The 144,179-nt window shown below is 37.8% G+C and overlaps 5 protein-coding genes across 5 annotated transcripts; 2 read left to right on the plus strand and 3 right to left on the minus strand.

The window, feature by feature from the left end:
• The first annotated feature begins 50,160 nt into the window (after positions 1–50,160).
• Positions 50,161–56,866, plus strand: LOC105440645 (ileal sodium/bile acid cotransporter-like). The gene is made up of 4 exons (XM_011671069.2): positions 50,161–50,487; positions 54,672–54,865; positions 55,300–55,504; positions 56,005–56,866. The coding sequence occupies exons 1-4, from the start codon at positions 50,161–50,163 to the stop codon at positions 56,707–56,709; spliced, it is 1,431 nt and encodes a 476-aa protein (XP_011669371.2). The 3' UTR covers positions 56,710–56,866.
• Positions 56,867–60,974: 4,108 nt separating this feature from the next.
• LOC115917998 (signal peptidase complex subunit 1-like) lies at positions 60,975–68,647 on the minus strand. Its single transcript, XM_030986701.1, has 4 exons — positions 68,458–68,647; positions 64,463–64,522; positions 63,605–63,691; positions 60,975–62,408 (listed from the first exon to the last, which is right to left on the minus strand). Exons 1-4 carry the CDS (start codon positions 68,488–68,490, stop codon positions 62,265–62,267), a joined length of 324 nt encoding a protein of 107 aa, XP_030842561.1. The 5' UTR covers positions 68,491–68,647; the 3' UTR covers positions 60,975–62,264.
• A 35-nt stretch (positions 68,648–68,682) lies between these two features.
• On the plus strand, positions 68,683–95,598 carry LOC586323 (ubiquitin carboxyl-terminal hydrolase 48). The gene is made up of 26 exons (XM_030986700.1): positions 68,683–68,966; positions 70,070–70,190; positions 70,596–70,655; positions 71,152–71,239; positions 71,893–71,992; positions 72,516–72,573; positions 73,241–73,365; positions 73,986–74,094; positions 74,598–74,731; positions 75,753–75,835; positions 76,894–77,076; positions 77,975–78,082; positions 79,308–79,508; positions 80,335–80,501; positions 82,039–82,208; positions 83,030–83,208; positions 83,757–83,885; positions 85,099–85,223; positions 85,966–86,082; positions 86,382–86,557; positions 87,315–87,430; positions 87,955–88,154; positions 89,715–89,849; positions 91,065–91,242; positions 93,057–93,086; positions 94,040–95,598. Exons 1-26 carry the CDS (start codon positions 68,836–68,838, stop codon positions 94,060–94,062), a joined length of 3,246 nt encoding a protein of 1,081 aa, XP_030842560.1. The 5' UTR covers positions 68,683–68,835; the 3' UTR covers positions 94,063–95,598.
• Positions 95,599–99,634: 4,036 nt separating this feature from the next.
• On the minus strand, positions 99,635–108,102 carry LOC589263 (succinate dehydrogenase [ubiquinone] iron-sulfur subunit, mitochondrial). The gene is made up of 9 exons (XM_788910.5): positions 107,948–108,102; positions 106,872–106,946; positions 105,557–105,615; positions 105,025–105,168; positions 104,446–104,524; positions 103,938–104,054; positions 102,911–103,012; positions 102,080–102,202; positions 99,635–100,717 (listed from the first exon to the last, which is right to left on the minus strand). The coding sequence occupies exons 1-9, from the start codon at positions 108,011–108,013 to the stop codon at positions 100,637–100,639; spliced, it is 846 nt and encodes a 281-aa protein (XP_794003.2). The 5' UTR covers positions 108,014–108,102; the 3' UTR covers positions 99,635–100,636.
• Positions 108,103–119,302: 11,200 nt separating this feature from the next.
• LOC373518 (primary mesenchyme specific protein MSP130-related-2) lies at positions 119,303–135,351 on the minus strand. The gene is given in 12 exon segments (NM_214642.1): positions 119,303–120,093; positions 120,343–120,467; positions 120,678–120,898; positions 121,934–122,098; positions 122,808–122,914; positions 123,239–123,283; positions 123,901–124,089; positions 124,311–124,428; positions 125,233–125,377; positions 126,101–126,398; positions 126,999–127,217; positions 135,136–135,351. Coding segments are annotated over 12 exon segments (1,923 nt in total). The 5' UTR covers positions 135,332–135,351; the 3' UTR covers positions 119,303–119,998.
• Positions 135,352–144,179: the final 8,828 nt, after the last annotated feature.

Below are 144,179 nucleotides of genomic sequence, written 5' to 3' on the forward strand. Positions count from 1 at the left end.
GCTAAGTATCCAAATGGATGCTATCGCGTAACCAACGCGTTTTGGAGTAACCAATGTAGGATATCTAAGCGGTTTTGTTACTGCAATATACCGGTCTACGGTAAGGGCAACAATGTGGAGCAGTGTACTCGAACACAAAGTGAAAATTGGTAACTTTAGCAAGTCCGCCATGTTAGGGTACCAGGTCTTTTGCGATTATACGGCTGGGTAGCAGTCAAGAGCAAGAGCCACACTTGACACCATATCATTTACTGCTAGACTTGTTAGAATATAGTTCGTCGGCGTTCGTAGATTGTAGTTTTTGTAGACGGCCAAGACAACGAACAAATTCCCAATAATGATGAACGGTGCCAGCACAGCGATAATTGTCAACATCAGCGGAAAGAAAAACCCACTGTCGTGCAGGTTTTGGTAATAGGTAGAATTCATCATTTTTTACCTTATTCTCTCTTGGTAAAACAATTTACTCTAGCTCTTTCTATCCTCCTCGAATTATGATACGATATATTATATTTGTTATTTAGCGCCTCGCTTTTGGATTTTAGCCGGTCAAATCCCTAGAAAACTTTTCCGCTGTCCGTCGCGAATCAAACGCCAGGCTCGACACACACCAGTGTCTTAACATATATTTCTTGTAGGCACCGACATGGGCAGTCTGTTCGGTACGCAAAAATAAATAAATATTGCGCTATGCTGGGTCTGTGTATCTGGTTTACTGTTAAAGTTCCAATATTAAATCCGTGTGACCTTCAAAACTATCATCTGATGATGTACTTGTCCGCGAGAAAATATAGAAGGTTAGGCCCCAAATCTGGGTTTGGCTGCCGGACTAACAAGGCCGTGTCGCATTGTGGAGTGCGGGTTGCTGAAACTCTTGAAATATAGATAGATCTTTCTTTTGCTCAATATGCTTCGACTGAAAGAGCTGATGCAGTTCCTGAAATCATATTCCAGACAAACAAAAATAAAATTAAGTCAACATTTTCAGAACTCGTCCCCCCGGCTTTTGAAAATCCTGGATCAGTCCTTACAAGGTAACTGAAGTCAAGATGTCAAGTTCATGAATTGCGAAAACACAACATCTCATGAATTAAGTAGGGGTCTGTCCTTTCTGCGTCTTTCACAGATTTTGTCTGATTCCGATAATCCTGTTGGAAATGTTTTGATGAGGAAGCTAGGGTATTGACAGCATATACGTGCTACAACATGAAATGATCTACGCTCCCTCTCCTTTCCTCCGTAAATTAGTATCAGAAATCTGCGCTCGTCAGCTTGCTTGCTAGCTTGCACTTCAAAAGTAAATAAACCTGCGTCATATCACAGTTCAATAATTTTTTATTTTTTTAGGTAAGTAGTTCCTTACAGTAACAGAATCGCGCATCAACAGAAGAATACGCGATACTTTGACTTTATCGTGTCTTTAATTCATGTATTTATTGAGAGCATCCGATGAAAGGTTTTAAATAAAAAAGTAGAAACCGTAACAAAAGCAGTGTCAGTCAATCTATCCTAGAATTTCATTAGGTGGGATTGCATATCCGCCCTATAGTCTCGCTCAGGGGCGTACGCAGGATTTTTTCAAGGGGGGGGGGGGGGGGGTTTTAAAATATTTTGCTCCCGAAAATTTGAAAATCGCGCCGGCCGAAAAGTCGCTCAGGGGGGGGGGGGGGGGGGGGGTTAAGCGGACACATTTTTTTTTTTTTTTGGTCTCGAAATTTCATAATTTGACATTTTTTGTCGTTGGGGGGGGGGGGGGGGGTAAGGTCACCTTATTTAGGTTAGCCGTGGGTATAATTTTTTTTTTTTTTTTTTTTTTTTAATAATAAAAAATAATAATAAAAAAAAAAACCAAAGGGGGGGGGTTTTAACCCCCCAACCCCCCCCCCCCTGCGTACGCCCCTGGTCTCGCTTGCTCGCAGTCTTTTCCACTTTCCTCATTTGAGAAAAATATTGATACTAGCATTATCTCATTTCACGTACATAATATATGTCCAAAGGCCTTATTGTTATTACCATTTTTGAGCGACAGCCTGGTAATTATGAAGGTGTTGATAATACTTGTAACTCTATCCTCATGAAAGACTTGGAAATCGGGGAAGGGGTGGGGTGGCACAATCGCCTCGTGCCCCCCTGTTTTAAAGGAATGTAGAAAGAGGGGGGTCTTTCCAAAACTGGTCTATACCTTTAATCTGTCATTTCAATCTGACATAATAAATACCCCAGTCACACCGCCACTCCGACTCCAAACTGATCGCTTCCTTGCCGTTGTGGTAATGTAATTCAATATATATTAATCAGTCTCTTGTTGGTCACGTCATTGTGACTGAAGCTCGAAATGTTATATTCACTGTTGACACTTGACCCATAATCATCAGTGTGAAATGAATAAAAGAACTATGAATCTGAATCAAAAATGTCAAAGAACCCATTCTTTACTGCATGTACCCACAGAAAAATAATAAAACCTCGTGACTTACTAAAGAAAAGATTTCTGCGTTCATCTTTAATTATAATTATAACATTCCGATTTCATTTGTAGTATGCACATCACAATGTGACTTAACGTCCTTTTGCGCCGTCCAAAGTAGTTTAGAAATAATTAGCCCGTATATAACTCCCAGTGTTATACCACATGAAAATATCAAGGTTTTTAAAAAAAAAAAAAAAATCTGGCTTTTGTAAAATTGTAAATGCAATAACGAACAGGATCTCAGAGGCATTTTCAAGGATCAGGTATCAAGTTTATTTGTCTTCCAGAAATCACATGTAACGAAATATAATAGAGTATAATCATAACAGTACAATGTAGAATAAAGAAAGACGAGGAGACCTTGGTTGAAGCACAGCTTGTTAAGTTAATAAGGCCCCCTCATATGATGTGACAAAGATAACTGGTTCATGAATACAACAACAAATAATATATGGAATATATAAAGCTATTTACAAAAACACTCAGTGATGCATCGACCACAGCATGGACCTACTGAAGATACGCACGTCCCCCATCACACCGGGTGAGCTAATAAAACTCACCGCGGCTCACATGCACTCCATGAGCTGACTACGATCCGATTTTGAAAGACTTTGTAAGAGCCTTTTATATAAGCACTCAAACATTTAAAATCTTAATGACCGAGGATCTGGAAAGTCATATGATTAATTAAATGTCATTTTCAAGGGATTTTATACTTCCTTGGATGGAGAAAACCTAAATCGGCTCATAATCGTAATGACGTCAGACCAATACTGCGATTGTCTACGATTTGAAGCCGATTCTGCTTTTATTCTTAAAAGAGTTAAATGCACTAAACTTCAAGTTGTTAATATTCTTATCATTGTTTAGAACCTAAATCAGGAGGATAGTAGTTGTTTAGATCGCCACATCTAATACAACCGCGCTTTCTACGAAAATAGGATGGCAGGAGGAACATGTAGTGTGCAACGCTTTATAAGTCAATTAAAGACAATTTCAAATTGCCTTAGGGATATAAATCACGTTCAAATATTTCAATAGGTGACGCACAAGCTATTAAATTTGCCTAAGCTTGATTTTGAAATTCTTTGCGATGGTGCTAATTAACCAATGTGTTTACCGCGGTATATATTGCATTGATACACTGAAAGTATCGCTGTATAAGAACAGTAATTTCCGAGCAGGTTTACTTCGCAGCTACACGAACAGTAGATAAAAACAATAAGCTTAGTTCATAACATCAACATATTTCAAAATTCTATCAATGTCTTAAACTTAAATACATGGTTCCGAAAATATTCAAAGAGCAATTCTTTAAAAAAAAAAAAAATCAGAAGTGTCAATCTGCATCTTTTAAGATGTTTAAAATGTAGTTATTGCAGCAGTAGTTCTTACATATTGAGCCTGCACAAGATCTTGGCGCTTGAACCTGTTAGACGCAGCTCGATATACTTCTGAAGTTGAGCTCTGCGAAACTCTGTCTATGTGATGCAAATTATGAAGGGATTAAATTTTAGCACTTGAACGAAACTATGAAGGTAATAAATCTTAGCTCTTGAACTTAATGGATGCAGTTTGAAATATTTTGGGGAACCGTCACGAAACTCTGTGTCTCTGCGATGATATATGAAGGGAACACATCTTAGCACTTGAACTTGTTTGACGCAGCTCAAAATATTTCGAGGAAGGTGTTGCGGAACTCCTTATCTCTATGATGATATATGAAGGGATTGAGTGCGGCAGCAATAGCTACTACGATGTATGGAAACCAAAATAACACAAGGACACCAACTATGATGCCAGTAGTCTTGACCGCTTTGAGCCTGCGCTCCACCGTTGCCGGTGCGACGCGGTTATTTTGATCGTGGATTGTTTGATTCGCTATGGCCCTTGCAAGCGCATCGGTTTCTCTGACTCGCTTCGCTCGTCAGAATTTAGAGACTCCAACAGCGCGAGGGCATCGACAAGAGGCTAGAGCCACACTTGACACCATATCATTTACTGCTAGACTTGTTAGGATATAGTTCGTCGGCGTTCGTAGATTGTAGTTTTTGTAAACGGCCAAGACGACGAACAAATTCCCAATAATGATGAACGGCGCCAGCACAGCCATAATTGTCAACATAAGCGCAAATAAAAGCTCACTGTCGTGCAGGTTTTCGGAATAGGTGGAATTCATCATTCTTACCTCATTCTTTCTCGGTAAAACAATCTACTTTAGCTCCATCTATCCTTCTCGAATGAGGATACGATATATTATATTGGTTATTTAGCGCCTCGCTTTTGGATGTAAACCGGTCGAATGTCCAGAAAACTTTTCCGCTGTCCGTCGCGAATCAAACGCCAGACTCGACACACACCAGTGTCTTAACAGATAGTTCTCGTAGGCACCGACATGGGCAGTCTGTTTGGTACGCAAAAATAAATAAATATTGCGCTATGCTGGGTCTGTGTATCTGGTTCACTGGATAAGTATCAATCTTACATCCGTGTGACCATTCAAGCTATCATCTGATGACGTACATGTCCGCGAGAAAATACAGACACGGATGCGTAAGGGGCGTGTCCCATTCTGGAGTGCGGGTTGCTAAAACTCTTAAAATATATAGATACCTCTGATATATATCTTTCTTTTGCTCAATATACCCTACCCTTCGACTTAAAGAGCTGAAGCAAGCGCCTCGGTTTCTCTGACTCGCTTCGCTCGTCAGAATTTAGAGACTCCAACAGCGCGAGGGCATCGACAAGAGGCTAGTGTGGCTCTTGCTCTTGACTGCTACCCAGCTGTATTCTCGCAAGAGACCTGGTACCCTAACATGGCGGACTTACTATGGTTACCAATTTTCACTTTGTCTTCGAGTACACTGCTCCACATTGTTGCGCTTACCGTAGACAGGTATATTGCAGTAACAAAACCGCTTAAATATCCTACATTGGTTACTCCGAAACGCGTTGGTTACGCGATAGCATCCATTTGGATACTTAGCCTGATCTTTCTCGTCTTACGCGGTTACATTGACCTAACCGATATTCCAAGTGCCAACCGCGGTAGAGAACCGGACAAAAGCCTCGGGTTTGTAACATTCAGCTTGTTCATCGTCTCAATATTGGTCCTTACACTGTTGGTGGTAGTCGTCTCTAAGAAATCAATCCTAGAATTTCATTAGATGTCACTCCATATCCGTCCTATTGTCTCACTTTCTCACAGTCTTTTCCACTTTCCTCATTTGAAAAAAATTTGATGCCAGCAATATCGAATTTCACGTAGATATTATAGGTCCAAAGGCTTTATTGTAATTACCATTTTTGAGCGACAGCCTGTTAATTATGAAGGTGTTGATAATACTTGTAACTCTATCCTCATGAAAGAATTGGAAATCGAGGAAGGGGGTGGGGTGGCACAATTGCCTCGTGCCCCCCTTTTTAAAGGAATGTAGTATACAATTATTATTATTATTTACTTATTTCTTATTACTATTATTATTATTATTATTTTTATTTTTTAAAATTTTATTTATTAATTAATTAATTAATTAATTTATTTATTTATTTTTTACTTATTTTTTTTAATTTTTATTTATTTATTTTTTTATTTTATTTTATTTTATTTATTTATTTATTTTTTTTTTTTTATTTATTTATTTATTTATTTTTTTTTTTTTTTTTTGGGGGGGGGGGGGTGGGTTCTAGTACAACTAATTTAACTAGAGGGAGTACAATATCGCACACACAAAAAGCATATTATTATGAGTGAAATTAGAAGGGAAATCGATCAAAGAATAAAGAACACTTATCAAAAACATTACATAGATTCATAGTGAAAAGTTGATTTTTAGTGCTTCAACTACATGTCGATCGCTGAAACCATAGAGGCATTACCTCATAAGGTGGAGTGTGTGCGCGTGGTTGTGTATGTGTGCGTGTGTGTGCGTGACAAGGAGAAATTTATGTTAATATGGAGTATACTTTGTAGTTACTGAGTCTCCGCCAATTATTTTGTAGAACGAAATAATTTTAGTTATACATCCAGTTTCTCTTGACCACGTCAGTGCTGTCGTCAGTGTTTCTAAACATGCTGAAGATTTTTCTGCGTAAAGAAGGCATGAAGGCACTTCACAGATAACCAGGTAAAACATTAAAAACCGAGTTAGAAAAAAAAAACACCTGTGGACCGACATCTTTAATTCCTCTCCGGCTGATTTGGAGTGAGGAATAATGCCTTACAAAAAGGGCACTGTAGTTTATTATTAACTTAGTCTTGAACCCGGGACTTATCGGTTACTAGACCACTGCCCTACCACTGAGATATTGCGCTTCTTTAATTACTTTTGCCATTGCTCGTTCTAGTTTCATTACTTGTTTTTGTTTACTGGATTTCTATGTATGAATATACTGAGAGCAAGTTCGTGAGTTATAAAAAGCGTAGGTTTTCTTTCATACGACGTACATAATTTATTCCATTTAAGGGAACAGCCCACCGTTGGATAGCCAGGCAGAGATTATATCTGACAACCTGACACGAGCTAATAATCGTGGTGACTCTTAATTGAACACTTTGTCAGTATACAGTCACTCACATTACGCGGTGTATGGCGGGAATTGCACGATACGCTGTCCGGAGATGTTCCATTTTTGGTTCTGCCATCGGCTCGATCATTGGACTTACCAGAAAACAAACAACCTTGCACTTACATTCAGTTCTTTAAACTGCCTTTAACAGATTTCGATCTTGTTCATGTGCAGATATAACCCAGTAAATACTTTCGTCTTAAATAGCTTGGCCAGTCCTATTTCGTGAGAGATTCAGATTCATCGCAGTTTCACGATTTGTATCTCAACTAGTCTTTTTAGTTGCATTTTAAATAGTATCATCAAAATGAATGGAAGTACGGAACCAGCTCTTTTTGCAGGTCATCAATTTGCTGGCAAAATAGTTGTCATGGTATGTATTACTCCTTTTCTACCTTGCGTCATCGTCGGCAACGCCCTGTTAGTGTTAGCAGTTTACAGACAGTACAGCCTCCGAACACCAACAAATGCCATTATTGTGAGCCTTGCTATCTCTAATCTCCTCGACGCCCTTGTTGGGATTCCACTATATGTGTATGCATCCGTCTTTAAATTCTATGCATTGTGCTTAGCTGAAGAAAATACTCTTTACTATACTCTACCCTTGAGTGCACTATCTGGTGTTTCGTTTTTTCACATTGTGGTGTTGACTGCAGATCGATTCATAGCTGTTACGAAGCCGTTACGTTATGCCAGCCTGGTGACGTATAGACGCATTGTCATCGTCCTGGGATGTCTTTGGCTTCTTAGTATTTTGATGAACACCGCCCGAACTGTTAGCTTAGCGCATGGATCACATACAAGTCAAGACCAGAAAGAAACGGAATGTGGGGCTCCTTTAACTGGGACGACGAACGTTACCTTCACCTGGTTGATATTTTGTGTGATCGTGATTTCAATGGCTGCGCTGCTTGCCATCAATGCTTTGATTCTTCACATCGCAGTCAAACAAGCGAGAAAGATTGCGAGCCAAAGAGTGATCATCCAGTTCCAACAGCAGCAACTCCCAGTACAAGATGACCGATTGAAAGCATTTAAGACTATCTCCCTTGTCGTGGCAGTCTTCTTTATCTTCTGGTTTCCGTATCCCCTGTTTCTCATATTACAGCTTATAACGTACCAATCACCTTTTTATCTCATGGTATACAACAATTCCTTCCTGGTATTGCATACAATAAGTTTGGTTGTTAATCCTATCATCTACGGCTTTAGAGATCGGGCTTTTCGAAAGGCCTTTCAAAATATATTGCGTCAATTGTGAATAACGTAATAAACTTTCGAAGTTCGTCGTAACCCCTCCGACGCCATTTTAGCGTGTGATCTATCCAGTTTCACATCAAAGGGGCACAATTTGTCTTGGAAGTAACTTAACATTATTGCAAAACGTTAATTTACCGTGCATGTTGTAATCATAACCATGTGAGAACCTAAAAACTACAAACTTGACTGATGGCCTGTCAGAAGTAGCCGGAATAGCAGTAGCTCTAACTTGGTTCATCGCATATGGTTGCCTTAATAGTTGCAGGTGAATACAATCGCAAGTCAACAAGTGGCCATTTGGATGCAACAGGAACAACAACTGCCTGTCCAAGATAACCGAAGTAACTTTACATTTATTGCAAAACATTAATCAATTTTAGCGTGAGAACCTACAAACTACAAACCCGACTGAGGGCCTGTCAGAAGTAGCCGAGGTAGCAGTAGCTCTAACTTGGTTCCTTGCATATGGTTGCCTTAATAGTTGCGAACGCGTTCATAATCCTAAATATAAGAGCCTTGTCAGTAAGCAAAGAAATTGACGAGTTTTTGGGCTTACTCGTTTGCATGCTTCCTCGTTGTTGTAGCAAAGCCATTGTCGCGTGGCGTAGATGAATTGAAAACGATCCGACTTTGGGGTCTGTTTTGGTTTCGGGGATCTAGGGGCTTAACACAACGGCTACGGGCAGCCTGACAATCTCTTTATCGATGACTGTAATGGTCTAAGGGGTTAAATGTTATGGGTAGAGAAGGGTGACTATATCGGGACAGGCTCCTAGACTATTTACTGAAAAATAAATTTGGTCAATCAGAATGCGTCATTACCGACGCTAATCGGGACTTATGAGGACAATTTGCACATACATGCTCCAGAAAGATCAACGCAATGTTAACACTGTTCCATCTGCATTGATCACACGATGTCACTCTCGCTTGACGCCACAAAATAAACCGCCTAAAAAAAGCTGCTGCGTCTTTTTCTTTTTTTAATTAACGTGTAAAACAAAGGACTTACGCATATTTACTGAGCGCTGTGCTAGAAGATACAGAAAAACATCGAGAGGCGTATGACACTTTACTTCGTCGTTTAAAAAAAAAACGCCGCGGTATTGCCGCGTAATAATGATCTGAACGAGCCTTTACTTTTTAATGATGCCGTGAGTGCAACGGGCTTCAGCGCTTGGATTAACGCATAACGTAATTTATGTGCATCCACAGCACCATCAATATTAACACGATTCATCAAGATGATATTAAGTGGAAACGATAAATGAGCAATGTGATCTGAATAAATTTGATGTCAGTGGCAGTCAGCCTGTTTGATTATTGTAGCAAGGAACAAAGTAATGTGTCAAGTGGATATCTAGGCTAAAATGACGTGAAACATAATTATAATCATCCCCCGCAATATGGTGCTTGTTTCTGTAATTATTCATAGGTGATGAGCAAATATTGGACAGTTATAGCTCTTCCGGGGTTAGTGGAACATGTATGTACTGCAATTGCACATTTAAAGGTCAGATAAAGCCATTTATTTAGTATGTTTGGTTGTCGATCTGTAGCCTTTGATTCTGAAGAACCGTCTATCGACCACTTTATGCTTGGACTATATAATTTCAATGCTTATACTGCACAAACCCATTCATTTGCGCTAGATTAAGATAATAAATTGTGAATTAAGCTGTCATTTTAATCTGACATTATATAACCCAGTCACATTGCCTCTCCGACTCCAAACTGATCGTTTTATTGCCATTGTGGTAATGTAATACAAAGTATATTAATCAGTGTCTTGTTGTGACTGTATATTCACCGTTGACACATAATCATCATTGTGACATGCAAAATGAACTATGAATCTTAATCAAAAGTGTCAAAGAACCCATTCTTTACTGCATGTACCCACAGAAAAATAATAAAAACCTCGTGACTTACTAAAGAAAAGATTTCTGCGTTCATCTTTAATTATAATTATAACATTCCGATTTCATTTGTAGTATGCACATCACATTGTGACTTAACGTCCTTCTGCGCCGTCCAAAGTAGTTTAGAAATAATTAGCCCGTATATAACTCCCAGTGTTATACCACATGAAAATATCAAGGTTTTAAAAAAAAAAAAAAAATTCTGGCTTTTGTAAAATTGTAAATGCAATAACGAACAGGATCTCAGAGGCATTTTCAAGGATCAGGTATCAAGTTTATTTGTCTTCCAGAAATCACATGTAACAAAATATAATAGAGTATAATCATAACAGTACAATGTAGAATAAAGAAAGACGAGGAGACCTTGGTTGAAGCACAGCTTGTTAAGTTAATAAGGCCCCCTCATTATGATGTGACAAAGATAACTGGTTCATGAATACAACAACAAATAATATATGGAATATATAAAGCTATTTACAAAAAAACACTCAGTGATGCATCGACCACAGCATGGACCTACTGAAGATACGCACGTCCCCCATCACACCGGGTGAGCTAATAAAACTCACCGCGGCTCACATGCACTCCATGAGCTGACTACGATCCGATTTTGAAAGACTTTGTAAGAGCATTTTATATAAGCACTCAAACATTGAAAATCTTAATGACCGAGGATCTGGAAAGTCATATGATTAATTAAATGTCATTTTCAAGGGATTTTATACTTCCTTGGATGGAGAAAACCTAAATCGGCTCATAATCGTAATGACGTCAGACCAATACTGCGATTGTCTACGATTTGAAACCGATTCTGCTTTTATTATGACAAGAGTTAAATGCACTAAACTTCCGGGTGTTAATCATTGTGTAGAACCTAAATCAGGAGGATAGTAGTTGTTTAGATCGCCACATCTAATACAACCGCGCTTTCTACGAACATAGGATGGCAGGAAGAACATGTAGCGTGCATGCTTTAAAAGTCAATTAAGGACAATTTTAAATTGCCTAAGGGATTGAAATCACGTTTAGATATTTCAATAGGTGACGCACAAGCTATTAAATTTGCCTAAGCTTGATTTTGAAATTCTTTGCGATGGTGCTAATTAACCAATGTGTTTACCGCGGTATATATTGCATTGATACACTGAAAGTATCGCTGTATAAGAACAGTAATTTCCGAGCAGGTTTACTTCGCAGCTACACGACCAGTAGATAAAAACAATAAGCTTAGTTCAAAACATCAACATATTTCAAAATTCTATCAATGTATTAAACTTAAATACATGGTTCCGAAAATATTCAATGAGCAATTCTTTAAAAAAAAAAAAATCAGAAGTGTGAATCTGCATCTTTTAAGATGTTTAAAATGTAGTTATTGCAGCAGTAGTTCTTACATATTGAGCCTGCACAAGATCTTGGCGCTTGAACCTGTTTGGCGCAGCTCGATATACTTCTGAAGTTGAGCTCTGCGAAACTCTGTCTATGTGATGCCAATTATGAAGGGATTAAATCTTAGCACTTGAACGAAACTCTCTGTCTCTACGATGATATATGAAGGTAATAAATCTTAGCTCTTGAACTTAATGGATGCAGTTTGAAATATTTTGGGGAACCGTCACGAAACTCTCTGTCTCTGCGATGATATATGAAGGGAACACATCTTAGCACTTGAACTTGTTTGACGCAGCTCGAAATATTTCGAGGAAGGTGTTGCGGAACTCCTTATCTCTATGATGATATATGAAGGGATTGAGTGCGGCAGCAATAGCTACTGCTACCAGGACACAAAGATTTAGATAGGCCACAGAGGCTTCGTCCGCTAGCGGCGTTACCTGAAGAATGAAGTACACTATGTATGGAAACCAAAATAACACAAGGACACCAACTATGATGCCAGTAGTCTTGACCGCTTTGAGCCTGCGCTCCACCGCTGCCGGTGCGACGCGGTTATTTTGATCGTGGATTGTTTGATTCGCTATGGCCCTTGCTTGCTTGACAGCGATCTGCATTATGCGGAGGTTAGAGACGACTAACACCAACAGTGTAAGGACCAAAATTGAGACGATGACCAAGCTGAATGTTACAAACCCGAGGCTTTTGTCCGGTTCTCTACCGCGGTTGGCACTTGGAATATCGGTTAGGTCAATGTAACCGCGTAAGACGAGAAAGATCAGGCTAAGTATCCAAATGGATGCTATCGCGTAACCAACGCGTTTCGGAGTAACCAATGTTGGATATTTAAGCGGTTTTGTTACTGCAATATACCTGTCTACGGTAAGCGCAACAATGTGGAGCAGTGTACTCGAAGACAAAGTGAAAAGTGGTAAAGTCAGCAAGTCGGCCATGTTAGGGTACCAGGTCTTTTGCGAGAATACGGCTGGGTAGCAGTCAAGAGCAAGAACCACACTTGTTATCATATTATTTACTGCTAGACTTGTTAGGATATAGTTCGTCGGCGTTCGTAGATTGTAGTTTTTGTAAACGGCCAAGACAACGAACAAATTCCCAATAATGATGAACGGCGCTAGCACAGCCATAATTGTCAACAACAGCGCAAAGAAAATGTCACTGTCGTGCAGGTTTTGGGAATAGGTGGAATTCATCATTCTTACCTTATTCTCTCTTGGTAAAACGACTTACTCTTACTCTTTCTATCCTGCTCGAATTATGATACGATATATTATATTTGTTATTTAGCGCCTCGCTTTCGGATTTTGGCCGGTCAAATGCCTAGAAAACTTTTCCGCTGTCCTTCGCGAATCGAACGCCAGGCTCGACACACACCAGTGTCTGCACAGATAGTTCTCGTAGGCACCGACACGGACAGTCTGTTCGCTACGCAAAAATAAATAAATATTGCGCTATGCTGGGTCTGTTTATCTGGTTCACTGTTAAAGTATCAATATTAAATCCGTGTGACCTTCAAAACTATCATCTGATGATGTCCTGGTCCGCGAGAAAATATAGAAGGTTAGGCCCCAAATCTGGGTTTGGCTGCCGGACTAACAAGGCCGTGTCGCATCGTGGAGTGCGGGTTGCTGAAACACTTGAAATATAGATAGATCTTTCTTTTGCTCAATATGCTTCGACTGAAAGAGCTGATGCAGTTCCTGAAATCATATTCCAGACAAAAAAAAAAAAATTAAGTCACCATTTTCAGAACTCGTCCCCCCGGTTTTTGAAAATCCTGGATCAGTCCTTACAAGGTAACTGAAGTCAAGATGTCAAGTTCATGAATTGCGAAAACACAACATCTCATGAATAAAGTAGGGGTCCGTCCTTTCTGCGTCTTTCACAGATTTTGTCTGGTTCCGATAATCCTGTCGGAAATGTTTTGATGAGGAAGCTAGGGTATTGACAGCATATACGTGCTACAACACGACATGATCCACGCTCCCTCTCCTTTCCTCCGTAAATTAGTACCAGAAAACTGCGCTCGTCAGCTTGCTAAATAGGCGCACTTCAAAAGTAATTAAACCTGCGTCATATCACAGTTCAATCATTTTTATTTTGAAAAGCCGAAGTTTAGTTTATGTAGCTCCTTACAGTAACAACTTTGACGTTATCGTGTCTTTTATCGAGGCCGTGTGATAGAAGGCTTTTTAATATGTAGAAACCGTTACAAACGCAGTGACAGTCAATCTATTTCATTAATTAGATATCAATCCTAGAATTTCATTAAGATGTCATTGCATATCCGTCCTGTAGTCTCGCTTTCTCAGTTTATTTCTTCCATTTTCCTGATTTGATAACAATTTGATTTGCTAACGATATCGCATTTCACGTACTTATTATAGGTCCAAAGGCCTTATAAAAATTATCATTAGTGAGTGACAGTCTGTTAATTTTGAAGGTGTTCTAACTCTATCCTCATGAAAGACTTGGAAATCGGGGGGGGGGGGTGTGGCACAATCGACCCGAACCCCCTATTTTTTAAAGGAATGTAGCAAACGATTTTGTTTTTGTTTTTGTTTGGGGGGGGGGAGGTGGGTACAAGTGCAACTAATATAACTAGAGTGGGTACAATATCGCACACACACAAACATTTATTATTATAAGTCAGAAACATTACATATATTCATAGTGAAACGTTGATTTTGAGTGGTCAAACTACATGTCGTTCGCTGAAACCAGAGGCATTACCTCATAAGGTAGAGTGTGTGCTCGCGGGTATGCGTGTGTGTGTGTGTGTGTGTGGGTGCGTGTGTGTGTGTGTGTGTGCGTGCGTGTGTGCGTGTGCACGCGTGAGAATGGAGTATACTTTGTAGTTACTAAGTTTCTATCAATTATTTTGTAGAACCAAATAATTTTAGTTCTACATCCAGTTTCTCTTCACCTCGTCAGTGCTGTCGTGAGTGTTTCCAAACATGCTGCAGATCGTTCATCATAAAGAAGGCATGGATTAAGGCACTTCAAAGATGACCAGGAAATCATTATAAACCGAGTTAGAAAACAAAAACCAGTGGACCGACGGCTTTAAGTCCTCTCCAAGGGACTTTGTATTGAATAATAATGCCTTACAAACAGGGCACTGTACAGTGTGTGTCAAAAAAAAAGTTTACACCTAGAAAATTGTTAATTATTTTCAAAATCATCCATGAAAAGTAAATTATTATACATCTTATGAAAGAGTGTTTTATCCCAAATCATTTGGTACCATTTTTGTGTGGTAATTGTTCACGCTCGGATGAACAGGAGGCATTGTTTGCGAGAGTGCAAAAATCGACTTGCGCCAAAGTTGCTTATGTGATGTTTGAATAAAACAGTTGGGATTTTGGTATTAATTCGGTCTTTGCAGATCTAAATAACATCCCTAACAAAAATAATCATGGCACACATATCAAATATCGAATATCAAATACCAACGAACATTTGTGCGCGTGTGTGTGGGTGTGTGTGACTTTGCCCTTTGTAAAAGGCATATGGGATGCACTTCATTTGATACATTCTCTCACTCCACTAATCCCAACATGATACATACTGTAGGCATCACGTTGGCGCAAGTCGATTTTTGCACTCTCGCAAACAATGCCTCCTTTTCATCCAAGCGTGAACACATATCACACAAAATATGATACCAAATGATCTGGGGTAAAACACTCTTTCATGAGATGTATAATAATTTACTGTTCGAAGATGATTTTAAAAAAAATTGCAATTTTATGGGTGTAAACTTTTTTTTGACTCACACTGAATAGTGGATCAACTTACTCGAGAACCCGATACTTCACAGTTTCGAGACCACTGCCCTATCACTGAGCCATCGCGCTTCTCTAATAACTTTTGGTATTGCTCGTTCCAGTTTCATTACTAGTTTTTTGTTGAATGAATTTCTATGTATAAAAATGCTGAGAGCAAGTTCGTGACTTCTGAAAAGCGCAGGTTTTCTTTCAAACGACGTACATCATTTTATTCCATTTAAGGGAACAGCTCAATGTTGAAAAGCCAGGCAGAGATTATATCTAACAACCTAACACGAGTTAATAACCGTGGTGACCCTTAATTGAACACTTTGTCATTATACATTCACTCACATTACGCGGTGTATGGCGGGAATTGCATGATACGCTGTCGGGAGATGATCAATTTTTGTACTGCCATCGGCTCGACCATCGGACCAACCAGAAAACAAACAACCATGCACTTACATTCAGTACTTTAAAATGCCATTAACAAATATTAATCCGTGAATGTGCACATATTACCCAGTGAATACTTTTGTCTTAATTAGCTTGGCCAGCCCTATTTCGTGAGAGGTTCAGATTCATCGCAGTCCATGAATATGGATCTTTACTTGTCTATTTCATTACATTTTAAAGAGTAGCATCACAATGAATGAAAGTACGGAATCAGCTCTTTTGCACAGAATCAATTTGCTGGCAAGATAGTTGTCATGATATGTATTACTCCTTACTTCATTTAGACGAGTCGAGAACGGTTCAACGAATCGTCTTCTTTCTCTCATAATTTAAGGAAACGTCAAAGCTTCCGCGCTTCGCGCAAGGGGGGGGGGGAAACTGAATTCAGATAAATAGAGCTTAATAAGAGTCGAAAACGGTGCAACCAGTCGTCTTCTTTCTATCTTTCTATAATAATTTAATCAAACGTCTAAGCTTTTCGCGCTGGAAGGGGGAAACTGAATTCAGACAAGGATTAAGAGTCGAAAACGGTACAACGAATCGTCTGCTTTCTCTAATAATTTAAGGAAACGTCAAAGCTTCCACGCTTCGCGCTTAAGGGGGGAACTGAATTCAGACAATATATATTAGGGCTTATTAAGAGTCGGAAACGGTATAACGAATCGTTTTCTTTCTCTAATAATTGAATGAAACGTCAAAACTTCCGCGCTTTGCGCGGGAGGGGGAAATTTCATTCAGACAAGGATTAAGACTCGAGCACGGTTCAACGAATCGTCTACTTTCTCTAATAATTTAATGAAACGTAAAAACTTCCGCGTGGGGGGGGGGGGGGGGACTTGATTCAGATACGGATTAAGAGTCGAGAACATTAGGCCGACACCGAATCGTCTGCTTTTTCTCATAATTTAATGATACGTCAAAGCTTCCGCGCGCGGGAGGGGGAGAAACTGAATTCAGACAAGGATTAAGAGTCGAGCACTGCTCAACGAATCGTCTACTTTCTCTAATAATTTAATGAAACGCCATAACTTCCGCGCTTCGCGCAGGAGGGGGAGAACTGAATTCAGATACGGATTAGGTTGAATTCAGATAAGGATTAAGAGTCAAGAACAGTACACCGAATCGTCTGCTTTTTCTCATAGTTTATGAAACGTCTAAAGCTTCCGCGGGGGAGCGGAGAAACTGAATTCAGACAAGGATTAATTAAGAGTCGAGCACGGTTCAACGAATCGTCTACTTTCTAATAATGTAATGAAACGCCCAAGCTCCCGCGCATTGCGCGGGAGGGGGAGAAACTGAATTCAGACAAGGATTAACATCGAGAACGGTACAGCAAATCGTCTACATTTTATAATAATAATTTATGAAACGCCAAAGCTTTCGCGCTTCGCGCGAGAGGGGGGGGGGGAACTTCATTCAGACAAGGATTAACAGTCGAGATCGGTACAATAAATCGTCTTCTTTTCCTAATAATTTAAGGAAACGTCTAAGCTTCCACGCTTCGTGCGGGAGGCCTAACACCGACACCCCCTAATGAGCGCGCTTTGCGCGCTCTTTAAGTGATTCGCTTGCTCACCACCGCCCCTCCCTAAAATAAGATCCTAGCTCCGCACCTGCATGAAAATATATAGCTTTGATGTTGACTAAGTTGACGAAATAATTCGTATATTTATGTCGTCGAGGAAAATGATCATTTGCGCATACGCAATTACTAAGTCCATAGGAAAAACAATTTAGCCTTCGGCCCCGGGTTTATAGGGTTAAATTTGTAGATATTGGGACATTTAATTTTGCCGGTAATTGGTGGCTAGTTTTGTCGGTAATCGTTGGCCTCTACACCCCCCCCCCCCCCCACTGAAAAAGGTCTAGCGACGCCCCTGTTTGTGACCTGTATCTTGACAGCCCACCCTCTCCAGTTAGAAAATGCCTGGATCCGCCGCTGATTGAATGGTTGATATTGTTCACGATTTTGACAAACTATTGGGATAACCAGGATATCTTCATCATTGAAACAAATGAATGTAGTTCAGTTCTTCCCGCGAAAGTTTGCTCAGTCCATCATCCTGCTAGCGTTGCTCAAACCTTCTTTTTCGATTGATTGAGATTGATGAAATTTAATTTGTTATTCCTGGCTCACTTTTCCTGATTATGGTGCCATATAAAAGGGCGGAAAGTGAAATTTGTAGAAATGTGATTCTCTTTAAAATTCAGATACCGTTAGCCAAATGACTTTTTGGTGCCCTTTCTTCAATTTTTTTAAAATTACTCATGTGTGGAATATGCATCATATGAGTTGCATCAAATGAAGGAGGGGGAATCTTAGCTATTATATAGAGAAATGTGTCATTTATTAATTATAACTGTAATTATAGTTATGATAAAACGTCATTAATTCTCGGTTTCATTTTTTCTGGGACGAACTATATCTAGGTCGTATCGCTTGAAGTATATTAAGGCTAATCAGGATCCATTAGTGCTTGTGAATAAATGAACAAGTATATGGTGGCCAAAACCAAATTATCATACAGTATCAAATAGATTTTATGCTAGAACAATAATGGATACAATTTCGCACAAAAAAAACTAGGTAAGGTATGTACCACTTAGATAGCTAACTATGATGACGAACTTATTATTAAAAGTGAAATCAGAAGGAAAATTGATCACAGAATAAAGAAATCACAGATCAGAAACATTACATAGATTCATCATAGTGAAAAGTTGATTTTGAGTGGTTCAACTACATTTCGATCGCTGAAACCAGAGGGGCATCGCCTCATAAGTTGGAGTGTGTGCACGCGGGTGTGTGTGTGTGTGTGTGTGTGCGTATGTGCGTGTGCCTATGTGTTTGTGTGCGTTTGTGTGCGTGCGTGGGCTAAGTTTGAGCTAAGGGAATTAAGGTCTATCGACTGGATAGATATTCATTGAGGGTTGTCCGGTAATTCCCCACGAATAAAGATATTTAATACAATCATATGTGCAATGAAATATTGGATATAAAGATGCAGGGGAAAGTCCGTAATGTTGTCTTTGGGGGAGTTTCAAAAAGAACTGTTGGAATTAAGGGAAGGAGAAAAGAATATTGCAGGGAGGGCAGGTAAATTGGCCTTACATTTACAAAAGTGGGAAAAGTGAAGTTTTTTCATGAACTTTTAACACTTGGCTATTGTGGCTATTGAAGCCTCGTTTAAATTATTTTAAAAAAATGTTTAAATAAATTGTTTCTGTTTGTCTGTCGCTCCAATTTGGGGGTATTCTGAGGAGGCTAGAAACAGTGTGTGGTGGAAGTGTGGTCGGGTGGTGTGTGTGTCACATGGTGGTCCGGGGGGGGGGGGGAGTAGTGTGTTTGGTTGGATGGGTGTTTTTGTTTTATGTTACAACTGCATTCATTTTTCTTTTCATCAATCGTATAATCTATGTAATGAAAATGTTTGAATTCATGTCAAGGAAAAACTAATGTATGTTATTTCTGAGATTGATTTGTATTGTTTGGAATCAATAACAAAAACTATTGAAACAAAAATGAGAAGGATATATTAATATGGCGTATACTTTGAAGTTACTGAGTCTCCGTCAATTATTTTGTAGAACCAAATAAATTTAGTTCTACAACCAATTTCTCTTGACCACGTCAGTGCTGTCGTGAGTGTTTCCAAACATGCTGAAAGTTGTTCTGCATAAAGAAGGCACTTTAAGGATAACCAGGTAAATCATTAAAAACCGAGTTAGAAAAAAAAACACCTGTGGACCGCCGGCTTTAAGTCCTCTCCGGCTGACTTGGTAATGAGGAATAATGCCTTACAAAAAGGGCAGTGCATTAATTTAGTCTTGAACCCGGGACTTCTAGGTTACAAGACCACTGCCCTACCACTGAGCCATCGCGCTTCTTTAATTACTTTTGCCATTGCTCGTTCCAGTTTCTTTACTTGTTTTTGTTGACTGGATTTCTATGTATGAAAATGCTGAGAGCAAGTTCGTGAGTAATGAAAAGCGTAGGCTGTCTTTTATACGACGTACATAATTTATTCCATTTAAGGGAACAGCCCACCGTTGGATAGCCAGGCATAGATTATAACTGACGACCTGACACGAGCTAATAACCGTGGTGACTCTTAATTGAACACTTTGTCAGTATACAGTCACTCACATAACGCGGTGTATGGCAGGAATTGCATGATACGCTGTCCGGAGATGTTCCATTTTGGTTCTGCCATCGGATCGATCATTGGACTTACCAGAAAACAAAAAACCTTGTACCTACATTTAGTTCTTTAAAATGACATTAAAAGATGTTTATCTTGTTTATGTGCAGATATAACCCAGTAAATACTTTTTGTCTTAATTAGCTGGTCTGTCCTATTTCGTGAGAGATTCAGATTCATTGCAGTTTCACGATTTGTATCTCAACTAGTATTTTTAATTGCATTTTAAAGAGTATCATCGAAATGAATGAGAGTACGGAACCAGATCTTTTTGCAGATCATCAATTTGCTGGCAAAATAGTTGTCTTGGTATGTATTACTCCTGTCCTACCTTGCGTCATCGTCAGCAACGTCCTGTTAGTGTTAGCAGTTTACAGACAGTACAGCCTCCGAACACCAACAAATGCCATTATTGTGAGCCTTGCCATCTCTAATCTCCTCGACGCCCTTGTTGGGATTCCACTGCATATGTATGCATCCGTCTTTGAATTCGATGCATCGCGCGAAAAATATACTCGTTACTATACTTTACCCTTGAATGCAATATCTGGTGTTTTGTTCAGTCACATTGTGGCGTTGACTGCAGATCGATTCATAGCTGTTACGAAGCCGTTACGTTATGCCAGCCTGGTGACGTTTAGACGCATTGCCATCGTCCAGGGATGTCTTTGGCTTCTTAGTATTTTGTTGAACACCGCCCGGGATGTAAGCTCAGCACATGGATCACATACAAGTCAAGACCAGAAAGCAACGGACTGTAGGGCGCCCTTAACTGGGACGACGAACGTAACTTTCACCTGGTTGTTATTTTGTGTGATCGTGATTTTAATGGTTGCGCTGCTTACCATCAATGCTTTGATTCTTCACATCGCAGTCAAACAAGCGAGAAAGATTGCGAGTCAAAGAGTGATCATCCAGTTCCAACAGCAGCAACTCCCAGTACAAGATGACCGATTGAAAGCATTTAAGACTATCTCCCTTGTCGTGACAGTCTTCATTATCTTCTGGTTTCCGTTTCCCCTGTATCTCATATTGCGGCTAACAACGCACCTATCACCTTTTACTCTTATGGTATACAACCATTCTTTGCTGGTATTGCACACAATAAGTTTGGTTGTTACTCCTATCATCTACGGCTTCAGAGATCGGGCTTTTCAGAAGGCCTTTAAAAGTATATTGCGTCAATTGTGAATAACGTAGTAATCTTTCGAAGTTCGTCGTAACCCCTTTGACGTCATTTTAGCGTGTGATCTATCCAGTTTCACATCAAAGGAGCACCATTTGTCCTGGAAGTAAGTTAACATTATTGCAAAACGTTCATTTACCTTGCATTTTGTAATAATAACCATGTGAGATCCTACAAACTACAAACCTAACTGAGGGCTCCTTCAGAAGTAGCCAAAGTAGCCGAAGTAGCTCTAACTTGGTTCATCGCATATGGTTTCGTTACGAGTTACAAACGCATTCATACTTCGGATTGCAGTTCAGCAGGTGAATATAATCGCAAGTCAACACGTAGCCATTTGGATGCAACAGGAACAACAACTGCCTGTCCAAGATAACCGAAGTAACTTTACATTCATTGCAAAACATTAATTCATTTTAACGTACGTGAGAACCTACAAACTATAAACCTTGCTGAGGGCCTGTCAAAAGTAGCCGAAGTAGCAGTAGCTCTAACTTGGTTTATTGCATATGGTTGCCTTAATAGTTGTAAACGCTTTCATAATTCTAAATATTAAGAGCCTTGTCAGCAAGCAATGGAATTGACGATGTTTTAGGGCTTTCTCGTTTGCATGCTTCCTCGTTGTTGCAGCAAAGCCCTTGGTACGTGGGCTAGATGAAGTAAAAATGATCCGACTTTTGGGTCTGATTTTGTTTTCGGAGCTCATGGGGCTAAACACAACGGCTACGACCAGGCTGACAATCTTTTTATCAATGACTGTATTGGTCAAAGGGGTTAAATGTCATAGGTAGAGTAGGGTGACTATTTCGGGACAGGCTCCTAGACCATTTACTGAAAAATAAATTTGGTCAATCAGAATGCGTCATTACCGACGCTAATCGGGACTTATGAGTACAATATGCACATGCATGCCAAGCGCCAGAAAGATCAACGCAATGTTTCCAATGTTCAATCTGCATTGATCACACGATGTCACTCTCACCTGAAGCCACAAAATAAACCGCCTCAAAAAAGCTGCTGCGTTTTGTATTTATTAACGTGTGCAACAAAGGACGTATGCGTATTTACTGAGCGCTGTGCTAGAAGATATAAAAACCAATGAGAGGCGTATGGCGCTGTTTTGCCTCGTCATAAGTATCTGAACGAGCCTTTATTTCTCAATAGGGACTTTTAGATTGAGTGGACGAGAACGGCGTGAACGTCCACTGATCATGTGTGTCCATGGGAAGCCGTTTTAATGTTTATTTATATTTCTTGATATCAAGAATTGATTTTCTGTTGTAAAGCAATGGTAATTCTTGATATCAAGAAATGATTTTATGTTGTATAGCAATGGTAATTCTTGAAATCAAGAAAGGATTTCATGTTGTAAAGCAATGGTAATTCTTGATATCAAGAAATATGAACAAAATGTTAAAACGGGTTGCCATGGACACGCATGATGAGGGGACGTTCATGCCGTTCTCGTCCACTCAATCTAAAAGTCCCTAATGAAGCCGCGAGTGCAACGGGCTTCAAAGCTTGGATTACCGCATAATGTAATTTATGTGCATCCACAGCACCATCAATATATACACGATTCATCAAGATGATAAGTGGAATCGATAATTTTTTAATCTGATTTGAATAAGATTTTATGTTAGTGGCAGTCAGCCTGTTTAATTATTGTAGCAAGGAACAAAGTAATGTGTCAAAGGGATATCAGGGCTAAAGTGACGTCCAGGTGAAACGTATAATCGTTCCCCGCAGTCTTGTATCTGAGAATTTTAAAACATTATGAGCAAATATTGATGATGATGATGATTCACAGCATTTGTATGGCGCCATATATCTGTTTCAAAAACATTCAACGCCGACAGCTCCTCCAATCAACTTAGCTTTTAAATGTCTGAAGGAAGATGTGAAAATATTGGCCAGTCATAACTCCTCCGGGGTTAGAGGAGCATGTATTTACTGTACTTGCACATTCAGAGGTCAATTAAAGCCATTTTATTTAGAATGTTTGTTGCTGTATCCTTTGTTTCTGAATAATCTTTTCTGTTGGTCACTTTTTGCAATTACTCAATAGTTTCGATGCGTATTGTGCACAAACTTGTTCATTTGCGTTAAAGATAACACATTTTTGAATTAAGCTGTCATGTTAATCGCATGAAATCTATTCAGGATCCATTCCTGCTATTTAAGATGCCATGTGTCATTGATTTTTTTAAGTGCGTTCGCATATTGAAAGAACGTCAGTTGGCATTGATTATCATTGTCACAAATTGCTATTTATTTTTGATGCCATGTCAATATATATAGTTAGGTATTAACAAACTGGCCTTTGTGGTCTTATGTGGGTCTTTTCTTTAACTTAGTTCTTTATATTGTTCGTAGTGGGTTTCTTAGATATAACGAATATTTATAGCCAGAATGATTGTTGCAATGCATATAAACAATGATGGGCCCCTAAAACATAAAATGTAAGCACTTTGGGTAAACTTAATAAAAAGATCAGTCGGTGACATCGTCTAAGTATCAAACTTTACTTATATTAGGAATCCGATTGGAAGATAAAAAACGAGGTGAACACCATTTGCCTGTTGGATATTTGTCATGTATAATATCATATATATATATATATATATATAAGTCTTTAACAATTTATTAACTATTGGTTGTAAACGTATTCAAATTAATTATTGTTTTTAATCAACTGTCCGGATACAAAACATTACCGGACACACAACGTCTGGGTATAATTAATGGGGATGAGAATCAGAGTAATGTGAATGAGCCGAGCCATATTTTGGGATTGATTGATTAATTTTAATTCGACAAGCTTCCAACATACAACAATATACATTAATAACCGATCAAAAATAAGTCAGCTTGAACAGGATAACACACAAAAGCTCGAGAGCTTATTTCCAGTGGGGTCCCCTACAAACATGTACACAATTAATAAGTTAAAACAGTAATATTTACAGACAGATAATAAAAATAAAAATAACTACTTATTAAAGATAATAATAATAACAACATTAAACTGATGTTACAAATAATAATAAGTACAAAAGGAAAAAAAAGAAGGAGAAGAAGAACAAGAGGAGGAGGAAGAAGAGAAAAATAATAATGATTTGCAGAATTTCTATAACGTACAAAAACATACGTATATACAAAATGAAAAAGTATGAACCGGCATAAGAATACAAATTTCAATCATATAACATGTCATTCACTTCTCTTCTCTGACTCTCAAGTATTAGGTATTCCATTAATATCCTTCTAAAATCAGCATAGTTTTCTATTTCCTTTACACCATTGGGAAGGGAATTCCAATGTTTTATGGCATTGTAATAAAAACGAATTTCCAATACTACCTACTCTTTCTGGTAAGTTAAAGTTGAATAGGCTATTTCTTGTATTATAATCATGTACGTCAGTAACAAGATCGAAGTTGGAATCGAATATAATGATTCGACCTAGTATGATATATTTCATGCACGTGATGCAATACGAGTTATTTTGATCTTTGAGCTTTAGAAAGTTCACTGTAGCCAACATGAGTTCTTGGACAAGAACAGTTGATAAATCTCACCATTTTGTTCTGTATAATCTTCAACATCTTTTGATATGACTTGTTTATGTTACTATACCATGCAGGGTTAGCATAGTCAAATAAACATTGAATAAGAGCAAAACAGAGTGTACGTCTTGTTTTTAAATCCATAGAACTTTGATATCTGAACAAAAATTTCAGACGAGAATTTGCTTTTTTTACAACTGATTCTACTAAAGATGAAAATGAAATTGCGCTAGCCAACTCAATGCCTAAATACTCCACAGACTCTTTTCTCTTGATTACTTGATTAGTTTGTGTCACTTTGAATTCAAATATATCAATAAACTAATAAATCGAATAATATCAAATCAAATCAATTGACTTTTTAGAACTACTTTTAGAACAAAACAAAATGCTTTCTGTTTGTCCCAAGTGTAAAGAAAGCTTATTATCAGTCATCCAATCGGCACACGTAGACAGCTGTTCACTGAGCTTTTCCTCAATATATTTAGGATCGGGATTTGAATAGAGAAAGAGAGAGAGAGAGAAATAGTGAATGAAATAAAGTGGAGTGTGTGCGCGCGGGTGTGTGTGTCTGTGCGTGAGAGAGAGAGAGAGAGAGAGAGAGAGAGAGATCGATATAGATTCCTTTGTAATTAGTGAATCTTCGTCAATTTATTTTGTAGAACCAAAAACAAATTGGTTTTACATTCAGTTTATCTTGACATCGTCAGTGCTGTCGTGAGTGTTTCCAAACGTGCTAAAGATTATATGCAAATAATACATGCTTGCGAGTGCATTAGTGAATGTGCATTGCAACGAGTTTTAATCACATAAGGATACTGAACGAGCTAAAAACATTAATTATTTGTTTTATTAGATGGGTCTACAATATGAGTATTACGTCGGGAAATTGACGGTTGTTATCACCAAAATGCACTCCTCGAGTCTATGCTAAACATCAATGCACACACACGTGATCCATTTCGACGCATCTCATTGGCTACATTCTTGGACCCATTTTGTAATTCTTCATAAAAAGGCATGACGGTACTTCAACGAAGACCAGGAACACCATTAACAACCGAGTAAGAGAAAATGCCTTTAAGTCCTCTCCGGGTGACTTAGTAATGAGGAATAGTGCCTTACCAAAGGACACTGTATAGCCCATCAATTATAACTTAGGCTCGAACCCGGGAATCCTCGATTTCGAGACCACCGCCCTTTACCATTGAGCCATCGCGCTTCTTTAATAACTTTTGGCATTGCTCTTTCCAGTTTCATTACCAGTTTTTGTTGACTGGATTTCTATGTATGAACATGCTGAGACCAAGTTCGTGAGTTATGAACAGCGTAGGTTTTTGTTCATACGACGTACATCATTTTATTCCATTTTAATTTAGGGAACAGCTCAATGTTTGATAGCGAGGCAGAGATTATATCTGACAACCTAACACGAGTTAATAACCGTGATGCCTCTTAATTGAACACTTTGTCAATAAACAGTCACTCACATTACACGGTGTATGCCAGGAAGTGCATGATACGCTGTCGGAAGATGTTCCATTTTGGGACTGCCATCGGCTCGATCATCGGACTAACCAGAAAACAAACAACCTTGCACTTAAATTCAGTTCTTTAAAATGCCATTAACAGATTTTAATCTTGTTAATGTGCAGATATTACCCAGTGAATACTTTTGTCTTAATTAGCTTGGCACTATTTTGTGAGACAATCAGATAAATCGCAGTCCATGAATCTGGATCTTCACTAGCCTATTTCATTACGATTGAAAGAGTATTATCGCAATGAATGAAAGTACGGAATCGGCTCTTTTTGCACATCATCAATTTGCTGGCAAAATAGTTGTCATGGTATGTATTATTCCTTTCCTACCTTGCATCATCGTCAGCAACGCCCTGTTAGTGCTAGCAGTTTACAGACATTACAGCCTCCGAACACCAACAAATGCCATTATTGTGAGCCTTGCTATCTCTGATCTCTTCGACGCCCTTGTTGGGATTCCACTGAGGGTGTATGCAACCGTCTTTAAATTCGAGGCATCGTGCTTCGCCGAAGAAAATACTCCTTACTATGCTCTACCCCTGAGTGCACTATCTGGTGTTTCGTTCAGTCACATTGTGGCGTTGACTGCAGATCGATTCATAGCTGTTACGAAGCCGTTACGTTATGCCAGCCTGGTGACGTTTAGACGCATTGCCATTGTCTTGGGATGTCTTTGGCTTCTTAGTATTTTGTCTAACACCGCCCGATCTGTTATCTCAGCGCATGGATCAAAAACAAGTCAAGACGAGAAAGAAAGGGACTGTGGGGCGCGCTTAACTGGAACATTAAACGTAAACTTCACCTGGTTTTTATTTTGTTTGATAGTGATTTCAATGGTTGCGCTGCTTACCATCAATGCTTTGATCCTTCACATCGCAGTGAAACAAGCGAGAAAGATTGCGAGTCAAATAGTGATCATTCAGTTCCAACAGCAGCAACTCCCAGATGATCGATTGAAAGCATTTAAGACTATCTCCCTTGTTGTGACAGTCTTCATTATCTTCTGGTTTCCGATTCCCCTGTATTTCATATTACGGCTTACAACGTACTTATCGTCTTTTACTATTATGGTATACAACCATTCATTCCTGGTATTGCATACAATAAGTTTGGTTGTTAATCCTATCATCTACGGCTTCAGAGATCGGGCCTTTCGAAAGGCCTTCCAAAATATCGTGCAGCAATTTTGAATAAAGTAGTAATCTTTCGATGCTCGTCGTAACCCCTCTGACGCCATTTTAGCGTGTGATCTATTCATTATCACATCAAAGTAGCACCATTTGTCCTGGAAGTAACTTTACATTTATTGCAAAACCTTAATTCATTTTAACGTGAGAATCTACAAACTACAGACCTGACTGAGGGCCTGTCAGAAGTAGCAGTAGCTCTAACATTGTTCATTACATATGGTTGCCTCAATAGCTGCGAACGCGTTCATAATTCTAAATATTAAGAGCCTTAAGTCAGCAAGCAATGGAATTGACGATGTTTTAGGGCTTACTACTTTGCATGCTTCCTCGGTGTTGTAGCAAAGCCCTTGGTGCGTGGGCTAGATTAAGTGAAAACGACCCGACTTTGGGCTCTGTTTTTGTTTTCGGGGCTCTGGGGGCTAAACTCAACGGCTACGGCCAGGCTGACAATCTTTTTTATTTTTTTTATTATTAATGACTGTATTGGTCTAAGGGGTTAATGTTATGGGTAGAGTAGGGTGACTATTTCGGGACAGGCTTCTAGACCATTAACTGAAATAAATATGGTCAATATTGAATACCCGTCGTACCCGAGGCGTTATTCCGAATGCGTCATTACAGACGCTAATCGGGACTTGTGAGGACAATTTGCATATGCATGCCACCCGCCAGAAAGATCAACGCAATGTTTCCACTGTTCAATTTGCATTGATCACCCGATGTCATTCTCAACTGGCGCGACAAATTAAACGGCCTCAAAAAAGCTGCTGCGTTTTTTTTATTAACGTGTGCAACAAAGGATTTACGCGTATTTACTGAGCGCTGTGCTAGAAGATACACATAAATGAGAGGTATATGGAACTTTATCTCGTCTTTAAAAAAAAAACATCCGCGATTTTGCCGCGTCATAATGATCTGAACGAGCCTTTACTTCTCAATGATGGCGCGAGTGCAACGGGTTTCGAAGCTTGGATTAACGCATAACGTAATTTATACGCATCCTGAGCATCATCAATATATAGGGTAGGTGTATGGAATTGGAAACCCTTAAGCACATTTGCATAATTTACATAAACAGGAAAAATGTTAAACATACAGAAAGTTTTGTATTCTCTTCAGTAACTTTTTCTCTTTATTTGGTAACAAAATTGTGGTCATGATGTAACTGATTAATAAGATAACAATGATTAATGACTTCATCACCAAAGGTCTCTCATTACCTACATGTGAAGGTTATAAAGGACAGTAAGAAATCAAGACATTTTAGATACAATTTGAATGAAAATGGGATTGTTATAGTTAGTTCAAACACTTTTTGAAAGAGATATATTCAGCCAATGAACTTACTGTAATTTTGAAACGATTTTATAACAATGTGACCCAAAATATTTATATGCATGGACAATTAACCAACCAGCATCGGGTCATTGACTGTCCGACATTCACAACAAACGATCCCATCTCTCTCTCTCCCTCTTTCTCTCCCTTCAAACTTCTCTCCTTCTTTTTTTCTTTTGACCTTCCCTTTTCTCTCTTCTAGCATGTACTTGTATGATGATTATTGTTTTCTCGCCGAAATCTGACTCTCTTAATTTTCATTAATGTATTACATGTAATTAGGAATAATATGTTTATTTAATTATGATAATTCCATTCCCTGCTCTCTCTCTCTCTCTCTCTCTCTCTATATCTCTCTCTCTCCCTCTTCCTTTCTCTCTTTGTACCTCCCATTTCTCCAACCCCCCCCCTCTCTCTCTATTCTATTCGCTTGCTCACTCTCATTTTCATGAGCCATATACCTTCCCTTGCTCTTGTATATCTTCTGCTAGTATATCCTTTCACTTAATGTACATACACGAACACAATATAATTCTGCTGTATTGTCATTATGTTACAGATTTATTTACTATGTTTCGTTATACTATTGTACATGTATATAATTTACATCACAGCCTTGTGCTGCTGGTCGATCATTATATACCAATAAATGAATAATAATAATAATAATAATAAATCTTGGACCTGGTGTCCCCCATTGCCTGCACACATTTCTGATAAGACACAATTCATAAGGTGCTGTGCAACACCCATTCACAACATACAATGGCCATAAGTTTTCTGTGATAGTTGGCACACTTCATAAACTTCATTTTAAACTACTTTTAAGAGCCACCCCTAAATATCTGCATACACCACAACATTCAATGAAAATTGTGTTTTTATATCAGAGCAAAATGTTTACGATCAAATTGGTTATCTTAGTCAATTTTGCCAATTTTCTCGGAAAAAGAGCACATTGTAGTTTTCAAAATGAATTGAATACATGCAGTAGTGTTGTTAAAGGCCACAAATGGCGCTATAGCAATATTAGAGCCAACACAGACAGACAGTGATGGGTTCAAGCTTGGTGGTCTCCAATTACCTGCGTTCTCCAATTCCCTACACCTACCCTACACGATTCATCAAGATGATAAGTGGAAACGATAAATGATCAATCTGATCTGAATAAGATTTTATGCCAGTGGCAGTCAGCCTGTTTGATTATTGTAGCAAGGAACAGGGAACAAAGTAATGTGTCAAATGGATATCTAGGCTAACATGACTTCAAGGTGAATCATAATTATAATCATCCCCCGGAATCGGGTGCTTGTATCTGTGATTATAGGTAATGAGCAAATATTGGACAGTCATTACTCCTCCGGGGTTAGAAGAACATGTATGTACTGTAATTGCACATTCAAAGGTCAATTAAAGCCATTTTATTCAGAATTTTTGGTTGTGTGTAGCCTTTGTTTCTGAATAACCTTCTGTTTGGTCACTTCATGCTTGGACTATATAATGTTGATGCTTGTTGTTGCACAAACCCGTTCATTTGCGCTGGATTAAGATATTAAATTGTTGAATTAAGCTTTCATTTTAATCTGACATAATATACCCCAGTCACACCGCCACTCCGACTCCGAACTGATCGTTTCCTTGCCATTGTGGTAATGTAATCCAGTGTATATTAATATCTTGTTGTTCACGTCATTGTGACTGAAACTCGAATTTTATATTTACTGTTGACACTTGACCAATTGTGAAATGCCAAATGAACTATGAATCTTAATCTAAATGTCGAAGAACCCATTTTTTACTGCATGTACCCACAGAAAATAATAAAACCTCGTCACCTACTAAATAATTTTTTTCTTCTCAGTGTTATATCTTTTTTTAAAACAAAATCTCTATCATAGGAATTATAACATTCCGATTTTATTTTTAGTATACACAGCACATTGTGACTTTACATTATGGCTTATCGTCCTCCTACTCCTTCCAAAGTAGTTTAAAAATGACTAGCCTTTATATAGCCCCCAGTACCATTTGAAAATATCAAGGTTTTGGGTTTTGATTTCTGGCTAGAATTGTAAATGCAATAACGAACAGCTCTCAGGCATTTTTAAGTATCAAGTATCAAGTTTATTTGTCTTCTAGAAATCACATGCAACAAAATATAATAGAGTATAATCATAACAGTACAATGTAGAATAACGAAAGACGAGGAGACCTTGGTTGAAGCACAGCTTGTTAAGTTAAGGCCCCCTCATATGTGACAAAGCAGTGGCGGATCCAGGGGGGGGGGGCCCGGGGGGCCCGGGCCCCCCCCCCCTAGAGAAAAAAATCATGTAAAATCACGTGATTTTTACGATTTTTGGAGGTTGGGCCCCCCCCTGGCGCTCAAGGGGGGGGGGGGGGGGTGCAAATTGAAATTTTTTTGAGGATCAAGAAAAAAAAAAAAATGTGCTCACCCCCCCCCCCCCCCCCCCCCCCCCCCCCCCCCCCCCCCCCCCCCCCCCCCCCACTGAGCGAATTTTTGGCCGGCGCGTTTTTCAAATTTTCGGGAGCAAAAAAAAAAAAAAAAAAAAGAAAAAAAATTGTGGTCTGTACCACCCCCCCCCCCCCCTGAGCGACTTTTCGGCCGGCGCGATTTTCAAATTTTCGGGAGCAAAAAAGTTGGGCCCCCTCCCCTAAGAAATCCTGGATCCGCGCCTGTGACAAAGATAACTGGTTCATGAATACAACAACAAACTAGACATGTAATACTTGTTTGGAACAAGTATAGGTGGGCTGGTCAACTAAAATTTGAGACAAAATAGAGAGAAAATAAGCGAGATAATGCTTTAGAATTCTTATAAAACAATATCATGTAGATTCATGACGTGAACGAAATTCACCTTCTATGGGCATAACACGCATATTATGAAATTTCTGACATGAGGCCTTTAATCGAAATTTTTACTATGATGACGTCATCAAAATGAAAAATGATGAAAACTGAGATTGTAGAAAATTGTCTTAGCTACAACTTTTCAAAATGTGGAAGAAAATCGATCAATATTTACAGAGATACAATCAATTTCCATAAATATGCTGACGTCATAATATGCATATTCGTATTTTGAGTTCCAAGGCCATTAAGATGATGTCACGATACACTTAATGGCCAAATTAGACATGAAATCATATCTCCGACTCATACTTTTTTCAAATATGAAAACAAAATTGGGGTCCAGGTGCATTCCAAAGAGCTATAATGGATTTTGTATGGGCATGTTTTTGCCCATGTATGTTATGTATTACAAGAGCTCGCGCGCACGGACATTTATGTTAAGCGGACGCTCATTCCGTTATTAATAGTCATAAAGAGATAAACATGGTATCAATTTGTTTGTAAACATATGTGAAATATCATGAAAGAAAAAAAAGTGTCGATTTTATGTTGTGTAATGGTGTTACACGCGATTTTTTTTTAAATGCTTAAAATGGCCTGAAACGTATGCAAAATGATTTTGAGACTATTTTGAGCATTTTGAAAATTTGTGCGCGCATTGACGCGCGGACGTACGCGCACGCGCGCGTTTTTTAAAACCGAAATTGACCGGATGGATATTGACCTTGATCATGACAAATTTGAATGAGAACTGAGTTTTGGTTATGAAGATATGATCATGAGTCAATTTTCACAAAATGGCGCCTAGATGACGTCATCAGTCAAGGTCAAGGTTGAAAACCTTAGTGTGAATTCTCTATGCCTATACATATGTATGCCAAATTTCAAAGCATTTGATTAAACCATTTTAAAGTAATCTTACTAAACAAAAAAGTGGGTGGAAATAAGAAAAATAAAGAAATAAATAATAAAAAATAATAAAGGCAATTCTTAACAAAAATATAAGGTGGTCTGTATTAGATACAGCCCACCTAATAATATATGGAATATATAAAACTATTTACAAAATACACTCAATGATGAATCCACCACAGCATGGATCTACTGAAGATGCGCACTTCCCCCATCACACCGGGTGAGCTAATTAAACTCACCGCGGCTCACACTCTATGAGCTGACTACGATCCGATTTTGAAAGACTTTGTAAGAGCATTTTATATAAGCACTCAAACATTTAAAATCTTAATGACCGAGGAACTGGAAAGTCATACGATTAATTGAATTTCAATGGATTTTATACTTCCTTGGATTTGGAAAAGCTAAATCGGCTCATAATCGTAATGACGTCAGACCAATACTGCGATTGTCTACGATTTGAAGCCGATTCCGCTTTTATTCCAACAAGAGTTAAATGCACTAAACTTCCGGCGTTAAAGGTACTATGTCCCTTTTGCAGCCAACCTCAAATGCTGGAGAACTTTGCAGGAATTTTGAATATGTCATGTATGTCCCATCTGTGAAATTTAAACGTTAGCAGTGTCCTCATATTCAAATTATGCAAGGAAACCCGTTTACTTGCTGGACTTCACTGTCAGACACTATTGAGTGACTGACTGGCTTTTTTTCTTCTTTGGTAATAACATACAAGAACAAAATTGTAAAGGGTACATGAGCATGTGTCTACATCAATAACCCACTTCTTGCGATGGCCAAGATTAAACTGATTGAATCTTTGCGCAGCATAAAACGTATGACCATTCGGTACAATTGTTTGAAAATCAAGACTATTACTTTTGGGCTCTATAGCCCTAAAGTCGATTTGACAACTAATTAAGTAATATTGACAGTAAATTAGGCAGTCAATATTACTATTATTAACCACATCAGACATCTAGAGCAAACAAGAAACTCTTACTATCTGTAGGCTACACAGGGTTTCCTAGCAAAAACATTGTCAAACCAGCATTGTTCATCCAGTGTTTGACAGATTTTCGATACACTGCAAACAGTTTGCCTAGGGTGTGATTGTTACGTCACAATAGAGTTCGCGCAAAGTGCGCATTTTCTTATACGCGATGCGCGATGTAAATTACAATAGCTGATGCGCGATGTAAATTACAACTGGCATTATATACCTCACTTAAGAAATCCAGCCATCTGATTGGTCGAATTGCATTCATAAACTTCAACTGTTCCTGTAAAATTCCCGGTAACCATGCTTAAAACATTTAATATTTTTAATAACCATGGTTATTAAAAAAATAGGTCAGTCTCCATGGTTACCCCATAGGTTTACGTGTTAAAAAATGGTTTGAGCGATGGAGGATACCGTATGTGTGCGAATAATTGGTCGGTAATTTCAATACAATTGAATCTCGATCGATCTTACCGACAATTTTATCTTGCATTGTTGACATGAAGACGAAAATAAACTTCCAAAAACAAAAAAACAACATCTGCCGATAGATCTTGATCTAAGCTCGTGCCAATATGCATTGCAAAAGTAAAAGAAGAGTCCGTATATGGAGCTTTTGCGAAGCATTCATCCCGCATTCATCACACGCGAAGCCGGTTTCAATCCATTTGGGCTATTCCCCTCGGCACGCCTCGGGTAATAGCACAATTCTAACCTTCCCTTGAGCGTATAAAAACAACTATTTCTCTCAAAGCAGTCATTAATACTATATTATTGCTCACTAGTTTAACACGCATTTTGCCATTGACTTTTCTGAGCGGGCTAAAATATTTGTCCATTGGTTTACTGTATAACCTATATTGCCCGCCAAATTACACACAAAATCCCATTGACTTTTCTGAGCGGACTAACTTATTGTAATTTTGTTGACTTATCCATCAAACCTTGAGGGCAATAACATTTAAAAATTGCTCTGCTCAGATGTCTGATACGGTTAATAATAGTCGTTATCTTCCCACTTGAAGACATTTTCAAGCCCCACCTTTTTTAGGGAAGCTCTAAATTAGTATTATCTTTCAAATGCAGTTGGAATTTAACTTTTTCATTTTTTTGGCCTGCAAATGGGACATAGTACCTTTAATGTTCTTATCATTGTTTAGAACCTAAATCAGGAGGACAGTAGTTGTTTAGATCGCCACATCTAATATAACCGCCATTTCTACGAAAATCGTATCGCAAGAGGAACATGTAGTGTGCAACGCTTAATAAGTCAATTAAAGTCACTTTCAAATTGCCTAAGAATAGAAATCACGTTTAGATATTTCGATAGGTGACGCACATGCTATTGGCATTGCCTAAGCTTGATTTTTGAAAATCTTTGCGATGGTGTATATTAACCTATGGGTTTACCGCGGTAAGACTATGGTATATATTGCAGTAATACACTGGGAGTATCGTTGTATAAGAACAGTAATGTCCATGCAGGTTAAGTACGTACTCTACGACAATCAGATAAAAAAAGAAAAAAGACCATCCGATGAAAAACGATAAGCTTGCTTCATATCATCAACATATTTTAACGTTTCATCAATGTCTTAAACTTAAATACATGGCTCTGAAAATATTCTATGAGCAATTCTTTAAACAAAATAAAATCAGAAGTGTGAATTTGCATCTTTTAAGATGTTTAAAATGTAGTTATTATAGCAATAGTTCTTAAAAATTGAGCCTGCACAAGATCTTGGCGCTTGAACCCGTTAGACGCAGCTCGATATACTTCTGAAGTTGAACGCTGCGAAACTCTGTTTAGTGATGGAAATTATGAAGGGATTAAATCATAGCTCTTGAACGAAAATCTCTGTCTCTACGATGACATATGAAGGGAATAAATCTTAGCACTTGAACTTGTTTGACGCAGCTCGAAATATTTCGAGGAAACTGTTACGAAACTCTCTGTCTGTACGATGATATATGAAAGCAATACATCTTATCACTTAAACTTGTTTGACGTACATGTAGCTTGACATATTTCGAGGAAACTGTTACATGACGGAACTCTCTGTCTCTGCGTCTGCGATGATATATGAAGGAAATACATCTTAGCTCTTGAAGTTAATGGACGCAGCTCGAAATATTTCGAGGAAAGCGTTGCGAACTCACTGTCTATATGACGATATACAAAGGGATCAAATCGTAGCTTTTGAACGAAACTCTCTGTCTCTACGGTGAGCTTTAGATGATATATGAATGAAATGAATCTTGGCTCTTGAAGTTAACGGACGTAGTTTGAAATATTTCGGGGAAACCGTTAATAAACTTTCTGATAGCGATGATATATGAAAGGAATACATTTTAGCACTTGAATTTGTTTGACGCAGCTCGAAATATTTCGAGGAAGGTGTTGCGGAACTCCCTATCTCTATGATGATATATGAAGGGATTGAGTGCGGCAGCAATAGCTACTGCTACCAGGAAACAAAGATTTAGAAAGACCACAGAGGCTTCGTGCGCTAGCGGTGTTACCTGAAGAGTGAAAAACACGATGTATGGGGACCAAAAGAACACAAAAACACTGACTATGATGCCAGTTGTCTTGACCGCTTTGAGCCTGCGCTCCACCGCTGCCGGTGCGACGCGGTTATTTTGATCGTGGATTGTTTGATTCGCTATGGCTCTTGCCTGCTTGACCGCGATCTGCATTATGCGGAGGTTAGAGACGACTATCACCAACAGTGTAAGGACCAAAAATGAGATGATGACCAAGCTGTATGTGAGGCTATTGTTCGGTTCTCTACCGCGGTTGGCATTTGGAACTTCGCTTAGGTCAATGTAACCGCGTAATACGTTAAAGATCAGGCTAAGTATCCAGATGGTAGCTATCGCGTAACTAACGCGTTTTGGAGTAACCAATGCAGGATATTTAAGCGGTTTTGTTACTGCAATATACCGGTCTACAGTAAGGGCAACAATGTGGAGCAGTGTACTCGAAGACGAAGTGAAAAGTGGTAAACTCAACAAGTCCGCCATGTTAGGGTACCAGGTCTTTTGCGAGAATACGGCTGGGTAGCAGTCAAGAGCAAGAGCCACACTTGTCACCATATCATTCACTGCCAGACTTGTGAGGATATAGTTCGTCGGCGTTCGTAGATTGTAGTTTTTGTAAACGGCCAAGATGACGAACAAATTCCCAATAATGATGAACGGCGCTAGCACAGCCATAATTGTCAACATCAGCGCAAAGAAAAGCCCACTGTCGTGCAGGTTTGGGGAATAGGTGGAATTCATAATTCTTACCTTATTCTCTCTTGGTAAAACAATGTACTCTTTCTATCATCCTCAAATTATGATACGATATATTATATTTGCTATTTAGCGCCTCGCTTTCGGATTTAAGCCGGTCGAATGCCTAGAAAACTTTTCGCTGTCCGTCGCGAATCAAACGCCAGATTTGACACACACCAGTGTCTTAACAGATAGTTCTCGTAGGCACCGACACTGGTAGTCTGTTCGCTACGCAAAAATAAATATGCTGGGTCTGTGTTTCTGCTTCACTGTTAAAGTATCAATCTGAAATCCGTGTGACCTTCAAAACTATCATCTGGTCATGTAGTTGTCCGCGAGAAAATATAGACAAGGATGTATATAAAGGGCCGTGTCGCATTGTGGAGTGCGGGTTGCTGAAACTCTTGAAATATAGATAGATCTTTCTTTTGTTCAATATACTTCGACTGAAAGAGCTGATGCAGTTCCTGAAATCATATTCCAGATAAACAAAAATAAAATTAAGTCAACATTTTCAGAACTCGTCCCCCTGTTTTTGAAAATCCTGGATCAGTCCTTACAAGGTAACTGAAGTCAAGATGTGAAGTTCATGAATTGCAAAAACACAACATCTCATGAATAAAGTAGGCGTCCGTCTTTCCTGCGTCTTTCACAGATTTTGTCTGATTCCGATAATTAATGATACTGAACCTGTCGGAAATGTTTTGATGAGGGAGCTAGGGTATTGACAGCATATACGTGCTACAACACGAAATGATCCAGGCTCCCTCTCCTTTCCTCCGTAAATTAGTACCAGAAAGCTGCGCTCGTCAGCTTGCTAAATAGGCGCACTTCAAAAGTAATTAAACCTGCGTCATATCACAGTTCAATCATTTTTATTTTGAAAAGCCGAAGTTTAGTTTATGTAGCTCCTTACAGTTACAACTTTGACTTTCTCGTGTCTTTTATCGAGGCCGTGTGATAGAAGGCTTTTTAATATGTAGAAACCGTTACAAACGCAGTGTCAGTCAATCTATTTCATTAATTAGATATCAATCCTAGAATCTCATTAAGATGTCATTGCATATCCGTCCTATAGTCTCGCTTTCTCAGTTTATTTTCTTCCATTTTCCTGATTTGAGAAAAATTTGATTTGCTAGCGACATCGCATTTTACGTACTTATTGTAGGTCCAAATACCTTATTGAAATTATCATTTGTGAGTGACAGTCTGTTAATTATGAAGGTGTTGATAATACTTGTAACTCTATCCTCATTAAAGACTTGGAAATCGGGGGGGGGGTGTGGCACAATCGCCCCGTACCCCCTATTTTTTAAAGGAATGTAGCAAACGATTTTTTGTTGGGAGGATGTGAGAACAAGTGCAACTAATATAACTAGAGAAGGTACAATATTTATTTATTCATGTCTTCTTTATAAAAGCAGGGTGGTCCCATTCAAGCCGCAAGGCCTGCTTTCCAAGGGAGCCCTGCTGTAACAAACAAATTACATTCCAAATATCTTACAATACACATAAAAATGCACAAAATATACAATTTTTTAAAAAAAATTAAAAAAAAAAAAAAAAAAACGTTTATTATTATAAGTGAAACTACAGTGTAGAAGAGAAATTGTTCAAAGAATACAGAACACATATTAGAAACCTTTACATAGATTCATAGTGAAAAGTTGATTTTAAGTGGTTCAACTACATGTCGTTCACTGAAACCAGAGGGGCATTACCTCAATAGGTGGAGTGTGTGTGCGCGGGTGTGTGTGTGTGTGAGTGTGTGTGCGTGTGCACGCGTGAGAATGGAGTATACTTTGTAGTTACTGAGTTTCTATCAATTATTTTATAGAACCAAATAATTTTAGTTCTACATCCAGTTTCTCTTCACCTCGTCAGTGCTGTCGTGAGCGTTCCCAAACATGCTGCAGATCGTTCATCATAAAGAAGGCATGAATTAAGGCACTTCAAAGATGACCAGGAAATCATTATAAACCGAGTTAGAAAATAAAAACCAGTGGAACGACGGCTTTAAGTCCTCTCCAAGGGAATTTGTATTAAAGAATAATGCCTTACAAAAGGGGCACTGTATAGTGCATTAACTTACTCTAGAACCCGATACTTCACAGTTTCGAGACCACTGCCCTACCACTGAGCCATCACGCTTCTCTAATAACTTTTGGCATTGCTCGTTCCAGTTTCATTACTAGTTTTTTGTTCACTGCATTTCTATGTATGAAAATGCTGAGAGCAAGTTCGCGACTTCTGAAAAGCGTAGGTTTTCTTTCATACGACGTACATCATTTTATTCCATTTAAGGGAACAGCTCAATGTTGAAAAGCCAGGCAGAGATTATATCTGACAACCTAACACGAGTTAATAACCGTGATGACTCTTAATTGAACACTTTGTCAGTATACAATCACTCACATTACGCGGTGTATGGCGGGAATTGCATGATACGCTGTCGGGAGATCAATTTTTGTACTGCCATCGGCTCGACCATCGGACTAACCAGAAAACAAACAACCATGCACTTACATTCAGTACTTTAAAATGCCATTAACAGATATTAATCTTGTTAATGTGCAGATATTACCCAGTGAATACTTTTGTCTTAATTAGCTTGGCCAGCCCTATTTCGTGAGAGGTTCAGATTCATCGCAGTCCAAGAATCTGGATCTTTACTAGTCTATTTCATTACATTTTAAAGAGTAGCATCACAATGATGAATGCAAGTACGGAATCAGCTCTCTTTGCACATCATCAATTTGCTGGCAAAATAGTTGTCATGGTATGTATTACACCTTTCCTACCTTGCATTGTCGTCAGCAACGCCCTGTTAGTGCTAGCAGTTTACAGACAATGCAGCCTCCGAACACCAACAAATGCCATTATTGTGAGCCTTGCTATTTCTAATCTCCTCGACGCCCTTGTTGGGATTCCACTGCATGTGTATGCAACCGTCTTTAAATTCGAAGCATCGTGTTTCGCTGAAGAAAATACTCCTTACTATGCTATACCCTTGTATGCACTATCTGGTGTTTCGTTTTGTCACATTGTGGCGTTGACTGCAGATCGATTCATAGCTGTTACGATGCCGTTACGTTATGTCAGCCTGGTGACGTTTAGACGCATTGCCATCGTCCTAGGATGTCTTTGGCTTCTTTGTATTTTGTTGAACACCGCCCGATCTGTTGGCTTCGCGCATGGATCACATACAAGTCAAGACCAGAGTGAAACGGACTGTGGAGCTCCTTTAACTGGGACATTGAGCGTAACCTTCACCTGGTTGTTATTTTGTGTGATCGTGATTTCAATGGTTGCGCTGCTTACCATCAATGCTTTGATTCTTCACATCGCAGTCAAACAAGCGAGAAAGATTGCGAGCCAAAGAGTGATCATCCAGTTCCAACAGCAGCAACTCCCAGTACACGATGACCGATTGAAAGCTTTTAAGACTATCTCCCTTGTCGTGACAGTCTTCATTATCTTCTGGTTTATGTTTCCCCTGTATCTCATATTACGGCTCACAGCGTACCAATCACTTTTTACTCTCATGGTATACAACGATTCCTTCCTGGTTTTGCATACAATAAGTTTGGTTGTTAATCCTATCATCTACGGCTTCAGAGATCGGGCTTTTCGAAAGGCCTTTCAAAATATCTTGCGTCAATTGTGAATAACGTAGTAATCTTTCGAAGTTCGTCGTAACCCCTCTGACGCCATTTTAGTGTGTGGTCTATCCATCATCACATCGGAGGGGCACCTTTTGTCCTAGAAGTAACTTTACATTTATTGCAAATTTTAACTTACCATGCATTTTATAATCATAAATATGTGAGAACCTACAAACTACAAACCTTACTGAGGGCTCGGAACTAGCCGAAGTAGCGGTAGTTTTAAATTTGTTCATCGCATATGGTTTTGTTACGAGTTGCAAACGCATTCAAATTTCGCATTGCAGTAAAGCAGGTGAATACAATCGCAAGTCAACAAGTGGCCATTTGGATGCAACAGGAACAGCAACTGCTTGTCCAAGATAACCGACTTAAAGCCGTCAAGAATGTTGCCCTTACTGTGACACTTTTCTTGATATGTTTGGTTTCCATCGTCGCTTTATCTGATGTTTAGAGGGACAACGTAATTTATATGATAGTCTACGATTCCTTGGTTGTTTTTTTTTTTTTTTTTTTTTTTTTTTTTTGTAACCGAGGAAATGACACGTGCGTTTATTTATACATCTTATTAAACATTTTAGTACAGTAAATACATATTATAGAATATTATCGTCAGTCTTATGGGGCGTTGCAAGAAAGTTTCAATCAATTATTGCAAACACCCAAAATTAAGCGTAAGTCTTGCGATTAATTGAAAATTTGCAATCGATCGCAACTCAACTTTTTTGCAACACCCCATTAGTAAGAGAGAGAGAGAGGGAGGGGGGGGGGGGAATACAAGCTAGATCTAGTTATCTTTTTTAATTGTTAAAAATTTAATCCTAACAAAATCCTAGGAAATTAGTAGACTTTAGTAGAAGAAGTTGAGTTGCAATCGATTGCAAATATCAGTTGCACTGATTTTTTTTTTTTTATGGTCAGTTTTTATTCTTTTCTCTCTTGAAACAAATTATAATCATAGTACAAATTACAATCATCATATGTAACTCTCACTGCAAATGTGATGACATTATAAATCAGTATAAATTTTTGTCTTACAAACGGCTTCAAAAGAAACTTACATAGTTAGTTCCTATACATCATATTTGAAACAAAAATTCATATTTTCAAAGAAAACATATGCAGTTGTATAATCCAATTTTTTTTTTTTTTTAAACAATGTAGCAACTTATACTTCTTTTTATACTGTTGTCCTGAGAGAAAAGTTTTCTCTTTTTGTTAACCCTACCCTACCCGACCTCTCCCTTATCCCCATTCCCCCCCCCCCCCTCTTAACCGGTGGACGACTGGCTCTGGGTTCCAATTGTTTGTCTAATACTCAGGTTTTCCCATTTAGAAAAATGAATAGTGAGAGTTCCCCTCATTGCTGCCAATTTCCTTTCTTCTACTTTATCCCCTATTATACTATTCTTTATTTCATTAAAAGAGGGTGGTTTTTTAAGTTCTCTATTTCTATAAATCAGATATTTAACAAGAATTAAAACATGATTCATTAATTGATATTTTCCTTTATTTCTCTCCTCTTTCCCATACAGAATTTCCTCCAAACTACAGTTATGTATTTCAAAGTCTAAAAATCTCGTGCACATTTCCCACACTGATTGTGCAAATTCACAAGTATAGAATAAATGTTTATATGTTTCTTCATTTTTTTCGCAAAATGAGCATAAGTTAGTCGAGACAAGACCAAAACGGAAGAGGTGATGGTTTGTATATAATATATTATGTATAAGTTTGAACTGAAACTCTCTTAATCGACTGTTAAGTGTACACTGTCTTAGTCTTAAAAATATGTTTTCTATTTCCTTACAGGAAAAACCATAGTTCCTTCCAATTCTCTCAAAAACCAAAGGTTTAAAATCATCTTTCTTTATTAATTGTACATAAATTTGTTTTGATTTTAAATCAGCTATATTAGTTGTTTTCTTCCCCAAAGTGAAATCAGTTCCAGAATTATTTTTTTCTTCTCCCTTTCTAAAATTATTTTTCCAACAAACTGGTAAACAGGTATAAAAGTGCTTGATCTTTTCAATTTCATTTACTTCAACACCTAAATCGATAAAATGCCTGTCACTTTTTAGTTTACCATCGTTTTCCAGAATATGTTTTAATTTGTAAATTCCTTTGTCATACAACCTCTTATCGTATATACAACTTCCTTTATATCGAATTAAGTTTATTATTAAAAATTACCACATCACCAATGTCTATACTCCTTATATGTCTCGTATTCACCCAATCTTCTAATAAATCCATATAAAATTGTGGAGCTGTCACTTTTAATAAACTTGGTATATAGTCACATGAAAATATCAAATCTCCACCCACGTGTTCAGTGACAAAGTTAAAATATTGTTTCCATTTCATGTCTTCATCTTTGTTTAGAAGTTTTTGAATCCACATAATTCGCTGCGATTTAACTTGTGCAGACAAATTTAACATCTTTAACCCCCCTTGGTTATAGTCTAAGAACATGGTGTTTCTATTGATTTTATCTGTTTTTCCTTTCCATATGAAATCAAAAGTTAATTCATCCAGTGAATCATAAACCCATTTTGGAACAGGAGTAAGGGACGCCCGATAAAGAACTTTAGAATAAATGTGCACTTTCAATAGTTGAATCTTACCCATAAGTGTTAAATCCCTTTGCTTCCAAAAATTTAAAAGTGTTTTTATTTTACTTAAGATTTCTTTATAATTTAGATCTTCTTTCTTGTGTTCATCGAGGGAAAAGAAAATCCCTAAAACCTTAAGAAAGTCAACTATTTCGCCAAAAGCAAAATCACAATCTAAACGTTGACATGAACCTAACCTTAATATTTTAGTCTTGTCGTTGTTTATTTTCAGTCCAGAAATTTTTTCGAAATCTGCAAATAATACTTTTAACCTATTAATTGATTTTTTATTACGAACAAAAATTGTCATATCATCCGCATAAAGTACTAGTTTAGTTTCCTTATCTCCAAAATTAATTCCGTCCACCAATTTATCTATTCGTAATTTGTGTGCCATTACTTCAATACACAAGATAAAGAGGTACGGAGAAAGAGGGTCTCCCTGTCTTACTCCCCTTTCTACTTTGAAATAACCAGTGGACCCTCCTTCATTTAATACACAACTTAGAGTGTTCATGTATAAAACTTTAACCCACTTTTGAAAGGACGGACCGAAACCAAATGACGACAGAACTTTTTGAAGAAATTGATGTGAAATTGAGTCAAAAGCTTTTTCGAAGTCTACAGCTAACAAAAAACCAGATAAATTGTAACGGGATGTATAAAAAATAATATCATCTATAATGCGAATGGCCTCACCAATATTCCTCCCTTTCATGTAGCCCACCTGATCTCCCATAATGATCTCATTTAATACTTTCTTGATTCGCTTAGCCAAAATTTTTGTTAAGATTTTATAATCGACATTAAGAAGGGAAATGGGTCTATAATTTTTTCAGTGTGGTACAGTATAAACGATTGGTCTATAAAACCGATTATCAACGGATGCAGGGTTTGGGAATTGTGATAGGTTTTCCAGAGTATCTTTTGTCACTATACGTGCAGCAAAGCATGCCCCATGTGCAACGTGCATTTAACAATTTGTCATGTTTTCTTCGAACGATATACTTATTAATTTTTGTGTAAATTCAATGGTTTGCTATGCAGTTCAGTGTTCCATGAAAACCAAATTTTCGGACAAGTCAGGACTCTTGAGCTGTCCTGTGTCAGTAAGTTGCGTCTGTGGCTTTATTGAGGATGCGTTTAAATCCGGACGTGCATGGATTCCAATAATGTTCTTAATTGACGCTAATTAAGTAACATCACAACCATTCAGTTCCTATAGCTTCGAACATTCCGGTGCATTGCTGTACCAGTTTCCAGTTCTATACAACAATGGCTCATCGTTCCCCACAAGTATCGAGAAATATTGGATAAGGCAAAATAAGTCTTTTTCTAAAATTCTTGAAATTTCTCTCTCTTCTAACTGCGCCTTTATCAATTTCATCGACTTAACATCAATACATGTAAATTAAGAGTGTTTTTAAATATTATACCAGCAAAATGTTCTAATAAATAAAATAAAATTCCCCGATTTTGTTTGCTGAATTGTTCGAATCATGAAAAAATTATACAGTGAAATAAAAAAAATAATAATTATTCGCCATTCTGTAGTCTGTGTTCGGTTCGTTACTGTGCATGCTGCTGGTCTACGAAAGGTATTTTTGTTGAAAGATAATATGTCCCTTTTGCAGCCAACCTCAAATTCTGTAGAACTTTGCAGGAATTATGAATATGTAATGTATGTCCTATCTATGAAATTTAAACGTTAGCAGTGTCCTTATATTCAAATTGTGCAAGGAAACCCGTTCACTTGCTAGACTTCACTGTCAGACACTATTGTCAGTATCGAGTGACTGACTGGCTTTTTCTTCTTCTTTGGTAATAAAATACATAAAATGAGCTGTAAAGGATTTTCTTCATCAATAACCCACTTCTTGTTATGGCCAAAATTAAACTGATTGAATCTTTGCGCAGCATAAAACATACGACCATGCGATACAATGGTCTGATAATCAATACTATTACTTATTGGCTCTATAGCTCTTAAGTCGATTTGACAACTAATAGTCGTTATTTTCCCACTTAAAGACATTTTCAAGCCCCATTTTTTTAAGGGGAGTTTTAAATTAGTATTATCTTTCAAATGCCATTGTAATTTAACCTTTTCATTTTGTTGGCCTGCAAAAGGGACATATTACCTTTAGTACTTTGAGTGACGCCAAGACTTTCATGAAATCATATCAAGGGCTATTTCGTCAACCCGCTCTATTGCCCATAGAAATCATGTTCGAATTATAATCTCATTGTAATGTTCGAAAATAGCAATAGATATGATGTAAGACACATAGTCATAGTCATAATAATAATAATAATGATAATAACAATGATAATAATAATAATAATTATTATTATTATTATTATTATTATTATTATTATTATTATTATCATTATCTAATTAGGTTCTTGTTAAGCACTCATGTCTTTTATATTTGACATTCCTGGCGCTCCTCAAGAACCTATATAGAGAGTAAACAAAGTAAGTGGTGCATAAATAAATGAACAAGTATGTAGCGGCCAAAATAAAATTATCATACACTATCAAATAAATGATATGCTTGAACTAGAACGGGTGCAATATCCCACAAAAAGCTAGGTAATGTATGTAACACTTAATAGTAAACTATGATGACGTGCATATTATTTAAAGAGAAATTAAAAGGGAAATTGATCAAAGAATAAAGCAAGCACAGGGTTAGAAACATTACTTAATTTTATAGTAAAAAGTTAAGTTTGATTTAACTACTTATCGTCTGTTGAGAGCCGGAAGCGCATTACCTCCCTCATATTCTACTCACAGACTAAATACACTTTTCTGGCTCTCACCAGAGGTTATGTCACTTTAATCTATAAGATAGCTATCATTGATATACACATTTGGTTAAAAGTGGGGAACCCCCCCCCCCCCCCCCCTCCCGGTAATGGGTAAAAACAGGAACACGCATGTACATGTAGGTTTGGCGACATTTTACACCGTGAATCATTGGGTGACATTTAGTAAAAGTTTATCAAACCTGGGAAATATTTAAATCAAAATCCAAGCATGTTCTTTTTTTAAAACATAATAATGGGGAAAACTTTACCAAACTGTTTCTAGAGTGGGTAGGTAATACTTCTTTACTCATAATGATTTCAATGTTTCAGAATTCAATAATACAATAATGTAAAAGGTCAGTATCATCACGACGCAGCCCGAACGGATTGCTTTTAAAAGGTTTTTCATCGACTCAGACACATTTCATTATCACAGATATTGTCCGCTAATCAAAACGGGGTTAAACGTTTTTTTTTGTGATTACCCTTTGTCCCTGAAAGGAAGTATGTGCAATTATGCTGTCGACGTAATTAAAAAGAGGATTGACGAACTCCCCTTGGTCTTGTGAAGTGCTTGTTGTCAGTAACCATGGGAACGCAATTAATGAATCCCGTTCATGATCCATTTTGCCATCATTTTATATATGAGCGGGATATGGCAAGGCTTCGAATATATAACTGTGCATACTTGTATTGATGTGGATAATAATATAGATTTTTTTATTGCGCACTTTCGGACCTAATAAGTCACGCAAGGTGCTACAAGTATTAGTAGTTGTACAAAAAATACGTTAATACTATAATATAGGTTATACAATGCAACTACATTCATAGTGTTAGGAATAAAATCACATACATGTTATATAACATATACAATATTAGTGTAGACACCTTTTTTTTTGGTCTCGAAATTTTAAAATTTGACATTTTGCTCCGTCAGGCCCTGACGCTCATGGCGCTTTACACATATTACCCTGGTCGTAGCCGAGCTGCCAACGTAACTAGCGCTCACAAGGGTGGGGAGTGGCAAATGTAGATTGACATCTTGCCAAAGGACATTAGTGCCGCGGCGGAACTTGAACCCCGTACCTTGTGATCTGCAATCGGGTGACTTATCCTCTAGTCCACAACACACAAATAGGAACTGCTTTCATTTTATTACAAATGTTTCTCGATAGTAAATAGTTCTAATGTCCAAAAAGCTCTATCACCATAGTGGGGTGGTGGGGATATTCATAGATGTGCTGTATGTGGTAATTTTATTTTGTTGGATGCGCATTTAAGCCAATGGGAGTTTTAGGCCGATGGCCTGAGGGTGTCAACATAGCGGGAAAAAGGGAACTGTTTTTCGATTACAATAGTATTGATCCATGAACAAAACCACGGTAGGAAAAGGACATCTGCCGCGCACAGGGTGATGGGGTCGCGGTCAGGAGGGCCCTCTAATTGGGCAAAAAATGAGCTAGATAAGCAAAAATGGTGATTGCATTAAAACTGGGAGAAAATGTTCAGCACAATCACAATACAAACTTTAATTATTTTCAGAGTTCAGACATACGTTTCAAGATGAGGATTCGCGTAACGGGAAAGTTGCTCGTAATACCAATAAACCATAGCGATCCAACAATGATACCAATGTGTTTAAATTTCACCAGGTTGGCGTACACTGTAAAAAAAAGTTGGGCAGATGTTACTGGGTAAATCGAATTTTGGAAAATTTTGTCCGATAATCGGGTTATTTTCTCCCAACAATTTACTCTATGAAGTTACCTAATGAAAGGTAAAAAATAAGTTGGGTAGGTGTTACTTGGCAAATCGATGTTGGGCAAATGTTGTCCAATAATTGGGTTATTTTTTACCAACCATGTAGTGACCGATGAAATTATTGGTTAATGTTATTGGGCAAATTAAAGTTGGGCCATTTTTGTCCAACATTCGGGTTATTTTCTCCCAACCATTTACTACATGTGTAGTTAACCAATTAAATGTTCAAAATTAGTTGGACAGATGTTACTGGGCAAACGCAAGTCGTGCAACAATTATGCAACAATAGTGTTCAATTCTTACAGTAGAGGTATCGTGGTTGAGTGGATATTTCACAGGCCTGTGGATCACAAGGTCCGCGATTCGAATCCCGCAGCCGCTTTAATGTCCTTTTTTATATATGTATCATATTTTATCCAACTTATTTGCCCAACTAGAGTCTAATATGCTACACCTTATGGTGAGAATTGGGTGAATTTCTGATTGGGTAAATTTTGGTTGGTTAAAAGTTGGGTATTTTCTGTTTATCCAACACTGGGTAAATCATGCAAAATCTGTTATTTACCCAACAGTTGGTTGGACACATAATCGCCCTCATGTCGGGTAAAAATTGGGCAATTTTTTTTTGCCCAATATTTTTTAGAGTGTACCACAATAACTTCATAACTGCAGCTATTTAAGAATCGATCCGCTGTCATCGCGACAACATGAAAATAATCAAATATTAAAGCCTCGTTCAAATATGCAGCGGTAAACCGGGCCGTTTAAAAAAAAAACCTTCGGAAAAAAGTGCCCTTCAAAATAAAAAATAAAAACACTCAAACCACTCTGTAATAGACCTTTATCCACATGTATCAGGGGGTGCGCGCGCGCGTGCGTGTGTGTGTGTGCGTGTGCGTGCATGTGTGTATGTGCATGCATAAGATATATTGTATTTTCTTGATCATCCCCCACAATAATATTGGGGACCTGTCTACGCCACTGTAACCGAGATACAAGGAATAAAATGTTCACTAAAATGTAAATAAAATATCAATTAGCTGTTAACGAAGATGAATTTATCCTCATTTTATTGTGTTAGAGAAGATTAATTTATTCTCATTTAATTGTGTTAGAGAAGATTAATTTATCCTCAATTAGCTGTTAACGAAGATGAATTCATCCTCATTTTATTGTGTTAGAGAAGATTCATTTATTCTCATTTAATTGTGTTAGAGAAGATTAATTTATCCTCAATTAGCTGTTAACGAAGATGAATTCATCCTCATTTTATTGTGTTAGAGAAGATTAATTTATTCTCATTTAATTGTGTTAACGGAGATTAATTTTTCTTCGTAAAAGTAATAGATTTGCACATGTATACATATTTATTTGTATTCATTTCTACATATTAAATTGTATAGTACATTTGCATAAATATCTTGATTTAACTTGTTTAGATTATTTGTCTGGAGTAACTGACATTAATTCCTTTATGTTCAAATGATAGTTGAGTGAAGAGACTGGAGAGCATGTGTAGCACAGAGATCGATAATTCAGATATGTGTGTGGTAGTGTGCGGAGATGTGAAAAAAAATCAGGGAATCATTTTGATGAAATTTTGAGGAAAAATGAACAAAAATTCATTCATTTTGAAAAGATATACTGTTTGTCATGATTTAGGATATATAAAAACAATTATGAATGTTTGATACCCATGTATTTCGAGATACCCCACCCCTTCTCCATGTTAATTTTCATGAACAGTCATTCACAAGTTTGAAAACATTGTATAGCGCATACCGTACACAGCATGCGTCTGATCTAAAATCACTGTTTGAAGCTTATCAAAGTTTCGCAGAAGTTCAGGGCCATAGCTACATCATTTCGAAGTTGGGGGGGGGGGGGTGCAAAACAGGGAGGGGTTAACACCCCTCTGATCTACCGAGGGCCCTAGTATGAGTGCTGAGCACACGCGCGAACTTTGTCCAATCAAAATTCATCCTATATACAGTTCATGGCCAGTGAAGCATTGTTTGCACAACTATACAGTTGTCAATGATGTCATTGCCATTCCGTATTGAGGTTGGATTTTGGGTTAATGGGTTTGTTCGGTTATTTCTGTCGGGTGTACCGCTCTACTTTGGGATTTAAACAAGTAACTGGATAAAGATTCGCCAATTGGCATCTCCTCTAAAATATATACCAGTTTAGATGTCCCTAATTTGGTACTTTGGCAAAGATAATCTTCGAGTAATCTGAATCTAAGCAAACTTAGATCAGAAGGTTTACTACAGTTTGTTTTAAGGCGAAGTATCTGCTTTCTGGAAATAAAGACTTATAAAGTTAAAAAATTGACATCATGGAGACAGCATTGCAGACCCAGGCCCCTGGAACTATACACATGGATGGATTCAACACATCGACGCTGTCGGGATCAGCAGCGGTGTTTCTATCGTCGATATCGACGTCGACAGCAGCTATCATGATGTCCGACATCGTAGAAACCACCGAGTTCGGAATTATGAACGGTACGGAAGACTTCATGAACGGTACAACCGTGGGATACTCGGAGCCACATTATCTGACTGTTTTGAAGACATTTCAGAAGTGGCTCCTTACTGTGGCATTGGTCTGCATCATGCTATCAATGGGGGCTGTGATCACGGCGAAGGATTTCAAAGAAACGGTGAGCAATTCAGTCAACTCCTGCGGCGTATCAGGGGTAACAAATTGGCGGGGGGGGGTGTCTATGACACTTGCCCCGTTGACAATTACGCAGCTATCCGTATCCTACAATAATCGAATTCCTAACTTCAGCCCTTGGGCAGATCCATAATTTGTAAAGGGAGAGATATAAGGGGCACCATTAGAATTAAGGGGCAATTTCTATTTAAGGTATGTCATTTTGGTTTCAAAGTATGGTGGGGGGGGGGCACAAGTACAGGCTGGTTGCCCAAATCCGCCACTGCTTAAAACTATCATAAGACAAATTAAAACCCTAACCCGAATCCTGAATCTTTGACGATACAAAGCAGGGTTCAGATGTCCAAGTATTTGGACAACCCAGGAGACCCATGCCCCTTTTGGTTCACTAAATTAAAAAGAATGTAACTTAGTAAAGAGATTCATTTTCAAATCATCTTCAAGGATGACAGTATATGTGCCCCATGGCCTTTCGCCCCATCTTTAAAATCTTGAATTAGCTCCCGCAATTTCAATACACGTGTTACCCCGGGGTAAAAAACAGTAAATTTGAAATCCCGAAAGCTTGCATGTATACATTGTACTTAGTACGGCAATTAACACTAATTTACGCGGTTTACGCCTCTATTATGTGAAGAAGATATGAACAGTTAGGTAATTGTTTATAGTAGAAGATAATGTTCTGCGACGGAGATTATTCAAAGTTGACCATGTTTGTACTATAAAGGCCTACCATACATTTCAACAGGGTTCTTTATTCTCATTTGAGTAAATTTTGATTCATTGATTAATTGGATATAATTATCGTCACTAGGGGTTTCCCTATTCAAGAAGCGTCCATTCATTTCCATAAAATTAGTTTTAAAAGGTATTGAAACAAATAGGAAACTCTAGTGAAGAGTAAATCTGGAAGTTTAAAAAGGAAACAAATAAACATACAGATGGTCAAACAAAGGATAACAAAAGCCACTGATTTTCAGTAACCTTTGATTAATTCGTTTGATTACGCAAAACCTCATTATACACAGCTGTTTCAGTTTATAAAACAATTAACCATTTCAGAAGTACACTCTTCTTGCCACCAAGTTTACTGCAACTGCGCATGCGATCAGGCCTCGAGATAAATAAATCTTTAGCTAACCTCAACTTTTAAGAACCTACTTGACAGGAATCAGTTTCCTTTCGACGATCCTCGAGCTCTAGTCTGTTGGATTTCTGAATTCCTCTGTCTATCTACGTTTTTATTTTTGTTCTTTGCCTGGAAATCAAATGAATACATTTTTAAACACTCGTAACTTTGTTTTTGTCAAATTTAATCTTGTTTCTCTGATTTTGTTCTACTTTCACACAACTCAGAAATTGTTAAAAAAGATGGATTGCTTTTTAAATTCAGGTGATATTTTGTCAACCTGTAGCTTGTGTAATAGAACCCCGGAAAAAACAATAATGATCGATCATCGAAAACTCACATTCCTTTTTAAATAAAATAAAAACATACTCGCGCTCATACTTCCATACATGCGCACACAAAGCATGGAAAGTGTAATGACTTTGTTTGAACGTGAAATGGCATAGCAATTAATTTTTAAGTTCATGGTGATTAAGGGGAAGTCAAACCTGGGGGCATTTCATGAAACAATTGGTCGGTAGTTTTCACCGAGGGGGACTGGTCACATACCCACGCCTATTTATCTATATCACTATTGCAATGCACATTTAAAACGGATATGGATTCAAAGTTCATGTGGGTTAACTTTGGATTACACTTTGATAAACCACTTTATAATGTACAGAGTCGATTAGAATTCGCGATAGAAAGAATTTGATAAGAAATTCAAGGTCTGAATATCAATTAGCATGTGCATCAGTAGTCAGTTTGTGATATACCATATAAAGTCAATACCTACCCAATAGAGAAATTATCCTGCAAATTCACTATCCTTTCACTTTCCTGACTAAATTGAAGAGGAAAACAAAGGTTTTATGTTCCTTTTCCTTCATGGGGTCAATGCAACGGTCATCCTTTCATTATGAGTTCAACTTACAGCTTTCAACTCTCAACCTGTTTGCAATCCCACGCTGAGCATAATTTTTTTTCTCTCAGATAGAGAATTGGCATGCACTGTGTGACGGATATATAATATGAGGGGGCAGCTAGAGGCATCCCAAGTACACAAGAACAAATAAGCCCCCCCCCCCCCGCCCTCTCGGATCCCTCTTTAATATTTTTTCTCTGAGAGCACCACAATGCAAAGTGTGATATGTTTATACCTCTTGCTCTTAATAATACCCCCCCCCCCCACCTCGCAGATTGACCCTATCCCCCTGACCAAATTCCTTGATCCACCCCTGGTATTTGTCCCAAGAGTAGTGAGTTGGATGCATGCTGAGACGCCAGACTTTATTTTTCAACAACGAGGGATCTCGTCTCATCGTGATTTACTACCCTATTTCTTTAAATAAATGGAAAGAAAAGACAGAATGGATTTTTTTTGTTTAAAGTGAAGGAGAGAAAAAATAACTAAAACTTGACTGTATGTAGATATGAAGATATGAGATATGAAGCTAGATATACTTAGGTTTAGTACAATTACTTATGCCATAAGTGGTATCAATAAGAGTTCAGTGTAAACAAAAATCAAAATTATTTGTTATCAATTACTTTAAATATACCCAATAGAGAACATAATGTGCATATCAAATGGCCTGTGACTGTACTCTCCTACACATCGTTCTACCAAGTGAACAGAGTGTGTTTCCTAAACCTGAGAATGCATCGAGAGCAGAGGAGGGCCGGGGGGGGGGGCGCCGGGTGCCACCTGCCCACCGCCTCCTCCGCAAATAAAGTTCATAATTCGAAACATTAAGACTAGCTAGGCGTATGTTAATTGTAGAACTATATCACGGACTTGTCTTATCTAAACTTGACATTAATTGTTCTAGTATTACTGATAAAGTTCAGGGGCATAAGTCAACTAAAACATGTGAATGTTTGTGTTGACATTAAAAAAGATCTCCGTCAACATGAAAGCGCTAATACTTACCTTTTGCGTGACTTGCAAGCACAATGTCTTTAAAAAAAAAGATCTAGATACACATCAACTTTAAAGTGAAGAATGTCGGAACAGATGTTCTAAATTTCAATAACAATTTCCCATAATCAGTTGAAGGTCATCATGCAGGTCACCTTTGTTATTCTCTTCCATTTCTTAGCCCTTTGTGTGGTTAAAATGTCGTTTAAATCAGTGAAAATATCTGAATTTACGAGAAGAATATTTTCGTCTATTCATATGGGACTAAATTACATTTGTCAATACCTATTGTGCCTCTAGCTTGATAAAAACTAACTAAGATTTTGGAGGATCAAGGCATTCTGTCGAATATTCGATCACTTCTCGTTGTTTTAAAAGATGAGCTGGATTTGTTTCATCTCCAAATGCTCGCTGTTTCAATTTCCATCTGATGTAGCATTGATCTAGTTTTCATTTTTATCACCATCACCATCGTCATCACATCCTCTTCCGCTTCATCCTCCTCCTCCTTCTCCTCCTCCTCCTCCTCATCCTATTCATCATCATCATAATCATCATCATCATCATCATCATCATTATCATCGCCATCATCATGATCGTCATTCTCATCATCATCATCAATTATTTTACTAGTGATGTAAGAAGTACTCATATATTTACACATAATAATTAAGAGGGCGTGGTAGTGATGAATTAGGAGTGTGGTATAGGGGGGGGGGCAGGAGACAAGTTAAACCCCCTCCAATGATCATATTTGATGTTGGGTGATTTTAAATGACACATTTAAAATGTTGTTGGCAATACATAAAAGCTTTTGTACAGAATATACTCAAACACGAACTATAATATAACAAGAATAAAGGAGAATTGGCACTCGTTAAGAATGTAAAGTCAATTACAAAAAAAAGAGAATGATATTCTAATAGGCTTTTCGTATGGCAATTGGCCAATCGGAGTATTCAATTGTGATAGGTTACTTATTACTACAAAATACATCTATGAAAAGGATTCCCGAGACAGATGAGTTAAAAAAATATTATTTCAGGAGTTATAATTGGGAAGTTTGTAAGATGGCGATGGGGGAATAAGTATACATCAATATAACAATAAACATTTTTCTTTTTTTTCTTTCTAGTTTCGTCACCCAATTGGCTTCGTGATCGGGTTTCTGTCCCAGTTCATTACCATGCCTCTTATATGCTTCCTGACCTCCCTCGCTCTCGGGCTCGAGACCCCTTTCGCTCTCGGTTTGCTCATCATCGGGTGCTGCCCCGGCGGGACGGTGTCGAACCTCTTCACATTCTGGACTAATGGCGACGTCTGTCTTAGGTACGATCACGGGATGTTCAAGTCGACGACGCTACTGCTGACGATGCTGATGATGCTATGGTTATGGTGATGATGGTGGTGGTGATGATGATGATTATGATCATGATGATGATATACATGTACTTAATGATAAAGGTGATAATAATGGCGATTATAAGGGGTAATCCGGGCAGTAATGATTATGATTACAATGCCACATATTATAGTGATAATGATAATGATAATGTAATGGTGATGATGACGATGATGATGGAGATGAGTTTATGATAATAATGTTGATGGAAATGATGATGATGATGATGATGATGATGATGATGATGCTGCTGCTGATGATAATGATGATAACATTAAAGATGAAAGTGATGATGTGATATTTCCAATAGCGATCTTGTCCTAATATCTTTCTCACATGTTGTTTTCTTCGCGTCAACCAGTGTGTGTATGACGTCGGTATCGTGCGTGGCTGCGATCGGGATGATGCCGCTCAACCTCCTCATCTACTCTCGACGATGGACATCGGAGCAGACCAAAGTCCCATTCATGAACATCTTCACCACCCTCGTCACCATCATCGTCCCCGCCATCGCTGGCATGATCGTCAGAAGATACAGCGTCAAATGGGCTAGTAGAGTCTCACAGGTAGGAAAATAGAGAAGGTCCACCAGCGTCGATCAGACATCAATGAGCGTATAATATTTCAAGCACAAGCACTATAATCTACATTTGCCACTCTCTTCCACGGTGACTCCTGTTGAAGTAAATGGGTATTCCCATCAGTATATGAAGATTTGTTGTTGATCGAATGCCTTATCTGGGTTACTTGGCTCGACCTGGGAAAAAATAACCTTGTAAAAATACATAAAAACATTATAGTATCAAGCGCTACATGTAAACATAACTATCATTTATTGTCAAATGTATTACATACAAAATAGGAAGGCCTTTACTTTAACGGGCGTCAATTTCGAAATAGCTAGTTGAAGTGGTCATGTTATTCCGTTGGCCGACATAGGGCTAAAGAAAATTTCGGAACCTCGAGTTCTTTTCATTGGTTAATAAAGGGCTTACGGGGCTGTTATTTGTGTATACCAGAGATATTATTATTATCTTTAATTGTCTATAACCCTTAATGGCTCTAGTTCGGAAGTATCATGGGGCTTGCGACGATCCCCGTCTCGATCTCCCTGATCGGCATCATCAACCCGGGTATGTTCTCTGCCAGCTGGAAGATCTGGACTTCGACCACAATTCTCCCCTTCGTGGGCTACTTCTTCGGATACGGCGTTGGACGGATCTGCCGACAACCCACCTCCAAATGCAGGACCATCGGCTTCGAGACCGGGATACAGAATTCGGCGCTGGCCGTCACGATCATGCTCCTGACTTTCGCCGACTCGGACCTGCTTTACGACATGTTGACTGTTCCGTGCTTCTACGGTATCATCAGTTTCGTCGATTTCCTTTTCTACGTCGCGTTCTTCCGTGCCAGGATGCACTATCGACGACGCAATGCACCGACAAAGATGGACGAAGACGAAGGCGAAGGAGGAGACACTGATAAGGATGAGGTGAATGAGAAGGGGAAAGATGTCGACCAGGATGGCCATCATGGCAACGGCATCCAGATCAAATACCAGCCAATACCTGATGACGTCACTGGCACGTTGACAGCTAACGGAGAAAAACAGCCAAACAAAAATTCGGATAAAAAGAACAATGAAATCAAAATAACTATAAATGGGGATTACCAGCTTCTTAAATCAAATGACACCACTCATTACGAAAGAAACATGAAGATAATTGAGAATCCTATTGTTGATACAGTTGTTGTTCCTGCTGTATAAAGCAGTGCTCAGAATATTTTTTAGTTTTAAGATTTAACGGACACGTTTTGTTAAATACTTACTTTAAGCTCCCCAAGAAATGGTCACGTGGTACATGATGTAGAAAATGAATGCAAGAAACCTCAAGCCCTCGAACCCCAAAGTGCCCCAAAAAGACTTCCTGTTCATTGACGGGAGGGGGGGGGGGGGTTCTGATGTGATAGAGGGTAATTGGAGGGGGTAGGTAGGTAGGATATATATACATGTTATATCATATTCTTTTGATGATGATATATTTTATTGTTCAAGTTCTTCTTATATAGTTTTAAACGTTCCTTTTGATTGTTTTTATCACATTTGTACTCAACAACCTGAATATCATAGTATATATATATATATATATGTTATTTTTTGTATAATGTTTTCTTTTTCCATTCTACTGTTTCTACCTGATTTCTTTTTCTTCTTAATGTTATATTAATTACGTACTTGTTTAGGGGTCAACGTTTAACAAGGATAAAGGCCTTTTTTTGTTGACCCCTCATTCGACATAAATTTGCTTTCTTAACTAGTTTCCTTATTAATTTTATTGTATTCATATTATCTGTAATGTTACCCTATTTATATATTTAATTTTTTCAATACTCTGTATGTATTGTATATGTTTTTTTATGAAGAATGAAATAAATACCATACCATACCATACCATCTTACTCTCATTCTCTCTCTCTCTCTCTCTCTCTTTCTCTCTCTCTCTCTTGTTCTCCCTCCCACTCCCTACCTCCGCTCCCTCTCTCCACATCTTTACCTAATTTTCTTTCTGTTTTTGCCATTCGACTATTCTTCCTTCTCTTCATCAATATTATTGTACCTTTACTCATGTAGGTATGAGCAAGGTAGCTATGGGAGCGCACGCACGCATCATTCGCTCAGCCCCAAATTTAAAAAAAAAATGAGAGGAAAAAAAAGAAAGATGTATTATTATGTGTAGGGATCGGATTATGATAAACAGTTTGCTTTCATGAGTAGAGAGAGTCAATCATTAGGAATGGTGACACGATTAGTTGATGAGAGGATAGAGCATACCATGAAGGTACAATCATAAAGATAAAGCGAGATATACAGTTAGCAACTAAATTATTCATAACCCATGTAAATTTTATGTTTTTTGTGTTTTTCGTAACTCAATAATGCAAAGTTGACTGGTTGACTTAGGGCCCTTGTTGAAAACCTATAAATGTAAGCTTTGATAATTATGTCGTATTCTCATGAAACATAAATCAGAACAATCGCTTTTTCATATACTTAAATAATTGCAAACTTGGTTAGGGAATGATTTATTTAGTGGTTAACCTAAGTCTCATGGTGACCTTACTTATTTGATGTCTCGAATGCATTATCTGATAATGTTCTAAAGTACATTCTCTTATCTACTCTGAAGTATTCTGAGTGTATAAAATCTAATCTGAAGTACTAACTATGACGGGAGTAATAGGTAAACAATAATTGATTGGAAGTTGGTCGACCTTGTCCTTGTGTCCTTGACCAAATAAATTAAAGGTAATACAAAGTTTTGGGAAAATTTTGAAAATTAGGTGGACAGTGATTCTTTACAATGTTGATATATGTTGATGCCCCTGTGCAGGCGCGTACGCAGGATTTTTTCAAGGGGGGGGGGGGGGTTAACATTTTTAAATCGGGCCGAAAATTTCGCATCGACTCAGCCAGCCGCTGAATAAGCGGGGGGGGGGGGGGGTTAACCCCCCCCCCCCCCAAACACCCCCCCCCCCCCTGCGTACGCACCTGCCCCCTGTGGATGTATTATAAGCGCTAGAAATTTTAGCCCCTAAAACACTTCTGCTTCGAGAAACATTGAATTTTAAATAGCGCCTACGGCCGTACAATGTCAATGGTAGCTGCGACCATGACAATCTCAGAATATGTAGTTGTGATATGTAATTTCCAAACGGGAATAGGTAATTGGTCGATTTTAGTCAAGAAACATTGTTTGATAGCTTAATTAATAATCTTGACCTGGAGAGGGATTTTGAGTTTATTATTTACAATTTCATAACTTTAAACTCGATTTTAACCGCGACAACGATCACTGAATATTGTAGGATCACATATGCTTCCAATATATTCATTTGAACCAAATTCATGACCCCATACCAAAACTTGTATTACTTTTAAAGTACGTCGTAGCCATTACTTGATAATGGGCAGTGTGTCTCTTATCTGGAAAGAATAATGTAATGTTGTGAATAAGGAGACCATAAAGTGAACATCGTTCATCATTACTTGGAAGGTGTAGAGTCGTATTTTTGAAGAAAGTTCAAATGTTGTAAAAATTGTAACTTCCTGTTTTCTTCCTGTATAGGTATTGATAAAGTATTGATAAATTATTGATGAATTTAAATGTTGATGTTATCGTCACATACCAGGATCAAAGTGAGTGGAATAATAAGAAAGGATCCCTCGCACATTCTTACTACTCCGCTCGGTCGCTTTGCCCCCCCCCCCCCCAATTGTAAGACCCATGTCCAGTGCCTCCGACCCTCAATTGACTGGACCCAAACTACGCGCTATATATATATATATATGCCACTAATGTTTATGAAGAATAACGTTATGTAAGCATTATGACAATATATAGTATATTTATGTATACTACATGATTCGTATACAATTAAGGGTATATTTGTTTATGCCGTATATCTTGTCTTACTGAACTACATATTTGTTTTATCCCCGTGTTTTAATATCACTATGCAAAAATAAATCACTTTTGATATACTGCCATTATCACAGCACGAAATTGCCTCTGTCATTATTTACTTGACGTTTATTAAAAGAGAATTCCACCTTGATACTAAATCGCCACTGCACTATATACTTATAGCTACGTGCGCCCTCTATATAGCAAACAATGCCATATTGGTGACCTTCCCCCATGGCCATGATCCTAGCTTTTCTTATGTTATAATTGAGAGCTGATTTGATGAGATAACCACCTGTCGGTGACCATGCAGGGAGGTCTAATCCCTCCTGGCCAAACTAGTGCAAAGGGGCTTTAAATTGGTTTTTAGTAGAAGCAGAAAAATAAGAAAAACAAGTCAGAGAAAGCTTGATGTAAAAACCGATTAAAAATATGAAAGTTGACAAATTGGGAACTCCGTGAGGTATCTTGCGAGCTCCCTCCAATTTACCCTGTATAAAAAAAACGTTAACAAATTATATATTCCTTTCAGACATTTGCTAACATACACCCACAGTATCCACATCTATCTATGTCACTGGAGCTATCTCACTCATACTTTCTCCTCAAAACTTCTTTTTATCCCATTTGAACATTCGAACTGAAAAAATATTGAAAATTTATTATGGGGTGTATTGGATCATTTTCGCTTGTCCCTTTCTGACCCTCTCTCTCCCACTCCCTCTCCCCTATTCCATTTCCACACTCTCTCTTCCTCCTACTCCCTTCCTTTCTTTCCCAGTTCAGTTCTCTCTCTCTCTCTCTCCCTTCCTCCCCTCTCTCCCACCCCTTCTTTCTCTCTCTCTCTCCCCCCAAACCCTACTTTATCCCTCCCTTCCTCTCTTTCTCACTTGCTTCCCGTCTTTTCAGTTCCCTCCCTCTCTCTCCCATTCCCTCCTCTCTCCCATTCCCTCCTCTCTCCGTTTCCTCTTTCACACTCATGGTTGCTCTTTGATTAATACAACTATTTAATCCATTTTGGGGGAAGTTTCAATCATTCATTCAATGTTCCTCTCAAAGAGCAATCAATGAAAACATCCGCAAAATACACAATAGACGTTCATTTATATACATGTAAGTTCAGATGATCTGTGAGATTGAGGGTTGCATGGTGGTGTGTATACATTCATAAGTTTGTGGTTTCACCATCTGGGTAATCCTGAAAAGGAGTGTTGGGTTTATATTATCTTTAAAAAAAATCTTCTTCCAAATCAAACAGTCCTTTGTAGGACTACCCTCATGGCGAGACCACAAACTTACAAATTTGAATAAGTTCATATGCCTAAAAATGCAAGTTTTATTATCAATGGAAGTTGATTAGCTGATTCAATGTCAAGGTTACTTGCACAAAGACCATTGTGTAACTTCTCTATCGTAAAAATAGGCTGATACTAATCCACAACTTGGTTGCCAATTTGCATTCAATTAAACTTATAGCTATTGATTATTAATGGCCTTGATCATGAACTTTTGCTTGTGTAACCAAAACCGCAAACTTGTTCATCTTCCTGCACTGATGGTCCATAATCTTTTGAGACATATGAAATTTATTTCCATTATTCAGTATTTCAAACAACCAAACTCCCAGGCACCAAGAATAAAGAAATTCATGAATATTCCATTCTCAATTTAACAAATATTTTAATTGGTAAATTTAGCTTATTGAGATATAAGTGCAAGAAATTTGGTACACACTACACAGTATTAAATCTTTAAGTCATGTAGCTAAGGAATGAAATAATCTTTATATACATGTACCAAAACAAATGAAGATGTCAGTAACAAGATTTCAAATCATGATAAATTTTATCTAGTTTGTCTTTTGAATATTTGTGGATGAGGAAAAAAGGAAATGAATGTACATGGTATACACTAAATAATTTAACCAAAGACAAAAAACATCAAAGACAAACAAATAATATTCATTATAAGAACGTACAAGCAACATACCAAAAAGGACAAAGAAAAGAAGACAAAAAATTGAATAGCAAAACAAACTATGAGCTCATGATTTTTTTTCAAAATGGATAATGATAATGATGTACAAGAGTGACCAGTACACTATTGTACTGCATATTATCCAGTGCTACCGTGTACGTGTTGAACAATAACATCAAAAGTATTTAAAACTGTGTCAGAATACAGATGTACTCTAATGGCATTGTCAGTTTGCTACATTAATTTAAAAAGACAATGATACAAACAATCACCGAAACAACATTGACAAAAAAGTGCTCACAATTATATTAAAAAGGTATTACCCTAAGACAAGTAGTTTTATCAAGCATACTTATGCAGTGAAATTGGGTGCACAAGACAGAATCCCTGTAGATTTTTATTTTCATACATCAAATCAGGGCCATATCTTATAAACAATTGCCATTATCCAAATTAAGTTATGTCCAAGATAAATTGCAAGAAAAATTTCCGCAAGTTACGGGAAAAAAAGAAGAAGAAGAAGAAAGAATAGGTGCCAGTGGCATATTAAAAAGAGACTATGACTGTTAACTCTTTATATGTGGCACAAATAATCTTCCTGTGCCACAATAGCATTTAAAGATCTAACTTGTCTAAAAAGAAATTGAAATACTTTTGCTAGCCTAAAGAGAAACAAAATATTGAATAAATGGGAACATTTAATGAAACATTGTGACAAATGACAATTCTATCTGGATTTGTCCTTCCATTGTGGCACAGGTAGATTACTTGTGAGGCATTGAGTTAACTTGTCTAAATAGAAATTGAAATACTTTTGACTAGCCTAAAGAGAAACAAAACGTCGTATAATGGGAACATTTAATGAAACGTTGTGACAAATCTATCTGGATTTGTCCTTCCTCTTCCCTGACTTCCTTGCTGATTGTGTCGTAGTTTCTGCTGGCGGCGCGATGGTTGCTTGTTGTTGAGGCTTCTGCCATGCGACTGGATTTCTCCTGTACATGGGCCAGGGTGGTAAGGTCAACTGAAAGACACAACAAAGACGCGACAAAGACATAATTATGGATCGACTCTAGGATGGTTCTACGACACATGCTCCACCAAAAATTCCTCCGCTGTCAATATCCTATACATCTACTACCAGTAACTAAATTTTGAACTTAAAGACCGTCAATACTACGGAGCCAGAAGGGATAAGACCACACAGCGAGGTCACTGACAGGTGGCTATCTCATTAACTCAGCTCTCAACTAACATAAGAAAAAGAGGATCATGGGGGACCAACAGGCATAGATTGGGGAAGTTTTCTATATAGAGGGAGCAAGTAGCTACAAGTAGGACAGTGGGGCTTTAAACCTAACCATAACCATAATCCTAAACCAAACCTAAAACCTAATTGAAACCCTTACCCTAACCCTTTATCCTTGGCAATGCAACACACAGTGTTGTCAGAGCATGGGTCACAGCACTTTTGGGGCTAAAACGAAATTTATGATTGAGCAGAACTTGTTCATGGTGTGCGACTGTGCATATTGCGAAACGATTCTAAATGATCTGAAATCTAAAATCTTCTTCTTCTTCTTCTTCTTCTTCTTCTTATATTCCCTTAGAGTTGGATAACAGCAGCAGTTTGCTCAGAATCAGAATGGTTGCTTACTTACAAGCATACACATGCTTTCTTAGCAGTCAAGTAAAAGAAACCATCAAATCAGACCAAATCAATTAGTCTATTATGTGTCAAAGAGGAGAGAGCATGGGCCATGAATCAAATTTGGAATGTGTCACACAGTAAAAGTTGACTATTGAGCAATTGAAAGTGATGAAAGAAAAATGGGGGGAATGACACATATAGATAATGTAATAAACTTCTGATTATAAAAAATTCCCAAAAATTTACAACACTTTAATTTTTTAATCTGATTTCCTCAAAAATTCTCTGATATGTTACTCTGCTTTTATTAAATCCAACTTATGTCATGGTGATCTTCTTCTGTGAGTAATTTGTCTGTTGTAGATTAGCATAATTTGCATGAACTGGGGGGCATTTCACAAAACTTGTCATCAGTAACAAATGACAGTTTTTGTTATAAGCTACTGAAATCCTTGCTTCTGATTGGTTATCAACAGATTTTTCACTGGTTTTGTCATTTGTCATTGGAAAAAGGCTTTGTGAAATGGGTCCCAGATGTGGATTATTTAAAAATATCGTTTGGTACTTACTATACAGGAAAGAACAAAGCCAGCACCAAGTATGTAGACAGTCTGGACGAACTGCTCACAGACATAACCCCAGACGAACCCTACAACCTAGAAATGAATACAAAGTAGAAAGTAGCTCTTTACATGTATACATATGCCAGTAATGCCACAAAAATAACTGAGATAACTTGTATGTAATTGATCTTTATATTATGTTTGTCTGTTATTTGTTATACAAAATGCCAAATTGAATACTAATAATAATAACAATACCAGTAATCTTCCTTTGCCACATTGTATTTATCATGGGATATATATACCAAAGGCTTCCAGAATATTAATCTGTTTCCAGTGCAAGATTAATCTATACCAATGATAAGAGGGTTCTCATGAAGCTAATCAAGACTAGAAATGGGTAATTTTGTAAAGCCATTGTGTTGCATAAAGTAATCCTTCTGTCAACTAGTGCACATTGTATGTGCAAAATGCAGAGTGCAATAGGGCAATTCAGTTTAATGTGCCACATATCACATATTGATAATGTCTTTTAAACATATATTTTCGTAAAAAAAACAAAGAATCTTGTGATCGGACCATTGAATAAGGGTTCATTCTGGTATCACATTGCACCGATTCACAAAGAAGATAATTAGTTCTCTACTTTTCATTTTATTTCATTTTATTTCAAAATCACTTGAAAGTATAACCCTTTAGTTTAAACTTTCAACTTTGTGTCACTTTTTTTTAAATGAATAAAAATGTGAAGCCCTGACTTTTTGTTAGACTGATTAACATTAGATGTCTGATCCAGACAATCGTAGATGAGGCCCATAGATCATTCTACAAAAACTTTAACAAATCTCAATGAAGATGACTTACCCCAAACAGCATGATTATTGCCTGGAATATCTGCTCCGCTAGTTTCTGTCCCGTATAATCCTGGCGAAAAATAGAATTAAAACAGAAAAGGAAAGTATTTATCATGCTAATATGTACCTACAAATGTATCCCAAATGTCTGAAAAGTCTGAAAAACAATAAACAGTGAAGAGATAAAATTGCTGAATGTCATTAATATCAGACAATTAAGGGTGCTAGATCTAGTAATCTCTTTCTAGATCTGGCCAATACAGTAGACTTTTTCCTATTTAGAAGACTGTCTATATTGCCAGAGTTTTTGGTAGCCTATTTGGGAGACAGTTTCGCATTTAGGGAACAAAATTTACTTTCTTTACATCTGTTGCAGATGGAAAACTTTGGGTCAACTTGAACATGTGAAAACTACATTTCTTACAAAAATCACCTCTTTACATAGACCGAAAGCTTCAGTCTCTATAATCGTCGGTTGTTCCACTGAGACTACGTCTGGCTCCACTAGACCTCCGGTTATAGAGACTGAACGACTGCCTATGCCAGCCTGTGTTGAACTTATTCCGCTAGATTTTAGCCGCTAGGCCCCTCCCACAAACTTGCCACGGCCGTATTGTTATGCCCCCAAAATCCCCCAAAATGTCATTTTACCTCGTTCATTTCCAATTTTAAATTAGGCCTAGGCTATAATACATCGGTTCCACTTACTAACTCGATTGATATAATCCGTTTAATGGTCCCTTTTAAGGAAATTATCGGTCAAAATCGACATCCATGTTGAAAATCTTGTAAGCCGTGTTAAACTCTCGCTGCCGTCAATCTCATCCCTTCTAGTCTACGCCGAAGGCAAAATGATTATGAAGGAAAAACTGTGATAACGCCATTACGAACGTGTAGATGGCGCACAGTTTTTCCTTCATAATCATTTTGCCTTCGGCGTAGACTAGAAGGGATGAGATTGACGGCAGCGAGAGTTTAACACGGCTTACAAGATTTTCAACATGGATGTCGATTTTGACCGATAATTTCCTTAAAAGGGACCATTAAACGGATTATATCAATCAAGTTAGTAAGTGGAACCGATGTATTATAGCCTAGGCCTAATTTAAAATTGGAAATGAACGAGGTAAAATGACATTTTGGGGGATTTTGGGGGCATAACAATACGGCCGTGGCAAGTTTGTGGGAGGGGCCTAGCGGCTAAAATCTAGCGGAATAAGTTCAACACAGGCTGGCATAGGCAGTCGTTCAGTCTCTATAACCGGAGGTCTAGTGGAGCCAGACGTAGTCTCAGTGGAACAACCGACGATTATAGAGACTGAAGCTTTCGGTCTACTCTTTACACTGCTTGCTAATCCTGCTATACATTTTAAATTTTATGATCCATACACGTTACAAATTCTGGAGGCCTTTTCTCAGGAACTGTTTAGAGTCTTTAAAGGGATCGTTTAACAATGCAGGCCTTAAATTAATCGACGGCCATCGACGGCCAGGCCGTCGATGCCCCTATGACTGGCCGCGGTGCCCTCCCAAAAAAAGATAAATTCACGGCCAAAAAGGCCGTGCCCTTTTTTTCAAACTGGCCGACGTGCCTTTTTTCCAACTGGACGTGCCCTTTTTTTTTTAAATTTGCGCACATAAAACCACCAATTGCGCTTAAAACTAGACGGCAAGGCGCAAGTGTTTTCCGTGAAAATGCGCCCATAAATTATTAGAACAGAAAAAATACACGAATCACGAACAGTTTGCCGCCCACGAGCTCTCTTCTAGCTTCGTATTTAGTGCTTTAATAAGGCGCAAGTGCCGTGAAAATGCGCCCTTTGTTATTATATAGGCAATGCGCTAGCGCACGCACGTTCATGCGATCGCATGATATGCATATGGTGCATGTTGTTGACGCACGCACGTACGTACGTACAAATCAAAGGCCAGGGTGCAGGATCAAGAAAAAAAATCGTCAAATGGAGAAATAAACAAGCATTCAAATAGTCATTAGAGATCTGTCGAGGTTTGTTTGTAGGTCTAGTTTATTATTTTATCTCAAATAGAATTTAGAATTATCTTATTAATAAGTTAAGAACACCTACGATGTTCTCGATCGTAATTACTCTCATTTTGCCACCAGCCGACCTCGCTTCAAAAAGCTACCCCGCCAGCCTCCCAAGACGAACGTTTCGAGTCGTTAAAATTACGCGCTGCGAGTCTCCGAGGGTGCATCGGTTTCGCTGGCAAACTTCCAGCCCGACAGCTTCCCACCAAAAGTGGCGAGAGTGTGTGTGCGAGGAACGATTTTGGTTTCGTGATTGCACGTTACGCAACTGAGCTGAGCGTGTCATTTTCAGCTGTCGAATGTCTATAAGGACATTTTTACATCTTATTTCATTAGTTAGGCCTATCTAGACCTTTCTATAACAGTTAAAAAGATAATTTCTTCAAATTTGCTCCTACTACCGAGAGAGTGGCGGAAGGTTTGTGTGTGAGGTGCGATTTTGATTTGGGATACCCGGCCCGGTAAACTTGCCAAGTCCTTCTGACTTTCGATGTTTGTGAAATTGACAATTTATTTATTCATTTGCTCATCAATATTTTTAGTTACTTTAGAATACTGTTTAATGTGCAAGTTTCATGTTCTTAATCAATCTTTCCTGTTCATATTGTTAAGATTAAAAAGTTATTAAATTGATCGTTCGATCTATTCACATTATGAAATTAACAACTCTCTTTGAACTTATGATTAGATAAGGGGCCTATCTGTTTTTGGAAAATTGCCCCTTGCTCTGGTAAATTCCTGTGGCAAAGGGCGACTTAAAAAAAAAATTGCCCCTTGCTCCTGGCTGCTAAATCTAAGGCTTGCGGGCCGCCGCCTTGTTTGTATGTACCGTAGACCTCTATACATTCTGTGAAGAAGCTGGTGCTAAAAGTCATGGGAAATTGATCCCACACAAGTTTCATAAAATACACATGACATCTAACAAAAGTAGAAACAATTTGTTTGACCTCATACTCGATGCCCTTTTTGTAAAATATTTTGGCCTCGATGCCCTTTTTGTAAAAATATTTTGGCCTTGGTGCCCTTAAAAATATGAGGTACTCGAGGCCAAACTGGCCTTGCCCTAAAAATGACGAAATTTAAGGCCTGCAATGTATAATCTGAGATACACGGCCCTATGTGTTATCAGTGTCTGAGATATGGTATAATATTGAAGCCCTAAAAAAATGGCGCTTCAAAATGATCAAGAAGTGCCTCAAAAAAGTAAAAATCTTTGAATGACTGGTTTTACCATACTCGTTTTCCCCAATAGACTGCAGTGTATTTGTAATTCCAATCACAAATATCTTGATAATCAGACAGGCAATCGGCTTGTAAAATTCTCGGGGTTCCTGACTGACCTTAAGGTTTATATTTATCATCGTAGCGTGAGCTAAATCCAGAATTTTGTTTCAGAATCTGAGACAAAGTTACCGGATCCCTTATCGCTATAACTTCTTGGACATCCCATTGAAACATGTGTTTCTAAGCTGTTCATGAGTTTGAGATTAATGATGGTTTTGAAAAACTGGCCAAAAGACCAGCATGCATGTACGGAAGCATGTAAGTACTCGAGGTAGTCCGAAATTACATCTAAGAGGTCAAAATTGTGGCATTTCGATTAGGGAGTATTGGCAATAGCAAGAATTTGCAAATACAAAAACGAAACCAAAACAAAGAGGAAAAAACACAAACCACGGCCACCATCGTCAATAACCCGATACAAATGACAAAACAAAGCAAAAAAACACTGGAATTTTTGCACACTGTATTATAAAACTTACACATTAGCGTACCGTACAAAAGTTATAGAGGTCTACCGGTACGTAGTTCTAAGTCAAAGTGAAAAAAACAATTCCTCTCATCTCATTCACATGATTCAGTCATTGTGCTAAAACTGGGTAAAAACACAAACTCATATCGCTTAAGGTGGGACCACACTAAATGACTAATTCAATTTTTGCAAACTTCCTTACCATATGGGTTGGTATGCTGTCCAAGAATCCCATTTTAAAGTCTGTGATGATGGTCTCTAGAATATTGAAAATTCGTGTAATAATTGCTAATCCTGGAAGGCAAATATTTCACCTTTGATGGTATTTTTCATGAAAAATCATAAACATACGTGTTCTTCCCGGCTGCTAAATTATAATCCTGTAGCGCCATCTACGTTCCTATATAATTTCCAGATCATGAAAAAATGAAAACACTGTGTGTGAATTTTCTCGCGCGAACGATTTTCACTTGTTTGTTGCGAAATCAGCCGTACTGTTGCCGCCGATCTCAAACTTAGTTTGCTATGCCAACGTTTTTATCTAAAATTGTTTGTTATTAGGGAGAAAACAGCTATTGAAATGCCAAGCAAATCGGCTTCAGACAAAGAAATTTGGCGATGGACAGAAACAACCTCTCCAGACGAAGTGACGGAGGAGCATGTTCGGGTCGCTTATCGTGTGAATCTCCCAATTTGTTCAACGTCGTGCAGGTAGGCTAAATGCATTCACACAACATTGTAAAGAAAACTCAGTCATGATCATGTCCCATGACAAACTCAAACTCATTGGTTTAGAAAATGGGTGGGGGCAGTGCAGTGAGACTAAGTAAGAGAGATGTTTTTGTGTTGTTAAAGCGCTAAGGTGGTACATTAATTACTTTGAAAAACTAAACTAAACGGGAGCCAGGTGCTGGTCCGAGAATAAGGATCATCCGCACAAACGAGGATCGTCTTCGTAAATTTGTAAACATGGACAGCAGTGTAGAGTTTCATGAAACCGTCATAAGTACAAGTTCAACGACATCCCATTGAAACGTGTGTTAAACTTAATACACGCGTTTCAATGGGATGTCGGTGAACTTGTACTTAGACTAGATCTATGACGGTTTCGTGAGACGCTGCCCTGAGCTAGAGTCTACCAAGTATCACGCATTAGGCTTGACGTCACGAATTTCGAGGGTCTGAAAATGCTCTTATGCACGACGCGCGCTAGATTTTGAAAAAACGCTATACCTTATAGGCCTACGTGTGTTATAGTACCCTCGCACGCGCCGAATCATGAAAATGTCACGCATTGCTGATCTTTGAACTTGGTGTCTCTGGGACAGACGTGTCCGCATTTTGACTGACCATTCTTATTTCCGATCCGGAAGACTAAAGCGATAAATCCTTGGGCTTGGGATTGAAGGATGGACAACCCATAAAACTAGCTCATTCATAGATGGTGAACTGGGGGTATTGTTTTACGCTGAGTCCGTTTTCGCATCGCCAGTGCATGGATCGGGAACCCGAAACCAGCAGAGCGCCGAAGAAAACAACTTCATCTTTCCCATCGCTCTCAGCTCACCTCCCCTGCCCATACTTGACAAAAGTCTCTGAAATTTGAGACAGTCTCCCATATTGGCAGTGCATCTCAAATTTCATAGGTCTACTCTTTATCTGTAGCCAATAGTATGTGAATAAAGTCTTTTGATGTTGATTAAAGTATACATTCTAGCTGTACACAAATTAATTTTTTTAATGATCTGTATGCTCAAAATCTTATGTCAGATCTACTTGTCATTTATGATTTATCATGTTTCTTTCTTGTCCAGACGAAACTGCAAAGGCAATCCCAACTGCCTGGTGAATCTGGGCGAGAAGGAATGGCTAAAGGAGATCAGAGATGAGCACTGGTATCAGATGGATGACCCCGAAGAAGAAAAGAGAACAAAGGTCAGTGACTATAAAGCAATTGAACTATGTTTTTAGTAATGCAGGGGCCAATCTTAAAGAGAGTTGCTATTTATCCAAATCAATCACACCTTGCAAGTTCTCCAATCAATCGCAAGTTTCCAGTCCTCTATCACATACATGTGTTGCTTATTGATGTAAGCGTATCAGGACAATTACCCCCTGGGCAATCACAATGTGAGCAATCAATAACTTTGAATATATGCACAAAACAGTAAATAGAGTACAGGGAAAATACAGTGTGGGTATTATGTTTACTTCCGGTTATTGATGAACGGTGTGTTCAATTATATATTAGAACTCAAATTATTCATCAGTTAAATTATATAAGTTATATATTCTAAAGTTTCACAATTTATCTTGTATGCTATTTTGTCCTTTTTTCAGGAGGACTTAGTCGGATTGAAAAATCTTGGTGCAACGTGTTATGTCAACACTTTCTTACAGGTAGGTAAATAAGCAAGTACTAGTGATAACCTTTGAGAAACCTAAAAAAAAGAATGAGTTCAACCTGATTTAGCCAAATTGAATTGCTTTCTTGAAAGTTGTGTGTAAAAGGCTTGAAGCCTTTTTTCAGTGGATCAGCTGTAATATATTTTCTGGTGTATCAGTGGGGTAACAATTTTTAGCAGTAACAGTTAGTGGTCCTGGGGGTGTTTCATAAAGCTGATCGTAAAGTTACGCATGACTTTACGAACAACTTTATGAAACACCCCCCAGCACTCTTACAGCTTTCCAGAGCCAAAGCATTCACTGTTTTAGTGAATTTTTTACACTGTGATATAGAGAATGTTGGAAGTGAGACAGTTTCAACAGGAAGAAATGCATAACAATTGTAACATTTGATCCTGATGCAGCAGCTTTTGTATGTTGACCATTTTTTCTGATTCAATCTTTTATTCGTGTATGGTTTTCTTTCCTTTCTTTTACAAATTCTTGTTAGGTTTGGTTTCACAACCGTCAATTTCGAGAAGCCATTTACAAGTGGAGGCCGTTGGATAAAGAATGGGGAAAAGATCAACCGCTTGAAGGTAGGAAGAAGTGTTCCATTTCATAGCCCCCCTCCCCCTTTCTTTTAAAGTCCTGATTATATTATTATAAACACAAAAAATAGAACATAAGGGTTACAGGCTTGGGAATGGAGTAGAGAGCAACTAGTTTTTGGGAAGTTAAAGTGTTACATTTTGAAATGTTTGTTTGTTCTGAGTATGTGACGTAAATTATTGAAAGAGACGGTATGGAGAGGTACAGGATGAACAAATATTAAAAAAATAAGAAAGGAATAGTTTAAGAGTCAGATTACTTTTCTTGTTCAATCTCATTTGTTTTGTTCTTGGATGTCGATGGTGATGACGATTATGTTGATAATGATGGTGATTGTGATGATGAATGATTGTTTAATGATAACAATTTACATTGACTGTTCATGTGATCTCTTGAAATGAAGCCTTACTGCAAGTACTCAAAATCGTTTTTATCTTTTATCGTTATTAGTCTGGTGTTTCAGCTGCACTTCCATAATAATCTCTAAAACCAATGTCAATATGTGGTCACCTACAACTCCTCTTTGTATTGCTACAGTTTAGCAAGAGAATTACTATATAAAATTATTATTTACTTGTTGTTAGTGTTGTTGTTTTTACTTTGTAATTAATGTTTTATTTTATGTTTATTATGATTTCAGATGGAGTGTTGGCTGCCATTCCCGACGAATCTCTACAACCAACTTCAATATGTGGTCACTTACAACTCCTCTTTGCATTGTTACAGTTCAGCAAGAGAAGGTATGCCCGATGAGTCACTGATACATAGTAACAATAGTAATGATATTATGTTTTTATTTACCCAGGGTATATAATACCTTGTCAAAGGATGCAAAGATCATACACTAGACCAGTGCTCCCACCAAAAATTAAATAAAGATATGTATCAGTGGATCAATAAATACATACTGATAATATATAGAAGGATAAATTATATATAGATAGATAGTAGATTGATCGATATAAAGCTAGCAAGAGTGTTAGTTGATTGATTGATTTATTGATAAGTTGGTCTAAAGATTCTTAGTAATTGCAAGAAGGTATGGAAATGTTTAGTCAGGATAGTCTAGTTGTAAAATAATTTTTCAATAATTTGGACTACAGTCTTTCTCCTAGGGAACTACTTCCTCTTCTTTTTTCAAACAGGATTCTGAAATTCTGCCCCAAATCCTCTCCTCCCACCCCCATTTCTCTCTTCCCTTTAAGATTTCATTGAGTGATTGTGTCTGTTAGTCTGAAAGTGTAATTGATGTTTATTTTTCAGGTACATTGATCCTTCAAATTTCATCAATTGCCTGGGACTGGATGCAGCTCTACAGCAGGTACTCCTATTTCTTTCACACATTCTTGTAATTTAACATAGTGCAGATAAATATTGATATCCGTTGTTCGGTAGTGAAATTTACAATCATAGCTATTAATGGTTATTTATTTTTAAAGATGAAATATTAGCCACCTGTAATGTATTCTCATTTTCTCTGAACGAATCATTTTTCAGTGGCAAAGTTGTTCAAGCTGGACATTTCTTATTTTAAAATATATATTCATCTAAAGCAAAGATGGGGTTGCTTTTATGTTTCACGATTAAATGCATCGTTTAACAATGTTAAATCTGAGATGCACGGCCCTACGTGTTATCAGTGTCTGTAATATGGTGTAATATTGAAGCCCCCCCAAAAAAATCGCGCTTCAAAATGATCAAGATGTGCCTCAAAAAAGTAAAAAATCTTTGAGTGACCAGTTTTACCATACTCTATTTCCCCAATAGACTGTAGTGTTATGAAAACTGTTGGTTTTGATTTCCAATCATAAATATCTTGATAATCTGACAGGAGATCGGCTTGTAAAAGTCATGGGGTTCCTGACTGACCTAAAGGTTTATAATTATGATTGCAGCATGAGCTAAATCCAAGATTTTATTTCAGAATCTGAGAAAAAGTTACTGGATCCCTTTAAATCATGTTCATCCCTTCTTGACCCTTGTTTCAGGACGCTCAAGAGTTCAGCAAGCTTCTGATCTCCTTGCTGGAGGGCACACTGAAAGAACAACCTAATGCTCGGGTACGGAACGTCATCGAGCAGCAATTCAGCGGACAATATTCATATGTTACAAGGTAAGAAAACAGTGCTGTGACATATATCTCATAAGTTCAACTGAACGACAATTTTCTGAATAGTGTGTACCCGTATTGCATGTACATGTATATTATAATCATCTTTTCAATATGTTGTTACACTCTTTGTAAAATGAGATATTGTGGACACCAATAAATTATCTTATCTTTCTATCTATTATGGTCTGATGACATTTTCTCCAGGCTATATCTTGTTAGGGTAGGGGTTGTGAGAGCACAAATTATGTGACAAAGTAAGCTGAAAGAATTACCCTTTGCCTCGGTTAGGAACGTCTTCAAGCAGCAATTCAGCGTCCAATATTTATATGTTACAAGGTAAACAGGGAATATACTGTCCTGACTTGTGTTTTACTTAAAAGTTGTTTGTTTACATAATCTATGTATATTAATGTGTGTGAAATTTAAAGTAAACCCACTTATTGCATTCAATGCGTTTTATGGAAATTGTGTATTGCACCTTTTCATTTCATGATCAATGTTATGTTTCATGTTAAAACAATACTTCACAGACAGACCTGCAAATTTCATTAATCTTTGAAGGGAAGAGAGGGCCTAAACAGATTTCAAGTCTGCTAATATTTTTGTTGCTATTATGACAGGTGCAATCACTGTGGCAACTGTTCTGAGAGGCCGTCTAGGTTCTACGAGCTCGACCTCAACATCAAAGGTCACAAACAGCTGGAAGACAGTCTGAGTGAGTTTCTGAAGGTAAGTGTCATTCCTCTTGGCTGACATGAGTTCTCAGAAGTTCTCAGGAGAATGAAATGGTTACTACCTGTGTTCTTGCTAGTACGTAATAATAATACATATCATTTATAATGCGCCAAATCCACTTGACAGTCAAATGCTCAAGGCGTAGGGGATTTCAGAGAAAATGAAGTTCCTAGGGCAAATTCTTCTTGACAAGGGTACTGACAAGGGCAATAAATTTGTTGATGTTTACTCCCCAAAATAGCTTGGAACTACAAACATCTACAAGGCCCTGAAGCAGGTTCATCCTGAAACCGGTATCTCCAGTCGGGCCATGATCATCATGAACAGCTTCAGCAACTTAAACTTTTTGAAGAAATAGCTTTGATTCTCAATATAAGTGAAAATCTTCAACTTCACAATATGATTCAAATACTTCAGCAAATTTGAAATGATTTGACATTGTATGGAGTGAATGCTTATGAATGAGTTCTTACCCTGTTGATTTTGTTTCTTTTCAGGAGGAGAAGCTAGAGGGCGCTAATCAGTATCTTTGTGAGAAGTGTAACTGTAAGAGGAATGCAACAAGATGCATTAAGCTTCAGACTCTGCCACCGGTACTCAATATCCAACTCTTAAGATTTGTGTTTGACAGGTAAGCATTCATACTTGTCATTCATGCTTTCGAGTAATATCAATTTCAATTGTTTTTGTCACCCCTGACCAGCAGATTGAATCCCTCTCTCTCTCTCTCTCTCTCTCTCTCTCTCTCTCTCTCTCTCTCTCTCCTCTCCACTTTCATAAAACTGTTTGCAATCTCGGCATGTATTATGAAATTTCTATGTATCATCTGATTGTTATACTCTATATGGTTTCTGATTGGTAAAATAGATAATGATAATAATGATAATAATTTGAAGTGATACACTTTGTGAATGTGTCATAGTTAAAGCTAATCTTGAGCTCTGGTATGGGCATCGTATGTCAAGAGAACATGGCTATGATTCATTCTGGCTTGTTTATCCTGCAGTACATTGTTTGTTTGAACCAGTAAAATAAAAAATAAATCACAAAATCTTGCTGGAAATCATCTTTAATAAAAGCCCAAACTCTCATTTGCACATTGTGACCTGTGTTAAGCCTACTTACCTTGATTTCCTTATCTTTTTATGCTCATTACTCAGCCCTGTACATTTTCTACCAAAATTGTTTGGCACATGCCATTTATTTGTAATCTTGAACATTCATTGTAAGTTTTGTTGAATTCTGTGAGATTTTATTTTCTATCATTCCCAGAACTCAGGCTTATCTTTAAGTGATTTATGCTCTTGATTGGATATAAGGTTTAAGCATCGTTTTCTGCTGGCATGATAACAGGGGTTATTATTTACCTTTCAAATAACTTCATCATTCTCGGTCAAATATCCTCAAATTTCACAGATCTGTGTCCTGATATCTGAACCTCCATATTGGTCAACTCTCTCTGATCAGGGCCCTGTCTCACAAAGAGTCGCGATTGATCCTACTCGATCGCGAGTCCTCCAATCAATCACAAGTTTGTAGTCTCAAATCTTTGTAAGACAGGGCCCAGGTGTTTTCCCCTTAAAATAATATTTCTGTATACAAATAATGAATTATCATTTAATTTGTTTTATTTATGATTTCTTTCTTCTCAGACATAGTGGAACGAAGAAGAAGCTGAACAACTTTCTACAGTTCCCTGAGGAGATTGACATGTCCAAACACCTTGCCAGGAGAGGTATCAATATAGTATATGAATTGCTTGCTCTGTTTGGGTGGTATTCTCGAAAGAGGACTAACTTTAGTCCATGGTTTAATCCACCTACTAAGTATGGAATTCCAAATGTCCATATGACATTTTTTTTGGAATAATTTAATCTGTCACTAAATCAAAATAAAACGTAATAACATAATTAATAAAACAACAATATAACAATAATATAATTATGTTATCATGATAATTTAGGGACATATCAAATCAAAACTATATTCATATGGACACTTGGCATTCCATATATAGTCAGTGGATTAACCATGGACTAAAGTTAGTCCACTTTCAAGAATACCACCGTTAAGTTAAAAGGGAACAATAATAATAAAAATAATAATAACAATATTTAGAAAGCACAACATATCCATCTCTAGAGATGCTCAAGGCGCATACAAATAATTAAAATTAATATTCAACCTAAGATGAAAGAAATATACAACTTCATGGTGCCAAGGTACATACAACTCACCACTAAAATAATTTGTGTACATCTAGTATATATTTGGAGTGTAGTTTATACATTTTACTTGGCATTTTATGGGCTAATGGTTCAGGAGCATGAAGAGAATAATCAATATCATAAGACCCTGTACACTAAACAAGTTGTACTTTTGTTTTGTGCGTCCCCTTTTCTCAATAAACTTGTACAAAAAAGGGCATGCACGGTTCTGGAGTCTAGCTTTAGTTTTGTACATGGGGGTTTATGTTCTTTTTTTTCCTTTGTATTTTCTAAATTTTAACCCATGGAAGGGCATGTCAATTCTTCTTGCTGATTTTGTACACGTATACTAGGTCCTCATGAATTAACTAAGGAAACTTCAGCACTAATGATATCTTTCTTTTAAAAAGAGCTCATACAAAAAATATGATTTATGCAAATGGCATAGATTATCAAGTTTGATTAATTTTATGGTAAAAAATGATATGTCAATGTCCCTCCTTCCAAGGTCTAAATCAGGTTTAAAATGTTTTTAAGTGGAATCCATTTCATGTGCATTTCTTTTTTTTGTCCTGCTTGTTACTAGACAACAGTGCTATGTACGATCTAGAGGCTGTACTGATACACAGGGGGCCTACTGCTTACTCTGGTCATTACGTGGCCCACATCCGTAGCCATGGTGACGGAGGGGTGTGGTTCAAGTTCAACGATGAGGAGATTCAGAAGATGGAGGGAAAGAATCTAAAGCTAGGCTGTGAGGATGAACTCTGTGAGTGCTTTATTTCTTCTGTTTAAGGCAAAGACCAGTTTTTGGAAACCCTCCCCCCCCCCCCTCTCAAAAAATGAAATGGAAGCTCTTATTACCAATCATGTAAAAGAATATGTTTTAACTAATATGTGATGATACAAATTTTGCCGGGAACCGCCTTCTAATTGATATATTTGGTAAGTTATCATATCTATCCAGTCTGGATAGATATCGCGTAGTCCCATATACATCATTCTGTGTACAGTGCTTGTAACTTTACCAAGACTGGGCCAATTTTTCTTATCATTCTGATGATTCCAGAACCTTGCAGTACACACCAATACTTATATGCTAGATGATCAACCTTTTAGTATCGATTCCACAACGTTTCTTTCACAATGCAATCGTATACCTTCAAATAATATACAGATATTTAATGATTAACAGCATTGGCTGCCTGCAAGAGGGTTTTTACTGCCATTGACTATATCAGAGCTCATAGAGGCTTTCTTGTGGGCAGCCGACAAGAAGTTATTTATTAAATATGTATAGTGAAAGATGGAATTGTTCTTTTCAACAAGGTTTAATATTTTAATACAACAGCTGCACATTATTATCTCGGAAGACAAGTTTGAATCATGGTTTGTTCAACTACATAAAAGAGAAGGTTGAGATCTGGGGAGAGGTGAAAACATAATTTGTGAGTGTTTTCATTGTTATTATGCAAATGTGGAAGAACCTCAGAGAAAAAATGTTCCTTGGAAAGCATGGATTTTCAAATGCCTTCATATTCTAACTATAACAGCTTAAAAATGAGGATCTAATTTTTCTTGCCCTTCAGATTAACAAAATTGTAATGTATTTTAAAAGGAATTTGAAAGGAATCTAATAAGTTATTTGTTGATGTTCTTATTTCCAGCCGCAGGAAAGGAAGGCAAGAGACCCAAAGTACCAAAGGGAAACCATGCATCCAAGAATGCTTACATGTTGGTCTACAAAAGAAGGTCCACAGACCAGAGAGGAACAGGTAAGAATTATCTAAATAAGGCTTCCAAGTGGTACAACAAATCAGTGTACTCAATATCTTTAGCCCAGTACGTGGATGACTGACCAATATTGTTTTTGTATTGCTCAGTCATCTTGAAACTTCAACTATCGATATCACACGAAAACAAAGCCATATTTACCGAAGTCAAATTATGTTATTTTGCTAGTCACGCAGTCTGATATAGATAATAATAATAATTATTGTATGTTTTTGTTTTTGTGTGATACAAGAATATATTGCTTTCGCTATAACAATATTGGACTCGTCTCCGACTACTTCAATATTGTCAAAGCTCAAGCAATATATTCTTGTATCACGCTCAAAGCCATCCAATATTATAGTATTCCATTGTGATGTCATTCATGGAATTATTCTCCCATTTTTGTTGTACTAAAGAAAGACCAAAATTATCGGTTTACTTAATAATCGTTTTAAACATCACAATAGGCAAAGAAATTTCCCTGGATAACATATACAGTGAAACCTGTATATAAAGACAGGTCAAGGGAAACATGAGAACTAGTCTTTATAGGCAGGTAGTCTTTATGTACAGGTTCCTTCATGACAGGTTTCGATGAAAAAACATTCAAAGGAAACAAAAAATGTGGTCTTTATAGCCAGGTAGTCTTTCTATACAGGTGGTCACTAAAGCAGGTTTGACTGTAGTATGGACATGTATCTCTATGATGTATCTCTACAAGTGTTGGCAAACTGCCTTAGAAAAAAAGATATATTGCGAATGTTCACATAAGAGTGACCTACATTGTATCAGCTTCGGCGACTATTGCTCCAGTTCTCATTTTATCTACAATGAAAGATAGGGGGTTAGGGTGAGGGTTACAATGCGGTAGATTAGTAGATTAGATAGGGTTAGGTATAGGGATTGGTCTAGGGTTGCAGTTGGGAATTCGGTAAGTGTAGGAAATTGACTGCAGAGAGATTGTTTCCAGAGCATGTATGCCTATATCAAGTACAGTCAAACCTGTCTATAGCAACCGCCCAAGGGAAACATAAAAAGTGGTCTTTGTAGACAGGTTCCTTTAGAGTACATGTATCAATGAAAAAACATTTTCAAGGGAAACAAGAAATGTGGTCTTTATAGACAGGGGGTCTTTAAAGACAGGTGGTCACTGAAGCAGGTTTGACTATATATCAAAACCTTTCTGGAGCTGTAAATACGTCATTATGTCATTCTCACTTTTAGAGAGTCATGTGGATAATTCAACAACCACCAGCAACGTTGAGAGCCTACCAGACTATTTGCAGGAGCTGATCGGGCGTGATAATGAGAAGTTTGAGGACTGGTTGAGGGAGATGGTGGCAATGAGAACCAGGAATGTGGAGTCTGGAAGAAGGATGCAGCAGGAAATACAAACCATCTACAAGCAGATCCATCCTGAAGATGGTAAGGTGGTGGTGGTACAGATGACGGTGGTGGCGGTGGTGGTGGTGATAATGATGATGGTGATGGTGGTGGTGGTGGTGAAGATGAGTCGACGGTGGTAGTGATGGTGATGTGGAGTCTGGCAGAAGGATGCAGCAGGAAATACAAACCATCTACAAGCAGATCCATCCTGAAGATGGTAAGGTGGTGGTGGTACAGATGACGGCGGTGATGGTGGTGGTGGTGATAATGATGATGGTGGTGATGGTGGTGGAGGTGGAGATGGTGGCAATGAGAACCAGGAATGTGGAGTCTGAAGAAGGATGCAGCAGGAAATACAAACCATCTAAAAGCAGATACATCCTGAAGATGGTAAGGAGGTGGTGGTACAGATGGTGGTGGTGGTGGTGGTGGTAAGGCAATGATGATGGTGGTGGTGGTGGAGGTGATGCGAAGATGATGATGATGATGATGATGATGATGATGGTGGCAGTGATGATGCGATGATGATGATGATGGTGGTGGTGGTGGTGATGGTGGTGGTGGTGATGGTGGGGGTGGTGGTGGTGATGCGATGATGATGATGATGATGGTGGCAGTGATGACGCGATGATGATGATGATGATAATGCGGAGGAGCAGGATGATGATAGTGAAGATGAGGTGATGGTGGTAGTGATGGTTATGATGATGGTAATGTAGATGGTGATTACGATAAAGCTTATTTTATTTATGATGAGGATGACGATGAAATGATGATGATCGATGGTGATGGTGATTGTGATAGTGATGTCAGGGAGTTATTATTCTTCACACATGTAAACAATTTTCCAAATCATCTTTTGTAGATGGCAGATGTGATTGGATAGCAACGGAATGGCTGAAGAAATGGTTACACGAGGATGAAACTACGGGGTCAAAGGTTGGCCCGATCAACAACTACAAGTTTGAATGCAAACACAAGAATCTTGATCCACACAAAGTAAAGGAACTCAAGAGGATAAGTTCAAAAGCAGTAAGTAACTCAGGAGTATTTGTATATTCTTGTAGAGTGTGAAAACAAACATGCTAGAGCTATACCCTAAACACAATTGATGTAAATATATATTGGGGGTTTATGTAGCGCTTCATACATCTAAGAAATCTTTAAGCACAATACAGACATGTTATATTGGATATTGTATTCAGGCTTGATCACACTTAAAACATGCACATTCTCCACTCCCTGGGGAGCATTCCAGCTGGTCACCATTTTACAGATGCTCACAATGCTCGCAAATGAACAATGACATCCTACTGGGTACCCATTTAACGCCTGGGTAGAGAAGCAATGAAGTTAAAGTGCCTTGTTTAAAGATAAAGACCAGTTATGGTCACGCGATTGCATTGTGAAAGAAACGTGGTGGAATCGATCAGAAAAGTTTGATCATCTAGCATATAAGTATTGGTGTGTACTACAAGGTTCTGGAATTATCAAAATGATCAGAAATTTGGCCCAGTCTTGGTAAAGTTACAAGTACTGTACATGCGCGATACCTATCCAGTCCAAATAGATGTAATGATTTACCAAATATCTATTAGTAGGCAGTTTCTCAGCAAAACTTGTATCATCACGTATTAGTCAAAACATATTCTTTCACATGTTTGGTAATAAGAGCTTCCATTTCATTTTTTGAGAGGGGGGGGGGGGGGAGGTTTCCAAAACTGGTCTTTACCTTTAAGGACATAATTTTGGTGATGGCGATCAAACTCGACTCTTCATCTCCAGTCAAGTATCTAAACCACTCGACTACAACATTTTTTTTGTTCTCATCTAGGCTGACCTGTTGTTTGCAAAGTGTGATGTTGATGGGCTACACTTCAGAATGACCTTGTCTAAGATGTGCATGGCAGTGTCAAACAGAAATGCCAGGTTATGACGATCGTAGATCAGCTGGTGTTTTCTTTTTTTCTTTCACACATGTATTTTACTGAATGTATTTAATATTATAGTAATAATGACTGTAATGAGAGACGTTGTTTTTATCAATCTAAGGAAATGATCGTGCTATCGCCCCAAGGCGTGCCGAGGGGTGATAGCACGATTATGTAACCTCCCTGAGAGCTTATAAAAACAACTATGCCTCAAATATTAAAGCAGTCATTATAACTTTTATATACCGAACAGGGCCATAGAATACATGTGCGCTTGTTTTACGCTATCGAGGCCAAGTCTTAATAGGGTGTCTGATCACGCACCACTCGAGTTTGTGTGCTAAAGTCCTTCCCATTGAGATAGCATGCATATACGTAAAATGCCAAAACTGGTCAATAGTCTTTTGAAAAGTGCCCTAGGGCTTTTTTCAAAAGACTGTCGACCGGTTTTGGCATTTTACGTTTCTTTACGGGAATGGCTAAAAACACGACTCCAATTTCGACCAATCAGATGGCTGGATTTCTAAAGTGAGGTATATAAAATCACTATGTCTCTCATAGCAGTCATTCTTACTATAATATTTCTAACACTACGTTTTCTATTTCTGGAATGAACTGAACTTTCTCTTTTGATTTAGGCTGACCTGATGTTTGCAAAGTATGGTAGTGATGGGCTACAACTCAGAATGACCCAGTCTAAGATGTGTCTAGCATGTGTCAAGCAGAAATGCCAGGTTATGAGGATCCAAGCCCAGCTGGTCGCCGATCAGAAGTTTGTCACAGACAACACCAAAGCAAAATGTCAAAGGTAGTTTGTTGTTTGTTTAATTTGTTGATTTAATTCTTTTTTTTTAGGGAGCATCTAAGTTGAATAATGTCAAAGGTACATGTAGCTCCATGTTTTATTCTTTTTTTCCCCCACTTTTCTTTTGTTGTTTAACTGACATGATTTTGTCAATAAAAAAAATTATTTTTTGTAGCAGAGTGAACCCATCATTTTGACTAAGTGTTTTAAAAAATTCATCTTTAAAAGACCCATTAAGGATCATAGCTTTCTTCTTGTGAATAGTACAAAAAATGCATGATTAAAACAAGTTTATTCAAAGTCATGTCATTGACAGCACTACTGTAATTTAACTCTTCTCATTTTGGTTTCATAGTTGCCCAATATTTACTCTTGCAACATTTGCTCTGGGATTATTCATCAAGCATATGGGGTGAGGACTGCAATTGGGTTTAGCAATGTAGGTTTAGGGCTTGTGTCAAGAGTAAGGTCAGAGTTTGAAGCTAGGAATTCAGTCAGTAGAGGAAACATACTGCTTGGCCCTGTTTCATAAAACTTGTTATCAATAACATATGCCAAATTTCTATGCCAAATTTGCTCTCAGCCAATCAGATGCGATGATTTCAGTAGCTTATAACAGTTATTGTGACTTGTTATTGTTAACAAATTTAATTAATGTGGTCCCATTAAGTTGTTTTTATGTTTCTCATTAATTTCCTGTAGTCCCACATACTCGTTTCCTTGTCACTCATGTAACAAGGGCCGATAATATATTGTTAGAGCAATTATCACCAGAGTATGTGTCTTAGAACCAATTTCTTTCTTATTTTTGTGTGTGAATACAGTGAGGATGGGTTCTGGGTGGGTAAGGACTCTCTAAAGCAGTGGAAGAGAATGGCAGTAGAGAAGGTAGAATCTCAGTTTGATGGAGAAGGAGGAGGAGGAGCGACAGAAGGAGAAGAGGATATGGAGATCGATGATGAAGACCAGGCATTGCCTAATGGCAAATCGTCTGCAGATGGAGGTATGATACATACAATCCCATTCATGGTGTTTTAGCATACTGAATGATCTTTTTCCTCTCCAAATCGACAACGATTGTGCAATCAAAAATAAAATGATTACAAATTAATTGTGAATTCCATGCTGATGTTTTGTTTCTGTTTTTACAATGCACTTTTTGTTGGTATTATTTGTCTTCCCCCTTGATACTGGAGGTTCAATGTGTCTGGGATCATGGTATGTCTGTTCATTTGTTCGTAGGTCAAGTTATCCACCTTTTTTTTTTGTGCCCGTATATAGCTCAAGGTACACTAACAAATGGTGATATATTGCTTGTGGCAGACAAATACCGTAACATAAGCATAGTTTTATGTGCATTTTTTTCTTATAATCACATAAAGATCAAAGAGTACATGTTATAGGGGGCCATGAAACCATGTAATTCTTATCCCCCCCCCCCCTCAAACCAAAAAGAACAAAAAAATGTAACTTGCCATTTATTTGCACCCAAAATTTTTGCAGCAGCATATTTTGTTAACCTGCTTTGGTATGTATATTACACTGTTACAGCCACTGAGGGAGGAGAGAATGGAGCCCCTCCAAAAGAAAACGGAGAGCGTAAAGATGAGCAGGATGAAGAGGAAGAGGAAGAGGATGAAGAACCACTGGTATTCAACGAAGACCTTCTTTGCCCCCATGGTAGGTTATTAGCAATGATGATGACAATGATATTGAGGATGATGATGATGCTGCTGATAATGATGATGATCACGATTATGATGATGGTGATGATAATAATGGTGTTGATAGTGATGATATTTATAATAATTACCATATTTGCCGGCGTAAAGGCCGCAGTATTTTTGGAAGAGAAAATATCAAAAAGTCGGTGTGCGGCCTATGCGACGAAAGAGTAAAAAAAAAATGTTAAAAAGTAAGTCAAAACCAGCACGAATTTGCACATATGGGACTAAATCTACGAACGGTACAATAACTATACATTTCCACACATCTTACCGACAATTTTATCTTGCATTGTTGACATGAAGACGAAAATAAACTTCCAAAAACAACATCTGCCGATAGATCTTGATCTTGACAGCCTTACCTTATTCTACATATATTCTTTTGTCATGTGTAAATTTGCAATATTTGTTTGTTATATATTTGTAAAAATGCAAAAGAAAAAGAAAATCAAACAGAAATAAATAAATCAAAAATCAAATCAAAATCAAGTTTGTGCCAATGCATTGCAAAAGTAAAAGAAGGGCCCGTTTAACATAGCTGCCGCAAAGCATCCAGCATGCGAAGTCGCTATTTTGAATCCATTTCAATACACAAGAGAGAGGCGCAATGTATACATTACAAAAAACTACATAAGCTAGCATCAGTGCGGGATGGTCGATCGGTCTAAGGCGGTGATTTTAGTCAATTCAACATTTATACACAAGAGATCAAATCCCGACTTTGACAAAAAGTTTTTTTTTTTTTTTTTTTAAATGTCAAAATCGGGGTGCGGCCTATAGGACGCTGCAGCTTTATCCCCGGCAAATACGGTATGATGCTGCTGCTGTTTGATGATGACAGTGATGCTGACATAATATCTGTACTTTGAATCAGTGATATATTACTTACAACAACTGGGAAAGCTGTCTGTGAATACATCATATTCAACTGATGTACTTGCTGATTCTAGATTTGCATAGATATTAATAAGTTATCTCTTTTTCAAAATGTGCATAACTTCCTATATATGTGAATCCTGCTTCTCTTATTTTTCTGCTTTGACACGAATGAACCTACTACAAAGGTTGGATTGCCCTTTAAGGGTTTGGGTAAAATGGAATATTAAGCGCAATACAAATGTGAACATTATGAATATTTTTGTCATTATAACTTATTCCCCATCCAGGGAACCTGAGCACAGACATGAGTCAGAGGAGACTGGTCTTTGCACCAGTGTGGGAGGTCCTCCGCAAATACTTCCCGGAATCCTCAGAGTTTAAAGCCGACAGCCAGCACTGCCTGCAGTGTCATGTGAGTCACAATGCATCACTCTGCCCCCCCCCCCCCAAAAAAAAAAACACACCAAAGAACACATGATTAAGACAGGATGCATGCATACGGACACTATTGCAATTTAGTGTGCAATTTATTTCTGCGATTGAATTGATCACTATGTAGAATGTTTAATTGATTAATATAGTTTTATTAATGTATATTTATGTTTACAAAATGAGAAAGATGCTGCAGCCTTTTGTCCAACATATCCCTTTTCTTGCCTGCATCTACGTGCCAGTCTTCATTTCTCTCCATGTTCTGTCCAAGTGAAGTGCTATGCCTTCAACAACTAGCAGATGCAGAGGACACTGAGCAAGCCCAGAAGAGACATGACCTTACTAATGTCTTCCCTCTCAATGCTAAATTTAAATCCATGTGGTCCCATTTACTTGTTTTTATGTTTTTCAAATATTTCCTTTAGTCCCAATACAATACAATACAATAAAGTCATTTCTATAGCGTTCTTACAAACTAACTGTTGTTTCACAGCGCTTTACATAAAAAATTATATCCTTGTCACTCATGTACTGTCCATGTATTTTACAACAGCTAGCAGATGCTGAAGATGCCTGGCAAGCCCAGAAAGGATGTAATCTTGAAACAGAAGAAATCCCTCTCACAGCCTAATGTAGTCCCATTAACTTATTTATATGTTTTTTGGTCCCACATACTCTTTTACATGTCGGCCATTTACTCCCTGTACTCGCCTTATCAACAGCTTGCAGATGCGGAGGACGCAGAGCAAGCACAGCAGAGATGTGATCTTGCCACAGAACAGAAGAAATCCCTCTCACAGCTCTTTCATGGAAGGAGTAGACCTGCATGGAAGAAGGGAGTAAGTACACAATTTCTTTTTTTGAGGGGCTTTGTTTTATGTAAAGTATGAGAGGGTATTGTGTGAATTGAGATAAGACCTTTGTCATGGAACAAAAGGTAGTAAGTGCGAGAAATATGCAAAATATTTCCCATGCTCTCTTGGCTACTTTCTTTCAAGTCTTACACAATCTAATATATGACACCAGTTTATGAAATCAGGCTTAGCTCTGCAAAGTAACAAGACCTTTTGAGATGGACTCCTTTTTAATCAATTATGCAGATGTGTGTAATGATTTTATAATTTCTGTTCAATTCAAGGAATCCATGGAAGTGTACGTTGCCCCACTTCCCTTTGTGGAGGCGTGGCGGAGCTTTCTACGGCACCCGGTCAAAGCAGATCTCCCGACCGACATCGTAAACAGTTCGTTCATCTGCGCTCACAATGGTCTGATCTTAGATCCAAGCACCATCTCACCCATTGATGAAACATCAGGGTAAGCAGCTCAATGACACATGGGGGTGTTTCACAAAGATCCTAAGTTGAACTTAACAATTATGAAAAGCCTTTAGCATCCTTGAAAATATTTTCTAAAAGATATTTTAAAGGCAACAAATGTCGATTCAAGTCATTCATATTTTCTATTATTAAGGAGATTTCATTTTCTTGATGAGGAATTTATAATAAGTCAAAAATCCTTACACCTTGTGCACAACATTTCACAAGTTATTTACTTCTCTGTAAGCAATAACAGATATTATACTTAAAACTTAACTCCTTCGGGTAGCAGCATACCGGTCTAACATGAGATGTTCTCCCCATACGCAGAACACATCAAATTACATGTTGTTTTTTCCTATTGCACTCAGAAAAATCATGTCAATAAATGCTTGTTCATGATTTCTTATGTCATCAGTAGATGCATGCAGCTACAATTTTGTTCATGCCCTCAGTTTTGACAAAGTCGATGCTGCAGTGTTCAGTTAACCGATTGAATACTAAGCTACACATTGGCTTGAGTCTATTGAAAATTAGTGTTACATATTATGTTACTTTCACTTTGCATCCAACAAGTTGAATATTTTCAAGTAATATGATTACTCTCTATCAGTACCCCTTTCATTAACCTTTAGATCAGATTATCATTTCATAGAATTATGACTTGATTTTAGACTTTCACTGCTAGAGATAAGAGATAAGCCGGAGAATGATTTCAAATAATGATCGTGGGCAATGTATTTTTTCCCCTACAGAGTTGCGTTAGTATGGCCCTACGAATGGGAGATACTGAAAGCAAACTTCATCGTAGATCAACCCATTAGGATATGGAAGGTGATTGCGGACGAGCCTTGCTTCATTACAGAACCAGGTACAGTCAAACCTGCTTTAGTGACCACTTGTATAAAAAGACCACCTGTCTACAAAGACCTCATTTTTGGTTTCCCTTAAGTATAGTTTCTCATTGAAACACGTACTAAAGGAACCTGTACATAAAGACCACCTGTCTATAAAGACTACTTTTCTTGTCTCCCTTTGGGTGGTCTTTATAGACAGGTTTCACTGGTACTTTCTGTTCAATTTAAACCAATGCCTACTGGAACCAGCTGCTTCCTTATTAAACCTATGGGGATAATGAAAATTCAGTAGTCTATATTGTTTAAATGCTTGTTACTTCTCCTTAAAACTTCAAACCTCTGCATGCATGAAATGTTTGTGAATTTTGTGAGTGGTTAAAATTTCCCAAGTTTCATGTCGCAAGTCATTGACTCATACAGGATACAACACTGAATTTGTTGTGATCCGCAAAACTTTCTTGCCATGAAAATCGCTGTCGTTTACCCATTTCCACAGCATACATGTTGCAATCATTTCCCATAATTCCACCTGCCACAGATCTTTGCCAGACGTGCTCCCAGGAGAGACAGCTAGCCGAGCACCAGGCAAGGTTCACTTACTCCGGGGTCAAGCTCTACATCCGCAAGTACATGCCAGAGGTCGGCGAGAACGCCAAAGCTGCAATCAACTTCCTCATGGAGGCTACGTCTCCAGGTGGATCCAGCGATCAGGAGAACAAGGATCCTGATTTCCAGCAGGTCAGTGCTCTGGGGGGTCACGGTGTTTCATAAAGATTAAGATCGACTTTAAGTTGGACTTAACTATGGCTGGCCGTTCATGCCACTGGTTGCTCTTACTATTGGACTCTTAATTATGATCTGTAGATAATATTTGTTTCCTTCAATAATGAACTATCAAAAAAATAGAAATTTTGTAGATTTGTGACCACAATTCCTTCATCCTTTGAGAAACCAATGCCAGTAAACGGTGAGAGCAAACAGTGGCATGAATGGCCAGCCATAGTTAAGTCTAACTTAAGGTCCATCTTAGTATTTGTGGAACACTCCCCTGATTGTGTAAGATCTGCTCCAGGGAGGTGCCATGATATATGCTCGGGTGACAATAGCTCCAGGTTTTATAATATAAAGGATTAGGGATAGGGTCTCAATTAGGTTGTAAGTTCAGGGTTAGGTTTAGGGCTAGGGAATAGGGTCAGGTTATAGTTGCAATTAGGTTTTAGGCTAGGGTTAGAATAAGCGTTAGGTTTGCTCCAGGGTTGAAGTCTGAAATTCAGTTAGTGCAGGAAGTTGGAGAGCAGTTGTTGCTTCGTCATACAACCCCCCAGTGAACACCCTCAAATTGTTGAAAAGCTTGTTTAACCATACAACATCGTAATCTACTGCAGCAAACTATGCTCTCATTTAAATATAAAGGAAGGGGGGGGGGTTGAAATAAACTATCTGCAAATAAAAAAGTCCCCTCAAGTCTTGTTTAAATATGCAGCAGTAAACCATTGCGTTAACAAAAATAATCTTGATGTAAAGTGTAGTACTTAACATTTCTGTGTAACACAGAATTAAGCGTAAGACCATTGTTGCACTCAGCTGCCTTTCATTTACACATCAAAAAAACACTGCAGGATTTCTAATTCTTTTGTGGCTGCTTGCCGCTCCATATCTGAATGAGCCTTTAGCTTCCTCTCTTATCTGTATGTTATAATATACAGAAATGTGAGGCACACCAATCTTGTTTTATTATGTCTTGCAGTGTCAATCTTTTTTTTTAGTCCTGTAGAACAAGGCCTTACAGTTTTCCATTGAATCAATTCATGCTCCTGTTCTTCTCTAAGGTTTTGATTTGAAGAGGTATTTTTTTATTTATTTATTTATTTTTATTTAAAATGGTTTATTTCATTAAAAAACATTCGCGGCCCGAGAGCCGAATTGCAGTTTCTTTTACAAGGTATACATCAGTGACAAAGTAAAATTACACGTAAAACATTATGCATGGTAGCATTATGGTAGTAAAATTGGAATTCTTTTGTACAAATGATATATAATTATGCTTCAACGACCTTGGCAAATTGCTTGGTACATATACAGAAATTCGAATTGTATTACCATATTTGCAATAAAATGATATATCAAACTTATACAATACATGAATAGCAATAAATTTTTGATGTTCAAAAGAATTAAATGTTTTGGTTGCATTCAGAATGTGTAGGGTTTTCCTACCTTCAAACAAAGCAACAACACTATCACGATGGTTCAAATGTTGTATTTGTTGTTGATCAATTACATTATTGTGTATTTTAGAATGATCCCAAGCGAATGAAGTTGGAACTAGACAACAGCTCGAGCTCTAGGAGGAGTTCACGACACAGACGAGTAAGAGGGGAGAAAGAAGTCATGGTCTCGTCAACAAACACACTCAAAGAACTCAAGATAAAGGTAAGAGATATTCAAAAAATGATATTCAAAAATCAAGCCCAGCCTACTAACAAGTGTTCTAAAAATTGTTTACATATAGATATGTGTATATGTGGAAGCCAGGCGAAGAAGAGGCATACCTGCTATTTCCTGGTTCAAAGACATTCACATATGGACAGGGAAAAAACTGTCAGAGGCAACGAGAGCAACAGCAGACAGAGAAGGATGGCGTAAACTTGTGATGGCCACGGCAGCGCAGCTACTGCCACCTGACTGAAGAAGAATATGTCTAGAGCCGTGATATTAATATACCTTTAAATTTTGCAATATACAGTAACATCAAGAGAAATTAAGTCTTTGGCAAGACATACATGTATATCCTCAATTACTGAGTCCTTGGGATAGGACTTAAATCTGTAAGTCCCGTGGTTGCACATCTACAAGTATGTACCTGTGCATTGTTCTTTAATAGCAGTCAGGAAAATAATTGATTTAAGCTGATCTGTACTAGTTTGGGCAGGAGGGATTAGACCTCCCTGCCAGGTCACTGACAGGTGGTTATCTCATCAAATCAGCTCTCAATAAACACAAGAAAAGGGGATCATGGGGGACCAATGGTCACCAATTAAGCATTGTTTGCTATAAAGAGGGCGCAAGTAGCTATAAGTAGTGAAGTGGGGCTTTAATGCCTAGAATATTGTTTGATGATTAGAAAACTCAATTTCTTTCACTACATGTAAAATCTTTTATTCATTCATTCTGGAGCAAACTAAAGCAGTTTACTAAATTTAAAACAAAGTCATCATCTGCTTGGAGCCAGAAGGGGGTTGTTACCCTCATTTTAATTTTGCACAGATTTAATGCCCTCTTGGTTCCTAACATATAATATGCTGTGATATATTGGTGGAAAACACACATGATGACATCAGTTATAAATGTTTCCATCTACCAGCACGTGCAATAAAGCAAATGTATTCATTTATACAGGGCCCCGTCTTACTAAACGGTTACGATTGATCCAAATCAATCACAAGTCCTCCAATCAATCGCAAGTTTGCAGTCTCCTATCTCTTACTGTATGTACATAGTTGCGATTGATATCAATCGCAAATAAGTTACCATTAATATCAACTCTTTGTAAGACGGGGTCCAGATCTTGCTCCACTTCATCAAGCATTCCTGAAAGACTTTAAAGCAAAGATAACAGAACTTTCTTACCTTGTCTCTGTATGATAGGTCATGCATGCATTCAGCGTAGCACCCTTTGATCAGACCCTGCTGTTCAGGGGGAAACCCCTCCAGGATAATGAAGCAACTCTAAGTCATCTGGGGGTCATGCCCGAGGCCTTAATCACGCTGATCGTAGACAGCCCCATATGTGAGGACCCCCTTGCCATGGATGAGATTGCCAGAGGTAAGTCTGATATGTCCTCCTCTCCTTCCCCCCCCCCCCCCCCTCCCTCCAATTACGTAGTCTGGTCCTGATTTTGATTCAATACGTCAGTCGAACCACAAAACTGACTATAATCCGACTTCAAATCGACCAATTCTTGGCCATGGGGGTAATAGAATGTTTGTGTTAGGTCTCTTGTCGATCCGATGTCATTCTTGTCCGTGTATCTTGTCATTGTGACCAGCGCTCAAAATACACGGGGGCGGTGGGCGATTCGCCCCCGTGAGCTCCATAATCGCCCCCGTCATGTTGCTCACGGGGGCGATTGTAAAATTAAAAATCGCCCCCGTGGAATTATAAAATAAAGATTATCTTTTCTGATATACCTTTAACACAATATTGAGTAGCAATTTTCAAACCTTAAACTAATGAAATGGAACTTAGATGGCACCTTCTCTCCCATCTCTATGAGTATTACCGATAAATACAACGGAAGCTCGCAGTGCAGCTAGTGCGGCCCTCAGCAGTGGCTACTGCACCGGTAGTAACGGTGAGCACTCTGAAGCCCAATATCTGCTGGAGCAGGAGACGATCGCGCAAAGACTGAAACATGGAGAAGTTTTTCGTTGTGAAAAGTGTGAATCCTCTGAAATCTGGTGATTCTAAAAGACCAGCAAATAATGTAACTCGATCAGTATATCAATATTGAGAAGAAGAAGAAGATGTTGCAGGGGCGGATCTAGGCGGTTTAAGGGTTTAACCCCCCTCCCCCCTTGGGCTGTCAAGTGAAAATGTGATGTGCATAGAAAAATGCTATCATGTGTCCAGACCTACACAGCATTAGTAGATGCCAGAAAAACATCACTATAAACGGGGGTTCAAAAAAGTACCAAAAAATCGCCTCGCCGCTTTGCGGCTCGTGGACGATGCTCCGCATGTTAGCAGAACATCACTTACGGAAAACTTCACTTTTGGGGGTTCAAAATAGCAAAAACAAAAATCGACTCGCGGCTCGTGGACGATGCTCCACACCGTATTTGGGTTACCCCCCCCCCCCCACCCTTAACAAAAAGATAGATCCGCCCCTGTGTTTTGGAAGGATATGGTAAAGAATAAAAGTAAAGAAAGAATGTAAATAAGGTTGCTCGAATAATGAGGAGGAAATTATGTGCAGAACGGGAAGAAATGGAGAGAATGTCATCACGGGATATAAGTCAATAACAGCAATGTAACAAGTAAATTTCTAACAGGGAAAATGCCGACCTAAATAAATAATAGTAAAATACCAAGGAGTTTCTTGGGTACAAATTGAATGGAAATTTGTATTAAAATAAGAGCCCCCGTCAGCACTAAAAGAGCCCCCGTGAGAAGGCTCACGGGGGCTCTTTTTTCTTTGGAAGAGCCCCCGTGGACAAAAAATTAATTTGAGCCCTGATTGTGACTAAGGTATGAGTATCATAATTATGCCTCCATCACACATCACAGTGATGCCAGAAGCACTTTGTTTTCAGTCTTTCTGTTTGTACATCTCTGCGCCTGTCTCTCACACTTTTTGTCACCACAATAACTTGGAGCCTGAATGTCATTATTAAAATGGTGGAAGATACACATGATCACATTAGTAGTAAATATTCCATAAACCAGTACATGCAATACAGCAAATTTATTTTGTTTAGTATGAAGAACCTACTCCACTTCATAAATTAACTTGAAAACTATTGAACAGCGTTTAGCCAAAGTTGGGTTAAGAATTTATGTATAACTATGAAGGACAAACTGATCTGACATCTGCTTTTATAGTCTCATGTGCCTCTCTTTCTGTTTTTTTTCTACAGCATCGTCAGTACCAGAGGCAGGTTTCAAAGGTATGTTGATACTAGCACAGTGTCTATTCTTTCACTAGTGTCCTTAGCCTTAAAGATATAGACCAATAGTGGTAAAATTGTGATTCAAGGGTTTTTGGTGCAAAATTGCATTCGCGATATCTATCCAGGTCGATCGATATGATAATTTACTAAACATATCCATTAGTAGGCGGTTTCCCCGCAAAATTTGTATCATCACGTATTAGTCAAAAGATATTCTTTCACATGATAGGTAATAAGAGCTTCCATTTCATTTTTTGAAAGAGGGGCGTTTCCAAAATTGGTCTTTTCCTTTAAGCTATGATACAGGGATTCTGCATCATAGCTTGGTGCACTTGAAGACATTGTGAAATTTGTTATAGTGAAGTTGATAAATTTAAATATTTTGCATCCAGTATTAACAAATAAAGAGAACCTAATCAAATCTGGACACACTTTTATGAGGGTGTAGTACAAGTTTATCAGAACCCTGTTTCATAAAACTTGTTTACAAGCTAGTGAAATTGTGGCATTTGATTGGCTGAGAGCAAATTTGTCATAGAAATTCAGCATATGTTATTGATAACAAGTTTTATGAATTAGAATATGAATTTGAGAGTGGTCAGATTGATGTGGTTATGATGGTGTTAAACATATAGAACCTGTAGGCTGGTAGCAAGTCCATAAACTAATATACAGATGAAGAGTCAACTGTAATGTGTGCCTTCTAGTTTGAGACTATTTAAAGTACCATTTCAAAGGATTATTTGCACTTTTATGCTACATGTAAATGTACATGTTCTTAAGCAGGCAAATTCTACACATAGTTTCAAATTAATTAAATAAATAATTAAATATTAATTAATGATTCTAGAAAAAGAAAGGCTGCCAGAATTTGATACCATTATATGTTTAACATTTATCTTGAAGGTGCCCACTGAATAATGTAGCATCTCTCAATTTTTTTTCTTCAGGAACTGGCCTGCAAAGCAGTTGACCCCCAACCTTTGACCTTTGACCTCAGTGACTGAAAATGCAGCAAGTGGCCGGGTAGGGGTGTTTCAGGGATGTACAGTGCACATCAGAGAGAGAAAGATATATGCTAGACATTGTGTGATTACAAATTGTATTTGTGAAAGAAAATGTGGAAAGATATTAAAGATGACCATGGTAAAACATGACATATAGAAGGATATATGCTAGGTATTGTGTGTTTACAAATTATATTTGTGAAGAAGATGGGGGAAAATGATTAATGCAGGTACGCGGTAGACTAAAGGCTCACTCAGACACGACAAAACTGGCAGTTTTTCAAGATGACATTAAATGTACTGCTCATTACATTTCTGTACCATATAAAAAAAGCTTAGTGAATGCAGGCATGTCCTTAGCAGCGCACAGTAACTATTCATTTACACTTAAAAAAGAAGAAAAAATGTGGCACCTTTTTGCGACCGTTACAAGTTTGCCACACAATATCTGAACGAGCCTTAAAGGATATAAGTGAAATAGTGCTGTAAAAAAGAGTCTGGAGATTGCATTTTTAGGGAGACTACATGTAGGTAAAATATTGAAGATGTCTGTACTTATACAAGGAGAAATATATATACTAGATAGTCTGATTTTTAAGATTTTATTTTAATTCAGACAGGCAAATATATATGAAAATATCTGTGGCAGTACGTGAAACAGAGAAAATAGTCTATATGTGCTAGATATTGGATGTTTAAAAATTGTATATTTTAAAAAGACGGAAGTTGAAGGTACATATATTTGTGGCAGTACAGTGGCAGTACCATGCAGAGAGTAGAGTCTACTCCATGTATTGTGTGCCTGATAGATAAGTTCCCTCAGTGCTCTTGCTGTTATATAGCATTGTGATGACAATCCAAAATAGTTGGCCAAAAAGCCCAAAGTTATTGTTGCCATGGCACCTCCCCGGAGCAGGTCTTATGACAATCAGAGCACTGTCTTTTATAGTGTAATTTGTACTCATGAAATGGTTGGCAGATCATATGGAGAGTTTGGTTTCCTTGCCTAAAATTATCTGCATTTTTTGTAGCATACACGTTTAACTGTTATGCCAAATCAATTTATGTAGTCTCTACAGTAAAACCGAAAATGTGTGCAGATTGTTAACAATTTTTGTATCAAGAATCTTATCGTGAATTTGTAAACTTTGTGAACTTTTACAGTTTTACATTTAACACCTGTAATATGCTGTGAGAATCATGTATCCTTCAAACCAGTTCGTTTGTGATGGATGTCACTGTTGTTGTTTTTCATAGTGGGTCATATATCTTTTGTACTTTTCTCTGAGCTGAAAACAGGACCCTGTTTCATAAAAACTTGTTATCAATAACAAATGCTAAATTTCAATATCAAATTTGCTCTCAGCCAATCAAATGCAACGATTTCGGTAGCTTATAACAGTTATTGTAACTTGTTGTTGATAACAAGTTTTGTGAAACAGGACCCAAATGGGCTTGTACACACTGTGACTGAAAATACACTGATCTCATACGTAGAATGGGAGGGGGAGGGGAGGGGGGGGGGGGGGGGGGACATGATCTCTTCAGCTCAGATATTCCTTATTTCTTGCCTTTTGTGAATACTAAATATCTTTTTGCCTTATTGTACACATACCTGCCTGGCTGCCTCCTTCATTTAACTGGCTATTGGTGTCCATATCTGCACTCCTGATAATCAATCACTTTCCTCCACTTCTGTCCGTTTCTCTGTCTGCCTCTTCTTCTCGTTCCTTCCATTCGACTTTCAATTATCTCTGCTGCTCATTGAGTGTTAAACCCTGTACCAGTGACCATTTTGTTGTTAGCTACTGAAATCCTTGCTTCTGATTGGTTATCAACAGATTTGTCACTGATTTTTGTCGTTTGTCACTGAAGAAAGGCTTTGTGCAAACAGGGCCCTGGTGCTTATGGCTTACATACATACATACATGTGGTAGTGGTATGACAGTTTGACAGTAAGAGTATAAGAAACCCCTTTGTTATACAGTCAAATCTGCTGTAGTGACCACCTGTCTACAAAGACCACCTGTCTACAAAGGCCACATTTGTTGTTTCCCTTGAAAATGGTTTCTCATTGAATCATGTACTAAAGGAACCTGTCTACAAAGACCACCTGTCTACAAAGGCCACTCTTTGTGTTTCCCTTGTGTGGTCGCTATAGACAGGTTTGACTATAGTTGCATCACAATTTAGTTAGAAATATACTTATTCATGTAGGATGTGCCCATACCATTTGACATACCAAATTACAAGAGTTACCTGCCGCTTCAAATTCTGTTTGAAAATTAACTGTACAGAACACATTAAACTGTAGACACAAAATTGCTGATACATTATGCCCATGAAAGAGGTTGTATTTTGTAGGAAAATTAATTGATATTGATAGACTTTTCAAATTGTGATCTGTGCCATGCAGTTTGTAAATTAAGCTCGTGAAATTTGCCTTATTTTGACCAAAGAAGGCATGAAATGTGAAAACATATGATATACATGTACTGTATTGTTAGAAGTAAGAAACCTTGTGGCTAGTTTGCCTTTTATAATTATAATAATATTCCACGCTTGATACATTGAAGATATCTCTAAGTGCTTTCCAGATATATTATTACTCGGTCATCGGAAACAGGCTTGCCCTCACACAATGTATACACATTCTCCACTCCCTGGGGAGCATTTATTCTTTTACACTTCTTCTTGTGTCACTGTGATGCCAAATGGCACCTTTCAAATTCTTTTGTCAAAGTAGAACCATAACTATCAAGGAAGGGTTGATTAGGAATTTGATATTGCTGAAGTATTGTGTGTTCAGAGCTAGAAGGGCAATACCTTTAAATAAAATGTTGTTAATTGATGCCTTTCTGGCTCTCTAGATAAATTATGAAATTTTCCCAAAACAGCAGTAGCATATTTACAGCAGACTTCTAACAATCATTATTAAAAGTACATGTTATTTTTTAGGATTAGGTTGAGTAGACATTTGTGCTCATTTTGTGTTTAAGAATGTCTTTCATAATTGTACATTTTACACTCTCTCAAAGAGAAAACATGTATAACTCGGTAGACATTGTTTAAATATCATGATTATACGATGCTAAGTTATATCAAGTTTTGTTTAGTGTAAAGTATACATGTATATAGTACTGCATGTATGTTTATATGTGTATATTCAGATGCCAAACATTACACAAATCTCTTGTCGGTCCAAAGCACCGTTCATATCAGTTGACAAATCATGATCAAAGGCTCTTTGGGCCTGTATTCTATTCAAATGTAAACCTGATGCTGGGTTATTGGTTTAAGTTCAGAATATTCTTCAACAGTAAAAGTTAGTTTGAGGTCAAAGTTTCCTCTTGTTATACGTGGTGTTAGACCCAGGGTCGTGTTTAACTGAATTAGGAGAATACGGACCACTGTATTTAACCACGGACCAATTACGGATGGACATTCAACGCCTTCTCATTATGTGCATCTTAATGAGAACATACAGCTGTTTTAACAATAACGACTGCGTAAGCATTTTCGGTCATTGACAAAGGAGCAGTTTCCCTCTCTTGGGTTTTGTTTGGATGGTGTGCTCTGTAAGACCGCATCTTAAATAAAAACATTACCAATGGGGTGCAGCAAAGTTGAAAAGCAGACAATTTTGGAGATATAAAATGTATTATTACTGATTTGCACACTTTCACACGCACCAATGACCTTATAAAACAATTAGAAGGCTATGATCTTTATAAGCGCTGTACGTTGTTACTCTTGAGATCAAAGTGAAGAAACATGTACGGAATGTTATTGAGACGTCATTGACACAGACAATCACAATGAATATCTTAACAAAACAACGAATGTCCATCCGCGTAATAGGTCCATGATTTAACTTTATTGCATATTCATTGTCAAAGAGTTGCTGTACATGACTGTTTATTCCTCTGTTATGCTTAGTAGTCCTATGCAGTACATGCATGGGATACTGTGTTCACATGTGGATGTATATACATGTAATGATGTAAATAAGAGACACTACTTCTAAAGGCTTGTGAAGCACATGTACACGTTTCTTTGTCGAAGCTAGTGTATCAGTATAATGAAAGAATAAATATTTTTGCGTTTTCCATATCTTCAGGTCTCCATGAGTAGTCTTTGACTGTCATAATTTGCCTTGTCCTTGTATGTCTGTTTCTTGCTAAATTGTTCTCTATCTCTCTCATCCCGTAAGTCCAGTTGACACAAGACGCATAAACCACATACATTCTAATTTTTGTCCTGTAGTTACTCCCTTCCTCAATTATGTTGTTTTCCTATCCTCCCTTTTTAATGCATGTTCAGTGCTAATCCCCTTTTCCTTTCCGCATTGCATTTCATATACCAGTTAATCTATGAATTCAAATTTCAAGTTTTATTCTTCAATAAAAGATGGTCTTAAAAAACAGTCCAAAGATTGATACATGTACATACACAAGTTATAATGCAACTATGCAATATTTATGTTTCAGTCTTTGGACTGTTTTTATTAGGATTTTTCTTTCAATAAACCAAATAACATTTGTTTTTATATTATGAAAACTTATGTGGATGAAAACTCTATCTTGACAACCTATTGTAAGAAGATTGCCTGGCAGAGTAATGGCCAATGATGAAGGTTGATTGCAGCCATAGAGGTGCTACCCTACACCGTAGCTCAATCGAATAGCACAGGTTTTTTAAAGAAATGTCCATGTGTTTGAATACATTAGTGAACTGGGCCCCATTTCACAAAACTTGTCATCAGTGACAAATGACAGTTTTTGTTATAAGCTAGTGAAATCCTTGCTTCTGATTGGTCATCAGCAGATGTGTCACTGATTTTTGTCATTTGTCATTGAAAAAAGGCTTTGTGAAACGGGTCCAAAGGTCTATTGTCTACCTTTCTCTCCTCATCAGTCCCCCTCCCTCCTTCCCCTGTCTCTTTCTTCCCCCCCCCCCCCCCCCCTCTCTCTCTCTTTCTACCATGCTTCTATTTCTCTCCTCTTTCTTTCTTTCCCCCTCTCCCTCTCTTTTTCTCCTCCCCTCTTTCTCTCTCTTGCTACCATGCTTCTATTTCTCTCCTTTTCTTCTCCCCTCTTTCTCTCTCTCTTTCTACTATGCTTCTGTTTCTCTCCTCTTTCCTTCTTTCTCCCTCTCTCTCTTTCTTTCCCCTTCTCTCTTCCTCCCCTCTTTTTACTATGCTTCTATTTCTCTCTTTTTCTCCTCCCCTCTTTCTCTCTCTTTCTACCATGCTTCTATTTCTCTCCTCTTTCTTTCTTTCCCCCTCTCCCTCTCCTTTTCTTCTCCCCTCTTTCTCTCTCTCTCTTTCTAATATGCTTCTGTTTCTCTCCTCTTTCCTTCTTTCTCCCTCTCTCTCTTTCTTTCCCCTTCTCTCTTCCTCCCCTCTTTTTACTATGCTTCTATTTCTCTCCTCTTCCTTTCACCAACTAGACATTAAAATACTTTTCTCTTTCATAGAAGGTCCACATGCAAACACCCCTGCTCCATAAACAAAAACAGACAAGTAGACAAAATGCATTGGTTAAAATCCACAATCTCCTAAAATTTATATATATCTCAGATTAAGGAAACCACACACCGTGCTGTTTCAAGGAATAGAATATGGAAGTTTCCTTACTTACAAAAGAGAAGATGTATTTTCTTTCTTTTAATCTGAATAAGATTTAAAATCCAAGACCGAGGAAAATAAGTTCCCATTATGATTTGGTTCAATACTTCTTTCTTCCATTATACTTTTTTTTCTTCTTTATCACTTACAATATGATGATATCTTACATATGAGGTATCTTAATTCGTACTTGGTAAATTGTCAAAATTACAATGTTTTTGTGTTATTCAGGAAAAGTTTGTTTAAACAGAGCTAGAGTAACCTGCTCAGGAATTCATTACATTTTTTGCTCTTTATCTACATAAATTGTTAACACACTGTCTTTCAAAGATGTGGCATATTAAAGAAGAAAATATTTAAGGAAGGAAAATATTGTGCTAATTTATAATTTTCTTTCAGAAATTGCTCTTTTCCGTATCACTTTCACTGAAATTGAGATACAAATTCTCATTGTACTTCGCACCTTGCTGTGCTATCGGTATAACCTCTTTATTTACATAAAACATAATCTGTATAACAGACGTCTCGTCAAGTCAGTGTAATACATGTAAATGGCAAACATCTGACTCACGACTCTATACTACAGTCCCACTAACTCCTTCCCTTGCTGGATTTTTTTCTACCACTTTGGTGATAACAATGAATACTGTAATACGTAATTGATGTATTAATAATTTATGTACAATACCTGATGTTTTGGATCAAATATCCGGTGCTAAATTTAAATACATTTTGTAACTGTCATTTTGTGACCACATACAATCCAAGATTATCCATAAAGCACTTATTCTATCATCCGAACTTGCATAAAGACAATTGAAGTGTATCATAAACTTGGTTAAAAGCACAGTAGAAAGTCTGTAGTCCCATATATAGGATTTCTTGTGGGATTGTACACCATTCCTCGATGATTATGCAGTCGCTGCTTCCTTTGTGCCGAAGCCTGCAAGAAGTTTCTTGATCTCGCCAATGGCCCTGCCTGGATTCAGACCCTGTGTTTAAAAATAAAAAGTTAGAAAATTACCAAAGAAGGCAACGATATGCTTACAGATACATCTCTATTTTTTTCTTTTCTTTTTTTTCTGTTACTGTGGTTGAGAAATTCTGCTAAGAATTCAAATGCTGGACATTACTGAAGATCTATGTTTGGAACAAGAATAACTTTTATCATTTTTAATCTATAACAGACATGTTATCTTTATAAAAAACATTTGAATTATTCCCAAATATCGATGCAATGATAAAAGAACATTTGAAATGTGATACTTAAAAGCTCCAATTACGGTCATTTTAAGACTTGCAAGAATTCAAATGCTGGACAGTACTGCAGATATATGTTTAATAGGACTCAGAATAATTCACATTTTTAATCTATAACAGATAATTATTAATGCCATGTTATCTTTTTTTTAAATCCTTTGAATTATTCCCAAATATCAATGCAATGATAAAAGAACATTTGCAATGTGATACTTAAAAGCTGCAATTACGGTCAATTTCTCTGAAACTTGCAAGAATTCAAATGCTGGACAGAACTGCAGATATATCATAATTTAGGGCCAAGAATACATACATTTTTAATCTATAACAGATACATATTAATGCCATGTTATCTTTAAAAATAAATCATTTGAATTGTTCCCAAAATATAAATGATGCAATGGTAAAAAGAACACTTAAAATGAGACACTAGTACATGTACTTAAAGCTTCAATTACAGCTGTTTATTTGACACTTGCTGCATAGAAACCATTTTGTGTCGTACTAAATATGTTGGCATTGTAGCCGACAATTTAATTATTAAAAAAAACACCTATAAAAATGTTGAATTAGCCACAATTTTTTTTTAAAGACCCACAGTTAAGCTGAGATGGCACAAGACTCACCTGCCAACATTTGAAAATGAGAATTAAGAATTTTTAGCACGGTATGTCTTCGAAAATAAGAAATCTGTACCCTTAACAGGCATTCGCACATGCAGCGGCAGTGTAACTGGCAATACACGGTAAATCTGTGCAAAAAAGCGAATACAAATTCGCTGCTCAATCATGCAGCCCTTCAACGCACGCAATATGTGAACTCTCACATCGCGGCATATGAAAAAACAAGCTTAATTTGGCTTAAGCTATGAAAGAAAAAAGAAAAAATTTAAAATTTAAAAAAAAAAAAAAAAAAAAAAAAAAAAAAAAAAAAAAAAAAAAAAAAAAAAATCGAAATTTTGAAAATCCGGGATCTCCCGCATTTTGGGGTCCTAAAAATCCAGAAATGCGGAATATCCCGGAAAATGCGGGAGGGTTGGCAGGTATGCAAGAGGGGATGTACAAGGACAGTGTGGCTTTAAATGATTTGTGTACCTTTGGACATGTCTTGGTGCAGTTCATGATGGTGTGACATCGGTAGACGGAGAACTTGTCCTGAAGCTGGGCTAGCCTCTCGGCCTGGAGCTCATCACGGCTGTCTATCATCCAGCGGTAGGCCTGGAGAGGGTAAAAGGGATCGTTTAACAATGTTAAATCTGAGATGCATGGCCCTACCTGTTATCAGTGTCTTTGGAATGGTGTAATATTGAAGCTCTAAAAATTTGCGCTTAAAAATGATCATGACGTGCCTAAAAAAAGTAAAAATCTTTGAGTGACCCGTGTTACCATACTCATTTTTCCCAATAGACTGTGGTATTATAAAAACCGCTAGGAAAAAAATGAATTCTGAAATTTCTAATTTCGATCACAGATATCTTGATAATCAGACAGACGATTGGCTTGTAAAAGTCATGGGACTCATGTATGACCTAAAGGTTTATATCTATGATTGCAGCATGAGCTAAATCCAGGATTTTGTTTAGAATTTGAGGCAAAGTTACCCAATGCCTTCAAAGAAATCATTAATCAGATTACTGGTCACGGTTATATGGTCATCATTTACCACTACATGTCTGTTTGTCCCAATGCACTAGTCCCCTGGACCATTTCATAACCACTTCTTACTAAAAAATGCTAGGGTTCAGAAAAACAGCCATTGGCTGAAGCAAGTGATCCGTGTTGAAATAAAATAAAATAAAATGAAACGACAAATTCCCTGAAAGCTACTCAAATGCATTTATTTCAGTAGTTTATAATAGTTATTGTAACTTGTAATTAATAACAAGTTTTCTGAATGTTGTCCAGCTGACCTAGGGGAAAGCTTACCTGCATGAGAACTGCTGGTCCGAGATATTTATCACCATTCCACCAGTAGCTTGGGCAGGAGGTACTGCAGCAGGCACACAAAATGCACTCGTAGAGACCATCCTGAAAAGAGAAAACAAAAGTTGAAGTTAAAGCCCCACTGCACTACTTATAGCTACTTGATATATAGCAAACAATGACTACCGTAATCGGTGACCATTGGTCCTACATTCCCCTTTTTCTTATGTTAATTGAGAACTGATTGGATGAGATAAACACCTGTCAGTGACCATGTAGGGAGGTCTAATCCCTCCATGCCAAACTAGTGCAGAGGGGCTTTAATCAATGAAATTTTTGTTCTTGCTCCGGCCCAACTGCTTCTTCGTCACTTTCCTATACTAACCAAATTCTCAACTTCCATCTTGAAACAAACTTTATATCTTACCTTAACCCTTAACCTAAACCCTAACCTTGCACTTCACCTAAAATCTACATGCAACCCTAGAAACCTAACTCTTTATCTTTGATGAAATAAATCCCAGACGAAATGTCTTCGGAGCAAATGTTGGGCAACCTATCAGCGATCATCATTAACGCGCCTCTTTCAATGTACATGTTATATGAATTACTATTATATGAATTACACTGAGTGAAATGCGTAAGATGGATTAAAACTAGGGACTCCTTGTGTAACTCCTTCCAACATAATTTCAGTGGGGAAATAATACCTTGTAACTTAATTTAAGGCATCGGTCCCCCACCCCCCCTATAATTGTATACAAATAGTTAAGGACCAAGTAACTGTTCTGATAAAAACCATGCAATATATATCTTCAAAAATAATGCCAAGTGATACGTGTATACTAAACAAACAATTTTTTTCCCCCACTCCTGAAAGTTCACATTTATGAGTTGCAAAGTTTAATCCCTCCACTAATGATAAGTGTGTATAAGAATAGACAAAATCAGGGGAACAAGAAAACTTCATTGTAAGTAAATGTTAACAGCTTTGAATAAACAATATGACACTTGAAAATGGCGCCCTTACCAGCTTCGCTCTGTCGTCTATAGACTGGATGAACTGCTTCTCACCATACTTGATGTCCTCTTTCTTCTGGAGATACGGTTCAATGGATTTGTATTGGGCATAGAAGTTGTTCATGTCCTGGAGAAACATAATGAGAAACACAATGAAAATATTGATAGTGACTTGATCTGTCTCTTTTTCCAAAGGCTTGTGGACATATAAGGTGAGAAACAGCAGCAATTACTGCCATAGTATTTTATTACATGTGAATGAATGGATTGTGGGGATCAATAACGTATACATGTAGGCTATTTTATTCGCTGGTTTTACCAGGCTGTATTAAATAGCTAGGAAGACATCATATCAGGGCCAGATTAAATCATGTCTGTAGTTTCAAGTAAAATATACATGTCAATAGTAATAAATATAAACTTTACAAATATTTGCTTTCGAATGCGTGCATCTTTGAGATAATCACATTTTTCGTGCAAACTATCTTTTCTGAAATGTAAACAAGAATTTTATTTACCGGCACAAGGTCCTTGATGACGTACATGTGAGGAAGTGGGTAGATCTTGGTGGCCTTGCTTGAACCCCGGTCAATACGGCTGAAAGATGGAGGAAAGGGGAAAAAGAAATGTGATAAAAAATTGTCGATAGATCTTAAAATCCAACAGAAATGGTATATAGAAGTGGTATGATTTAAATGCTTAACTTGTTTCTCACCAGCCAAGTGAAATTTCTGTTGCCTGACCATATGAGTATTTCAAAAGTTTTGATCTACATTACTTCAAGAACTACAACTAACTGCCAGATGTGCAGCAGTTTGTTTACCATGATTCAATATTTGTACACGTACACTGAGATTTTGTCCTTGACTCTAATTTTATTAGCGTGCAGTAATGCATTCTGCCCCTTCAACATTTAAAAGTAGGCCTACTTTACATGTATGATCTTGCGTGATGGTGCTGTTGACATTCACAGAAGTTGATTGGGGAGGGGAGGGAGGGAGGGAGGGGGAGGGGGTGTAGATACCGGTCTAGACATAGACTATTCACCACCGAAATGAAGTAGGCTGACTAAATATATTGATTGTTTCATGGCTTACCTAATGCATGCTAGTGTATTGGTGCCGTTGATGTTCATGGAGCATGACCCACAGATGCCCTCTCGACATGACCTCCTAAAGGTCAAAGTGGGGTCAAGCTCGTTCTTGATCTTGATCAACGCATCAAGGACCATGGGGCCACACCTGTACATGGAAACAAAATTACATTAGATTTTCTTTTTCAAAGTGTAAACAGCATTAATTGATATTCTCATTTATGTTCATGCATACAAGTGAGTATTAAATAGTACAGAGTGCCCAAAAGGCATAAATAAATTGAGCATTTCTTATTAATAACAAGTTTTATGACACAGGGCCCAGGTTCCATCAGGTGCCCATCTACATACATCTGGGTGTACTTATTACATCTATGTCTCTGCTCTCAGCACAGAGTTAGCAGACAATTCAATGGAGGAGCTTTCTAAAGTTTATAAACACACCAACACAAGGTGACAAAAGCTCTCTCTCTCTCTCTTCCTGTACATAGAGCAAGTTTTCTTACTAATCATCAAGTGTTACACGTATGACTCACGTGTTAAGGTCCACATCATACGTCTGCATGCGGGGCTTGTCTCCTTCCTTGTCTGGGTCCTAAAATTACACACACACAAATAATAATAATAATGAAAATTGACATTTTCAGGAGGAAAAATTAGGAATAACTGCACTAAATACCCAATCACAAAAGGAACCTTCACCCTTACCCTGGCGGCATGCTTATAAAACTTAACATTCTTTGTGTTTCCACCTCCATAAATACCAGACAAATGCCAGAAATATTGCAATTGAAAATGTCATCTTGATTTACTCTGTTATTTCTGCTACAAGGGGGATCTTTTTCGTTAAATTTATAAATAAGGTTCTTTTCATCATCATCATCTAGTGAATATTGACAAATGTACGATGAGAGCTTGACTTTAAAAGTAAAATTCATGAGCATGTATCCTTGAACCCATATACATGTAATAAGTTGGCCTTAAGTACATCTGCAAGATCTAAGATCTACATTGTACATGTAGCTCATGATCTCCTGCACGTAGCTGGAAGCATAGTAAAACATTTTATTGCGTAAATGCATATCCCTTCGGTGAACTTCTGTATCATTTAACTCAATACAATGGACCTTTAAAATGAAATTTAATGTCAACAGTGAGGATTACATACATGTGCAAATATTTAATCATCTTGCTTGCTACAGTAAAGACGACAGTTCAGAATTTGGACTAACTTTACTTTGTGATATTTTTAGAATTGGACCAGTGCGGTAGAGAATGAATAAAAGGCGAGAAAATCATGAAACATTCTTATGATAAGGGTTCCAACTTACAGAATTGGAACGATGTTGTCAAAATCATGGGAATCTTGCTCTAGCCCATTGCATTTCAGTATCACCTTCTAGTTTTAGTGACATTTCATTATTATCTATTCATCAAGAATGATCAGAATTACAGCTTGTTAGATGAGCAGAAAGCACTAAACAAAAATCACAGGAAAACTTGATTCCATGTCTGCTGCAGTAGATTAGGCCATTCATGAAAGAGAGCGATTGAATAAAAAATAACTGGTAAGGTAAGTCTCTAAATTAGTAATGGAGAGCGAAAATGATAATCAACATTTCCATATACAAATTGGAAAATTCTTGTTCGATTTTTTTTTTCTTCAAAATGTTCATTCAGAGTTTTCACACTATTCATTTTTATACTTTTTTGATATTTCTATTTGTTTTTTCTTGAACTATGAAAGAGTAGAAAATACAAAATAATTGGTGCTAATAAGAGAACCTAATAACTACAAAACTCTGACCTACATGTACTATGGTATGGGATAGCAATGTAAGAAATACTTACCCATCTGTAAATGGAAAACGTCTTCAACTTTTCAGCTGGTCTATCTGCAGCTGCAGTTTGTGCCAGCCTTATTGCCTGTATGAAAGATAATATGTCAATATATTCATGCAATAAATGATTCGGTTCTTGTATCATAGCGCATATCACATTATGTAACGTCTCTATGCGCTTCCAAAGAGCTTTGGAAATTATCTCTCGTCATTTATTTTTTAAAGTCAATAGAATTCGCTGAATTTAGATTTTCGTGAGCTCCCTAATGTTGAATTGCTTAGATTACAGTCGTTACCTAAAAACACGCGCGAGCGCGCACGCACCCCATCGTTGGTACGGTATGCAATTGTATTGTGCAGCAGTTTGCCGTGAATCCCGTGAGAAAGTAAGTCTTCATTTTCAGGAAAAACACTCCAAAAAAGATAAGAAAATTGACACGAAACTGGTAAGAAACATAATGACTTTTAAATCATGACCATTATTTGAACAACTAAACATGTGTCAAAATATGGATTCTTCATCCGAATGTCAACGAGAGGCAAATAAGTTTTTAACCTTAAATGCCTACTTCCAAGGTATATCCAAGGTATAATTGATGAAGATTAAGTTGATTTTCGGTATGTTTTAGTTAGGGTATCTCCACGCCGGAGTTACGGTTCAAAGTCTGAATACACCTTTGAACTAGCGCCCTTTTTTTAATCACCTAGATCTAGCCCTTCAGACTAGGGCCTACTCCACACAGCTCACAAGTCACAGCAACAAGCAATTGCATGTTAAATAAGTCTCACCTCTTGGTGATATCTATAACAATTAACATATATTTCATAAATAACCAAGCCCGTAAGGCTACGGTGAACAAGCGTAACACAGAATGGAAGAAATCTGAATATTGAAATTTGAAGCAACACTTGACTAAAAAATCTAAAACAACAGCAACACACAATTCACAAATGACAAACTAACAAAGCTTCATTAAATTAAATCTAAATAGACTACTAAATTGTTTGGACAAAAAGTGGCCCCAATGATGTCTTTATCAGCTATAGATCATTAATTACCCATGAAAGAAGAAACAGTCAACTCACCTGGCATGTTTGTGCTAAATGTTGTCTCTGAAGCAGAGATATTGAGTTTCGTAGAGCAGTCGCCATTTCGTTCACTTGATAAATGCATACAATAATATGACGCCGGTATACATAACGTACACAATCTCTACGTAGTAAGGTCGCGTTATGTCACTGTGCTGTGCGTGTTATAAAATAGATTGCAGGAAATAGACGTATAGCCAGTCGTCTTCTGAATGTACGAAGACTTTACAACGTAGCAAGCTAGGGCGATTACCGTGGAGTTCCAGTGATTGACTGGGAAATAAGGATAATTGAAGGATCCCTATCACTAATGAATGAACCCCCCCCCACCCCCCCCCCCCCCAAGTAGAGAAACACTTATTATAATTGAATACAGACTATACTAAGAATAAGAAGAAATAATAGGAAATACACAAACGCCGTTCATCAAAAGCGAAAACTAGTCATGATACAGCTCTTTTCCATTGAAATCTGAATATGCATGCTGCCCCCCCGAAAAGCCCCATATACGCCCAAAATGAAAAAAAAAGAAGAATTATGCCTGCATGCCGCTTGGTTCAATCAGCTTAATATAGAGACATATGATCTCTCTTTCAACATCAGGACATCGTTGATTAAAATATATAATAGGGATGTGTCTTCCCGAAAAGAAATTTTTTAAATGCCTGGGGTCGTTCTCAAAATATATTGGAGAATCCAAAAATTTGTTTAAATGAAGTTTTAACGCTCTTACTACATGTACTCCCATATAATAGGAGAAAAGAGAAAATGGGTGTATAAGCTCAGACTTGAAAAGAAAAGTGCTCTAGAATCTGAAATGGTCAGTCAAAAAACGTCTTTTGAGTGGGGGGTGGGGGGGGGGGGGGCGAAGACTAACCCCCATTCAAAGATTGATAATATGCATGTGCATTGCTTTTGTGGCGATTAAAAAATAATGGTTCAGCCCCCTTAAACAAATTTCGCTCATTTCACCACTGTAGCTTTGTGAAGGGTTAGGACTGCACTACTTGTAGCTACTTGCGCCCTCTATATATCTATAAACAATATTATGCCTAATCGGTGACCGTTGGTCCCCCATGATCCCTTTTTTCTGATTTGATGAGCTGATGTGATGAGATGGGGTTGACGTTTATAAGGCTAGTTGCCCTTTTTGTTGACCCCACATTCCCATAAAATTTTGTTCGCTCCTTCCCTTTGTATTTTTGTTGTTATCGATCTTTATCTGTATATCAGTAAGTTTTACAGCATGTTGTACAGTGAAGTAGAGTACGATCGAGTGCTCGGATAATTGTTATAATAGTTTCTTTCAAGGTTTACCGAAATTGACTGAAAAATCTCGAGAATACTGTGAAGGATCTATAAGTAATAAAGAATGCCTAGAAATCTTAAAAGAATTAAAACAGAACAAATCACCTGGAAATGACCGTACGGTTTTTCTTCAGAATTTTATCGTACCTTTTGGCCGGATATTGGAGATTTAGTTAAAGATGCCTTGAATGAAGCATATAGATTTGGAGAATTAGCATCGTCTCAAAAACAAGCTGTAATTACGTTAATCGCTAAAGATGGGAAAGATCCCTTTTCACTGAAAAATTATAGACCCATTTCCCTTCTTAATGTCGATTATAAAATCTTAACAAAAATTTTGGCTAAGCGAATCAAGAAAGTATTAAATGAGATCATTATGGGAGATCAGGTGGGCTACATGAAAGGGAGGGATATTGGTGAGGCCATTCGCATTATAGATGATATTATTTTTCATACATCCCGTTACAATTTATCTGGTTTTTTTGTTAGCTGTAGACTTCGAAAAAGCTTTTGACTCAATTTCACATCAATTTCTTTAAAAAGTTCTGTCGTCATTTGGTTTCGGTCCATCCTTTCAAAAGTGGGTTAAAGTTTTATACACAAACACTCTAAGTTGTGAGGGTCCACTGGTTATTTCAAAGTAGAAAGGGCAGTAAGACAGGGAGACCCTCTTTCTCCGTACCTCTTTATCTTGTGTATTGAAGTAATGGCACACAAATTACGAATAGATAAATTGGTGGACGGAATTAATTTTGGAGATAAGGAAACTAAACTAGTACTTTATGCGGATGATATGACAATTTTTGTTCGCAATAAAAAAATCAATTAATAGGTTAAAAGTATTATTTGCAGATTTCGAAAAAATTTCTGGACTAAAAAAATAAACAACGACAAGACTAAAATATTAAGGTTAGGTTTATGGCAACGTTTAGATTGTGATTTTGCTTTTGGCGAAAAAGTTGACTTTCTTAAGGTTTTAGGGATTTTCTTTTCCCTCGATGAACACAAGAAAGAAGATCTAAATTATAAAGAAATCTTAAGTAATAAAAACACTTTTAAATTTTTGGAAGCAAAGGGATTTAACACTTATGGGTAAGATTCAATTATTGAAGGTGCACATTTATTCTAAAGTTCTTTATCGGTCGTCACTTACTCCTGTTCCAAAATGGGTTTATGATTCACTGGATGAATTAACTTTTGATTTCATATGGAAAGGAAAAACAGATAAAATCAATAGAAACACCATGTTCTTAGACTATAAGCAAGGGGGTTAAAGATGTTAAATTTTTCGGCACAAGTTAAATCGCAGCGAATTATGTGGATTCAAAAACTTCTAAACAAAGATGAAGACATGAAATGGAAACAATATTTTAACTTTGTCACTGAACACGTGGGTGGAGATTTGATATTTTCATGTGACTATATACCAAGTTTATTAAAAGTGACAGCTCCACAATTTTATATGGATTTATTAGAAGATTGGGCGAATACGAGACATATAAGGAGTATAGACATTGGTGATGTGGTAATTTTTAATAATAAACTTATTCGATATAAAGGAAGTTGTAAATACGATAAGAGGTTGTATGACAAAGGAATTTACAAATTAAAACATATTCTGGAAAACGATGGTAAACTAAAATGTGACAGGCATTTTATCGATTTAGGTGTTGAAGTAAATGAAATTGAAAAAATCAAGCACTTTTATGCCTGTTTACCAGTTTGTTGGAAAAATAATTTTAGAAAGGGAGAAGAAAAAAATAATTCTTGAACTGATTTCATTTTGGGGAAGAAAACAACTAATATAGCTGATCTAAAATCAAAACAAATTTATGTACAATTAATAAAGAAAGATGATTTTAAACCTTTGGTTTTTGAGAGAATTGGAAGGAACTATGGTTTTTCCTGTAAGGAAATAGAAAACATATTTTTAAGACTAAGACAGTGTACACTTAACAGTCGATTAAGAGAGTTTCAGTTCAAACTTATACATAATATATTATATACAAACCATAACCTCTTCCGTTTTGGTCTTGTCTCGACTAACTTATGCTCATTTTGCGAAAAAGATGAAGAAACATATAAACATTTATTCTATACTTGTGAATTTGCACAATCAGTGTGGGGAATGTGCACGAGATTTTTAGACTTTGAAATACATAACTGTAGTTTGGAGGAAATTCTGTATGGGAAAGAGGAGAGAAATAAAGGAAAATATCAATTCATGAATCATGTTTTAATTCGATTCCATGACATTTGCTCCGGCGACAATTGCTCCGCTGTAAATTTCATACACTAATCGAATGGCTAACTTCAACCCTGGATTCAACACTATACCCTATCCTAAACCTAACCCTAAACCTAACATAAAACCCTATTGAAACCCTAACCCTAACCCTACATCTTAGACGAAATAAAGCCCGGAGCAATTGTCGCAGGAGCAAATGTCGTGTCACCTTTAATTCTTGTTAAATATCTGATTTATAGAAATAGAGAACTTAAAAAACCACCCTCTTTTAATGAAATAAAGAATAGTATAATAGGGGATAAAGTAGAAGAAAGGAAATTGGCAGCAATGAGGGGAACTCTCACTATTCATTTTTCTAAATGGGAAAACCTGAGTATTAGACAAACAATTGGAACCCAGAGCCAGTCGTCCATCGGTTAAGAGGGGGGGGGGGGGGAGGGGGATAAGGGAGAGGTCGGGTAGGGTAGGGTTAACAAAAAGAGAAAACTTTTCTCTCAGGACAACAGTATAAAAGAAGTATATAAGTTGCTACATTGTTAAAACAAAATTTTCTGATTATACAACTGCATATGTTTTCTTTGAAAATATGAATTTTTGTTTCAAATATGATGTATAGGAACTAACTAAGTTTCTTTTGAAGCCGTTTGTAAGACACAAATTTATACTGATTTATAATGTCATCACATTTGCAGTGAGCGTTACATATGATGATTGTAATTTGTACTATGATTATGATTTGTTTCAAGAGAGAAAAGAATAAAAACTGACCATAAAAAAAAATATCATGTTTGTATGTTTTAATGTTTTTATGGAGAATGAAATAAATGAAATGAAATGAAATGAGATAACCACCTGTCAGTGACCACGTACGCTAGGTGGTCAAATCCCTCCTGGCCAAACAAGTGCAGATTGACTTTAATATGTCAATGACGTTTTGATGAAATACAATAAAACATAACAATTATAATACACAATAACAACGATTCTTTATTTTGTTCTTTTATCTGCAAATCACTTTTTGTGTCGAGATCAATACGTTACCTTGACCTATACTGCAGCTGTTATGAACTTCAAACCAGTCCTTTTATTTCCTGAGCATATTATGTCCCATTGTCTTCACCAATATAGGCATAAAACCAAAGCCCATTTTCAACGAGACTCAAAATAATATGAAATTTTCCTCTTTTCTTACGACTTTTTTTTTAAACATCTGGCCGCTGCTCTTCTTCTTCCCAGCTTTCTGACCGTGCTCTTCCATCCCCCCCCCCTCTCTCTCTCTCTCTCTCTCTCTCTCTCTCTCTCCCTCTCTTTGTTCCTCTCATGGTCTCTCTTCCTCCCCTATCTCTATGTCTCTGTTTAAAAAATAAAAAAATCTCATTACAGTGCTGGATCCAGGTGGGGGCGGAATCGGCCGCGGCCCCACCTTGTTGGCGGTCTAAAAAAAAGGAGAGAGAGAGAGAGAGAGCGACGGAAGAAACACGGAAAAAAGAAAGATAAAATAAGGTAAAAGAGAAGAAGAACAAGAAGAGAGAGAGAGAGAGAGAGAGAGAGAGAGGGAGAAAGGGAGAAGGGAGAGAGAGAGAGAGAGTGACAGGGAGAAATGAAATCGCCACACTGAGAAACGGATGGGATTAAAATTTAAAAACACCACACAGCAACGGCGGCCAGAAAGAAGGAAAATGAAAAGAGAGAGAGAGAGAGAAAAAGAGACGGAAGAAAAAGGAAAGAAAAAAGAGCAAAGAAGGTAAACTAGAAAATAGAAGAAGACAGAAGAAAAGAGGAAAATGGGAGAGATTGCGAGAAAAAAAAACAAGAACATAAAACCTAAACTTCGGACAAATGTCAAAAAGTCTTCTTCTTCTTCTTTTCTTCCTATTCTTCTTCTGCATTTTCTTCTTTTTCTTCCATTTCTTCTTCTCCTTATCATTCCCTTTCTTCTCAAAATCTCCCACTCTCTCCGTCTTATTTTGTTTCGTCTTTCGATGGGATACCCGAATTGTCACAATATAAAAAGCAAATCCCAGATGCGCAGATAATTGAGATCCTTTTCGATTTTTCATAAAAAGTCATACTTTATTTTTTGCCAAACGAATATGAGTTTGAAGGCTCTAGCCAGTGGCGTAAGGAGCAAAAACTTGTTTGGGGTCAGAACAAAATAGGGAGGGGGCACCAACAAAAAAGGGCACTTTCTGGAGAAAAAGGGGGCACCTACACAGGAAAACATCAACAAAACCTACATCATTGATTAAGCAACATACTTTGCAGTTAGGTGTGATGGTCCGAATATTTATTTTTGAGCGAGCGAAGCAAAAAATTTAAGATTTGTGAGGTCCCAGTGCAAAAAAAATTTCATCTAATAAGAAAGACCCCCCCCCCCAAAAAAAAAAAAGAAAAAAAAGAAAAAAAAAACACTTCTCATCCAACAGATGTTCCATTTCCAATCTCACAAGTGCCTCTTTTCACTTCTGCTCATGAGATTTTTTAGTCATGTGCTGCTTCATGCACAATCTTATGAACAAAGACTGAAAAGTTCATTTACAAGTAACATAATTATAATAATAATAATGCGAGCTAACATAGCGAGCAAGCTCTAGGGAAAATTGTTGAAAAAGGGGCTTTAAGTTAGGGGTGCATGTTATGGAGAAAGGAAAAGAAGGCACTTATAAAAAGGGACAAGGACAGTTATTAGAAAAGAGAAGGTGCTCGTGTCAAAGTAAAGAAGGCAATTATCAGAGCCTTCAGAGGTGAGAATGGCACTTCTTGCACCTAAGAAGGGACACTCAACATAAGTGAAAAGCGGCACATGTGAGAATGGAAATGGCACATCAGATGGATGAGAAATCATATTTTGATAGGGGCATTTATCAGATGTTAAGGGGCATTTTGAAAAGGAGGAGGGGCTCATATAAGGGAAAACAGGCACTTATCCGAAGGAAATATGGTACTTATTAAAAAGGAAAAGGGGCACGTGTCAAAATAAAAGGGGCAATTATCAGAGGTGAAAAGTGGCATTTAAGAGAAAGTGAAAGGGGTTCTTATTAAAGAAGGGAAAAGTACACTTATTAAAAATGAAAAAGGGCACGGGGGGGGGGGGGTATGCAGGGGCGTCGCCAAAGGGGGGTGTGGGGGGTGCGACACCCCCCCCCCACCTGTCAGGATATTGTCGGTAAAATTGCGCTGCCGTCGGGAAAAAAGAGAAAAGGGGGAGGGAAAAAAAAGAGAGGGAAAAAAAGAGAGGGAAAAAAAGAGGGGGAAAAAGAGAGGGAAAGGGAAAGAAAAGAAGAAAAGGGAAAGAAAAGAAGAAAAAAAAAGGAAAAGAAAAGAAGAAAAAAAAAGGAAAAGAAAAGAAAGAAAGGAAAAGAAAGGAAAGAAAGGAAAAGAAAAGAAAGAAAAGAGAAGAAAGAAAAAGAGGGAGGAGGGGAAAGAAAGGAAAAGAAAGAAAAGAAAAAAAAAGGAAAAAAGAAGAAAAAAGAGTGAAAGGGAAACAAAAGAAACGGGGGATGAAAGAGAAGAGAGAGAGGGGAGGTAAGAGTCTGAGAGAGGAGGAGTGGGAGTAAAAGAGAGAAGGGGGTTGTTGGGTGGAGTCGTCTCGTCGAGGGAGCAAGAAAGACACGGGTAAATATGTTGCTGTGTCGGGTCAGCTTTGTCGGTATTCTTGCTCGATCCTCGTGTACTATAACAATGCAGAAGTTTGAAGTCGGTGAGATGTATATTGTCGGTCGGCCGACAAGTTTTTTTCCCTACGAACTGTGACTACTTATCCACTGTGACGACTTCGAGAGTGACTACAACTACAATACTTGTATTTTCTCGAAGTTTCACTTGCCTATAATATCAGCTAAAGAAATCAGAGGTTTAACATTTTCGGGGAAACTAAATTCAAACAAGGTTTAAGAGTCAACAACGGTACGACGAATCGTCTTCCTTTCTTTGTGATGAAACGCCAAAAATTCCGCGCTTCGCGCGGAAGGGGAAACTTCATTTAGACGAGTCGAAAATATGAAACGAATTGTCTTCTTTCTCTAATAATTTCAGGAAACGTCCAAGCTTCCGCGCTTCGCGCGAGAGGGGGAAACTGAATTCAGACAAAATTAACAGGGCTCATTTAGAGTCGAAAACGGTACAACGAATCGTGTTCTTTCTCTAATAATATGAGGAAGTGTCAAAGCTTTCGCGCTTCGCGCGAGAGAGAGAAACTGAATTCAGATGAATAGGGCTTAATAAGATTCGAAAACGGTACGAGGAATCGTCTTCCTTTCTCTATATTGTGATGAAACGCCAAAAATTCCGCGCTTCGCGCAGAAGGGGAAAACTTCATTTAGACGAGTCGAGAACGGTACAACGAATCGTGTTCTTTCTCTAATAATTTAAGGAAACGTCAAAGCTTCCGCACTTCGCGCGAGAGGGGGAAACTGAATACAGACAAATTAATAGGGCTTATTTGGAGTCAAAACGGTACAACGAATCGTGTTCTTTCTCTAATAATATGAGGAAACGTCAAAGCTTTCGCGATTCGCGCGAGAGGGGGAAACTGAATTCAGATGAATAGGGGTTATTAATGTTGAAAACGGTACGACCAATCGTCTTCTTTCTCTAATATTTTAATGAAACGTCAAAACTTCCGCGCTTCGCGCGGGACGGGGAAGCTTCATTCAGATAAGGATTAAGAGTCGAGAACAGTACACCGACTCGTCTGCTTTTTCTCATAATTTAATGAAACGTCAAAGCTTCCGAGCAAAGCGCCGGAGGGGGGAACTGAATTCAGAAAAGGATAAACAGTCGAGAACGGTACAGCAAATCGTCTTCTTTTTTATAATAATTTAATGAAACTTCAAAGCTTTCGCGCTTCGCGCGGGAGGGGGGGGGGGGGGGGGGGACTTCATACAGCCAAGGATTACCAGTCGAAAACGGTACAATTAATCGTCTTCTTTTCCTAATAATTTCAGGAAACGTCCAAGCTTCCGCGCTTCGCGCGAGAGGGGAAACTGAATTCAGACAAAATTAACAGGGCTTATTTAGAGTCGAAAACGGTACAACGAATCGTGTACTTTCTCTAATAATTTGAGGAAGTTTCAAAGCTTTCGCGCCTCGCGCGAGAGAGAGAGAAACTGAATTCAGATGAATAGGGCTTAATAAGATTCGAAAACGGTACGAGGAATCGTCTTCCTTTCTCTATATTGTGATGAAACGCCAAAAATTCCGCGCTTCGCGCAGAAGGGGAAAACTTCATTTAGACGAGTCGAGAACGGTACAACGAATCGTGTTCTTTCTCTAATAATTTAAGGAAACGTCAAAGCTTCCGCACTTCGCGCGAGAGGGGGAAACTGAATACAGACGAATTAATAGGGCTTATTTGGAGTCAAAACGGTACAACGAATCGTGTTCTTTCTCTAATAATATGAGGAAACGTCAAAGCTTTCGCGATTCGCGCGAGAGGGGGAAACTGAATTCAGATGAATAGGGGTTATTAATGTTGAAAACGGTACGACCAATCGTCTTCTTTCTCTAATATTTTAATGAAACGTCAAAACTTCCGCGCTTCGCGCGGGACGGGGAAGCTTCATTCAGATAAGGATTAAGAGTCGAGAACAGTACACCGACTCGTCTGCTTTTTCTCATAATTTAATGAAACGTCAAAGCTTCCGCGCAAAGCGCCGGAGGGGGGAACTGAATTCAGAAAAGGATAAACAGTCGAGAACGGTACAGCAAATCGTCTTCTTTTTTATAATAATTTAATGAAACGTCAAAGCTTTCGCGCTTCGCGCGGGAGGGGGGGGGGGGGGGGGACTTCATACAGCCAAGGATTACCAGTCGAAAACGGTACAATTAATCGTCTTCTTTTCCTAATAATTTCAGGAAACGTCCAAGCTTCCGCGCTTCGCGCGAGAGGGGAAACTGAATTCAGACAAAATTAACAGGGCTTATTTAGAGTCGAAAACGGTACAACGAATCGTGTACTTTCTCTAATAATTTGAGGAAGTTTCAAAGCTTTCGCGCCTCGCGCGAGAGAGAGAGAAACTGAATTCAGATGAATAGGGCTTAATAACATTCGAAAACGGTACGAGGAATCGTCTTCCTTTCTCTATATTGTGATGAAACGCCAAAAATTCCGCGCTTCGCGCAGAAGGGGAAAACTTCATTTAGACGAGTCGAGAACGGTACAACGAATCGTGTTCTTTCTCCAATAATTTAAGGAAACGTCAAAGCTTCCGCACTTCGCGCGAGAGGGGGAAACTGAATACAGACAAATTAATAGGGCTTATTTGGAGTCAAAACGGTACAACGAATCGTGTTCTTTCTCTAATAATATGAGGAAACGTCAAAGCTTTCGCGCTTCGCGCGAGAGGGGGAAACTGAATTCAGATGAATAGGGGTTATTAATGTTGAAAACGGTACGACCAATCGTCTTCTTTCTCTAATATTTTAATCAAACGTCAAAACTTCCGCGTTTCGCGCGGGAGGGGGAAGCTTCATTCAGATAAGGATTAAGAGTCGAGAACAGTACACCGACTCGTCTGCTTTTTCTCATAATTTAATGAAACGTCAAAGCTTCCGCGCAAAGCGCGGGAGGGGGGGGGGGACTTCATACAGCCAAGGATTACCAGTCGAAAACGGTACAATTAATCGTCTTCTTTTCCTAATAATTTAAGGAAACGTCTAAGCTTCCGCGCTTCGCGCGGGGGGCCATCACCCACACCCCACTAATGAGCGCGCTTTAAAGTGATTCTCTTGCTCACTACCGCCCCTCGCTAAAATAAGATCCTAGCTCCGCGCCTGCATTAAAATATATAGCTATGATGCTGACTAAATAGAAGAAATAATTCGTATATTTATGTCGTCGAGGAAAATGACCATTTTGCGCATAATGCAAGTACTATAGATAGTCCATAGGAAAAGCAATTTAGCCTTCGGCCCCAGGTTTATAGGGTTGAATTTGTAGATATTGGACATTTAATTTTGTCGGTAATTGGTGGCTAGTTTTGTCGGTAATTGTTGGCCTCTACACCCCCCCCCCCCCCCCCCCCCCCCCCACTGAAAAAGGTCTAGCGACGCCCCTGGGGGTATGGCGATGCATGATCCTCTGTCTCATCTCTTCGAAGTATTTAGTTTGTACATTTTATGATTTTGATTTCGATATGGCGTTGTATATCGAGCCCATGGGCTTCATAAAAGTTTTTTTTCCTATAAAGGATTATTTATAATGCATATTATACTATCATGACTATACGAATTTGCATTTTTGAAGATATTTCAAATTAACTTCAAATGTCAGCGTTCAAGTTTTCTCAGTTTATATGAATGACCTTTAAAGAGATACTGAGATACGGGAACCCAGTTTCCGGTTCTTGCCTCTACTTGGACGCACTGTGGCCGAGCAGGAAAAAATGAAATGACTTAAGAAGCTGTAAAAGCAATTTGATGATTATTTTTGTCTCATTTTCTAATTTTCTAATTTAAATGAAAAGTCAGATTTTGATTCGAAAATGTGTCGGTGTGTGTGTGTGTGGGGGGGGGGGCTGGGGGGGGGGGGGGCACGGTACTACCCCTATGCCCCTTTAAATCACAAGTGGAGACACAGCCAGCCCTTGCTCTATTTAAAACCAAGGTGGGACACACAAAAGGAAACGCCGACCAATACTCTTGTTTTTCTACCACAAAGTCTCATGCAACAAAAAATGTTTTCCTTGGTTGTCAGAATTTGTATTTTCGGAATTGTGCCTCCGCCTTTCAACAAATCAGTCATGAAGTAAATACTATTGGTAGTTCAAAATAAAATATGAGAACACATAACAACATTCTATAAGAGGGAGTTATTTTATTAAATCATTCAAATGACAGAATAATCATCCTTAGTATGAAGAACTACATGACGAGAAAATCTGTACATCTTCAGAAAAACGTGTCTACACCGAGTAATCAATCACAAACTAGATACAACTATATAGAACACCTAGAGAATAAACAACTTTATAACATTCGAAAGAAAGCATACCATTTTAACAGTCATGATCTGTAATATGTACATGACAAGAATTTCTTGGTCTACGCTAGGAAGCTTTTCTTGATTACTTGAAAATTATAAAATGAGTCTATTGCACATCATTGTGGATTGAACGTCCACTCTTCATACTGCAAAATAAATTAACGAGTAACATAAAACATGGGTTGTAATAAAATTGACCAGCCTAAATCACATTTCCGTTGTTGAAGTTAAAATGACAAAAGTTCCATTCATGTTGCACAGAATATGTTGTATCTCTAATACTTGATTATTGTTAAAAGATTATTTATAATTCAGCAATGAATAATGCTTAGGTTATATTAAAAAACAAATGTTATAAAACAATGTGCAGGCCATATCAGAAAAACCTTTAATCACTTCGAGAAAGACTGTTTACACATAATAATAACAATGAAAAACTACTTTTCGTTTTATATTTTACTGTCCATTATAACTGGAAGTAATTCTATTATGATTTTATCCTGGAATTTTACAGGAAGCGGGTAAATGCAGCAAAGACGAAAGACAACAGAATGACAGGCACTGAACGGTTGAGAGCAGAAGCGCTTGAGAGGGCCTCTTTTCCTGAGAGAGAGAGGGAGAAAAAATGAGAAAGGAACATTTTACTTTACTGTCTTCATCTTTATCATTATGATGTTTCTTATTCCATATCTTCTTTACTTGTCTTATATTTTCTTCTCCTCCTTCTTCTTTTTTTTTTATTTTTGCTTCTTCTTTTCTTCTCTTGTATTCCACACTCTTCTATCATAGCTCACGTTTGCTCGTACATGTATAAACGCAGAAAAGGTCGAAGAGATTAATGTCAATTCTTACTTAGTCTGTTCAGCATGTTCCTACGGGATTCTCTGAAAATCCTGTACATAGAGAGGGTACCACTCTTCTTGCCCATCACCATCAAATAGTTGTAGTTGTCGGGTGTGGCAGATCTTGGGACGAATCTGTAAAAAATAAAGTGAAAATGATTCAATACTTCAATTATAAAACATGCTTTACTTGGGGAAATGAAATAGAAATAACGAAGATGACATGTTTGGTAACCCACGTAAACATGATACGGATGATGGTAGTTGAATGAACAAATAATAACAATTTAAAAAAATACAATAAAATCAGAATAATTAAGTTTAAACAAAATCAATTCTACTCACATAAGCTTAGCAGGATCAATGTCGCCCATGTTCTTGTTATCCATGAGAATGGAGAATTCTCCGTCCATGGGGGCCTTGCGGTAGACCGATTCGTAAGCGGGGTAGCTGCCGTTCTGGGACACGCTGAAGATACCGATGACGCTTGGTCCGTCGGCTCCGACGAAGACGAGGGTGGTGTCACGATCAACTTTGGCGACGGCAAGACTTTTGCATTGTGCACCCTGGTGGAAGAGAGAAAAAGGAGGATAATTTTTAAAATGATTAAAAAAGGGGGATTGTAAAGGTAAATAAAGACGGAGAGAGTTAATATATCGAGAGAGAGAGAGAGAGAGAGAGAGAGAGAGATATCGAGACAGACAGAGAGAGAGAGAGAGGAAGAAGAAGAAGAAGAAGAAGAAGAAGAAGAAGAAGAAGAAGAAGAAGAAGAAGAAGAAAAAGAAGAGACTTAGCGGGGGAGGGGGGGGGGACTTAAGAATTTATTCTCAATTTTGTTATAGGTAAGGTCTGTATTTATCATACTGAATTTGTCATTCTTTCATAGCCCATTCGAATCGCATTGAAATGTTTCATGTCATGCGCTAAATAAATGCAACATATTATTTACAAAAGTTCTCTCAGAATATTATGAACGATCATTTTGATAAAATGATTACAGCATTTTTGAAACTCTTAAAATACCACGTATGAGTGTGTGTGTGTGTGGGGGGGGGGGCTGCATCGGCTTCCTCGCTATGCTACCAGATGAGAATTTTACGGGGAACAATAGTTAACCGGCCCTTACCCCTTTTAAAACCCAACAAGACTTAACTATACACAACAAAGACTATACCCTTGATTTATCGGAATTATGCCCCGCCCCCCGCTTACAAAATCCTGGAACCTCCCCTTGAATAAGGGAGTTTACAGATACAATCTGCGCATGGGCAGATAAAGGTCATTTGTACCAAAATGGTAAAACCCACAGAGATGAATACTGGATATGCGCTCGTGAAAGTTATGTAACATTATTCATTTATGCACCAACGGTACATCCTATGATACGCAGGTGAAAGTATTCTTTTCAAGAGGTCAAACAAAAGGTATTCATGAAGCACATCTAGGACTTTGGCAGTTATTATTTTAAGATGCTCAAATGGGAACTTCTCCATGTGTAAAAGATCTGTGGATATTTGGGGTCATTTGTACCATGTGCTATCTGTAAACTCCCTTATACTACCACTACATGCATGTGAAAATGTTGATTATGCAATAAATACCCTCTCGGTGGAAGCCAGATCCCTCTGTGACTTGGGTCCATGGGATTGCGCGTCGGCGGTGGTACTCTTGGAGTTGAAGACCTGAGGGTAAGTCTCGGCCACGCCCCGGGCGACCTGATCACCACTGTCCCACACCAGATCCAGGTTGCTGCTTGTGTCGTTGAACTGTAAAAGAAAAGGAAGATAATGGGGGTTTAATAGACCGACTCGTTTTTCCGAAGATCCATTTTTTTTAAAACCAGTGTATCATTTTCCGAAGGTTCATAATTCCGCAACGCAAATTTCCCATAATGGAGCTACACATTCGAAAATTAGATAAGGTTCATATATAATTCCGAACATTTTAGTAATTACTCCACAGGTTCGTTATTTCGAAGGGTCGTATTTCGGAAAATGAAACAGCGTTCATAATTCCAACGTTTCCTACTTATTGTAATTCCGAAAATGGAATAGACTTTATAATTCCGAACTTTTGAGGAATTATCCGAAGATTTGTTATTCTGAAGATTCATAATTCAAAAAAAGAAAAAAGCTTCGTAATTTCGAAAATGAAAAAATGTTATGTGAAATAGGGTTCTCAATTCCGAAAATATAATAAGGTTCATAAACCCTGAGGCTCTTTCGTTTTCGGAATATTAGAATCAATTTCCATTGTCGGAATTGTGAACCATCGGAATAGGCCATTTTTATTATAAAGTGCCTAAAATAAGAAACATTTCATTCACCTGTTACGAATAGTTTTATGTTCATAGCCAGAATGCAAATTGCATGTATTACGTATTGTTAGGTATAGGGTAAACAATAATTTTTGTCATATCTAGCAAGAACTAAGAAGGAGAAGAAGAGGAAGAATAAAGAAGAAGAAACAAGTTACCTTGAACATAGAAATTCCTCGCCCTCCGAAGAAGCTGACGTAGTCGTAGCCTGAATTGGGGTTCTGGGGGTTCCTCAGACCGTCGACGCGACTCACTTCCAAATTGCCTGGAAAGAAATTTTAAAAATGGGGCAAAGAAATGAATATACTGCATTCTTATACATAAGATCTTATAAAGCCTACCACGCAGTAGCTGTTCTGGCGGGGGACTTCAAGCCCGCACCATTACCCCTTGATTATATTGGATTTAAGCGAGATAAATTAAGAAAGTGGATACTAGGAAATCGCTTTCCTTTTTTATTATTATTTTATGTTTTTAAAGCGCTCTAAAATTTGATTTTAAATACAAAAACCTCCTTTGTAAAACTTGCATGGAATAAGGATAAAAGTAACCAATACAAGAAAAAAATATATCACTTGATCGAACTTACCGAGCTGTCCTGGCCCTGTGTGGTTCCTACTAATGTAATTGGGTACTGAAGGATTAAAGAAGAAGAAGAATGAATACAATTTGGTTAATCAAAATTTAAGCAGGTAATGAAAATTTATACAGGTAATGCAAGTTTGTACAAGTGATGCTAGCATTCATTGCTCTGTTTTTTTTAAATGAATTCTTTTACTGTGATTGACATGAATTGCTTGATTGTAAAAATGGACAAAAAATGACAAGGAATCATAATATAATAATAATAATCTGGATTTATATAGCGCTTACTGATACGAAATACCGTCTCTAAGCGCTTTACAGAATTACCGCGGTCATCGGATTTATTCACGCACAATCGGCACCATTTCCACTCCCTGGGGAGTATTCCTACCTTATTAGTATAATCACCGTGAGGACATATGGCAATTAATTTACTATATCACAATTTTTTTCGTCATCCTACCAGGTCTCCATTTCTCTCCTGGGTATGGAGTGGCAAAAGTAGATTAATGCCTTGCCAAAGGACATCAGTCTGCATAATACTGTATATATGCAAAGTCATCTTGACGGTTAGCAAAATAGTGGGCCGGGTCATTTTCCCTTCCGCTAAGGATAATGCGTTTTGCCTTTGATTTAGAAGTGACGTCACTACCAGGATGTACTTACGGTTTTGGAGCCTGGAGAAGGGAACAGCATCGGTGAATGATTTGCTTCCAGACCTGTAAGAAGTTGTAGCGCCCTCATCGGCGGTGAAGAGGTATGAAGCGAGATTGTATTGGTTCCTGATTTCAAAGGACTCGATGGCATTCGGCTGTCTCATACTGTACATGTTGTACTTGTTGAAGGATATGCCCCCTGAAAGGAAAGGTAACGGTTTGAAATGTAATGCTTCCTCAGATCTACAAATCATGTCACTCATAGAGAGAAAAACAAAAAATCTTTTGATCTGAACTTTTTTGACACATACTTTCTTAAACTCAACTTGGTGTTTCAGATAAATATTCAGATACGTTTTTGAGGGCTCGTATATCCCTGATCTAGGGCCGTTCAGGGTTTTAACGAAACAATGCACTTACGAGGTGTACTTGAAGCATCAAGATCGTTGTTGAACCAGGTTTTCATACCCATTGGGTTGAACCCAGTGATGGCCTCGTTTCCGGGAGTGAGGATGAGCTGGACGACAGCATTGTTGGCCTGTACGTTATGAAAAAATAAAATCAAATAAAATCACTGACGTCATTATTGGGTGTCTGCATCTAGATTTGTTTATCTTGAAAAAGGGTTGGACATAATTCCGAAATTTTCTCTTAAATCAGATTAGTAGATTTTATGCTTGCCCCCTATTAGATTAAAAACTTGAATGGAAAACTTTTCATTTGGTATTTTTTTAAAGGTATGCAATATTATTTTGTTTAAAGGTGGAAGGGCCGGTTTTGCCCACCCCACTAGAGGCGGGTGCAAGTACGGGACGCGGTACCAGGGAGACGCGGGTCAAAGAAGACGTTGGCGGTACGCAATTGGAACGGGACGAAGGTCCAGTTGTTTAAAGTATGACCAATTATTGTGCGCATGTCCAGGAGACGCAGGTCCAAGAAGGCAATGTTCCAAAGGGAGAGGATCCCAATGGTACTGGACGAAGAACATATTATTGGACGCAGGACCAGATGCAACGCAGATCCACCGGGACAAAGGTCCAGTTGTACAACGTATGACCAATTGTGCGCATGTCCAAGGAGACAATGTTCCAAAGGGACAGAATCCCAATAGAACTGGACGAAGGTCAGATTAATGAACGCAGGACCAACGGTACGTGGTTCAACAAGGGACCCAGTTCCAACTTGATGCTGTTCCGTTGGTCCAACTGAACGCGGTTTAAACAGGACGTGGGTCCAAACGCGCGATGTAGATCCCACGTGATGTAACCAGGCGTGCAATGGGTCTCTCCATTCTTTACAAACACTAACAGGACTTTGTTTTTGCTAGCTGATCTAAACATACCCTGAGACTGACGTAGGCGGTATCGTTGTAGGTTGGGTCTCCAGTGACGTATGTTGGTTCGAGGGCCTTGGATAGCGTTGGCCTAGAGCCGTCCATTGAACCGTCGTATGGCATGCGGACTCCGTTGAGGAATGGCCTATTCGTCCTGAAAGATTAAAAAAAATATATATACGTGATGACTTTTTACAACCCAAGAATCTACCAACAAGATTGGTCAATGTGAGGTCACATGTAAAATGGTACATTTGCCAGTCGTGGTGGTCGTACTGATAGTTGTACTATCACCGACGCAATACTCCATATTTTTCGCTGTTGCCGCGTAACATACACACTAATAGCAATTGCTCATAAAATATCCTTTATAGAACTATACTTTAAAACTTGTAAAATGAAATGATCGAGGTTTTGAATACTCATATGATAAATAAGATAGAAATTTCGAGGTATTGCAACCCTCCTTTTAATAAATTCATACAAATCCATATTGACAGCGAATCATAGTGATGTCGGACCTGTCGTCCAATGACTATATATTCGATTCGAGGCTCATTTTTGGCTTTTAATCCGACTAGGAGGTTTGAAATGCACTATAAATCTAGATTTCTAATATTGAAATCATTATTTAGAATCGGATCGCAGTCGGTTCGTTTTGTGTACGTGGTTATGACGTGCTGCGCGGCGCATAAGCGATGTTAGAGGGGTTCTTTGGGTTCACGCCCTCCCCGTATGTCGTCAAGTTTCCCCAATATTTTAAATGCGAGAACCCCAACCTCACAGCCACCGATCCCCGACCCCCAACAACAAAAACAAAAAATATTTCTACAACCGCGCGTGGGGGGGGGGGGGGGGGGGGGTGCTTTATCCTTACATGGTATTGAATCTTCTGAAATCAATTGTGGTGACGGTCATCCGATGGCCAAATTGAGCAGCGCAATTGCCTTGAGTGGTTGCGAAACGCGTTCCGGCTCCGGCTCCTTGTCCTGGGTAGTTCGGTTGACCGCCTTGCTGCTGCTGCTGTTGGGCCTTCACGATCCGGACGATGGAGATGGTTCCTTCAGGATCCGTGAAGGTGTTGGTCGCCGCATCTGCGGCCGGCGTACCCTTGTTGGCGATCACGATCGTTTCGCAGTTGTGGAAGAACTTCAGGCTGACTGGGTCGGCGCCGACTAGACAGAGAAACAAGAACAAAAGTTGATGATATGAAGGGTATTCCTGTGTCTTCCGGTCCATGAGGCATGTGAATGGTAAGCTTTATTTTAACTATAATGCTTCTTACTTGTTCTCTTATAATTTATATGATCGTTTTGAAGTCCTTATCAAGTTAAAAAAAAACTTTAAATTGTGTGACCTCGTACAAGATTCTACGGCTTATACTATTTCATCATTACAGAAAAGATGTAGGAGTCTATATTTATTATTTTGTATATATATTTATATAAGTATAAGTAATATATAATATATATATATTTATAGATATATTACTTATTTATATCTTGCTGTCCCACATTATAATATATGAAATTCCAGTAGCAGTGAAATTTTTTGCCTCCACTTTTATCCGTCGGACTTAGCATTTTTAAAATATTGTTTTATTATCTTGATGGCAAAACATCACTTTTCCAATGTATCAACTCTACACAACTAGTACATTCACACATCCAAAATAACTAACTAATATTTGTCTACAACACAATTAAATGACCACTTTCGAACACAATCTTCCGATTTTGAACTAATTTTGATAACAATTTGAGAGGCATTCTCACCCTTGGCATCGCATAGAAGATTCCATTTCTTACTGACCCGCCTGTACATATCCCACACATGGACGGTTCCCGGATCGGTTATTTTGACACCGCGGGTAATCCAGGCGACCAAGAATCCGCATCGGGCGATATCTGCAGCCGGAGCCGTCGTCTTCTGGCGACGGACAATGTTCGGTCGTGCGAATCTGGAGTAATCGACGACCTGAATGAATTTATTACCTGAAAAAAAAAATGCACATGTGATTAGAGGAAAAGGAAGAGAAGAAGAAAAAAAAAAGTACCAAACTCTGGTCAGAGTAACTCTCTACCCGAACTCTTGTCAGTGCATCTGCCATATCTCATAATGTCTTCCGTTTTAAGCCTATACCCATGGACCCATTTACATTAGATCGTTGGCCTATTCATAAAAATGTAGTCAATTTAAAAAGTGCCTCTGATAATAAATTCATTGGGATTGGTCTCCTTTATTACCCCATGACGGTTTAATAAATGTAATATACTTCATTATAGGGATTCCAGAAAAAGATCTACTGAGCATCACAAATCGAAAAAATGTAGACTCGATGCTGACAGAGCAGGCCCCTTATCATTATTGAATTATCAAATATGAGGTTATTTGAAGAAAACAGGGCTTCTTTTAAAGGCAAATTCAATTTGTAAATTAAGAAGTCTAATCCGTAGATCATATATACATGTAACTGCTGTTACAATTCTTCTTATCTTACACGTAAGACTTGATAAGCGTCACAAGGACAGAATTAATTCCTAATAAAAAAATATGTAGAAATAAAATCTGGCCGATGGGATAGATATAAAATCGTATAAAGTATTAGAGGTGTCGTGGTCTAGTGAATACGTCACCGGACTATGGATCACAAGGTTCGTGGTTCGAGTCTAGACATTAATCTACATTTTGCCACTCTCCTACCAGGTGAAGTTAATGGGTACCCAGTACGAGGTAAATTCCTTGATTGGTCAAGCGCCTTATCATGGTATCTCAGCTTCAGCCATGCAGAATAATACTAATCATGTGATACTTTTTATTAAGCGCAGTACACTATATTCATAATTATACTAGCTACGCTATATAAATGGACATATTATTTTTATTATTATGATTATTGTCATTATTATAAAATGGAATGCGTCGACCTTATATTGTCTGTAACTTTAATATTCCCAGTAGCTACCGCCTCCGAGATCTACAGCCATTATTGATCTCTTGGACCCTCTGGCCAATTTTCAGAGGGCTCGCTAGACTGACGTATTTCCCTTTTTTGTCGGCCTCGTTAGCTGTCCATCTCGTGAAACTTTAGGAATTTTCTTCTTTTATATCTATATTGTCCCATAATTGTTGTTCGTCGGACTCCTGGGATGATCCCCATTGTCTTCCATTACCGATAATGATAATGATAACGATAACTATTACTATAAATTGGTATATTTTGCAAAAGATTTAGGTCATTGGTGTTGCTGACTAATTCAAAGGCTAATAAGCCTTCAGCACAATGTTCTCAGCTCCAAAACCATTTCTACATAAACCGATGCTATACTTGTGGGCATTATAATATAGTCACCGTTATTGGTGCTGTGTGGCTAGCCCTTTGAAACTTAAACGTTTGGGTGTGGCCACGTCAGACAAGTAAGGAGCTCATATCCTCTGACGTCAATGCCTTCAGGATGAATATGCTGAGACGTGACTAACACGTGACGGGGGGGGGGGGGAGGAGGTCCCTTCAGTTTAACCTTATTTGGTGAAGAGTATAATCAATTAATACCACAACAAGTGATGGAAAATATTGTCTCCTTTTTACTTTTCTCCTTATAATGATACTAAATGTATTATACTGTTATGCAAAGGTCAAACGACCTTATAATAATGAAAGGTATGAAATAGTGAGAAGAGAAAGGTTTAAGGAGATAGGTGGGGGAGTGAGGGAGAGAAAAAGAGAGAGAGAGAGAGAGAGAGATAGAGAGAGAGAGAGAGAGAGAGAGAGAGAGAGAGAGAAGGAGGAGGGAGAAGGGTAGGGGAGGGAGGTAGATAGCAAGAGAGCTGAATACAAAGCAAATATTTAACCATAATTATGTTGTAGGAATAAACTGATAAACTTTAACTCACATTGCTTCTGAATCATTCGACAGAAAATATTTAATCAGTGAATTCGGAAATCCCGTATTAATTCTTAAATCATATCAAAATATATACAATTTGTTTTTATCTCCAGTCAGAAGATAACAACTTAGAATGCTCCTTGAAATGTTTCATTGTTGCTTGATCAAGAACATAACATATGATATTTGTAATACTATAGCCCCGACAGAAAATAAGTTTAAGGATTAAACGGAAGTCCATGGCTTATTGTGCATTAAGCCAATACTATCAGTAAATCCTCTATGTCATAATTGATTCAAAGTCAACAAAAACTTTGTCAAGATCATGATATTAAATCCGACTTCACTGTCTCTTTTGATTTTCATCACACTTATTATGTAGGGTAAAGAAGGAACTTGATACGACCCTCGATCACTGTGAAGGGCAGCGGGAAGAGAAGAGGAAGGGGCCACCCCCTAGTGCGGCTTAAGATGAACCTTTGATAGGGGGAAAAACAGGAAAGGGGGTCAAGGAAATCTCGTCTGATCTCTCCCAACCCGAAACCCTGCTCCTGTCTTCACGGTGCCTTCCTTTTCTGGTTAGAGTCTATCATGAACTCTAGCTCAAAACTATGGCCGTGTCTATACAATTTGTTTTTCTTATCTTAAATCTCTCTAACTCAAAATCCTGCTCTTGTCTTTACGGCGCCTTCCTTTCCTGGTTTAAATAAAACGGAATATCTGACCGTGTTTAAACAATATTGTCATATCGGAAATCTTCCCATTCCAAAACTCAGAAGAAGAAGTAGAACAACAACAACAACAACAATAACAACAACGAGACGAAAACACTGATGACACGATCGCAAAAACTTTCTAAAAATCAACCCGGACAATTTTAAAATCACCTATTGAAATGTGCGAATATGACAACGATTTACATAGTCCGAACACGATATATACAGGAAGTATAATAAGGTATGGGAATCGAGTCGAATAAAATAATGATAGATTCACAAATTACACGTATTACCTAACAAAAATATGTACTCCGGCAGAGAATACATACAATTTAACATGTTGAATGTCATAATAAAATAGTTACCCAGATAGAGGGGAAAATCTGATAAAAAAATAATCAGATATTAACTTTAGTTATTTAAAGAAAGAGAGTATTACGCGCGCTAATATCTCATCTACATCAGTTAAGCCATTAAGCCACTCCGCGAATACTGATGCAAACACTTGATTCACCATCTACATTATGTAGCGCAAGCAGCATTGATATTTTTTCAGCATATTCAGGGATTATACTTATCTTTCAATATTTTGCCAGACTCGAGCATTACAAAAGACATTTGAGACAAACTAGATTTGTTCTCTAATGTCGCTCATACGTCGGGATTGTATGTTCAGGTAAAAAAAGGGGATATTAAAACAACGGATATGTCGTGGTAAATTAATGGGAGATAAAAAGTAAATATAGTAGTTGTGATTTCAGATCGGTTTCTAAATGTTATATACAATACCTGTTTTCTGTTTTTCTGGATCAGTCTCATTATAAGTGTCTTGTTTTGGCTGCTGCCTACTCCGGCATAACTACATATTTAAGTAAATATAGTAGTTGTGATTTCAGATCGGTTTCTAAATGTTATATACAATATCTGTTTTCTGTTTTTTCCTGGATCAGTCTCATTATAAGTGTCTTGTTTTGGCTGCTGCCTACTGCGGCATAACTACATATAAATATAGTAGTTGTGATTTCAGATCGGTTTCTAAAAGTTATATACAATATCTGTTTTCTGTTTTTTCCTGGATCAGTCTCATTATGTCTTGTTTTGGGTGCTGCCTACTCCGGCATAACTACATATTTAAGTAAATATAGTAGTTGTGATTTCAGATCGGTTTCTAAAAGTTATATACAATATCTGTTTTCTGTTTTTTCCTGGATCAGTCTCATTATAAGTGTCTTGTTTTGGCTGCTGCCTACTCCGGCATAACATTAATTTTATCTGTATTAAGTTATTTTCATTGTGTATAATGTATGTATCTGGTCATGTTCAATTTCCCTGTTGTTTTTATGCTGCTCAGTGTAATAAAATGGATGAATGAATAAATTAGGTATGCGAAATGTGTTTTGCGGCTGCAATGCAGCACCATCGGGTGACTAAACTCAGGACTATTGCAGTTTAAACTTTGCCTATCGTGTCTCCCGAGGAGAATTAAAGTGGATCTACCTATCGCCGTCATCACCACCATAACACGGGAAATGACGCATCGCAGCATGAGCCAGGGGCCCGTCACTGTCAAATAATAGCGTAATGTGATCAGAGCTAGATATCGTTGAAGCGGGAGGATTGGAGTGGAAAGCCCCCCCCCCCCCCTCCCCTTCTATTAAAAATTAGAATGATCAATTTTTTCACCCTGTAAATTTCGCATTTATTATTTTTCAGCTGATATTATTAGGTCCTTCCCCCAACATCTCTCTCACCCCAATTCACACTGTTTTAGCAGTGCCCCTAAATCCGTTTATAAGTTATACGGTAAGGTAACTGACTGTTTATTGATACTTGCTCAATTGCCTGCATATACACCTGTTCTTAAGAGTCAGAATCTACTCAAGGTTCAGTAGGCTTGACAGAATTCACCAAAGAATAATCAATGAAGAAGAAAAAAGAAAGAAATAAAAAAAATAGAAGAAGAAGAAGAAAAAGAAGGAAAAGAAGAATAAGAAGAAGAAGAAGAAGATGTTATCACAACTTCAGATGCTTTTTTGATTGGGGAACAATAATTAGGGGATAAATGTTCTGCTGAGGGTATGTCTAATTGTGTTCTACTATTGGAAGACGGGGGAAGGGGGCGGGGGGCTGGGAGAGCCTCTAGCCTAGATCTGCCACCGCTTTGCCTACAAGTATCAAAACTCCATTTTCCAAGGATGTGAATGAGTGACATGGACTGTGAATAAGAGCAAACAAGTGGTATGGGATGAAACTATTGAATAAAAAAACTAATGTTTCAGGTTTGTGGGAAATGAAATGAAATGTGGGAAAACAGGAGAGATGAAGAAGGGGGGGGGGGGGGGCTTAGCCCACATCCCCCTTTCGCGACGCTCAGCCCAACCCTATTTCTCTAACCAACCAAGTCCGTCAACCCATTAATAAGCACTGCAAGAAAAGGATAAAGGATCGGAAGCATAAGTCAGCATCCCCGGTGAATTGCAGTTCTCTTATCTCTACACGCCATTTGCGAGTGAACTCTCTCTCTGATTCACGGGCATCATCAGGTCGGGAGTGGCGTAGCAATGTTTCGCCACTGAAGGGGTACCGATATCACGGAGGGAGGGGGCCCAGGGTTGGTGAAATGCGACTATAAGTAGTTCATAGGTTCAATGAGAAGGTGTGGGTCCAGACCTCTCATTTTCTTTTCACGTTCCATTTCATTTTCCCCGTCTTTTTCTTTCTTGTTTCTTTTTATTTGCCATTCGGTGGGGGATGTGCTCTTGTGTCCCCTAGAGCTATTCCACTTTTGCCAACGGTTTACCGCGAGTGACTAATCGGCATATAGTCGCCTGGAGTCAAGGGGAATCACGGGGTATTGCGAGGGGACGTGGTATCGGGAAACAAAAAAGCTAGCGACCCCTCGATGAAGTCATAGCAATTCCATGGTAGATAAAATCAGCCCCCAATATCAACCCCCTCACACGTACACCGCCAAGAGTTAAAGGAACTGCACTGATTGAAAAAAAAAGTAACTTTGTTCCTCGTGATGATAGGTGAATAAGCGTGGAACATGACTTTGCGGTAAATAATTTCCCGCCTGAAATTTGCACCATGGAATATAAGTGAATACAATCTCTTTACATTTAAATTAAAAGATATAGATTATTATAAAAAAAAAAAACGGTGCTTATAATTGTCGACAAAACTGATGCTGTTTTTTGTTTTAGCTAGTAACACTATCGATGTTGAGGTTGCGTCTAGATTTTTTTTTTGGAATATCAGATAGAAGACAATATAGACTGAAGATCACAAAAGACAATCAAAATAATGAAAAATTGAAAATTCATTATTTTAAGCAATGACGTCATAAACAGCAATGGAACATAAGGTCAATAGGATCAGTGGCAAATTAAATTTCCGATAATTTATTAAGAGACAGCTGAAGTTGGTGGGTTGGTTTATTTTGGACTTTAAAACAGGGCAAACTTTGGCACAGTACAACACGGATGCTTCCAAATAGCTAACCTGATTAAATATTTGAGGACAGTTCAATGAAATTATGGAATTATCATATATTTTTAGATTTTATTCATGGTCACTTTTAAAAGTGAAGATGACGTGATTTGACAGAGAGTGAGAAGGAAGGAGAGAGAGAGAGAGAGAGGGGGGGGGGGGAGGGAGAGACGAGGGAGAGACGAGAGAAAGGAGGGGCGGTTTATTGCAGTATAATCATTGATTAATATAACAAAAAATTGTTATGAAAACAAAAAGCCTCTAACCATGGACGCCTATTTCCATTCAAAATAGTAACTTAATCAAGGTTTGTATTCTTAGCCCTCCTGAGTGGTGCAATCGCTACGTCACTAGCTGAAGCATCACTTTACTGACGTTGACTTGCGTCAGTGAGTGGTGCGATCTTCCCAATACGGTGATGCGGTCTTTGCAATGAGTGATGCGGTCTTTGCAAAATGAATGGAGCAAGCATTGCGGTAAAGAACATGGGTAAGAGCTAATTGCGTAGCAAAGTTTGATTGGCACAGGTAATAGCGCAATCAAAATGAAACCCCTTTTTCGATGGGCATAATTACGAGTCCATAGGATATGTTGGCACATGTTAATAACGCTACAGAAACGAGGCCTCGTGTAAAACGGGAATAATAATGTGCCTCCATTTAGGGTTGATTGGTATAGGCAATAGGGACTTTTAGATTTGCACGTCGACATAGTGGACTGCTACGTGTGAAGTCCTTTTAAGGCAATGTGACATCCTTTTAAGGGACTGTCAGTGCTTTAAAAGGACGTCACACGTAGCAGTCCACTGTGTAGACGTGCAAATCTGAAAGTCCTTAATGACGCAATGGAAATGACACAACGGGTATAACCTTTCAAACCCTGTCTGCCCCTGTTTGCCTGTAAGAAGAAGTAAACAGGCGGATGGGGCCAATTTAGGATCCGACTGACTCCTCTCGAAAGACCCTCTTTCGGGTGATTGAAGAACGGAAGTAATGCGGCAAGAAACGGTCGGATGTACTGCCGCGTCTGACATTATGCTTCAACCAATTACGTTTCAGATTTGCGATGGATCAGAATAACTAATATATTCTTTAGGCCTTATTCGGAGTTGGCGAGAATATTATCATGAAATAATAATGTTGAAATCTTCATATTCATTTCATAGTCATACATTGTATTAGTTGCCGAATCAGTCCTAAATCAGTAATGAGAATCTTCCTCAATAGAACATATCAAAAGGTTAACATAAGCATAATAATTTCAAGGAAATCTCACGACTTTGTCGTTGCTATCCTTGTTGATAAGTTTTGAAATCATTTAATCAAAGAAAAGACTAGTTTAACTTCGTTAAAACTTGGACCAGTTTGAAATGTATAAGTAGTTTATAGGTTATAACTCGTTTAAGGTTGAGTTCTGGTAATTAAAAGTGAAAAATTCAACTTCCTTATTCTTTGTGTATCAGTTTGCAGGAGAATTTTCCTGAAAAAAATTTCTCTTCAATTGCTCTATTAATGAAATATGACGAAAAATAGCTAGTGTTTGACCAAATATTCATGCCACAATTGTGTGTGTGTGTGGATATATATCCCAATCACTTTGTTCAGTGTATGTGTTTATCAGGGAGATAGAGTAAACTTCTTATCATTGTTATGATTCCAAAGCCTCGCATTATACAGAAATTCCATGAACTACATCATCAACCTTTTGCTTCGAGACTGCTTCTTTCACAATGCAATTGCATGACCAGAATTCTTTCTATTTTTTTTTTTTTTTTTTAACTTCGTTCTGATTGATTAAAAGAGAGTTTGACTCACCAGCAACATATGCAAAGGAGCTTGCGGGATCAAAGGCCACACTGTTTGCGGCACCTTGGTCGTACTTGTGTTCCCCGACGCCATTGTTGATATAATCCGAAGGGATGTACTTGGTGGCCATCCACTTCAGAGTCCATACTGCCAAGGTGCTGTGGATGCACAACACCAGGATGGGAAGAACCTTCCAAAGGCCCATGGTTGCAGGATAGCTAGCTGACAAGATTAGCTGAATTGCTGTCTGACTTCGTGTGCCTCGACCGAATGACAGGGAGCGAGTGAAACCCTTTCGTTTGGGAAGTTTGGTCCCTGACAGATAGGAGTAGAACTGTTTCCTGTTGCTGCCAGCGCTGCCTGGGAGAGAGAGAGCGTGCGTGACAAACGGGACGCGCGTGCAAGGAAGTCGGTGATATATAAAATGTCTTCTATGCAACCTATAGCTAGCTGATGTATGCTCGATAGGCTATTTATGCTGTCTTTCGACAAAAGCATTGAAAAAACAACGGAATACAACAATTACTGTTCTGTGGTGTTGACAATACTGTAAAATTCAACAGCAAAAGAAAATGTGCTAAGCGCTTCCCTTGCAATCGTTATAAGGACACAACAATTAAGTCTTTAAGAACTCAAGGGGAACATCGAATTGGCCTAAGTACTAATAGTGATTGCGTCCTCTCGAAAATACATATCCGGATGTTTGATTAATTATAATTAAGTACTTCGAGATACTTAAGCTTGACAATTAAGGCATTGTTTCCCAAAGTGACTAAGTCTTCCATCTTTCAATTGTGGAAGTAAAAGGCAAACTTATATCTCCCAAACTTTGGCTCTGCGTCTACTTTTTCTTTAAGAGTTGGCGTTAGGATATTGGATATTTCCTTTAAAGTCTTCTCGTAGCCAAATTCTACCAAATATGGAATTTTCCTAGGCACTCTCAAGTGTCAGCTACATTTCCACAAAGCTTAAAGTTAAAGAACCCGGAGCTAAAGGAGTTGGGATGACAGGGCACTCACTGCTGCTGCACCCCTCATATCCCCTCATACCGAATCTCACCCACCCTAAAATCGTTCCGAAGAAACTTGAAATGAAATTTATCTTATACCAAAAAAATAAAATTTATTGTCTATAATTATTTTTCATTTTGTTATTCATTGCTATCTGTATCTAATTGTTATGTAATCTCCTTAAATGTTGATTTATACTACACATTTTGTTAGGCGCCTATCCCATAAGAGTTGGACAAATGGAGCCAAATGAAATGGAACTTTTAAAGTACAATATCTAAATGTTCTTATCTAGATTGAAATGGAATTAATTCAGTACATTAAACATAACAAGCTGTACAATTTTTGTTCAATTGGTCATGATATTTCATACTCCATCTTCTATAACAAACTAGGAAGTGTTATCATATTTTGAAGGTGCCCTGATATATTTTTTCCAGTGTGCTCAATAAACATAATTCATTCTTTCATATTCATTCATTTATTCATTCATTTATTCATTCATTCATTCATTCATTAATTATTAATCATTATTTATTCATTTCTTCATCCATTGAAGTACTAATCTTTCACTCAACTCAATCGGGCATATATTTATTGCTTCCATGTATTTTCATTCAAGTAGGCCTATTCGTCCATCCATCCATCTGTTCATTCATTCATCCATCCGTTCATTTATTCATTTATTTATTCATTTATTTATTCATTTATTTAAATCATGTTTAATTTAGTTTATAAATTATTTATTTAATTTCAAGGTACATGTATAAATGAAATAGAATGACAACACAGAGCGTATAAAATGAGAGAGTTACAAGACAGTAAAAATGCCACAAGCGGACGCCCGAGGATTACCTAAAAGAATTCCCATTCTGTCATGAGGTTCCCCACGTCCGCTGGTGTTACATGTGAATAACTTTAAGAAGTAACGGTAAAATAACATAACATAACAGAATTTAAGCACATCCATCAAGCATAATAACTTTTTAGAAAGATTTCATGTATGTTGAACTTTGTGGCATGAAGAAAATGATAATCATATACGGCATGTGAACAAACACAAAGCGCAACAAAAATACTCATATTTTTTTAAATGACCTAAATAAATTGAGATAATTAAATCAAATTATTTTCTTACACTTAATTGCTTATATAAAAAGAAGAAGAAGATAAATTAAATTTAAGGACAGTGTACGATGCTCAGTTTGAGTCTTCTATTTTAGAATTAACATATTTTTCGATGAACATAGTTTTAAGTACATATTTTCATTGTAATTTTACAGGTAAATTGAGAGTAGAAGTAAAAGAGAAGTATGTTTATGCAAGTATAAATCTTCAATTCCCTATAGATTACATTATGAATCCATATAGATCACATTCATCCTGCCATCCATGAGCCATCTATAATTCATAATTCAAGTACATACAGCGTGTCGTCAGGGAAGTAACGTTTTAAAAATAAAAGTAGGGCGGAATTAGACAGAAATAACCGTCTGACTTGGGGAATTCTTTAATAAAACTGACATTAAACTTCCTCATAAACAGCATAGAGGGGGTCAGAGGAACCAGACGTAGTCTCAGTGGAGCAAGAAGAGACTGAAGCAAATTCCGGTTTAGGATAAAAGTAGCTATGACTTTGTCGATAATCATAAATTTAAGGCATAATCATATTGACAATTCATATACTTTTTACACCCGTCACTGCCGTTACTAAGTATGTGTAAGTATGCCTTCCTGCCGACCTGTTGTAATAAACTGCTTGCCGTCAAATTAGTCATCAAATAATTCAGGAACTAGGCCCTATACTAGTAATGCAGTGAAATAGAAGACTAAGTTTGAATGGTGATAGTGTGTGTGCATGTGTGTGTTAGCGTGTGTGCGTACGTGCGTGTGTGTGCGTGCGTGCGTGCGTGTATTTGGCATAATGTGATATGGCAGAATGTAATAGCTAAGTTTGAGCTAAGGGAATTAAGGTCTGTTGAGTGGGAGGATATTCATTAGTACGTCTCATTTTCTTAACATCATGCCAAGAAATCTTCATTTAATATCTCTTGTACACGTTCGTAAGATTTATTGTACATAAAAAGGCAGGAATTCATCTCGTTTTACAAAATATCTACACTTATTCTTTGGGGTTAGTTCCCCTTTAACTGATTTTTCCCACTTTCATACTTTGTAAAGCGCTGTGAAACCTATTGTGTGAGAGCGCTATACAAATGAACATTTTATCATTATCATTATTATCATTAATTGCCGGAGCAATCTTCTCATCCCCAATCAAAATCAAAGTATTTAAGTAACTTATATTATGTACCATGTTCTCGATACATGTGCCAAGTTTTATGAAACAGGGCTCAGATCAGTCGATCTCGTCAAGAACTGAAGTTGCCAGGTATGTGATGTCACGACGCGGTCAGTATGAGTATATTGGACAACTCATCGCGTGAAGGGGGATTCGTAGGACAGCCATGGTCAAATGTCAGTCAGTCATCGAGTACCTGACAGTCTATAGACATTAAATTGTAATGTATCAAGGTGTGAAGGAGGGGACCAAACGTGTCGAGACACAAGATGACATAACATGTCACTGTTTACTGTAGCAGTTTGCAATGTACACGGGATTCCGACTCAAGTTCACTTATTTTCCTCCGTATCTCTACTAGCCTTTTAATTTTTTTTAAATTATTTCTTTTTCCTTTGTTTGTATGTGTGCTTGTTTGTTTGTTTCGTTTTTTTTATTCATTCTTTTCTTTCTCTTTGTATTTTTTTCGCTTTTGCTATCTTTCTTTAGCTTTCTTTCTCTCTTTCTAATTTCTTTCTGTATGTCTATCTATTTTTCAAGTTTATTGATTGATTTACATGTATCTTTGTTTGTTTTGGTTTTCTATGATGTATGTTTATTATCTTTGAAATTCTCCATTCTTGTTTTTCTTTTTTCTAAATTATCCATTGTTCGTTTCGTTCATTTGTCTTTCTTTAATTCTTAGTTTCTTTCTTTCTTTCTTTCTTTTTTCTTGAAGATTGTTTAATTTGTTCCACAGTGGAACATCATTACCTTTCCCAAAAACCAATACTCCATCAGAGGGATGTAAGAAATTTAACAGGAGGAAACAACGGTGTAGTGAGGTCTGATAATACTCTTACCAAGTTTGTGAAAATGGACTTGTCCCGATTTAGGTAGTGCAAGGCCAGTGGCGGATCCAGGGGGGGGGGGGCCCGGGGGGCCCGGGGGGCCCGGGCCCCCCCTTGAGAAAAAATTCATGTAAAATCACGTGATTTTTACCTTTTTGGGGGGTTGGGCCCCCCCCCCCCTGGCGCTCAAGGGGGGGGGTGCAAATAGAAAATTTTTTGAGGATCAAAAAAAAAAAATGTGCTCACTACCCCCCCCCCCCCCCCCCCCCCCCCCCCCCCCACTGAGCGAATTTTTGGCCGGCGCGTTTTTCAAATTTTCGGGAGCAAAAAAAAAAAAAAAAAAATTGTGCTCTGTACCCCCCCCCCCCAACTGAGGCGACTTTTCGGCCGGCGCGATTTTCAAATTTTCGGGAGCAAAAAAAAAAAAGTTGGGCCCCCTCCCCTAAGAAATCCTGGATCCGCGCCTGTGCAAGGCATACCGCCCGGGGGAAGTAGCTCAATCACTGAGGCCCGAATTCACAAAGCAAGGTTTGAGCTCAGACCAAGGTTTGAGCTCAAACCTCCTTTTGTTTCGCCAAACCTCCTTTTGTTCTTTACAAACCAGGTTTGTAAAAAATGCGTAAAACGCGTCATATGACGTACGAAAACCTTGGTCTGAGCTCAAACCTCCTTTGTGAATTCGGGCCTGAATGTTTGCAACAATGACAATTATTACAATTGCCGTAATTCATAAGATACAGTGTGCTTGAAACCTATGAGTGATGATCTTCAGCATGTAATTGGTATTTTCCCTTTTCCTGTTTTTAATCCCCCTTACGAGTAGCACAAAGAGAGGGCGGATGCCAAGGCTTTGTGAATATGTTCGCAGCAAGTAGCTAACAATTAACCTTGTGAGACGGGGGGAAAACGAAGGGAAAAAAAGAGGGAGAGAAAAAAATCACTACTGCTTCAGTCAGTGACAGAAAAGATTTTTTGTTGTTGATGTTAACAGCAATCATTGATGTAACTGATGATAATGAATTCGAAGGACGCACATTTTGTTTTTTATTTGGAAACTTCATACGAAAGGCATGATAGAGATCAAACATATGTACACTGATCTACATATTTTGAATAGCATGGGTTATAATCTATTCAGAAAATTGCAATATTAGGTTTTATATATCTAAATCTTCGGATGCACTATAATACATTATATTATTTACTTTATGCATTATGTGTCATGTTATTACAAGAACAAGAAAAAAAAAGAGTGTTTTGCTATATTCCCTGCATTGTGTGATATAAAGTTATGTTTTATAAATAAATATTAATACTATCTGTTTTTTAAAATATTATAAAACTCAAACATTCAAATTGCATTTTATAAAATCAATCATATTTAACCATGATTTGAATATAGAGAAAGGCATATTTTTACGTTCATAAGTAGCTGAATCCAGTTAGATAGATATTATAGGCAACTATAGAGAGAGAGAGAGAGAGAGAGAGAAAGGGGATATTGGGTTAGGCCATGTACACAAATATACATGTTTAGCGTCCCCGCCCGCTTCCTTTTGGGGGGCCGCCTCCTATTTTTTGTTTTTTTTAATTTTTTGAAATTTTTTGAAAATTTCTTTTTTTGATTTTTTTTTTGATTTTTTTTTTTTTAAAGAAAGAAACATAGCCCGACTGTCGGGGAAAATGTACCGAGCGGCCATTTTGAGCAGCCATTTTGAAAGAAAAAACGAAAAAAAAAAAAGGGCCTCCTCCTTCCTATTTTTCAAACAACAGGACACTAAACATGTTTTTTTTTATTTGGCCTTGGGACTATAGGGAAGGAGATAGACAGATAGACAGCTAGATATATATATATATATATATATATATATATATATGAATATTATAGAGATAGAGAGAGAGACAGAGAGAGACAGAGAGAGACATAAGGAGAGAGAGAGAGAGAGAGAGAGAAGGGGGGGGGGGGGGAATAGGCTGGGGTCCAGAGGAGAGATAGCTGACGGAATGAAAGTGAGCACTGAGGGTTGTGTTCAACGGTGAGGGGGTAGGGGGAGGGGGTTCAACCATGAATCATAGTTCCCGAGGAAGGAACACGAGGAAAGAGGTTCGGTCTGTGATTCACACGTTGATGAAAATCTGCTGCTTTTAAAGGGGTTATTGCCACATCACCCATGTAGATATAGACACATAACACACTGAATTTGCTTATATGCTATGTCCTTACTGGATTTTTAACTTTGCTCTTATACAGTCATTTCAATCAAATGTTAGTTTTATTTATGGGAACCTGTAATCTACAAGCTGAGCTTTTTAAATAGGTTCCTCACATTTCACCCTGTATAACCTTCTATTCAATACAATTAATTTCGACGTCTTTTTAAATAATTAATTATATAATGTGACACTTTTAGTATATTTCATATTATGTTCTAATCTTGTCAATTATGTGAATTCTTTTTTGTGAAATGTGAAACAAATAAACTTGAACTTGAACTTGAAACTTGAACTTTTACACCTATGTAACATTTTTCTTTGCTGAAATATTGATGTCATAGTAACCATACCATAGTTAATTTCATGTCCATAGTAATATGATAATTACTATTTTGTGCATTAAAAGTCACTTTCTTGCAAAATTTTCTGTATTCATGATTTTTTTTAACGTTTTTTGTATTTATCAATTTTGTTGGGGTCTTGTTTTTTTTACAACAATGTGAACCAGTCTGGTATTTAAAAAAAAATTGTAAAGAATAAGTCCAAGAAATTGATTTATAAGAAAAAAGAACTGTCTATAATGATTTTATAATAAACGTGGAAGCATACTTCCCGACGAACAGCAACACCAAAACCATGCCAACATTTTATCAAGTTGATATAAGTTTCTTATTAAAACTTTGCCAGGAAATAATATTGAGGATGTTCTCGACCACCCTTCAAGTTACCTCAATATGTAGAATTATAAATGAATTATCAAGCGCGTATGCACGGATCTATAATAATCATTTTAGGAAGAGGGGGAGGGGGCGTCCGGTATAGATAAGCCCTACACCTGTTTTAGAGCAAGGGCTTCGACACGAACGTCACTTTGTTTTAGCCGATGGTTATAGAGTTCGATTTCCTTCGATTCAGGGACCTGTTTCACAAAGCTTTTTTCAATGACAAATGACAAAAATGAGTGACAACTCTGCTGATAACCAATCAGAAGCAAGGTTTTCAATATCTTATAACAAAAACTGTCATTTGTCACTGATGTCAAATTTAGTGAAATGTGGCCCTGGTGCTCATCGCACTTGAGCCAAATACAGACCTAATGGATACAAAATGACGTTTCAAATAAGTTGTCGTAATTCTTCTATAACACTTTTTCAAATAAGCTTGTACCATGCACTCCTTTACCTGTTTTAATTCCTGCAATTTTATTTTTTTATTTTTTAGCGGGCATTTATTGGATGGTAGGTTAAACATGACGGAGGAGAAGATAATAATTGAATTACCTTTCATTTCCATCTTGCAAACCCCGAATTTGCAGCAGAGTAGTCCTGTTTAATAGTTCAAGGGTATAGACATTAGGTAATGTTAACAGTAGTAAGTTAAAAGTATGTCAAAGATTTCAGATGCATATCAAGGGGTGTGTTATCTACCCCACATATCGGCAGGGGCGTAGAGGACGCTACTCAAGTGGGAATAAAACCCGATAGCAGCAACACCAAACAAAAATAAAAGTGAGCTATTGTGATCAAGATACACTGTCGCTCATAAAGGTGGAATATCTTTGTTTTATCCCAATTTATGGAATTATTTTAAAAATTGTTTAAAAATAATAGATCTAGATAATAGTATACATTCTCAGATTTTATTGAATAATAATTTGCCAATGTGTGTTTTGCGTGACTGCTAGAGCATATGTATGCTATTATGCTTATCAACTAGGGGACCTATGCCCTTAAGTCATAAATGACAGTAATGAGGATTAATGCCCCACAAAATGGCACTCATATAGCACAAGGACACGGTTTTGATCCTGGGGCCTCACAGTTTCGAGGCCATTGCTTTGTCACTGAACCATGACTGTACGCAGCGGGGGCTAGGGTAGGGGGCAGTTTCCATAAATAAACAAAAACATAGAAAATGCAATAAATTTTCAATAATTTATTGCATTTTACCCCGGTTCCCAACATAAACAAAACTTTTGTGTGCCCATGCCTTGAGCCATAATGCATGGCCGTCCAGATGATTTTTTCATGTTGGGGACCGGGGTAAAATGCAATAAATTATTAAAAATTTATTGCATTTTCTGTTTTTTATTTTATTCATGGAAACTGCCCCCTACTCTAGCCCCCGCTGCGTACAGTCATGGTTCACTGACAAAACAATGGCCTCGTAACTGTGAGGCCCCAGGATCAAAACCGTGTCGATGTGATATATTAGTGCCCTTTTGTGGGGCATTAATCCTCATTACTGTCATTTATGACTTGAGGGCGTAGGTCCCCTAGTTAATAAGCATAGAAGCATACACATGCTTTAGCAGTCCCGCAAAACACACATTGGCAAATTATTATTCAATAACATCTGAGAATGTATACTATTATCTAGATCTATTATTTTTAAATAATTTTAAAAATAATTCCATGAATTGGGATAAAACTAACATATTCCACCTTTATGAGCGACAGTGTATAACCAAAAAAAATGATTTAAAAATGTAGAATGTTTTCATACTTAATCATTTTCTGTTCAATTTTTCAACATATCCTACCCAGGAGCCCCCCCCCACCCCCCCCCCCCCAAAAAAAAATGATGACAGGCAAAAATTCTACCACTGAACCACCAATGCTTACAATATTATATACATTTTTGAAAATAAGATTGCTGCGGCAAAACTATTAAAAAGGGTGTGGAATATATACTAAT

Source organism: Strongylocentrotus purpuratus, unplaced genomic scaffold (assembly GCF_000002235.5).
Source record: "Strongylocentrotus purpuratus isolate Spur 01 unplaced genomic scaffold, Spur_5.0 spur5_scaffold_16, whole genome shotgun sequence".
NCBI lineage: Eukaryota > Metazoa > Echinodermata > Echinoidea > Camarodonta > Strongylocentrotidae > Strongylocentrotus > Strongylocentrotus purpuratus.

Coding starts and splice junctions, on each gene's coding strand:
- LOC586323 (XM_030986700.1), top strand. CDS start 68,836: ATGCCAAGCAAATCGGCTTCAGACAAAGAAATTTGGCGATGGACAGAA. Junction 85,224..85,965: donor AGCACTGCCTGCAGTGTCAT/GTGAGTCACAAT, acceptor CCTTATCAACAG/CTTGCAGATGCGGAGGACGC. Junction 91,243..93,056: donor CATGGATGAGATTGCCAGAG/GTAAGTCTGATA, acceptor TTTTTTCTACAG/CATCGTCAGTACCAGAGGCA.
- LOC589263 (XM_788910.5), bottom strand. CDS start 108,013: ATGGCGACTGCTCTACGAAACTCAATATCTCTGCTTCAGAGACAACAT. Junction 103,013..103,937: donor TAGACGACAGAGCGAAGCTG/GTAAGGGCGCCA, acceptor TTCTCTTTTCAG/GATGGTCTCTACGAGTGCAT. Junction 102,203..102,910: donor GACCAGCAGTTCTCATGCAG/GTAAGCTTTCCC, acceptor TACCCTCTCCAG/GCCTACCGCTGGATGATAGA.
- LOC115917998 (XM_030986701.1), bottom strand. CDS start 68,490: ATGGGATTCTTGGACAGCATACCAACCCATATG. Junction 64,523..68,457: donor ACAGCATACCAACCCATATG/GTAAGGAAGTTT, acceptor ATTTTTCGCCAG/GATTATACGGGACAGAAACT. Junction 63,692..64,462: donor CAATAATCATGCTGTTTGGG/GTAAGTCATCTT, acceptor ATTCATTTCTAG/GTTGTAGGGTTCGTCTGGGG.
- LOC105440645 (XM_011671069.2), top strand. CDS start 50,161: ATGGAGACAGCATTGCAGACCCAGGCCCCTGGAACTATACACATGGAT. Junction 50,488..54,671: donor CGAAGGATTTCAAAGAAACG/GTGAGCAATTCA, acceptor TTTTCTTTCTAG/TTTCGTCACCCAATTGGCTT. Junction 55,505..56,004: donor GGGCTAGTAGAGTCTCACAG/GTAGGAAAATAG, acceptor TAATGGCTCTAG/TTCGGAAGTATCATGGGGCT.